The 144,179-nt window shown below is 28.9% G+C and overlaps 12 protein-coding genes and 2 long non-coding RNA genes across 26 annotated transcripts in view; 10 read left to right on the top strand and 4 right to left on the bottom strand.

Moving 5' to 3' along the window:
• Positions 1-2,564: 2,564 nt before the first annotated feature.
• On the top strand, positions 2,565-8,937 carry LOC111032757 (putative defense protein Hdd11). Of its 2 annotated transcripts, none has more exons than XM_022313205.1 (4): positions 2,565-2,692; positions 3,822-4,200; positions 4,703-4,797; positions 8,797-8,937. In XM_022313205.1, the coding sequence occupies exons 1-4, from the start codon at positions 2,580-2,582 to the stop codon at positions 8,888-8,890; spliced, it is 681 nt and encodes a 226-aa protein (XP_022168897.1). In that variant the 5' UTR covers positions 2,565-2,579; the 3' UTR covers positions 8,891-8,937. The 2 variants fall into 2 exon arrangements, with proteins under 2 accessions (XP_022168897.1, XP_022168898.1); XM_022313206.1 differs by having other exon boundaries at positions 2,579-2,692; positions 3,818-4,200.
• An 8,480-nt stretch (positions 8,938-17,417) lies between these two features.
• On the top strand, positions 17,418-24,537 carry LOC111032775 (erbin-like). Of its 2 annotated transcripts, XM_022313230.1 has the most exons (11): positions 17,418-17,540; positions 17,610-17,775; positions 19,818-19,953; positions 20,024-20,313; positions 20,388-20,462; positions 22,678-22,803; positions 22,866-23,085; positions 23,178-23,465; positions 23,526-23,692; positions 24,068-24,187; positions 24,252-24,537. In XM_022313230.1, coding segments are annotated over exons 1-11 (1,701 nt in total). In that variant the 5' UTR covers positions 17,418-17,538; the 3' UTR covers positions 24,363-24,537. The 2 variants fall into 2 exon arrangements, with proteins under 2 accessions (XP_022168922.1, XP_022168923.1); XM_022313231.1 differs by lacking the exons at positions 17,418-17,540; positions 17,610-17,775 and adding an exon at positions 17,786-17,952.
• A 1,018-nt stretch (positions 24,538-25,555) lies between these two features.
• LOC111032740 (acidic fibroblast growth factor intracellular-binding protein) lies at positions 25,556-35,361 on the bottom strand. Of its 2 annotated transcripts, XM_022313182.1 has the most exons (9): positions 35,208-35,361; positions 29,451-29,551; positions 29,159-29,357; positions 28,633-28,752; positions 28,426-28,533; positions 28,115-28,342; positions 26,572-26,700; positions 26,384-26,509; positions 25,556-25,936 (listed from the first exon to the last, which is right to left on the bottom strand). In XM_022313182.1, exons 2-9 carry the CDS (start codon positions 29,545-29,547, stop codon positions 25,864-25,866), a joined length of 1,080 nt encoding a protein of 359 aa, XP_022168874.1. In that variant the 5' UTR covers positions 29,548-29,551; positions 35,208-35,361; the 3' UTR covers positions 25,556-25,863. The 2 variants fall into 2 exon arrangements, with proteins under 2 accessions (XP_022168874.1, XP_022168871.1); XM_022313179.1 differs by lacking the exon at positions 35,208-35,361 and having other exon boundaries at positions 29,451-29,661.
• Positions 29,763-38,859, top strand: LOC111032739 (E3 ubiquitin-protein ligase rnf8-B-like). 3 transcript variants are annotated; one of them, XM_022313176.1, is made up of 6 exons: positions 29,763-29,926; positions 35,849-36,003; positions 36,857-37,073; positions 37,147-37,390; positions 38,039-38,252; positions 38,323-38,859. In XM_022313176.1, the coding sequence occupies exons 2-6, from the start codon at positions 35,880-35,882 to the stop codon at positions 38,613-38,615; spliced, it is 1,092 nt and encodes a 363-aa protein (XP_022168868.1). In that variant the 5' UTR covers positions 29,763-29,926; positions 35,849-35,879; the 3' UTR covers positions 38,616-38,859. The 3 variants fall into 3 exon arrangements, with proteins under 3 accessions (XP_022168868.1, XP_022168870.1, XP_022168869.1); XM_022313177.1 differs by lacking the exon at positions 29,763-29,926 and adding an exon at positions 35,478-35,678; XM_022313178.1 differs by lacking the exon at positions 35,849-36,003.
• Positions 38,860-43,619: 4,760 nt separating this feature from the next.
• Positions 43,620-45,732, top strand: LOC111032756 (zinc finger MYM-type protein 5-like). Its single transcript, XM_022313203.1, has 2 exons — positions 43,620-43,999; positions 44,559-45,732. The coding sequence occupies exon 2, from the start codon at positions 44,575-44,577 to the stop codon at positions 45,457-45,459; it is 885 nt and encodes a 294-aa protein (XP_022168895.1). The 5' UTR covers positions 43,620-43,999; positions 44,559-44,574; the 3' UTR covers positions 45,460-45,732.
• A 4,664-nt stretch (positions 45,733-50,396) lies between these two features.
• On the bottom strand, positions 50,397-69,634 carry LOC111032743 (AT-rich interactive domain-containing protein 4B-like). Of its 4 annotated transcripts, none has more exons than XM_022313187.1 (22): positions 69,354-69,634; positions 68,046-68,136; positions 66,876-66,948; positions 65,828-65,941; positions 65,691-65,753; positions 65,515-65,608; positions 65,269-65,455; positions 64,968-65,162; positions 64,824-64,903; positions 64,638-64,759; positions 64,350-64,487; positions 63,773-63,891; positions 62,011-62,740; positions 61,356-61,588; positions 61,167-61,269; positions 60,088-60,264; positions 58,748-58,907; positions 54,336-56,871; positions 52,715-52,845; positions 52,541-52,648; positions 52,031-52,105; positions 50,397-50,936 (listed from the first exon to the last, which is right to left on the bottom strand). In XM_022313187.1, exons 3-22 carry the CDS (start codon positions 66,879-66,881, stop codon positions 50,725-50,727), a joined length of 5,583 nt encoding a protein of 1,860 aa, XP_022168879.1. In that variant the 5' UTR covers positions 66,882-66,948; positions 68,046-68,136; positions 69,354-69,634; the 3' UTR covers positions 50,397-50,724. The 4 variants fall into 4 exon arrangements, with proteins under 4 accessions (XP_022168879.1, XP_022168878.1, XP_022168877.1 ...); XM_022313186.1 differs by having other exon boundaries at positions 66,872-66,948; XM_022313185.1 differs by having other exon boundaries at positions 66,857-66,948.
• A 213-nt stretch (positions 69,635-69,847) lies between these two features.
• Positions 69,848-93,258, top strand: LOC111032744 (protein FAN-like). 3 transcript variants are annotated; one of them, XM_022313189.1, is made up of 18 exons: positions 69,848-70,267; positions 83,379-83,573; positions 83,884-83,977; positions 84,036-84,149; positions 84,225-84,407; positions 85,019-85,090; positions 87,067-87,260; positions 87,599-87,761; positions 87,847-88,001; positions 90,009-90,187; positions 90,249-90,380; positions 90,496-90,669; positions 90,759-91,044; positions 91,121-91,351; positions 92,303-92,391; positions 92,475-92,616; positions 92,827-92,936; positions 93,123-93,258. In XM_022313189.1, exons 1-18 carry the CDS (start codon positions 70,200-70,202, stop codon positions 93,221-93,223), a joined length of 2,682 nt encoding a protein of 893 aa, XP_022168881.1. In that variant the 5' UTR covers positions 69,848-70,199; the 3' UTR covers positions 93,224-93,258. The 3 variants fall into 3 exon arrangements, with proteins under 3 accessions (XP_022168881.1, XP_022168882.1, XP_022168883.1); XM_022313190.1 differs by lacking the exon at positions 69,848-70,267 and adding an exon at positions 82,645-82,825; XM_022313191.1 differs by lacking the exon at positions 69,848-70,267 and having other exon boundaries at positions 83,889-83,977.
• LOC111032746 lies at positions 74,113-76,756 on the top strand. The gene is made up of 3 exons (XM_022313192.1): positions 74,113-75,407; positions 76,235-76,320; positions 76,449-76,756. Exons 1-3 carry the CDS (start codon positions 75,289-75,291, stop codon positions 76,661-76,663), a joined length of 420 nt encoding a protein of 139 aa, XP_022168884.1. The 5' UTR covers positions 74,113-75,288; the 3' UTR covers positions 76,664-76,756.
• Positions 93,259-100,215: 6,957 nt separating the features above from the next.
• On the top strand, positions 100,216-100,953 carry LOC111032736. Its single transcript, XM_022313172.1, has one exon. It carries the CDS (start codon positions 100,282-100,284, stop codon positions 100,951-100,953), a length of 672 nt encoding a protein of 223 aa, XP_022168864.1. The 5' UTR covers positions 100,216-100,281.
• A 1,817-nt stretch (positions 100,954-102,770) lies between these two features.
• LOC111032737 lies at positions 102,771-104,236 on the top strand. The gene is made up of 2 exons (XM_022313174.1): positions 102,771-102,961; positions 103,051-104,236. The coding sequence occupies exons 1-2, from the start codon at positions 102,771-102,773 to the stop codon at positions 104,234-104,236; spliced, it is 1,377 nt and encodes a 458-aa protein (XP_022168866.1).
• Positions 104,237-112,625: 8,389 nt separating this feature from the next.
• Positions 112,626-115,097, top strand: LOC111032738. The gene has a single exon (XM_022313175.1). The coding sequence runs from the start codon at positions 112,626-112,628 to the stop codon at positions 115,095-115,097; it is 2,472 nt and encodes an 823-aa protein (XP_022168867.1).
• Positions 115,098-126,267: 11,170 nt separating this feature from the next.
• On the bottom strand, positions 126,268-127,273 carry LOC111032724. The gene is made up of 3 exons (XR_002604338.1): positions 127,046-127,273; positions 126,873-126,962; positions 126,268-126,439 (listed from the first exon to the last, which is right to left on the bottom strand). It is a non-coding gene; the product is annotated as an uncharacterized LOC111032724 (long non-coding RNA).
• Positions 127,274-131,099: 3,826 nt separating this feature from the next.
• Positions 131,100-144,179, top strand: part of LOC111032722 — a 17,970-nt gene continuing 4,890 nt past the window's right edge. Inside the window, exons 1-15 of one of the 2 annotated variants that reach the window (XM_022313163.1) lie at positions 131,100-131,456; positions 131,523-131,613; positions 136,226-138,859; positions 139,239-139,298; positions 139,490-139,606; positions 139,673-139,801; positions 141,280-141,475; positions 141,538-141,635; positions 141,699-141,906; positions 141,967-142,209; positions 142,289-142,410; positions 142,592-142,761; positions 143,729-143,783; positions 143,849-143,908; positions 144,094-144,179. The exon at positions 144,094-144,179 is cut by the window's right edge and continues 7 nt beyond it. In XM_022313163.1, the coding sequence (XP_022168855.1) occupies positions 136,245-138,859; positions 139,239-139,298; positions 139,490-139,606; positions 139,673-139,801; positions 141,280-141,475; positions 141,538-141,635; positions 141,699-141,906; positions 141,967-142,209; positions 142,289-142,410; positions 142,592-142,761; positions 143,729-143,783; positions 143,849-143,908; positions 144,094-144,179 (4,159 nt within the window). In that variant the 5' untranslated portion in view covers positions 131,100-131,456; positions 131,523-131,613; positions 136,226-136,244. The remainder of the gene's footprint in view (positions 131,457-131,522; positions 131,614-136,225; positions 138,860-139,238; positions 139,299-139,489; positions 139,607-139,672; positions 139,802-141,279; positions 141,476-141,537; positions 141,636-141,698; positions 141,907-141,966; positions 142,210-142,288; positions 142,411-142,591; positions 142,762-143,728; positions 143,784-143,848; positions 143,909-144,093) is intronic. The other variant, XM_022313162.1, reaches the window with a different exon arrangement.
• LOC111032723 overlaps positions 131,876-144,179 on the bottom strand; it is a 20,351-nt gene continuing 8,047 nt past the window's right edge. For both annotated transcript variants that reach the window (XR_002604337.1, XR_002604336.1), the window contains exon 3: positions 131,876-132,235. This is a non-coding gene — a long non-coding RNA (uncharacterized LOC111032723). The remainder of the gene's footprint in view (positions 132,236-144,179) is intronic.

Here is a 144,179-nt window from a genome sequence, read left to right on the forward strand (position 1 = left end):
AGTAATACAGAAGTTTACACATAAAATTTTAAAAACATAACCGAATAACAAGCTTAGACTTGTTGGAAAAAAATGAGAGTATTTTAATTTTTAAAAGTAAAATAAAAGTGAATAGAATGTAACAAACAACAAACAACAAACAACATTAAAAGTAAAATTCGTCTGGGTACCCACAGAAAAAAGTGAAAACACTTAAAGTAAACATATATTATTCTTTTCTTATTGTAAATTGTAATAGAATTCCTAAATTTTAATTCGATGATAAATCGTTGCTAAGGTACCAAAAAAGATTTTGAGACCCAGAGAGAATGTTAGCCTCTGTATCTAAGGATAGGTATAGGTTTCAAATATCTATGAAAAAACTGTGTTTGTGTATTTTCGATATTTTTAATTGCTATACGAATTAAGAACAATATTTGAAGAACCTTATGTCCTTCAGTCCTTGTATTGCATTTTCATGTTAAATAAAATCAACAATTTAAAATGTCTATAAAAACCTGAGTAATTTAATAGTTAAAATATTTCAAAAATTGCATCATGACCAAGCAAATAATAGTTCTATAGTTAGGTTTTATCCTTTTTAAATTACAACGAAAAAAACAAAATCACAAAAACTGGTGTTGCTTAAAGATTCCCGACTTTTATAATTTCTTTTAAGTTTTTATCATTTTTTTTTTTTGAAAAGTACAGTGAATATTTTTCTTCTAACCTCCCAAAGTATTAAACCAACTGTCTATACCAGAAACCATCTTCAAAGTTAAAGAATAAAACATGTTTACTGCTTCAAAAGTTGATTACAAACATATAAAAAAACCAGACACATAATTTTAAAATAAAACCAATACATTTCCCGCTCCACAATTAATTTATTCCTTTGATATTAAAAAGGCAAATAAGATTTTTCTTTCTAATAGTTAATGAGTTAATGTTTTAGATATAGAAAACAAAACATTATTCGAGATTTGAAGTACCTTCTGCGGCTATAAGTCTTATAACTTATAGGTACTATCATAGTGTCATATTTATAATTTAATTATTGTTAACTAATGGATATACATTTATGTTTGATAATTGATAGGCGATACTAAAATATACCTACGTAGGTATGGATAATGAGTTAATGTTATCAATGATGAATATTCTTATTATACAGAACTTTAGAACATAGTCACATAGACATGTATATAGTAAATTATTTGAGATTAGAGTTATGAAACTTGTGTATGTAAATAGGTAGGTAGGTAGATAAACCTTATGTTATTGTTTCTTTATTACTAGGTATACCACAAAGTTATTGACCCATACAGCATACTGCTGCCATGCATATAATATATTTATTAGTATGTAAGTATGTTATAATTTCGTACAAGGATTATTTAAAGTAAATGTAGTTATTAAAAATGGCAAAATGTAGGTAATTTTCATTTCTTAATATGTATAGGTATTTATAGTACCTACATTGTAATTAATATAAATCCTTCCAATAACCAACACAACAATATTATTCTGATGATTAAATAAGTTATATCGGCATGTCACATTAAAATAATGCAATTCCAGTGTATACCTGAGTTTTTAAAATATATTTGAATTTATTTTGCAGTGAAGGAGCTTGTACAAAAAACAATGTCCCAATTGCCAAAAAAAGTACAAATTAACAATTTTTCGAGAATTTATTTTCGATAAAAAATCTCTTTTAATGCCCTCTTTAAATTAATTGGATAAATGTATTTAATTTCTAAAATATATTCATAAAAATGTCGACTTACTTTTACTCCTTCAGAAAGTATTTCATAAAAATATCTTAAAAAATAATTATTAAAATATTGGTAATTTTCTGATATATTGTATAAAATTATTTTTTTGTATCAACTATCACCAAGTATAAATAATTATTTTGTAGGAAATTATAAATCAAACAATATCACTAGTATGATAATAGTTAAATTTATCTTTGAATTTAAAATTTAATTTATCCAATTTATCATTAGGTACCATTGAAATGTATTCTTAGATATGCACAAATATGTGTAATTACTAATTAGTAATAAAATACAAAGTGGCCTCTATAGATCCTAGAATAAAAACAATTTCTCTGCAATAACGATTATTAGCTCTTAATATGTACCTACCTGTCGTTCTATGACCTACCAAACTATTACAAAATTATTTTAATCTGTCTAAAAAATATAAAAATAAAAACTGTAGGTCATAATTATAAGATGCATAAAAATATACCTACGTATATAATAGTAAAGAGTAGGTCATATGTCATTGCAGATGATTTTTTTTTCAATATTAAGTACAGCCGTTATTCATCCGAATCCGAAGTGATGTCTGACGACAAACGAGGGAGGTTAACATAACGTGAAGACGAATTATAATTTTTTGTCTGCTAGAGGAACTTAAGTGGGAATCAGCACACAAATAACGAGTTATTCTAGACATTCGTTTGAATATTATGCACAGGTCAGGTATAAATCAATAATGAGTATATTATTAGACAATCTCCATGAAGGTTAAGTTCCCTTTCTTAGGGAATTGTGTTTGTGTATTCTTTGTGTGGTAATAGTCTTTATATGTTGTACTGGACAAAGGTATCATCGACTACTGCTACAGTACTCAACTTGACATCGTGTGCTCAGCTCATACTTCCACATTTGTCTCGTAATTCGACATATTCAACAAATAGGTAACATAATATATTAAGTAATACATTTAATTTAATTTAACTAATTATACTCCATTATTTACAAAAGTACCATATAAATTATATTATATTAGGTATATAAATATTACAATTTTTTCTATTAAGTATTTGATTTTTGTATATTAGTTAAGTTGTGATTGTCAGTAAGTTAAAGCATGTCAAATTTAACAATATGTACTAATTTAAGTGAGATATTTCAATTTAAACAATTACCTATGTATTAAATCACTATGTAACTAGTAATGGTATTTATATTTTATTTTATTCACTTCTTAGGTATGTAATATAAATCTTTAAGTAATAGTAATAATTAAGATCGGCTATAGCCGTGAATAGATTATTCATCAATTGTCTATCAATAAAATGTACTTTAACAATCAAATGATTTTTTCGATTATTTCGTGTTACGATCGATTTTACAAATAAACATAATTTTTTGTTAAAACAACTATGTACAAATTAAGTTTGACATTTGAACTATTGTATTTTTCAACTGCATTATTCTTTTCTTCTAATAAAAATTCAAAAATAAACAAAATGTTGTTTTATAAATTTAAATGCTTTAAAAAATATATTACATGTACAATCTCGTACAGTTATTTATAATATTTTTTTTAACAATTGGATAGTGCTTGTAAACTCTGATATGAAGATATATAACAATAGAAACAATAATGGTATTTTATAATATTATTATTGATATTAAATTACCTGCAGAGTTTAAAAAAATAACCAAGTATAGATGATATTAAATTCCCGTCTAATAATTATTTAAATACTATCTGAAATATATGTTGCAAGTTGAGTTCGTTAATAAAATATATGTAATACACTCTGTCTATATAATATAAAATGTATTAATTATTTGCTATACTGTTGGTTGTATATAATGTTTGTAAGTCGGTAGATAATATTATGAATGCTGTCCGGCGTGTACTAACCTATTATTACTATAAGAATACAAATTTTAATATTTAATCGATTAAATTAACTTGTGGTATAGCTTAGTATAGATATCGAGGATAATTTAAGCCAATTGAACCTTATTATATTTGTACGTTTAAACAAAATAATCAGTACTCTGTGTGTTTTTTGTGCTTTTCGCAGTCAGAATGATGATGGTAAACTCTAAATTAGCGCTGCTGATGGTGTCAGTAGCCGCTTTCGGTTACCTGCAGACTGCCTTGGCTTATTCCGAAGGTGCGCCTTTGGAAGTGTGCACCGACTTAATGCCTCAGCACGGAGCCCCCGTCCAGACCAAAGAATCGCCCTACACGTTAACGCTCAACCGCAAGTCCGTGAAAGGTGGAGAACCCATAACTCTGACTCTCGCCTCCAAAGACTTTTCCAAATTCAAAGGCTTCATAATCCAGGCCAGAGACAATCAAGACAAGCCCATTGGTTCGTTCACTCCTCTGCCCGCGTCCAAGAACAACACAGAGTTCAAGGGCAAATGGAAGCTCCTCAGTTGCCCAGATGGCCCGTCCAACGTGAGTGCACAACATAGTATCATAAATTATAATAGACGACCAGATAGCATTAGAAACAGTACATTATAATAAAGGCGTAAATATAATATGCATGTAGTTTTTACCGATTTAGCCATACAAGGCTCGATATGAAACCAATCAGTTTTGTAATACCTAATCATATAATAAGCTAACAAAAAATATGGCTTTCAAAAGAAATTTCGAAAATTTGAACTTAGAAGTATACTATACCTAATAGTGTATTTATAACTAATATAATTTAAATTTATTTTATCGGTTATATAATTATTATGATCTGGATCACGATTTATGTCGATGGATTATTCAAACATTACCAGATAATGTCTTGACACACAGTGTACTAAAATCGTAATTATAATTTGCACGGCAGCAATTTACAATCATATTATATAGGTACTAGTTGGCCGATAAAACTGTATAACTAATTCGAACTCATTCAATGAAACGTTTATAACAAAGTATTTTTATAAATCGTTTACAGAATACCGCAACTCATGCAAACGCAGTCGAAAAATCAAGAGTAGTTCTCACATGGACAGCACCGAAAACTCTTGAAGTGCAGAGTTTCAAATTTAAGTAAGTACCTATTACATTAAAGGGCATTGCAATAGCTTATGCTGAACTATTACAACATAACAAAGGGCAATATGTTTATTGGAAACAATAATGACATATATTTATTAAAAGTAGTTGTAGCTTAACGGGTTTTCGAAAAGAAATATCATATGACATATAGTGTAGGTATGTATGATTAAACCGGTATTTCTATGTGGTAGACTGGCCATATGGATACGATACAATATTATAATGTGACAAATGCGAAACATGCTTACTTTAATGGTGGTATGAAATATTTCTTCAAAAAGTATCGTTGACATACATTTCAATTATCATTTGCATACAAACGTTGTGTAATAGTGCGTGTCCCTCACCGTAATCGCTTCCCGAGGAAAGACGCTTTTAATCATTACACATGACCATCGATTGGCATCGAAGTGATCACAATAACAACTAATCGAGTAAAATAAATTATGAAAGTAAATTGTGGAAGAGCTATTATTTGTAGCTCGTTAATGAATTCGTGTAACATATTATCAGTGACATTAATTCAATGTTTATTAAGAGTTGGCATAATTGATATTAATACAATTAACAATAATGGCTGTTCTTAAAAAAATCGTAGGAAATGTAAAAAAGTTACTCTGATGAAACACGACAAAATTAATAATTAATGGTACGACAATTATTTATAAACACCACAATAAGGAAATGAAACAAATCTATGTACATTGAACTATTAATGAATGAAAACGATTGTTAACGATTTTTAATGTTTAAGTGTAGTGTTGCAATCTTCAAGGTTGTCTAGCTAGTTGATCATTTTTTTTAACTTGTTATATGTTTAGAAAGTATCTACATTGGCTTAAGTTAAAGATACTCCAGATTATTAAAAAAAATAAGCTTAGGTTTGAAATTAAATAATAAATAATTTTAATAATTTGTATTAAGGACGTAACGGTCATTATACATATATTATTTACGTAAATAAATTGATTTAATTTTAATAGATAGTGTGTATGTATTTACATATACCACTATAGTACTATATCAAGTTATAATACATACTTTCGTCTTATATTGCATTTATTTAAAACAATATTTTTAAAAAAAGAACAATATATAAAGTTTAAGATCCAAATTAAATGTATCTATTGTTATTGATTAAAAATCTTTTAAGAAATATTGGATTAATTTTATTATTAAAATAATTTTAAGGAAGGCATTTATTTAAAGTGTTTCTTATAAAAACCACCACTTAACCGAATCTAACCTTACCTAAATTTACATTTAGAATGAACATGTTAAACAAAAATTTAATTAATAATTATACTTCACTAAAAATGATTTGTTTTTTGTCGATTGCACTCGGAAATAGCAGTGGCACTTACTCCACAATTTAAATCGTAATATTAAACCATCTACCTATGTGATTTTATTCAAAATGTTTTATTCGTATCAGCTTTTGCATCATTTATCTTTGGCCATTTTGTTCATTTAATACAACGGTGTTAGTCTTTGACCAATATTAAAATTATAAAATTCAAATAATATTATTCATAGGTAAGTAAGGTTAGTAGTAGTTACACTAGAGAAACTGTTTTAGTATCTATAATTAATTTCTTAAACATTAATTATAACTTTTGAATTACGGTTTATGTTAAGAAAATCAACGGATAGCTTAGGTTACCTAAATAGTCATAGTAAAAATACTCGACGTTTTTGTAAACTACGTAAATTCAAACTTACTAATGGGAGCTGTGACACTTTCACGTCGACAGTTCCAAATTATTTTCTATTACTTTTTGATGAATAGATGGTTCAAACGAAACAGACAACTGTATAATATTGATCAACTGGTAAGGTAACGTTATAATGTTATAATGTTTTTAATCTTCAAAAATGTTCAACGTAGGGAAATGAAGAGGACAAAGTGTATCTATCCTAAGTTAATAATATAATAAACAATAACATAATATTATAAGTATAATATATTAATATACTGTCGTATATTTCTCAATTTTTGTATTGTGTTTGTGTATAATGTATAAGTTTATTACCAACTAAAAAAAAAAAATACCAAAATCTACGGTTATATTTATTCTATTTTGAATTTTCATCATAATATATAATATGAAAATTATGCAACTGTGAGAGCACCTTTCAACATTGAACTATTATTTTGTAAATAATGATTTTGTCTGATGATTCGGCCCCTTCTGTAGGTTCCCTTTTTGTTGGCATGTAGATATTATTTGTCCATGTGATATTATAAGTAAGTTGATATAGTATCTATACTAAAAATTATTCTTACTCGTCGTTTGAACAAACATTTACACATACATTTTTTTTACTAGTTACAATATTATTCGTATAGTAAGCACGGATACACGTCAAACGCTTATCAATTAAAATGTAATTTAAATAAATAATAACTGTAGGAATAATTAGGAACAAAATTTTAAACTCAGTACTCATAATGTGTGGAAGGTTAGGACCGGTTTATTTCTCAACTTATTTTAAACATACGTAGCTGACTTGACTGGTTTAGTGATTTTTCAGAATCATAATTATAATAGGTATACCTAGATGTTATTAAATCAATGTAGATGTTATTAAATAATATCATATTATTACACATTTAAATAATTAAATTTATATTATATAGGTAGTAGGTACCTTAAATGTGAAAACGTACTTATTTAAAACGTGAAACGTGTTTCGCAGAGATGCATGGGATTTTCCGATTCAACTTAAATGCATATAACTTACTATAATAAGCAGTATACAGTCTACAATTCTACATAATATGCTAATTTGTTGTATACAACAATATTTCAAGGCCACTATTACACCTAAAGTACAATTATTTAAGAGCCAATTTAGTAGTGAATGTAATGGATGTTAGAAAAACGTATAAGCGAGTACCTATCTACTTAGCGTATACACTATATAGACACTTTGTACTTCACAGCAGTAAACAACTAGATGTTGCAGAAAAAATCAATCATAGGTTATTAAAATAATTTATGGCTAGGTACCTTATATGAAAAAAAAAGTATAGCTTAGGTACCTTATACTTATCTAATTTTATTTTTAAAAAATAAAATATGATATTGAATTCTATCTCAACTTATTTCTCAAGGTCTTTTTTTATTTTATTTTTTCCATTTAAGTAGTAGACTGCAGGCACCTGTATATTTTTTATTGTTACGACTCATGGGAAATCATATAGTATTGATTTTTTTTCTAGTTTACATGCAATTTACAATCTATACTTAATGACACAATGAATAAATATGATACAGGAATAGATAAATAAGTTATTAAAACATACATATAGTATTGATTCAAATTTAAATAATTTACTATGTTCCTTAATCCACGGACACGCGTTTTCTGAATTTGACACATCTTCACGATTAAAATAAAACTGTCATTTATTGTGTAATTTAATCTCAATAACAAAATAATGTTAATACAAATTTTTAATTTGACTTAAATTTACGTTTATGGTTTAATTTTCCGTATAACGAATAATAAGGGCCGGTCGCAATAAAAACACTAAGACTCATGCTATATTGTCTTTTGTTCCATAAATAAATTTAGTTTCTCAACTTTAAGTTATGTCTATTGGCTTATGAGTTATGACTCTATCATGGGTGGTTCCTTTTGTGTTGAACGTTTTTTCACAAATAATTTATGGTTGGCATCCACTTAACAACTTATCATATATTATTAGTTTCAACTGTAACTTATAAGCTAAAATAATACCAATTATTGTTTGTGTAAATATTTCTTAGTAAATAAATTAAACTTCTATGTCTTACCCATTTTAGGTATCTATAAATATTTTAATGAAAGTCAAAATTAAATTTCAAACCATGCACCGCAATATAAAGGTCATATACTAATACAATATATGTGAACTCGTACTATGTTTATACATTTATAATATACAATTTATTCTTGTTATTGTATACGCTTATAATATGATAATTTATATTCTTTTTATAGATACACTGTCGCCAAGAACGGTGGAGAATACTGGGTTGGAAAGGAATCCGAAAATGTTTCTGTGACTCAATCCGGTTGGTCAAAGAAAAACTAATTTCATCAAAAAACACAACAAAAAAAACCACCTAAATTATAAATAATCATAAAATGTATTATTTTTATTGTTAGTACCAGTTCATTGTATTTTATTTTACGAACAGTGAATAGTGATGAAAATTGTCATGTGGATTAAATATAATTTTTATAATATTAGTTTTAAGGAGTATAAATAAATAAACAATTAAATTATAAATTATATTGGCTTTAATTGTTGCAAGTTGCGATATATCATGCATGACAATCTATGTATATTTCCTTATCCTAAGTTATATTCGTATAGGGGAAGTAATGCTAATTAGGGGAAGTAATGCTAACGCGGTCCCCCCTCTGGTTCTCGATACCACAAAAAAAAAAGGTATATTCGTATTTTGAGGAGAATGGAAAATTGATAGTAGACTTCTTGCACCATAAGGACTCCAAATATTATGCAGTTAAACAATTGTTAACATTTTTAGAAAATTCGACGTTTGTAGATTCTTGACATAAAAATGTGTTATATGATTCGGTGGCAATTCACGTGATTCACGTGATTTGATGCAACAAATATCCAGTAGTTACCTACTTATCAAAAATACCGGATGAGTGATGACAATGTTTGTTAATAATAATTGATGTACATATAATACATATAATTAGTATTTTACCTTTTTTTAGTCTATCTAGTCATGGCGTGGGTATCGTAAAAAATACTGTGCCTCATAAGATATTTGGATATTATATAATAGTTTGCATTACCACAGTGACACTGAATTAATATAGACGGTAGCCAGATAATAGGTATTAACTATTAAAGATTGGTATAGCGGTATGTAATGGTGCGATTGTAAGCCCTCCTGATTTTAATAACCTGTAAACTCTCACGGGTCAACTCCATGGAGAATCATACGTTTTTACACGAAAGTAGCATGTAAAAAACTACATACGTTAATTCCTATTAATTAATATGAGATGTGTAAAAATACCTACACAAATATACAAATCTAAGAGAGAATTATAAAAATAAAGAAAAGATCTTAAGACACGGAGATAATTGATAACAACTAAGAATAAGCTAGGCAAAAAGTGGGGGAAATATTTTTCAAAAAAGGTTGAATTGTGAAGAAAGAAAAGAAACCTTTTACTTAGGAAATAGGGATTTTCAAGATTGGGCAGAACTCATTCTAGAAGAGGTAAAAAGTAAAATAGAAAACCTTAAAAATCATAAGACCCAAGGCGAGAATGAAATTCAAGAAGAACTCTTAACAAAGTGATATTGTGTGGTCGCTTTTCCACATCTAAAAGTTGGTAGGTATGAGTCAGCAAAGCCAAATAGTTTAAGAACCTGGGCTCTAAAATATCATAATACGTATTATAAAAAATATAGTATAACGATTATTGAATTGTAAAATGTATGAAATGTACCTACATATCTCACTCTCTACCATGTATGAAGTAACGTATGAACATTTTTTTTAATTCCAAACTCCAACTCCCAATGGGTACATATGTACACTCTCGCGAGTCTGTAATAACTTTATTCGTGTATTATAACTTAATGTTTATAATATTATATATTTATATGCATACACATTTTTAAAATCTAATCTGCATTTGAATTTCATTTAATAAAGCAAATTACCTTTTTAAATTATAGTAAATAATGTTTATAGTAATATGAACAATGAACATACATATTTAAAAAAAATCTGAAGTGTTTATTTTTTGATCTGTATTGTCTATATTTTTTACAGAATAGTTTTAAAATAACTTGAAAGAGCTTACATATTTTCTTCAGGTAAACATAATGTTGACCCGAAATTGGGAGAGTTTACCACCACCAATATAATATTAATCCGGACCAATAAAAGTGAATTGTCTTTTGTCTATGAAGGTAATATGAAATATATAATAATTAAAATTATATCACGCATTGTTATTTAAGATCCAAAACAATGTACATACTTTGTTGTTACATAATTTGTGTGGGAAATGGGAATATGTATATTTTCTTACAATTTACTAACCATATGTCATGTTTAAGTCTCGTTCACCTCGTGTGCATCTTTATTGTTAAGATATATTCTCAAGCGTGCTAAAAAATATTCTAAAACAATGATGATCAATTACTGTTTACTTAATATGTGATCATTGAAGTTTCACATGATTCTATTTTTTTTCAAGGTATTTTTGTTTCGTAAATTTGTAATATTAACGCTTACCTCTATAATCTATCAAAAAGAAGTAACAACTGTCGTCAGATTATAAGATCAAAATTGTATTGAGCATACCACTAATCATTATAAATAAATAATAGGTATCTACACAAATTTAAAGTACATATATTATTTAAATAAGTATTGAAGTACCTACAATATTTGTATAACTAGCAAATAATAATATAAACTATTTTAATACTTAGCTATAATAATCAATATGCTGCACTAATACATCAATTGAATAGTAATTTACTTATACTTATTCCTACTTTATACTACGTAAATGGTGTACTAATAAACAATAATATTCCTGGCACATCATAAATTATAATTGAATCACTTTACTTATAATTGAAATTATTAACTACCAATCAATCTATACATATACATCGAAATCATATAATGTGGAACTTAAAATAAATATACATTATTTTAATACACTATACATATATTTCATACAATTGAAAAGTTGTATAAATTAGATTTTAGAAATTGAACATTTTGATACTTGTCAAAGTACTGAATAACTAATATTCCAAATTGAATTAATTCTTTATGCATAAAAAAAAATGTTTAAGTATAATAAAGTAACAAAATTGATAATTTCACTCGTTTATTATGTTCTGTTTGCATATATAGATCAAAAACGTATGTAGATATAGTTATATAATTGTATTAATTTCAACTCGATTGGGTGTATAAAATAAAAAATGTCGTAACCAAGAAACATTTGATTTTTAAGGGTTACATTATTATTAATTTATAAAATATATATGACATCTAAAAATTGATTTTATTTTAGGCTGCATTGTTCGTGTAAAACCCATATATTTTATTAATCAATATGTTGTTTTTTCTGTTATCCTTTCATAGCCAATACGATCTAAAAATGCACTACCTTTTTTCAAGGCCGTAACTAGGGGGGTGGGTTGGGCGTGGTAGTCTAGGGATCCTTATACAACTTTAAAGAGTATACCTATATAAAAGGTATCAAAGGATTTTAACTTTGTCATGTAAACGTTATACAGTAAAAAGAAATGAGTAAATATAGTGCCTTTGTGTATTAGTTATAATTTATGATGAAGTAATATATATTTTTTTAAATAATTAAATGAATATTTTTTTCAGAAATAGTAAAGTATTAAATTATATCATGTACCAAATCCGTCTATTAGAACAGCAACTAGTGTATAATGAGAACAGTGCAAGACAATAAGAAATATTGAATATCACAATACAAACTTTTAAAATTTAAATATCAAAAACCAAAAATAAGTTATTGCTTGTTATTTTTTTTTGAATTCGAGACGAGTTATTTATATTACGAGAATTGAAGAGTTCTTTTTGTGCTGAGAAAGGTATATTTAAAAATACAAAATTAATTATTAGATTTTTTTTCCTTCAAATGTCGAAAAAAAATTGCTGGCCTAAAATTTGTTATAAAACTGAGATCACGTTTACTTCTATATACATCTTTATAGTTTTTTTATAATTCATTTCACGCCATAAAAAAGCGACGAGGGATTGGTGATTTAAATTTTTCATAATTCTTTAACTTAATAGGACCACTAAGCACAAATGTACGCATGTTTTGATATGTTTTTAGGTTTTTATAGGTTGAACTTTATGACTAATTAAGTTGCTGGCCAAAATGAAATCTGCGGAGTATATACCTAGCGGAAATTCACATACCAACATGCATACCTATAAACAAAACCATTTTATACTAACTTAATTTAATTCTAGTCTATTAAAACAATTATTTTCAACAAATTATTTATTTATTTTAACACTATTAAGAAATAGATTTTTTAATTGCATGGCAGTAATAATATTGTGTGTGATCAATGGTGATCAATGTGCTTAGAAAAATATGTAAATTTAGTATATACAATTATTAAATACCATATTACATAAAGTACCTACTATTGAATAGTTTAATCACCAATCAACCAAAATCGTTTTAGTATTCAGTCGAGTTCAACACTTTAAAATTATAATTATAATCAAATTATTAATATTTCCAGATATTCAACGAGGATTTCAGAAGGATTCTACGAAAGCAAGGATGTTCTGTGTAATAGATTACATTTGTCTAACAAAATATATCGTCCTCGTATTAGAATTTACGACACATATGCTTATCAGGAGTGACGAGAATGAAAATTAGATGCTAAGCTCATAAATAACTTTTAAAATATCAAAAAAATTCAAATCTTAAATCACTCAGACTGGATTTCAAAATATAAAGTACCAAAAGTGTGACGGTACTTGAAGGAAAAGCACTATGGTCAAAGACGGAGTAAGGGCGGCAGAGTACAGCGGGAAATTGACCCCCCTGTCCATAGCTAATAAATATATTAATGTAAACATTTAAAAATACGCTTGGTTCCCCCTCCTTCCCTGATGAAATTTCTAGCTACGCCTTTGACTGTGGTGTCAAAGTTATCGCTAAGAAAACAATCTATATAATGGATGAACAAATAAAGAATTTGTACTAGAAAATGGCCCATCAGCACCAGTAAAGCATCAAGCCATATTACTGACAAAATCCTGGACCATTAATTAATATTAAATAAAACCACCAGGGAAACAACATAGTGGATTGGTACAGCGGTATTTTTAAATCACGTTCGCGAGTATTTTAAAGGCCTACAGAAAGATGAACTTGGTGAAATAATTACAATGTATTATGTTGAAGCGTACTCCATCCCCCCTCTCCTCTCCAACACAAGCACTGGCCAAATGCATGTGTCATTCATGTGAAATATAACATGAAGAATACATCTTAATACCTCAACATGCTTCAAATTTCCAGGTTCAACAACCAAAATACCACACAATCATTCAACCTCATTCTGTATAACCTATATGAAAAAAAAATATTTTTTTCTTTTGTACAAAGTGATCTTGAGTTTTCAGCATTTATGTGTAGTTATTGCATGTATGCCACACGTTGTGTTTATATTATTTATAGGGAGGCGATGCTTCAATTGCAGAAAGTATTTCATACATCATATACCATATAGTATAGAAAATTAGAAAATGAAAATTTTATTTTGGAAAGATGTTTTCTTGATAGGTATTATTATATAGCAGTTGCCAGAGGTTCTCAACCATATATGTTTTAGGTCTCAAACAATTATGAATATGTCACCAAAAAATTAATTATTAAAAATGTTATTATTTAAATATATAAAAGTAGGTGAATATCTAGTACGAATAAAAAAAAAAATAAATAAAGATTAAAGAGTAATAATTTTGTTTAGTTACGATAGTTACCGTCTACAGTGTTATAGCCTATATATTATTTTATAAGTTATGTATCCTTACTATAATACTGATTTGATCATTCATATTGATTCATGGTTCAAGTTTACTGAATTTGTTTTCCATTTTGATTAAATCCGTTTCAGAAGAAACTCGAAAAACATCTGATGCTGAATTTTGTCGTAGAAAAAGATGCCCATTAAAAATCCAAGCATATTTAAAATTATTTGACATTTTAAAATGCTGTACTTTTTTTAATAAAAAATTTAAATCTGCAGAAAAATTGTCTTGCATATAGATCGCGTTGCTTCCAGTAAATCCTAGATCATTGGCGAAAAACATTTTCCTTTCTTGAACGGCGTTTAATATTTTGGTTTTATCAATTTTCCGTACAAATTTCACAACTATTTTTCCCATTTTGTGGTTATCGTATATCGATTTAATACGATAGCAGTCATTAATAGTTGATTCACTTAGAGGCACACCCAGGAATGTAGTTAAATTATTGACAATTTCTAAAATGTTTTCAGTATCGGTGTTTGGAATACCATCGATAACAATATCGTTGTCAATAAGTTTCTGATTAGTAACAAATAATTTTGATTCGAGAGACAATATGTCACTTTTGAGCTTATCGTGCTCAATAAGTTTCTGTTCAACGTCAAATAATTTCGATTCAAGGCACAATACCTTACCCTTTAATTTATTGTTTTCAATAATGAGCGATTCGCATTTTATTAAACACAACTCTAGCTTTGAAAAATCCGGGTTCACTGTATATTTGTAGAAATTGAAATTCTCTCTTTCAGAGTTTAAGGATTTCTCCATCGTGGCTGGATCATAAGACGACCCATCGGTCGATTGAGATTCCATCATATTTTGAGAAGACGAGCGACTAGGATTGCACCCCAAGGAACTTTGGTATAGCCGATAAACTTTTCTTCACACTTTTTATAACCCTAACGCACTTAGCAAATGTCACACAATTTGACACTTTTACGACCAACAATGTTAATCGAACAGAACACGCTAATAGGAATTATGGATAGATAGGTACTAATTTAAGGGAACATATAAAAAAAAAGAAGTACTTAGGTACGAGTTTAAAACAAATTCTAACACCAAACTGTAATGTAAGAAGGTACCTTACAGCTATTGAAGAAAAAAATGTAAATATACTTAATATACGACAATTATTTACCAATTATCTGTACTTAAAAAATCAAAAATAATTAAGTTTTTTTACCATCCAAAATCCAAATACATTATAAGCCATTATAATACCCGCTATTATAACACTATTATAATAATTTATAGGTATTAGTATACATTACATATACTATACATAGAGACATATCATAATTGATTTGTGTTTGTAATAAATTGCTCTGTAACAATTAGATGCCACTGCTGCTAAAATCAATTTGCATTATCGTAGACAATGAGTACAATTATATAATATTACCTCGTATACTGTATAGGTATGTGATGTTTACGTAAGTACAGTGTTCAAATCAGCGTAGGTACCATATAGCAGTATATGTACCTATTGCTATTATACAGGGCTACAAGTTACAACTAAGGTAGGTATATCGTATATAAGTACTTAGTAAATTATAGGCCTAGAACTGCTTAACCCTGATATCTGCGAATTCAAATTATATTACTTATAAATTAAATTTATACGAAAATGTTTTTCAACTTAATTTTAAGAATTGCGGATTCTTTATTCGCCATTCATACCATATCTGCAATTTTCTTTATTATAAAAAGTTATTGTTATTTATTTAAATCCGTTATCAATAAAATAATTTATGGTAGTCAATTTTAATTTATTAAAATAAGAAAATGCACTTTACTATTAACCTCTCATGTACCTACCACATTTTGATAGATTTGTAATTAATTCTACTTCTAAGTATTCAAAGACAAATCATTAGGTATACCTACCTACTTACCTATCGATTATCAATTATCATAGATATTTTATGAATTTACAGCAAAATAATTTGTACATTTTTGTGATTTTGATGAAATTTGTCAACATTTTAATAAAAGACGTTCAACAGCATATTGTGTTATTTATACCTATAATGTTATCCCTACGAATGGATAACATTGCAAATTTGAGTTTAGCAGTTTCGATATTGCACTGTTCGCTTTAATCATTATTAGAGTAAATTAACCTACTTTATAAAACTAAAATATTTTTAAATTTTAATGTTTTACGTATTTTATTACCAATTTTATGGGTAGGTACCTACTCACATAACTAAAAACATATCGGTCTCGCTTACGAATTCAAATGCGATAAAAAATCGGGGAGAACAAAAATAATGTTCTTATACCTAAATTAAGGCTTAAAGTTTGATAATGTGTAAATTAATTTTAAACTCGTGACACAAAATTGAATCTGTAATCCAATTCATAGTAATATTAAATATTATAATAGGCTTACAGCCGTCTCCGCTCAGAACCGTTTTTCTTATACAATGATTTTGTACAATTGAATTCAAATTTAACACATCCATTACAGTGACTTCTATAGACACTTTCCAAGTAATGTGCAGCGGAGCGTTACCCACTTGCCCGCATTTTTACTTTTTAACTCCCAAACTACCAACTAAATCCAATTTTCTACTAGAATTCAGAAACCACCCTGAAAGTTAAATACCTACCTAGCTGTTGAAGAGTTTTACTATTCCAAAAGTAAATGACATAGAAGGCCTAGGTATATCTTACGTATATGCATTGTTATTTATTGTAAGACTTACCACATTCATCGGAACCACAATCATCAGAATCGAAAACGAGATAGGAACATACAACATAAGTACCTAGTACATTGTTCCTACTCAAAATATGAATAACCACTAACCAATAAATAAATAATTTACCTAGTCATTAGCCAGTATAGCTGGCAATTGCCTGGCATCCGAATGTATTTCTTATCACATCTGGAACGTCTGGAGCCTCCAATGCTATGTTGATTTATTGTTATGGAGGCATGTTTCGAACCAGATTGGAACGTTCGCAAACCAGTTTCCCCCTTTTTTTTTGTTTGCGTTCATATCATTTTCGGTTATCAAACATTCACATTTTTGAAACAGATTCCCACCAAGTTGAACTCATTGTAATTTCTCAATTTTTTTTTTTATTGAACATGTTTAACCGGTGAATGTAATTATAAAACATTTCGTATACAATTGATTAATTATAAACGTTTAACAAGGTTATTATTATTTTTAGGAAAACCATGTCTCTTTTGTCGTGTTTTGGTCGGAAGAGCTCTAACCATCAATATGAAGATTATATTGATTTTATAGATATGAACAACTCGGATCTAGTCGATGTACCACTACACATATTTATGTATGAAAGGACCCTAGAAAAATTATTGTTATCTTCCAATCACGTAAGGAAATTAAAATTTATAATAGTTTTAATAATAAATATAAATGTACCTACCCAATATCTGTTACCTACTAAAAGAGTATACTATTTTTAATAATTTTGTTTCTTTATTTCATTGCTCTAAACTTGAGGACATAACAATATTATAGTGAGTACAATGTTAAAGCATAATAAGAAGGTATATTTATATCATATGAATTATTAATTATGTTGTAAGTATTATCAATGAGGTACTTAAATTTGTGGTTAAGGCTTAAATATATGCCTACAGTGAAACCTCTAAATTCCGGACACTTTTGGTCACTGAAATTGTAGTTGCTGTTCAGAAGGTTACTTTGTAGAAAGTTTGTAGGATTTGTAGTTTGTTCCCAAAAAAATGTCCGCTATTTAGAGGTGTCCATTAAGGAAGGTTTCACTATTTGAGAATATTTGATATTTGAGTTATATTACCCATGTACCTAGTAGGTTAGGTTAGATACCTATAAAGCAATATTATAAGCTAATAGTGTACTGCTTTCTGAAAGATCATCAAGTATAATACAACTTTAAATATAATGTATACCTACTTACCAAAATGGCATTGTTAAATTTTTAAAGAAATATAAAAGAAACATTTTTAAGAAATGTCTATTATTTATTAGACTTTAAAATGTGTACCTACCTACTTATCTTCAATGTTAATTCATGCCAACATTAAACAGTTCATTTTATTTAGCACAATGTTTGTTTTAATGTTTATATTATTGTATACTCCCCTATAGTAAAATATTTGATACAAAATAATATAGGTAGAACAATGATACTTTTAAATACTTATTTGTGTATTTCAAATAAACAAAGGATGGGAAAGTGAGTATCGATCTGTTGTACATTGAGTGTCCAGAGGAGTCACTATAATGGAAGTATTGAATTAGAATTCAATGATATTAAATCATTACTAAAACGATTCCGCGCTGGGAAAATCTCTCAGCTTATATTACTAAGTATATTTTATGATATTATTGCCGTTAAGTAATTTATTTTACTTTTATACATTGGTAGTGCAGTAGGTTGAATTAATTTTTGTTGAAATGTCATTGTGTGTTTGCAATATCACAAAATACTTAACAGTTTCATGTACCCACAAATAATATTTTTAAATTACTACAAAATAAAATCATTATTACAGTGATCAACTACTGGGAAACCTTACTTTAAAGTTTTAGTTCTTATATGTAAAATTTAAACATTTTATACATTTTTAATTTTTATCAAAATTTGAAATTTAAATGCTAATAAAAAAATGTTTACCATTGTATTTTCCAATGTTTTTCAATTGCTATTATAAAAACTTATGAAAAACCTTGTATAATATTTTCAAGATTTCGATCCAACAAAAAATTTTTTATTGACATTTATAGAAAAATAATTCTAGATTTTAAATATTCATAAATAGTTCAAAACGAGTCAAAATATTTTGAAAATGTTATCATGTTTTTAACACAATACAATAAACATTTTTTGAACCTTTTAAGTGTCTTACAGTTATTTGATTTTAAATTACAATAAAATTAAAAAATTGCTCAATGAGAATTCATTAATGTATGAATAAAATATCGATAACATTTTTACTTTAAATACTCGTAAAAATGAATTTGATTTTCTTGTAGTAAACTTTTTTTGAAAGTTGAACAATAGTATTAAAAACCAATAAATATTGAAATGTTATAGAAAAAGCTATAAACAGCTAAAATAAAAAACTAAATCGATTCTGTCAACAATTAGTTAGGTGTAAAACTCCCCTTTTTTTGTTTTGCCCTACGCTTTTGAAAACTTCTTATATTCTAACTGCCCCAAAAGATGACGATAGACACAAAACATAAAAATAAAAATAAAAACCATTGTAAAATCAATACATTTATCTCTCCGCTTCAAAGTCAGTATCTAAAATTGATGTTAATATCAGTTATTGTAACATAAAAATAATGTATTTATTTTATACCTATGTATTTAAATTATTAAAAATAGTTTTTATTTTATAGTTAATACTATTTTTTTTTCTAGATTAAAGATTTACCTTCACCTTTATTTCATTGTGGTCAGCTAAAAGTATTACATATAAGTGACAATAGATTAGAACATCTTCCAAAAGCAATTGGATCTTTGGTTAATCTTGTCGAGCTAGATGTGAGCAGAAATTGTAAGAGAAATGTATTAAATTATTGTTTGCCTTTTTTTTTAAATATTTTTATTATTTGTTTTTTTTTTAGATTTACCAACAATTGATGAAAACATTAAGAATTGTAAAAAACTTTCTATTTTAAACTTAAGTGCTAACCCTATTTCGATATTCCCTATACCTTTGACGCAAGTATTGTCTTTAGAAGAACTCTGTTTAAATGACACACAATTAGAATTTATACCAGCCAACATTGGTAGACTTATTAATTTAAGAGTATTAGAATTAAGGGATAATAAAATATCACAAATACCCAAAGCAGTTTCACGTTTAATGCAATTATATAGACTTGACATCGGACAAAATGACTTCATTGATTTTGTGAGTATAATTAAGAATATTTTCAAAGTTTAAACTCAATCAAAATAAAATTATTACATTTTTTATTGTTGTAGCCTACTGCAATAAGTGATCTTTATGGATTACATGAGCTGTGGATTGACTCCAATGATATTGTGGATATTCCTTCAGTAAGTACCACAAATTTTGCGGAAATATTATTTTATATTCTTGTTTATGTGGTCTAATGCTCATAATGCAGTGTTGCATGCAGTCAATATTCGTATATACTATATGCTTGTGTATCTGTCTATCTACTCCCTATTCGAAATACATTTTTTTTTTTGTTCCGTTCTTACTTGCTGTAATTGTTGTTTTTGGCAAAATTAAGAATTACCTTGAAATAATTTTTTTTTTTATTTTATTTTAAGTGTCATCAAGAGTTTTTGATTTGCCATTTGATTAACACATGATTACAGCTCATTGTTTATTAAAACTGTTTAAAAACTTTTTAAGATTTTAAAATAAAGACTTCAATTGAGGCTATTTCTAAAGTTATTAAGAGCTTTAAATCATGTATGGTCATCAAATTATTATTTATAATTTCTGCTACATTAGTATATTTTATTGAACATAATCAAAAACAAAAAATCATCTGGCCAAAAAAATTACATAATTTAAAGTTCTTTTAATAATCTTTTCAAATGGGCCCCAATTTGAAGTCTCTTATCTTGAAAATTAAAAAGATATATTGGTTTAATACACAAACTGCTGCAATCATATATTAATCAAATCAAAATGCAGAATTATCGATTTAACTTATATATATATTTTTTTTTCTTCAAGAAGATAATGGGCCCCACTGAACATGTTTGTCCCTTTTCGGGAGAAGTAATAGAATCCTCAAAATGTATTAAGGTATTTTGATATAATTGGGTGCTTTGATCTTGAGAGTTACTATCAGATTTGTTTGAATTTCCTAAGATTTTTTCAACTCTATTTGAAAACGAATATAAACTATTGTTTAAGTTGTCGTATAATGCTAATGATGTTGAGTAAGTAGCTGATGGGTTTTTATTGCTGTCTTTTTGATAGGGACTTGAATCGGATAGCTCAGTGTCTTTCAGTACATTTTTTTAGTCAATTTTATTAGTGATCGAATTATTAAGAATTATATTATGTTTTTCAACGTCTAATGAATCATCCACGTCTTCCAAAGTTATAGCTACTCTTAAATATCTACTTAGTCTAGCTCTTAATTCGGTAGTAGTTCCAGTAGATTTTAGATTTTTATTTTCGCAATATTGTATAAGAAATGGTTTTTTAAGAGTATAGATATCTGTTGCTGTGTTTATCGTAATAGAAAGATCCGATCTAGGGTCTTTAAGTTGATTCATTAAACTATACATTTTAAAAATTAGTTTAAATAATCCTAAATCTATACTCGGTCATATAAAATGTGTTAACTATAATTAATTAATTACAACTAAAATTATATACTTAAATTATAACATTTTTGAAATCCTGAAAAAATTTAATTAGTAAAAGTTTTATTAAATATATCGCAAGAAAAATGTATTTGGAGTGTTCATACATTTATACTACTAGATTAATTATATTAAACTATAAAAACTAATTAAATAATTATTACCCTCACTAAAATTAAAATAGAATTAATTAACGCTAATAATAATAAAAAAAAGTATTGATAACCGAAGTATTCGTAAATATAAATCACGAATATATCAATTATAACCAAACACAAATATTCACCTCGAGTGTGTAAAACACCAAAATTGTGGATCCAATTGGTCGTAGTCTTCCTGTTGTGGCCCATGAGAGTTCAATCTGATGTAAAGTTTAAAACCCGATATGTGTAAAGGTAAAACACACAAAAATGACTTGTATTTAATCAACACAAATGTTCAAAAGTAATTCGGGTAGTGGATTACGAATGACGTTGGGCGCCACTGTAGTATACCTATATCTCGATGGCACAACAAGTTCTCTCAACAATTAACATTATTTTTAATCACTTTATTCAATAATAAAACAAACACAAAAATACGGGTCTCTGTGAATCGCTTACAAAATATATCTGTCTCTCACTCGAAACCCGCACTGTCCTTCTACTCTGGTGCTTACGTCCTTAAATACTATTTTAGAAGGTGCTGCCTCAGCTCATTTGCTTCATTGGCCTAATATTACGCAATTTAAACATTTAACTAAAATAAGCAATATTTTTCCCATTATTATTTGTTGGCACATGCCACATACAACAGTAAGAGGTAAACAAATGATTTTGGATTCTATACTTATTAGTTATTATGTTTAAGACTATTGGTGCCACAATGTACCACAAAAACATTTATCATATATCAATATTTACATTTTTTTTTTTTGTAGGAAGTTAGTAATTTACATGAACTTTGGTATTTTGATGCTAGTTATAATAGAATTTCTAAAATTGATCAAGATATTCAATATTGTTCAAAATTAAAAGATCTACATTTATCATTTAACAATTTAAAGGTAAATTTACTTTTATTTTCTTAGTTACTATTATCTACTATTTTGTTATAACTTTATTTCAGAGTCTACCTAATTCAATGAAACATTTACATGAATTAGTCACATTAAAAGTAGATCATAACTGTCTGAAACAAATGAATAGTATTTTTGAAGGTCTTCAGTGCTTAGAAGAACTTGATGCTTCTTACAATTGTTTAGAAACCTTATCACCTACTATTGGTTTAATGAGAAGATTAAACACCTTACGTCTGGATGCCAATCGATTAACCAATTTACCAACCGGTAATTTTTTTTCTTTTATATTTATAGTTAGATAGTATTTCAGATTTTCATAATAATAACTTAGTAACTTGTTTGCCTTCTTTTGTTTTTAGAGATTTGTAGCTGTAGAAGCTTAAGAGAACTCAGTCTACGATCTAATAATTTATCAAGTATGCCCGACGGCATTGGAAGTTTACAAAATTTAGTTGTTTTAATGTTGACTCAAAACAAGTTAACAAATCTTCCCCTTTCAGTTCTTAAGTTAAAAAATCTAAATGCACTTTGGCTTTCTGAAAACCAAAGCAAACCACTGACACCCTTACAAAATGATTATGAACGTGAGACTGGAAAACATATTTTAACTTGTTATTTATTACCACAAAGAGAAGAGAGCTACATAGGTAAATTTTACTTTTTTATTGTTATTTATACTTATGAAGATAAAAATTGTTTTTTTTTAGAAATTAAAGATCAAAATCATAAACCTCTTAAAACAAATACAAGAATCAGGTTCACAGAGGATTCTAGTTTAGAAGAACCAGGAAATTTAATGAGAGTTCCTACACCACATCCAAAAAAAATGAGAGCATTTGCAAAAATGTTATTGGAAAGGAAAAACAAAAATAATGTAATATTATTTTAAATTAGTTTTTTTCTAAAATTATTTTAAAATTTATAATGATAAATATAGTAGAAGAAATAAAGTAATGGTGAACAGTATTGCCCGGCATGTGAAAGACCTAGACCACAGTTTTGAGCCTCTAATTTTTTCTTTATAAATTATGCCTTGGGTAGTGGGTTTGTGTGTATCTTCCGCCTCTCACCCACAACCAGCTCAAATGTTAAAGAGTTCTATTTTACAATCCAACTAATGGTCCATGTCAGAATTCAAAGTTAAATAAATGTGTTAATAATAAACAACTAGACTGAAACAACATATGTAGATATAAAGTATTATTAAGAAATATGAAATAATAATTAAGCATAACACTTTCAATTTTAGGAACAATCAAATGAATTTGATTCCCAACTTCATACTGAAATTGATAATTGCTCAATAATAGATCAAGAAGCTGAAAAAATGGAACAACTTTATCAAATGAAAAATTGTGTGATTGAGCCAGTATGTACACATGTTATAGTTAAATAGTTGGGATTTATTAAGTATCTGAAGTTTTTCATTGCAGGAAAAAATATATGAATCAAAAGGAAACACACAAAGAGTTCCACCTCCTTACCATATTGCAGCGGCATACTCAAAACAAGTAACATTTTTTAATAATGAAAATCTTAGCTGAAAAATAGGTTGGTGGTTAATTAAATGAAAATGTTTGATACAATAAAGGTATAATTATTTTTATATTTTTATATGATCAAACTAAACTAAAATTTCCTAATCAAATTTATGTTATATTTTGTTTGTAAAATATTTTTTTATACTTTTTTTATGACTAATGTACATTATGATTTTTAACAGATATCGATTTTATAATTGTGATTTAAATTTTAAGTATTTGCTTTTTTATTTAAATATATTCATAATTTGAAAATGTACTAATCCAATTAGAAATAATTTATTATAATAACTAATTAGATACAGAAATCCCAAGTACAGTTTTATTCGTCTGCAGAATGAACTCATTGATCTTAAAATTAAATGTTATTTTAAATAATAAATTTAACTGTAAAACATCTATTTATGTGGCGTTAAAATTTGTATAAGTGGTTTGTTGCTTTCATTTTTAAGTTTCAGTTATGAGACAATAACATAGAGATTAGGAATCAAAAGTGTACCAGTACCTACTACTACATAATCAAATTTAGTTAAAATATTTCTCAGTAAATACAAGTATACTATCATTTGTACTATTATTCTCATTTTTTAAGTTCAATTGATGAATAAGACATATAGTGAGATTTTTGTATTTAGCTGTTAACAAAGTACAAATTAATAATTAACTCTTAGATTTTAATTTATATGTTTATTATACAACCATATTGTAAATCAACATTTGTCATTATGTATGTCAAAGCTATGTAAACTTTTTTCATTTTTTTTAGATGTGACTTTTAACTGTTATCATATTTCAACAATGTATAAGTGAATTTAATTGAATTTTAACTCAATATTGTAATGCTTTGAATTTACCATGTATTTATAAAAATTCATAAATTGTTTACACATTAACTTAAGTATTATGTTCATGATGTTCAAGTATAGATAAAACAATTAATAACTTTTTACCTGAAATCAAATAAATTATGGTAAACCATTTATACTCAAAATATAAATTTAAAAAAGTGATTCAAAGTTTTGATTTAAACATAAAATATTGACTAAACATGAAAGTCTATTACTTTATTTTTTTGCAATTTTAAAAGCGTACAATTAAAACAATACTATACATATTTGTAAATGTATTAGATTATGTTAGACTAGCATAACAATTTAATTTACAGTTTTAATGAATTTATACAATAAAAATATAACTAGATTTTACATGAAAGCTTTTAGTAAAACAAAAGTTAAATAATATAACACACAATCTAAAAATAACTCCAATTAACATAAAACAAATATTTTGGTGTGTTTGAGGCATCTATGCATATAAAAATAGTTAACTTTTTCTAAAACATATAAATGTATTAAATATAGTCACAACTGTTTTTAAGGACACAGGTTAAAAAATATCTAACATAATAGGTATTAAAAATCACTATCTTAGCAGTCTATACTATAAAACAAAACAATTTTTTTAATTTTCTTCAAATTTATTACAAATGAATTGCTGTTTTATTTCAGTAGAGTTGTTTGACACTGGTTGTAATAACATCCATATACCGTTCCCAAGCTTTCTTCACTTCTGCATCTCTAGACAAAGTTTAATTAAAATTAGTTATCATACACAGTGTCTAAATATGATTTAGCGCATATATAAGATAGTAACTATAAAATTCATATATCTAATATTGTATCAAGTACATCCGTCCTTTATATTATTTATCTTTTATTTAAATAAACGTACTGATGTATAAATAAGTTCAATAAAGAAAAAATACTAACAAAAGCTACCTATTTATTATAAATCGATTGGATAAAAATAATAAATATTTTCCATAAAAATGAGTGTGTAAAATGGTTGAAAAAGATCTGTCTTGTATAATATTGCTGGATTGGCCTGGTTTAGCTTTAACAAAAACTTGCTAATTTGTAATATGTCGGAGATAAAACAGTGTTCTACCAAGCATGTGATTCAACAAAATGTTTTTTAAGATTTGTAGATCAAATATACAGTTAAGTTCACAATATATGACTTACTGGAATATATCTAATTCTATGGCACAGTTGACATATACTTTCAGGAAATTCATAACATCTATTTTGTTCCAACCAAGTATTCTCCATGGATCAATAATTCTTTCTACTACTTCCAGGAAGAATCCTCTAAAATAAAATTTGAACAATTTTAATAACAAATAATAAACATTCAATGTAAATAAAATTACCTTAAGTCTCTATTGTGGTGAAGATTATAGGCAATTCCTATAATTGCTCTACTCAGCAAACGAAAATTAACTTCCATACTATTATATGTTTTTTCTAGAAACTCGGGCTTTAATTTTTGACATACAATACTAAAAAGAAGGGTTAATAACAATTATAATATTTAAAATATCAAGTTTTCAAAACCTAGTAATCAGAAAATTAATACAGCATAAACACAAATTCATTTTTTTTTATGTTCTTACATCATTGATCACATCAGTATTCAATATTAATCTAACCGCTGTATCAAAACATTATGTACTGTATTTCTTTCACTATAGTTTGTACGTTAAGGATTAGAAAAAGAGTTATCGATAATAAATAACTAAATTAAAGATAAAAATAAATCTATGATATCAATAATAATATTTTATTAGTTTTATTCTATGTTCAAAATTTAAATTTAAAAGTAAATGTTTAACTTTAATATAACAATATTCATCATTAGCTATGGTTTCAAATGCATTGTTTGCTTGGGTGTTACGGTCAAAGATGTCTAATACATTTTTTGCAGTCGTTATAATTATGATGACTGATGTGATTGTGTGTGTAGTGACTGATCTTTAGTGAAAGTGAGTTTTCCAAAATCTCTATGTAGTTAAAGACAATTTATTGCTAAGATTCTTGGAAACCGTAACATACATACGCGCAGTCACACGTCACTTTATTTTGTGATAAAAAAACTCCTGTGGCTATAAAAGTACCAAAAAGCAAATTCACCCAGTACTGAACCCCAAATTTTAAATATTCTCCAAAAAACCTATGTGCTTTTAACAGCTTTTACAAATGCCCGACGTATAGAAAACTTATGGTGACCACTTCAATGGAAACGATGAAAAAAATATGCAAAACTACAAACGATAACACAAAATGATGGTAAAACATCTCGTCAAATATTGATGGCAAATAAATAAGAATAGTAAATACTGATTAATTCCAATAATTCATGTATAAATATAAAAATATGTTGTATTGACAATATTTAAATCTTATGGATTTAAAATTATTCTTTTACACTCATTTAATTTAAAAGAAATGTCAATTTGAATTGATTTTTAATGGTAGAATGCGTATCAAACAACTCAGTTGCATGTACCACCTGAAGTAGAATACATATAGAACCAGAGCTATTACCCTGTTTCAAAACGAAACTGTGCTCAATGATTGGTCCTTGTAAAGTTGTAAGCCGTCTAGTAAAATGATATTTAAACTTTTAAACACACAAATTTATAATAATGTTACATTTTTAAATAAGAAATAAATGATTTTACTTTATACTCCATTATCTGAAAAAATGTAGTTGGGCAAATACCAACACGATTCATACTCTGCCATAATCACTCAAATCTTTGGCTCCAATTGTACGCGTGAAGTAACCACATTTTCTCAGTAAACAGAGTATAATTTTAATTGAAAATGTGTAGTGATGAATTTATAACAAGATATTTTTATAAAATAAATATATTCATTTTGATTAAATCGTATTTAGTAAACAATAATTACTGTTTGTGATCCTTCTCTTTGTCCAATAATACTCTAACTTCTCTTAATTCAAGCAAAAACTCTCGATCCAAGTCAGTGTCTCCAAATTCTGGACTACTTTTAGGATAAGTCCACTTGTTCATAATACAAAGAGTTGGTTCATAAAAGTCAGGAAATGTTAACATTTGTAATTTACGTTTTGACGTTTCAAAACGCATACAAGCTATGAAAACAATTACTCCATACTTCCTAATAAAATATTAACATAATTATAATTTACCCAATTGGAAATTATTAATTAAAACATAAGTTTTATTTTTTTCTTTACTTACTTAGCCAGATCTTCTGATAGTAGAAATATGCTTGAAATGTTTTGGATAACAGAACCTTGAAGTTCTTCAACAGCCTTGAACACTCTTTTGACATTGTCAAATTGACGTCTAAAATTATAATTATATGTACATTTTGTTGTTGCTTTTTTATTGAACAGATATTATTTTTATGCATTGATATTTCTGATAGTTAATTATTAATACAACCTGCAAGATTTTATAGCAATGCTTGTTTTTTCACTAACTTCATCCAAATCTTTACGATGTTTTGATGATAATTTTTTTCCAAGAAATTCTCGAATAACTATATCATCTATTTCATAATACCTAAAAAAATAATAATAAATTAATTCATAGGTTTCAGTCATTAATACTTTATCAGAATTATTATTATTTTTATCTATATTTATTTTTTTGTCTTTATTTTGAAATTGTTTTTTTTAAATTTGTTAATTAATAAAATTTGAATTAATACTATTTTTTAATATCTGTGCTATTTGTATTACATAAACATAATAACCGTTTTTAATTATTGTATTATGAACATAAAAGCACATCCAGATTATATATACATAATATTATTATTATTATTATTCACTACTGATTTACTTAGAAAAACAACAATATACAAGTACCTATCAGACATAACAATACAAATATAAAAAGTATAAATAATAATATATGGTATAACATTATAAACCTATTATTTGATACATGGTTAAAATATAAATACTTTTCTACTAATATGTGTTTCGTTTGTGGCTCGATTTGAAATGCCAGCTGTTGATCTAACTTTGTTGGATAATGTATAATTTTTTCTAGCAAACTATAAGTCCTATAATGGTCTAATATGTCGGATGCAACCAAGTCGAGCGTAGTGCCCATCTCCTCCAGAATACCATACTGTTTCAGAATGGACACTGCTTCTGATGCTTAAACAATCAATGGCAAAACAATTCAACACCATTTAATTAGTCATATACTCAGTATATTATTATATATATTATCAAATAGGTAATGTTTACCGGAATATCCATTCACCCACAGATGATATACGTCTGGATCGACGATCGTGTAGTTGCTAATAAACACATCCACTTCCGGACTAGGTGCGTTCATCATGAACCTGTAATATTTAACGACATATTATAAAATTAAATTCTTTCAAATCTTTCAGTACGAAATATTATTCTTATTTTTTGTGTTTGCTTATCAGTTGCACTATCCGATGTTATTATTTTTGTTTATACTTAATCCGGATGCTTGCAGATAACAGAATTACAAATATAATTTGTGATAATATTCTGATAACAGTCGGTAGATTTGCACGTAATAATAGTAAACAAATTGAAAACATACCAATTATTATTATGATTGTCTCTAAATATTAATATAAAATTAACAGTTAATTGTCGCTATATACATATTTTATATGATAGAAAACTACGAAACTTCTCATTTTTGTACAGGCCTAGAAATGTCTGTAACATCAGTACTACAGGTAAGTGTGTTAAAAAATATTATGGCACTGGTAAAAACTTATGTGATATTTTAAATTCTGAGTGGAGCGATCGCGATGAATGTATTGATTTTACAATGATGTATGTTTTTATTTTTATTTGAGTCACCTTTTGGAACAGTAAAAACTAAATGTTTCAACATTCTTCAACACCATGTTTTCTGATAGGAAAGTGAATCTGGTTAATATTTTGGGGGTCAAAAGTAAAAAATTCTGAATAGATTTCTAAAGCATCAAGATAAATAAACAGATCATTTTATGCAATATTAATTTTTGAAAAAATCTATTTTGGTTTTTGGTATAGTCCTAAAAAAATGACAGTAAGTACCTGCAATTTTTACTGAATGCTTATAACCACATTTTGTATACACCATAAAATTTTCGATTATTATAAGTTGTTTTCAAACTAATGTTGATAAAAAAAATTTAGCCCTGTTGAAATGTAATCTAAGGTAATACAGTTTAGCTAGTAAAAAAATTACTGTTTGAATTTAGAATTTTGTCAAACTTCATAGAAATCAAGACAATTTGCAAATTATTTTTGGGTTAAAAATTTATAAAAATGTTTCTTCTTATATCTAATACAAGATTATTTATAAGTTTGTCTACCTTTATCAAAGAAAAACTGTCTAACGGAGTCAAATTAAATTTTTATGAGCGTTTGAATTTGAAATTTGTGCTACATTTCCTCAACGTTCATTTGATTTCTCATTTTTCTTATTTTGTTGTTATTCAAAAACGAATAACTGTAAGTATTTGAAATACACCATATTATGTTTATTTTATCAATTCATATACTTCATACAATTTTCAAAATATTTTGACTCGTTTTGAGCTGTTTACGATCGTCTTCAATTTTCAATATTTTTAGTTTTTTTTTTCCATAAATGTCAAAAAAAATTTTTTTGTTGTATTGAAAAACTTAAAAATGTAATTTGAGGCTCCTTGTATATTTTTACAATATTAGTTAAAAAATATTAATAATACATCTGTATGATTTTGTTTTATATTAGTTTATTTAAAGTTCATAAAATTTAAAATGTACAAATTATTTTGTAGTTGAATATTTATAAAATGTTCTACTTTCATTGCTATAGACCAAAAATTTAAAACAAAGTTGCACACATAAGTAATTAATTCTGTAACCAAAAACATCCAAAAAATATATAAACACAGTTTTTATTCATAGTTATTTTATGTTCAAATTTGGACAAAATTGCATATTATTAAATAACCAAGAATAATGATTTAAGTTAATTTGTTGTAATTTAAAAATATTATTCGTGGTTACTTGAAACTTTGAGAGTATATTGTCATATTTTATACACACAATGACTTTTCAAATATAATTTTTTTAGGCAAAAATTAATTTAACCTACTGTAGTACAAATGCTTAGTAGTAAAATAAATTACTTTACTCATAATCATATCATCAAATATACTAAATTACTAAATAATAGTATAGGCTGATAGACCGTCTTCGCTCAGAATCGTTTCTCATGTACAATTATTTTATATCATTGAATTCAAATTTAACTCCATCCATTAACAGTGACTCACTTGTAACCTACTGTACAGCAGAGCGACATTCAATCACCGGCTTTTTTCTAATTAATGTTGACCAAAAAATTACATAGGGGGAAGAATTATAAATTATAATAATAGAAACATTATTAGAAGAATCCCAGCTGCATTTCTTTCTTCAGTTTGAAATGTAGGTACCTATATTTACTCTGTACACAAAGTTAAACGTTAAACAATGGCCACCTCACTAACAACCTAACTGATGGATGAAATCAGAGATTTTCTAAATTAGTATGTATACCGATATAGGCAATTTTTAACGATAATTGTAATATGACTTTAAAAAAAAAAAACAATTATTAATTGTCAACGTTCTAAATAAATGTTTGGTTATTTATTGTATATAATAATTTATTTAATATGAATTTTTTTTATATTTTTAAAATTATAATCAGATAGTATACCTATCTTTTTTGCATGAAGACACTTTTTACTGATAATTATTATAATATGATCTTTTACAAAAATTATTATTAATTGTTTATTTTTTAACATATAATCAATGTTGTAAATAGGTACATTACCTGGTACATATATACCTAGATTCGTTAAAATAGTGTAATAAATACAAGAAAACAAATATTATGGTCTACACTTACAGGCTCTATCGCCTTTATCAACCTCCTGTAAATGACGCACCTATACAATTTTTTTTAATAAGTAAATTATTCTGTTTACTGAAAGCCGTTTGACAACAATAATTATTTAGAATGATAGCTATGACGTTCGAGTATAAAAAGTATACAATTTTTTTTAAATTTTTCTTTACCCGCCTACAAGATTTTATGACACTGCTCGTACCAACTTTCGCGCCTCTCACAGGCACAGCAACACCATACGTACCTATATTGAATATTATTGACAAGCCCTCAATAAAATTAATAAATCATCTGATATATTCAGTTTAAACTCAATGCTATATAAGCTATACAAGTTCTACGACTCAAATATTTTGGTCTATGTATTATCGGGAATGTACATTATAAATAAGTCTGGAGAAAATCGAGGAACCATAATCCGTATATGTATTAATATTATTGAGCTCTATTAAATATTTTGTAATTGCATTGTATAGGTACTTACTTTTTATTACTTACAACGTTACGTATATTATAATATACAGATACATTTTGTTATTATTGAGTTCAAAACATTTCAATTGCCAGCCAAGTACGACAGAAAAGCTATAGCCGCTATTATTTTTACCTATTCCCAGGGCCCAGGGGCGGCGTGTTATAAGAATACTAGGAGCGACAGCCCCAAAAATCAGGAAACAAAATGTTTTAAGTTTAACAGGTTTATTTATTATTCATAACAGAAAATTGATCATTCAAGTAAAAAATAACTGTATCTATATCATAAATTGTAAAAGTTAATGAAAAATTTAACTAAAAAAGAACCTAAAAATATTACATTGGTCGTAGTAAATGTAGTTGGTGGGTGGGTTGTTTATAAACTTGCTCTTTGAGTTATGAAGACTCAAGCTGCCACTGCCTATGCCATTTTCATTCACTCTCATTCAAAACTCTTTTAATAACTATAGGTATCTATTGAACTTTTTATTCAATTAAAATCAATTTGTGCGTGGGAGTTCCAAAATACCTAATATTCATATTAATTTGTTATCCTGTATTTCTATTTCAATTATTTGATGTTGTCAAGACGTGTCAACGTAATAAAGATGATAATAATAATTAACGTTTTCAAAAAATGATAGATAATGCAAGCACCTGCGTAACTATACTCACTGCAGTACTGTTGTACTATCTGCAATGTATAAAAAATAATAATATATATAGACCTACCTAAATTATATTTTCATAAATGTCCCTATAAAATATATTTGTGTATGATAGTATGGTATAGTATTTATACGCCGTGTACAGAATACAGATACACTTCTGCAGTCCTTCCGGGTAATCATTGGTATAGAGATTATTTGCTAGTGTGTAAATTACATAAATGCACATCTCAAAACTAATAAACCTATTATACAACATTTCTTTAAGTTCGTAGAAAATGTTAAGCCAAAAATACCGAATACGAAATTTATTTTTCGTCAAATATAAAATGTTTGAAGAAGAAAATGTAATTTTTAGACTTGTTTTTAACTGAAATCGAGCAAAATAAAATAACAGCACCTACTACAGTCTCGTGGGTTATTGATTAAGGAAATCAAAATATAATACGTCATATATTTTAAGCCAACGCCTCCCACTGACCAGAACTGTACAGGCGCATAGCAGCTATGCGTAGGTATAGGTACACAAAATATGAGTAACATATATTTATACATCTTAAATTCGGTGAACTACAAAGTAAAACTTAAGGTACCTATATGCCTTATTTATATTTTACACACCTCTACGTGACTAAGTATCAACATTTTCACTCCTCCCTTGTTTATTATAATTTATTATACCTATAATAAAGATAGAATTGAAACGTTTCGACTACCTAAACTCCACACTTTTTATTATTCTCGCCGATCGCAAATGAACCGCAACCGTGTCACCTGGATATCTGACTATGATCTAAATTCTAAGTGATATGACGTATGCACATACGTATACCTATGTATTATTACTGATGTCAACATCGCTTTTTCTCAACAAATACTGCACCATATTCAATAATCCGCACATCTATGCGACTATGCGTTATTGCTTCCGCTTCTGACATCACTCAATCACTTTTCGTTAAAATCCTCTATTTCGTTAAAAATTACGTTTAAATGAAACAAAAATGTACCATTGGCCTGCAAGGTCTCTAATGCATATGCAACTTTCAAACACCATGAACAACCGTGTCTAATGGATACACGTCTAACAAACACATTTTTACTAATATAACAACCGAAAACCACTACAGGGCGTAAAAAATAATCATTTCTTCGAATTAATTTTCATAACCATACGCAGTACTCCACAGTCCACATGTACCAACTGGTTAATAAATATAATATTAGTATATCCTATTCCTATACGGCGATAATGCTATATTATATTATACTACAATAATGGTACTATACGTCTACACATTCTATATTAATACACAATATCTAATAAATTTACCTACTATAAAACACCAACAATGTATATATCAACTAACAACAGACAATATTTAATGTATATTAAACCTTTACATTTGATGTAAAAATGTCACACACAATTAATATTATTATAACTTTGTTCAATGTAAAATACCTGCGACCTACCTATGTGCTTATTATTATTATGTACATTTTATTCGTGTACCTACGGGATAAGACAACGCACACTGTACAGACGAAATCGTCGGTGGAGCTAATAATGGGTCGTTCGCGCTTAAATATTATAAATTGTCAAGTACCAAATCGCATATTACTTTAACAATTATATATGGAAAGACGAATTGTAAACGGTGTGTTATACTTTCGTACAACAATTCACCCTGTTACAAAGTACCTAACTAATATAAGGTAGGTAGATACAGGCTGTACGCTGCACTTCAATAGGTACATCGAAAAGCACAGCGTGAAACAAAAAGTTGTACGATCGTGATATCTTTTCTCGTGTAGGTACGTCTCAAGGTATATCCTTCGGAAACCCGTAACAATACACCGATTATTAAGACTTTAATTTACAATAATACCTACACACTAGTGTAGAGGTATGTCAATGTACAATTAGGTACCTACACGATGTGTTATATGTACGGCGGGCTTCGACGATCACTTCAATATTATTTTAAGCGTACCTGTATAGGTACCTACGTACTTACATATTAGATATTACGAACTTTACGCGGATTTATTTTATATTATATTGCGGGGTGGTTCCGGATTCGACACCGATCGTTATCCACCGCGTTTGCGCCCTTCGTCCGACGGCGATCGATCCACCGAGCCCTCCCACCGATCCGCACGACGGTCACGCTGCACCCTGTCGCACGCCACCCCGTTTGTGAACAGTGCTTTTCCCGCTGCCAAAGTCGAAACCAACCGAAACGAGAGTGACGACCATTGGGTGTAGGGAGTGTTAACGGTGGAGGGGCTGAATGATGGTGGTAGCACTGTCCAAGAGGGGTGGCGAGAGAAAGAGGGAGACATCTCTGGATCGGTGGCACTCATCCGAATCCATTCATTAGGAACATTCATCAGACAAAGCCGGTAGTACCTGGATTTTTTCGTGCGAGCTCCCGTCGTCTTATTTAATATAAAGCCAATATAGTAACATTAATATTGTAAAATATTCGTAAAGCCGACCGGAGATTGTTAGATTTCTGTAGTTTGACTCCAGACTATATAATATTTATTATTTGATTTCGATTGGATTCCAGATCGTTTAAATAGTATACATCGACCACTATCATGCAATCTTCGGATATCTGCATGTTCTACTTACGAGGCGCTTGCCGGTTCGGCAGTCGGTGTTGGAACTCCCACGACTTGACATACCGATCGCCGAAGGCTCAAGCACTTGCAGCAGCTGCAAGTAAATATATTGTATTGTATATATTATTAATATATTTAATATTGCAAACATAACAAGTGAAAGAAAGCTAATAGTTAACCCCGTTACATGAGAGAGTGTGTTTGTGTGTGTGTGTGTGTGTCATAAGTTTAAGAGAAGTTTAAGAAATGTACAGTCAATTTCTTATGAGCATCATTCTACAATATGATTATATAATAATGTAGGTACCTATACTAGCTGCTGTTATAATGTAATATTGTAATATAATATAAATTGGAGGAAGATTGATTGTCTCATGTGAAACCTCCTCTCGTATAATAAATATCTAATTAATAAACCAAAAAACAATTTTAATTTTATAATTTAATATTATTAAAATGAATAATCACTTGGTGCCTACAAAATGTATTATTAAAATATTAAATATTATGCTTGATAAAATATTATTTTGCACATTTTTTTTAAATTTGCGCTTCAACATTCAATATATTTTGAGTTTAGTCAAAATATGCAGTAATGTGCAAAAATAGCCATTACTTTTTAACTATTACAATAGTTATACACATTATTCGTAAAGTTCATTGACAAAAATTCCTAAAATGTGAGGAGGAAAAATATGGCATTGCATAAAAATCTGCGCTCTAGTTATTAGTAATCTCATTCATAAACAAATGCAAAAATTAGTTGCTATTAATATATTTAGTGATCGATGGGAATAAATCAAAAAGTCCCTACCTACCTGGCTATCTGTATGAGATTATTATTTTTGAAATTTTAATTACGTGTATTGAATAGATTTTGGACTTTTATATATATACCAACTTATACCTAACAACTAGAAACTAATTTTAATTTTTAATTTTTTCCTCTTTAGCGGCAGCTTATTACGAACAAGGTTGTTCAGTAATGACTCCGAGTACCAGTACTAGTACTAGTATCAGTACCAGTACCAATACCAATACCAACACCAGTTCCAATACCACTATCAGTACTAATACAAATACCAGTACAAGCGCAAGTACCAGTACAAAAGGCATATCTACACAAGTACAACCACAAGGACTTCAACTTCTTCTTGAAGCATCAATGAAGTATGCTCTTTTAATTTTAATTGATTTATTTATTGGTTTCAATTTAATTTTGTATGAAATTGTATTAACTTAGACCAGTATTAAAACAGTCTGACGAATCTGGAATAGAAATAGAAAAAGTGGCGACCGAACTTTCTGTGGCAATGAAAACAGGAAATGGCAAAAGCGTAAAAGAGACTGCAAGTAAATTACATGCACTTCATCAAAAAAAGCAGAAAGAAAGTACTGAAAATGATAATTCTGCATGGAGTGATATTATACAGTGTGCTATTGACAATGATTTACAGTGCAATGTCTGTTTTGAGATCTTTATTAAGGTATTATACTATAATTATCAGCGATTATTTGATAAGTTTTATTGAGTTTCACAATAAAGATAACCGAGAAGTTAGTGTAGTCGTAAATGGATAGGTCATAACTTATAGGTATCACTGGGTCAGCATTTAACAGTATTGTTAAAGTTAAACTTCCACAATACATTAACATTATTATTAAAAAAATAAAAACTGAATACTGAATAAAATAATAATTAATAAGTAATAACTTATAGTTAGGTAGGCATTTATTTGGTATTTTGTTATTATGAAACTGACAATGAAAAACTATTTACAAAAATAAAAAACAGTAAATAAATAATTGTATGTACCTATGTTAAATGAAAAGAAATATTTTTGGATTTTTTTGGATTTTATCTATGAAATATTAAAATATATTCATAAATGTTAAACATTTACTTTTTTTTGTCTCCTATATACTAGCTTCAGTAATAAAGTTAGGAAATATCTATTTTTAATTTTTTTTTTTTTTCCCCGGTTGAACCAACAGCAGAGGAGGATCTGTGTGAACACTACTACTCAAATCTATTTTTAATTTACAACACAAAGATATGTCAATATCATAAAATGATGCTTTTAAGCTTAAAAAGTTAATACACACTAAAACAAAAATAATATTTATTTTTTTAGCCAACAGTCCTTAACTGTTCACACACGTTTTGTGAATCATGCATTCATGTTTGGACTAAGCGTGTCAAAAAATGTCCAATTTGTCGTGTTCATATTAGATCAAAATCATATTGTTTGACTTTGGATAGCTTCATAGAGAAAATTGTTGAACAATTGCCTAAGGAAATTAAACATAAGCGTGGGGTAGCAATAAAAGACCGCAACAAGATGAAAAGTAAATACCTATCAGTACCTACTTATCTACGCGACTCAATAATAATTAAAAAATTTTGTTTATATTTCAGTTGATAAACCACGACCGAACAATAGATTAAACGGCATAGATCTTGCCGCTTTATTGAGTTTGGAAGAGCTGATCGAGGCTGACTCACCACTACAATTCCTCTCAATGGACCAAGATGATGATATCGATGAAGATATGATTGTCGAGGAATCAGAAATGTTCAGAATGAATTTACACGATACAGTTGTAAGCACTGGAGGTGTAAACCCTCTGATGAGTTATATTGTTGCTGACGAGGAGCAAACCTCAAATAGATCTATAGCTCGGCAACGTAACTCTTCCGCTCGTCACTAAATTAAGTCATTTCATACTTACATAATTGTTTTATTTTATGATTAGGTATTATTTAATCAGTGAACATTATCACTCAGATTTTTAAATTAGTTATAATTTTTCTTAGTTTTATTAAAACATTTACGATTATGATGTTTTTATAGTTAGTATGTACCTACTCTTTTATGTCTATAAATTATTTTAATTCCTACCCAGTGGCATATACATATGTTTTGTAAGGGCCAAGAGAGGATCCGAGTTAAAACCTAAAGTAAACCATTGTTTATAAGAAATTATATTATACAATTAGGTACCTACCTATATAAAGTATAAATAATTTATGGATTGGCTGTCGAGTTTTTTAAGTAAACAATTAGGTATCTATTATTATTGTATTATAACACACTACAATAATAATTTCATATAATTAATACATAATAAAACGGACCTATATTGTATAAGTACCTATGTATAACATATTTAATACATTCATGACCCATGTGACACTGTGATAGAAATTATAGTAAAATCTTCACAATGAGAGCTCTTATTAACACTATCATGGTATTAGCTAGTGTTTCTCTATTATCTTTTGGACACGGCTTAATTTAACTTTGAGTCTACATGATTACAGAAAATTCGTAAATTACCACAATGTATTATAAGCAGGGCTGGTGGTATTTCAAATTTTGTTACCAGTATTTGGTATTTGTGAACTAGGTAGTAAGTACCTACTGTTAACTACGATATTACCGGTTAAACAGTAGTTGTATATCATAATAATGTAAGAATATAGTTATACTGTTTCAATTGCACGTTAATTGGATACACTTAGGGATCATTGCATTTATATTTAGGAAACTTATATTTTATAGTGTTCTATAGACTATCAATAGTTTGATGTTGAAATGAATAAAGGACAATTTAGGTTAGGTACTTCAAAGTAAAATACCTACTTAAATGAATTTAAGTATGAAACTGATTTTACATTGTTAATTATATATTTCGTTTTTAACTTCATTTTTACATTCCTTTAATTTGTTTCTATTGTATTACCTTCGTAGGTACCAAAATAATAAAAATACATAGTACCTAATCTTAGGTATAGGTATAACATTGTTCTTGCAATTAATTATTTTAAAATTAATGATCCAATAAATCCAATTATCCAAATGAACAAAATGCTTATAGATCAGGTTAAACATATTTAACTATGTGCATAAACCACATTTTCATAGTTCCTATTTCAAAATTATAGTTGACAGTTAGGTACCTACTGTAAAAATGTCCATACCATAAACGCAAAAGTTGTAAAACTATTAAAAATATAAAGACCAAAAGCCCAATAATCAATTCATGATAATTTTTAAAAGTCCACTAATTAATATATCAATATAATCAATTATATTTATATTATATAATATATATATTTATCAATTATAATAAATACCAATTGACAATTATTATGCCAATATGGAATATAAAGTGTCTAATGAGTTAAAAATTAATTATAATATGTATTATAATAGGTACCTACATTGTTTATTTATTTTATGTGGTCATCAATGTTTTTTATAATAATCAGGTCATATATTAATCACTTATTTATTATGTATTCATATTATATTATGTATTGTTAAGACTTTAAGTGATATATTAGCCAATTTTTCTTTACCATTAGATAACTTTTAACTACCTATTGATTTAATTTTTATTATTGATAGTTGAACCTTAATAAATTGTTATTTATAAATTAAGGGAGACATTTAGTACAACAATAATGCTGCACCTATACGCCAGTGTAGCAATGTTCCGCAAATTACAAATGACTGTAACAAAATTACTTTTGCTGTAACGCTGTAGTAATATCATAATATTATACTTAGATTAATGCAACTGGAACAAAATGACTTTTTAAAATTAATTTCTATGAAGTAACATTGTTTTCTGTGTTATTGAAATAAGTTATGAGTGTAGAGTGTATGACAAAAACTAGAGGCTACAATATTCAATTTATACAATAATTAGTCGTTAAGGACTGATTTTGTATTCATTTTTAAAAAGGTAACTTTATTTGTAACGCCTTACTAATTGAATGCAAAAACGTGAAGTGATAAAAATAATGTCATGTAACGCGAATGTAATTTAGATTAAAATAATTAATGTACCTACGTGTAACGTAAATTTTTTATTAATTTTCGAAAGTAATTTACCCAACACTGTAGCTAGGTTTACCTATTATATTATCTGCCAAGATAAGCCGTATGTACCTTTGACCAACAAAGAGTAGCTTAGTGGAAAAAAAAATCTTCTGTGTGATAATAATTGTTATAGCTTGTTAAAAATCTGTTGTTTGTTTCATTTAACTGAATTAATTATAAGTTATAACACGTATCACTTATGTATAAAACAAGAGAAGTAATAATATCTAAATCAAATCAACCTGCTATAGACTATAAAAGCTTTTTATTATATTATTTTTAACTCTTACAAAAATATGTATTGTGGCTTGGAGAGCCGCGGTTGTACGCTTTGAGCGTACATACCATCCCCCCCCCCCACACACTCACACACAGTACCAGGCTAAAGACCTTAGTAGTTGAAGCCTTAATCCAAATAAAATAAAATATATATATATTTATTAGTTAACCTATAACTTTATATTTGTATACCTATATTTACTTAAATAAAAATGTGTTATTTAATTTTTTTTTCATTAATTTACTATTTCAACATTTTTAAAAATAATTATCAACCTATTTTAATTCAGTAAAAGTATCATTCTCAACCCGCCATTAATCATGCCATGTACAATACAAAGTGCTTTTTTATTACATTTTTAATAAAACATAATATACATTTTACATTTCAATCATTGATACTGAATATATCTAGCATAATATATGGCTATTATATTGTTAAAAATAATATAATAATATTCTAAATGGCTTGGTGAGGCGAGGTCGTACGCTCAATCTGCGGCAACGCTTTTTTAAGCGTACGTACCGGTAGTAGTTGCTAGCACTCGGATGGGTGACCACACAGTACAAGGCTAATGACCTTAGTAGTTGAAGCCTTAATCCAAAAATTAAAAAATATTCTAAATAAATTTAATTACCTACTTATAATATATGGATTAAACAAAGATAGAAGTGAAATATTATTCATAATATACCTATAAATTCAAATAAAACTCGTGCATTTATATTTTTTTTTAATATTATCCATTTGATGTATAAGGAAGTAACTTTTTGTAACTTTTTGTAACAGTTTTCATTTTTATGTCATTGTATAAATTATTCATTCGTTTAATAAAATTAATAAAAATGGATGAAACAACGTTTTTTATTCTTGAAAATTATAATGCAACTATAATGTTGTAATACCTACTTGTAATAATATACTGTTAATGTTAATACCTGTAATACCATTAATTATAATTACTAGTATTTGTGATCAATGCTAATACATATCGCTTTTCAGCCTTTGCATTCTACATTATCTAATATTTTCTATATTCCTTGGTATATATATTGTATATGAATGATATACAGGATGTTTCAAAAGTCTTCATCCGTTTACGAACTGATATAGTTCGGCAGCGGTTGATCGCAGGTCAATGACCAATGTATTAATGGAAAGATTAGATAACTACGTTTATTTTAAGTCATCTAGTTGATAAATTTGGTATGCCGGTATTAGAACTGTGAACTCCGTCAGCAGCGGATTGGGAGTAAAGGAAACGACGATTTGACGATTCGTCCCTGGCCACCACGTTCCCCTGACCTCTCAGTGTGTGTGATTTTTTTATGGGGCTACATAAAAGGTAAAGTGTGTGTACTACCATTACCTACAAACTTGGAAGAGCTTAAAATCAGAATCAAAGATGCTGCTAATGCCGTGACACCAGATATGATCAGCAACATTTGGGAAGAATTTGATTAGGTACCGTATTTATAGATGTGTGTCGGGCGGTCGGTGGGGGCCATATTGAACATTTGTAACCAAAGTAAATAAAACTTGACTGTTTTAAGAATATATTAATATACATTTTATTCATTACATTAAAATTATTAATTATTATAAATGATACCTAGGTACTGGAAATTCTAAATGCCTATGTATATGACCAATGCTTACCCATAAAAAAAAAATTGACTAACTCAAAATAATATTGATTGTCCATGCTAAACTATAGTACCTACTATACTATCTAAGGTATATCAGGCGAATTTGTACACAGTGAAAATGTTGACGGTTGGTCATTCGGACTTGAGGCTGTGGAAAGAGAACTATTTTTAAGGGGTCGGGTTTAGGCAATATTTTTAATTCATCGTAAGTGTTATGTAACTGTGTCTTTATAGTGACTGATCTTTTGTGTGAGTGAGTTTTCAGAACGCTTATGTGATTAAACTACCGACATCTTGGAAATCCACAATGTACATATGTGTATTTTGCGATCAAAAAACTTTCAGCTAGTATAATGTTACAAAAAAATTAATTAAATAAAAAAGCGCGTAAGTGAGTGACCCTCTCCTGTACAGTAGGTAGGTTACAAGTGATGGTGTTATATTTGAATTCAATGACATAATATCATAGTATACAAAAAACGATTCTGAGCTGGGACGGTTTGTCATCTTAGGATATTGTATATTATATTGGTATTGTTATTATTAATACAGTAGCAGGTACCTATGATGTTGAATTAATATTATTTCCATATTATCATAATATTTGTAAATATAATTAATAATATACTTTAGAAGTTTCAATAGAACATACGAGACACGAATAATATTTTTAAATTATAGCAGAATAACTTAAATTATTATTCTTGATTATTTATTTAATAATACCTATGTAACTTCAGATGCTCATAAAAAATTATTGTGGATTTACGATCAATTTTATTTTAATTACCTACTACTTACAACAACTTATGAGGAATCAGGGCCGGCTCAAGGCATAGGCGAGCTATAGGCACCTGCCTAGAGCGGCACTTTAACAGGGGCGGCATGCCGGCATTTTAAAAAATGTAATTTAATTTAGTACAATGAAATACTTTAAAAAATATAATATAATAATTATAAATACATAATAAAATACTTATAACGTTCTGTCAATGTTCGTAAGGCCAATGCGATGAAAAACAAAACTATTTTTAAAGTTCAAACTTGACCGGCGAGTACGGCCGATGCGATAACGCATCGGACGCACTCGCTTTCCAGTTTGGACATGTCAAATCATGTTACGGTTTTGTTTTATATTTTAATCGCATCAGCAGCATTTTGTATATTGTATATTCGTATAATTTGTATCTAACTTTTATTTCATCGTGACTCGTGCTCGATTCTTGACGGCTGACACAACACACAAGCAAAATTGAAATTCAGTTGATTTCTTAAGTAAGTAAAATACTATCGGTACATCGTACATATTTATAAAACTAATGTTCAAATAATGATTTAATGACCAAATATTAAAACTTATGTCTATATATAAATCTTGTACTTACCTATTATATTTTCATTTCTTTTTATATTTTAAAATTACTTAACTTATTTATCTTTAGAAAATATAATTCATATTACCATGTAATATTATCATATTAAAGTGATTTAACTAGAAATATCCTGATATTCATCAACTTTTAAATTTAAATAGGTAGGTATAATTAATACAATTTTTTTTTAAATTTAATATTCAGTTTAGAAAATACGATTTTTTTATTAACAAGTCGAAACTATACGTAATGTGCAACACTATAATAAATGTTATATAAATACATTTGGGTTACTTATATTTTTAACATTAAATTAAATATTAGGTACCTGTCAAATTTTTTTAATCAATTATATCATATGTGCGATGTTACATATTTAAATAGTTATCACTTATCAATAAAAATAAAACATAGTAAAAACTCAACAAAACGTCAAATTTACTACTATATTTTATTTGTAGAGTCTACAGTTTGAAAATGTCAGGAGAAGGGAATAAACGGCAACGTTTATCGGGTGCACAATATAAAAAAAAACGAATTGAACGAGAAAAAGATTCTGCTAAGCAACGGGTTGGTCTTCTTCAATTTTTAAAACCAAATCAACAAATCGAACATAATTTGTCTGTGAATAACTTTACGCTTCATTCTGAAAATATTAGTAATAACAGTACGATTTGTGAGAAAATAATTGATAATGACGTCTCAAAAAGTCATATCGATAATGAGCATCAATCAAATAATGTTGAAGATCCTGAAAATATTAATAATAACAACACGATTTGTGAGGAAATAATTAATAATAATATCTCAAATAATGTTCAAGATGATATTAATATCGTCTCTGATGATAGCATTGACCTTACATTTTTTAAGGATCCATCAAAATGGCCTGATCCATTGAATAATGGACATAGGTTAATATTAGTAAAAAAATTTAATAACCCAGTTCAGATTATTTTAACTCAGTATCCTATAAATGATGACGGTAGATCATTTTCTAGTAAATACTTTTATCGAATTCTATCAAATGGTGAAAACATACAGCGTACTTGGCTTATGTATTCAAAAGATGTTGATTCAGTATTTTGTTTCTGTTGTAAATTGTTTAAATCTGGTACATTTTCTCTTGCTACACATGGTAATCGAGATTGGAAAAATATAGGAAATATTTTCAAAAATCACGAAAATTCGCCTTATCATAAAAATGCATTACTAAATTGGAAAGAATTAGAAATAAGGGTGAAAATGGGAAAAACTATAGATGATGTTAACCAGGTGATTATTAGGGCGGAAACTGAACACTGGAAAGCTGTTATTAATCGTATAATATCACTTATTAAAATTATGGCTGGACAAAATTAAGGATTCTATTGACTTTACCTGTAACTGCTGCAACAGCCGAGAGGAGTTTCTCAAAACTTAAAATATTAAAAAATTATTTGCGAACAAATATATCTCAAGACCAATTAGTAGGATTAGCCACTCTATCTATTGAAAGTGAAATTGCTGAAGAATTAGACATGGATGAACTTATACAGAGCTTTGCTTCACTAAAAGCAAGAAAAGTCAATTTTAAATAAAATTAAGTTTGTTTTATTTTATTTTATCAATATTATTATTATAATTTTTATTTCTTAAAATTATGACAAAGGTTTAATTATTTGTAAGGTTAAAAGTGAAAAATATTTTATAAAGCAATAAATATTTGAATATATTATTATGAATTCTTAAAATGTAAATATGTGTACCTACCTAATGAATTTATATTATCAGTTATATTATATAACTGTACAAATATGACATTAATATAAAAAATATATAAAAATAACCCAATAGTCCCAACACTAGTTGTTATTCCTTTAAAATAAAAAAATAAAAAAAATTTTCATGTAGGTGTTTATGTCACATAAAAAATAGGGGGAGGGGCTAAGTTTAAATTAGAGCTCAAATTTTTTTAGAGGCGGCAAATTTAGGTTTTGCCTAGTGCACTATTTTTGCTTGAGCCTGCCCTGTGAGGAATCTGTATTACATTTTCAAGATTTTTGACAGCGAAATTTTATCAACATTAATTTAAAAAAGCTTATAAAAATCGAAAACTTCATATGCCTATAAATTATAGCTCAGCGTGAGTCAAAATATTTTGAAAGTTTTATGGTGTATAGAAAATGCTAATACAAACAATTTAACATTCAGTAAAATATCATGTACCTATCTATAGTAATCTTTTTTTCGAAATTATATACGAAAAACCAAAATCGATCGTCGAACACCGATTTTGTATAATAATTCCCGTTTTACCTCCATTTTTTTTTGCCGGCGGGCGGTGCTTTTGAAAACTATTGGGAATTTTAAATTTTGACCTCCCGAATGCGCCAACTAAATTCACACGGAAAATAAACTGAAGTTGAAAATCGAAGTATTATTTCGACTACCGATCGTGTACTCAGACTTAAACAAACAGTTGCATACTGCTCCTTATTAAAGACACACAATACTAGACTCACCCTTTAGACATATTATTTAACAACACATTTTTTGAATCTATAATATATATACGAGCCATATATTATACTCATTCCTAATTTGCTATTCCTTAAAAATGACAAAAATGTATGAACTTGGAAATTAACACTATGTTTACATCATGAAGATTAGACATAAGGAGACCAAACTCCGTATGTAAGTACAATATGGGCCGACAAAAAGCGCAGAGTTATTCAACCACCAGGGCGTCGCTCTACAGGAGGGCTACGTTTTACCACATAGGTCCCACTATACCATATATGTCTATTTTTTTTGATTTTTTTGAATTCGAATTAAATACTTATGAATTATGAATTATTATTCATTACCTGATAGTGTTAAAGTATACCTAAATATACAATTAAAATTCAAAAATGTTTTCGTATTAAAAAAGTTATAAATTGATTCTAATTTATTAATGTCATTGCGGTAGATACCTATCAACATTGATGTTTTTGCTAATTTATTGTGAGGTAACTACACCATAATTTTGTTTCATTATTCGTTATGTTGTTAAGATTTTTAATTATTTTATTATAATGGTAAATGGTAATCATCGTGTATTAAATTAATAACCTTTTCATATTCCCTTGTTTGCCAATTATTTGTTATACCTATCATTTATAACTTAGTAACAAATAAGTAATTCTACATTATAATTTTGGAATTCATGGTAAATTAATTGCTTTATTATAGACCAATTTTATTTGTATAATCCAGCTGTTATAGAGGGAATCGCAATTTTTAATTTTGCAAGGCGGTTTTTATACTTCCAAACGTGGCTAGGCTTAAGAAAATATTCTTGTTTTGTTGTAAATTGTTCTATTTCCTATATGGCTATATTTATTGGAATGGCTCCACCTACAATTATTGATTTTAATATTATTATTTGAGGCGAGTTGTCTCCAAATTTGTTTTTATTTGTACTGCCAAACCTTTGTTCATTTTTAAGTACGAGGAAATACTTATAGAGATATATTGAATATCCATGGTGTGTTAGAAAAATATTTTTTACATCTTTTTCAATATTATGCACATTGTTGCAATTTAAATGATACTCTTACAAGGTCCCGGGGTTTGTATAACTATATCATTTAAAATTTTGTTAATATTATTATTTTTCTACAATATTAAAGTTCTATTTTTAAAGTCCTATTGACATTATATTGATATAATAATGTATTTCCAATTATTATATTAAGAAAAGATACATTTTTTATAACATATGCTTTAATTTCAAATTCATAGAAGTTTTTTTATTTTGTTTATTAAAAATGATTGTTGAAGGAGAAATAATAATTTTATACTTGATAATTGTGGACCAGATTAGGGTCATAACTAACTTACAGTGCACACATACCTCTCGGTGAGTTATAAATTATTTTATTACATAATTACTATAAAGATTAATAATTTATGTACCAATATTTAATATACAATATATTATTCTTTTTTTTACTGAAGTACAGTTTGTTGTATCACATGTTGTTAATCCATATAATATTCCCTTTGGACCCAAAACACTGATCCATGTATAGAGTTGGGGATTTTATTGTTTAACCTGTTAATAAGATGTTCTTTTTTTAATTTACCATTGGGGGACATTAACGTACGTCTAATTCAACATATATTTGTTTTTATGCCTATTGTTACTCGGATTGCAATGTTGTTTAATATTAATTTTAACTTTAATAGGTACATAAAGGTTCTGTCATATTATTTATTTTATGGTTATATTTTGAGAAGTCTGAAAATAAAAGTGAAGATATATCAGTAAAATTTAAACTGGGAAGCTGGAAGTTAGTTGTCTGACTTCTAATTGATAGATGACACGTTTTAGACGAGTGCCTTACTTTGTCATAAATTTGGCATATTATTGTAGGTTTGTTATTGAAAAAGCAGCGTTCTGTTCGAAAGTTATTTTTAAGAATATTTTAAATTGTTATGACCTGTGGTTGATAAATATTTTTATTTTGAAAGCATATGATTAGGTGCTAAGTAAAAAAATTTCACACTTGTCTTTTAAGGTTAGGTTATATATATATATATATATATAAATATAAAGCCAAATACCACTCACTCACTCCTTAATCGCTATATCTCAAAAACTTCGAAAGTATGAACTTTGCAATAGTGGTTCCTCTAATGATTTAGATGTGCAATAAGAAAGGATTTTTTGATATTTGCATTTCAAAGTGGTAAAATTGAAACTCTTTTTGTTTGTAAATGGTTGATAAATTGGTTACTCGGGCAGATGAGGTACAAGCATGTATCAAATTGTCGAGCTTATGGCATTGAGCACAGAAACTATATCTTAAAATCAAATGTATGTGTGTAGCTTGCATACTCAAAAGAACTCAATTGACTTAAACAAAATTCTCAGACGTCAGAAAAATTTAGAGAGTAGGTAAATAGTTAAAACCACTTCAAAAAATATGTGGTTGCCCATCAATTATTTCACATAGTTTGTCCATGAACACAAGGACTCTACAACTGAGACACATTTCAACCTAGTTATACAGCTTAAATATTACACAAACAAACTGCACATAGGTGAAACCGGAATATTCAACTAGTTATAATATAATTACCATAAAGTTATGTCAAATATCAATAATATTAATTGTACACCTACTTGGATATTCTTTAAAAAATTTTGTTAGGTAGGTACCGTTTTGTTTACTTTTCACCCCACTCCACTAAGCCCATATCTATACACCCATACACATAAAAGATTATAAATAAATATTGAAGTCTACATTTTTCCTAAATAAAAATACTCATCAATTATTGTCTAATGAACACAAAACTTAATTTCAACATTAATGATTGTATAATTTATTATTAGATTAGTTACCTACATACACAACATTTTTTAGAACCATTTATATAATATTAAGTTATATTGAGTTATGAGAATTTTAAGAGGTACAAACAACTTATAATTTTAAAATACTCATAACTTGCTTTAAAATAAAAATATAATAAAAAGCCCATGAGATGCCCTAGATAATAATCTTAAATTTAATTTTTTTTTTTTTTTAATTGATCCTGAGCCCGGCAACTGAGGCCATTAGCTATTAGTAGGTACTGTAGGTTTTTTTGTATTGATGGTTTGTAGGTTTTTGGAACGGTAGGGGGAACACGTGTGTGTTTGTTTTGGCAGAATTTCGAATGGGGCACCCGTAGGTTTCTGCCATGCCCCGGGGGTGGGGGATGGCAGCACTTGCTCTCCGGTCACCGCGACTTGTCCGGAGAAAAATGCCGCCCGGTGGCCGAGGATCGAACCGCGACCGGCTGCGTCGCAGCGGAAGAGTCAGACCACTCGGTCACCTCGTCCCCCTAAATTTAATTTTTATAAGGGGTCGTTCACTCTCATTTTTAAACTTTCAGAGCTAAAAATGATCTGTTGAGCATACAATTTGCTATGTTACACATTTGTAAGAAGGAGACAACACATGCGGGTATAATGTCCCCTTAATACATTTAAATTAAAATAGTAAAATGTTCAGCAAATATTGAACATATGGTATTTCGTTTATGATCTTTGAATAAATTAGAACATCACGGAATATAAATTTAATATACTAGAGCTAGAGTATAATCAAACATCTCATTGAATATAAAATAATTAAATAGTTTAATGATAGAAAAACACCAAATTTTATAACAAAATAGGAATTGTTTGAATACTATTTACATATTTAATAAGATCTTTGAAAGGCACAATTTTCCTTCCAAATTCACAAATTTATAATGAAAAAAACACACTTGACTGAAAAATAAACTCAAATTACATTTGAATTGTAAAAAAATGTATTGAAATAAAAAATTTTGTTTACCAAGTGCTAACGCACAATCCAGTCTGCACTAATACTAAATAGGTAACATTAAAGGGTACAATTTTAAATTTTAATGCTGTCATAAAAAATGTTTATTCTACTGAGTAAAAAATAAGTTATCTTTCCAAAACAAATAAATAAAATTAAGTATTTAATATAATTTGGAATTACATTTTCAATGACATAATATCAAATAGTTAACATATATAGATTAGGTTAGATTAAGCTAAGTTCTAATAGGTTGATTAACTAAAACTAAATTTTATTTTGATGTACTAGCACCACTAGCTAATTGTGAAGTTTTATTTTGGTTCAGGCTAATAGCTTTGGCCAGCTCTCTTTTGCGCTTTTTAATTTTTTTCTTTCTTCTGTCAATCACGCTTAAACGACCTTTTATTGTACCATATTCTTTTCGCAGATCATTCATTCTGCTTATTATAACAGCTTGCCTTTGGGCCGAATCCATATCTGGAGCTAAAATGTTAAAATGTCATTTCGATGTAATGAAAGTTTGTAATTATTTTAATAAATTATATGTTAGAAATGTTTACTCATATCGTTCATGTAATATAGTATATACATATTTTTTCTACTATAGTATTTATTTTAATCAATGATAATATAAGCATTCAAACATATTATCATCAAAGTATAAATTAAGTTTAGTTCTCCCTCACCAATTCAACTCGACGAGTTAAGAAAGATACTGAAATCAGAATTTTGTACTTGAACTTTGTTTCAAAATTAAAACCTAAAGAAGTTAAGATTTTAAATATGTACTATTTCATCAAGCCCTTCATGTTTTTTTTTTTATTATTTATTTATTGTACATATATAAGTCTGAATAAAAAAATCCATCGAACCAAGAAGTCCATAGGACCTCAAGTTTATGTGACTGGAGCCGATAGGCAGATTTCTTGTCAAACTATATGTTAGGCTACCTGTTATATTAACTTAGGTCTGTATCGGGCCAATCCTTCTCCCCCTGAAAACCTTGAAGGAATTTTCAAAAAAAAAATGTATAAAATGTGTGGTAAAATCAAGTGGTGGTGGCCATAAGTTAACTCAAGCAAAGCAATCAAAAGTGGAAAAACATGGTGACAAAATAATAAAAACAAATTGTCAGTTTTATTATTAGTATTATTAAGGTTGTATGACTGTACATATTATGTAGAGAATAAACTGAGGGAAAATATTATTTCAACAATCTGCCAGAAAATACTACAAAATTGTGTTCGAAAATTTTATATTAACGTAGTGATCATCCTAATTGTCCACCTTTTTTGCTTTTAATTACTTCAAAACTATTGCATAGAGTAGATATGATATGGTCTCTCTATATATTCTTACTCTTTGGGTAAAATAGAGAGTGTATGCAAACTCCTTAACTTCATTTGGCCATAACTTTGAAACAAAGTCCAAGCAACAAATTCTGTTTGCACCAACGTTCTTAAATCAACGAGTAACATAATTATCAATAAAAAAAAAAATCAAAATGGTAAGGCAGAACTATACTGCATTGGTTACATTATAAATTATACAAAGAGGAAAATGGTAACTTTACTTACTATATGAGACTAATGGTTTGCCATCTTTCAGTGATAACGGTATTTTTCCTTCATCTGGTTTTTGAACATGACTTACTACAAATTTTTATTTTTAATATGAATATTTTACATGTTTATATTGCACATAGATGCATTATTATAAAAATATGTTAGTAAAATTTAATATAAGCTATATGACCAAATGTTTCGATCAACAGCTGTTAAAATTGTACCTTTAGTGACACACTTGGTAATTTTTTTCTGTTTAAATAATAATTATATTTATAATACTTGAAACAGAAGTACATTAATTGTTACATACAAATTAATTAATTTTAATTATTATAAAAACAATAATTATATTTTTACATTTTTATGACTGGACGATAATTACTAAAAGGTTAATTTTAATGGTATAGGGAAAATTCACAAAAATAATTTATAGCAGATAAAAAATAGACTAAAGTAAATGATTAGCCCGCATGCGTCACCAAAGTTTAATTAAAAAGATTAATTTTGAAAACTAACTACCTGAAGGTAATGGAGCAGTAGTAGTAGATAATTTACTGCGTTTTGATGGCTGTTCGTGACTACTAATTCTGCGCTTAGATTGTATTTTTTCTGGTGGCTTTACTATTTCTGTGAGTACATTTAATAATATTTTTATACATTTTTTTTAAAAATCTCAATTTATATACAACTTACTCTCAACTACTGTCTCTGGTTCTCTTTCATGTGGTTCTGTAACTGATGGTTCATTTATATTTACACCAAGATTCCTACTTGAAACCTCAGCTAAGAACTGTAAATGTCGTTGATCAAGTATTCCTCCATCTCTATAATGTTTGATTTAAAAAAAATGTTAGTAATGAAATCACGATGTATATACAATGTATTACAATCCATATAATATAAAAATAAACAGTATCCCACCAAACAATCTTATTAATGAAATACTAAATTGAACTATGAAATATATATTAAGTTGGTATGCTCTAATATTTTTCAATTGTTTGAAGATGTCTTAACTAATCAAGTAATAGAAAAAATTCAAATGTTGAGATTGAATAAATTTACTTCAGAAGATTTGATCCCGTCTCTGTTTTGTATCAAAATAGACCTATCTTATGACAACTGTATCAACTATCCTAGTCATTGAATATGACTTCTGAAAACATTTAAATTTTTCATGAAGTTTTCTTGAAAATGACTTTTCTACTTTTTTAAAAATGAACTCATTAGTCTTTCAAGATTTTAAAATTTTAATAATATTAAAGTTAAAAAATTTAATTTTCAAAATGTAAGAATGTTTTTTTCAATTACATTTTTAGAAATAAATAGATTAGCTAACGAGTAAAAGATTGATACTTTTGAACGAAAAAATCAAAATAATTATTAAGTGTAATGCATAATTGACATGTTGTGAACGTGAGGTACTCCACTTTTTCTTTAATACACAATCACTTACACTAATAGTCACTTTCTACGGAAATATTTACATAACTTGTACACACATGTCGTCTATATTGTACTCCTTAAAAACGGTCAGGATCAAATCTGCTTAAGACTTAAAAGGAAGTCGTACCTGCATATGTTGTCTTATTAGTACATAATATGTCAAAATGCACGTTGACCAGTTCTAATTTTAAGTTGTCAATTTAAATATTAGGGTAAATTGACCTAGTATCAAAATTAAATGTATGAAAATTATTGGTATATTCTTACTGGTTTTTTACAATAAATTTATTTACAAGTAAATTTTGAGACATTTTAAATATTAATATATCTCAACTCATTTAACCATGCAGGCACGGAGTTTCCTTAAAAGGATATTGTACCCCCAATAATTGTCTCCATTTCATTAATGCATAAGATACAAACATTTAAGTTAGGCTGTTCCTATTTGGTGTTGTTAGGTTAAATATTAGAGCGAATCCACCTACTATCAAATCTAAAGGGCAATGTTATCCATGTTCTCTAATTGGTATTTCTAAGATATTTTAATTTTCAAGTAAGTTGTATAGTTTGAAGTATATAAAGCAGTAGTTATCAACTGGTGTGCTATGAGCGTTGGAACAGTTAAATCTGTTTAAATCTGGAAGCAACCAAAAACATCAAGTCATGCATATTGAAATTTAAATGAACATTGTAAAAATTAAAGAGAGAACACGGATAATATTTCACACTTAATTTAAAGCGAATAACAATAATTGTAATCGCTGAACACAAATCTGCCATGTTACCTAAATGTAATACGGAGCCAACAATATGAGATTATGATGTCCCCTTAAATCTATATTATATTCTACAAATACAATAAAATTACTTTTGAAGAATATTAGAATATTCCTCCATTTCTTCTTCTGTAGCACCCATCAATGTAATCTTTGGTCTACGAAAAGATTGATTCATAGCATACATAGCTGAAGCAGCTTCTCTTTCTTCATAGAGAGCTTGAAGAGCTTTTTTTCTTTCCTCTTGATCATATTGTTCTTCTGACATACCAGTTGGGCTACCTGGTATCGTTTCTTCACAAAATAGAACACTATTTACATCAGATTCTGGATTATAAAAACTTTTGCTAGTACTCGGCAAAGAGTTTTCATAAAAGCTGTTTTTGCTAGTACTTGGAATATTATGATCATAGAAATCTTTGCTACTGCAACTAGGAATATTGGGATCAAATAAACTAGTTTTTCCAGGGACGTTTGTATCAAAAATAACATTTTTGACTGCTTGACTAGTTTCAAAGAAACTATTTTTTGATTCACTACTAGTGTTAGCTTCATAAAAACTATCTTTACTTGTACCTGGTTGATGTATTGAACCAAAGAAACCTTTACTAGTACTAGGCTTATGAATATCATATTCTGCAGATTTACGGCTGTACTCTATAGCTAAAGCGTTATTGAGAGTATCTTCATCCACTATTTCTTCTCTACATTGCAATTCTGGTAGCACTATATTTTTTTCTTTCTCGTATTTATTTTTAACATTTTCGATTTTAAAATCACATTTTTTGGGCTTATCATTCATTGAAGGTTCGTCAATGGGAAGTTTGGTTCCAGATTCAACAATTTCTCTATCTTCAACTGTAGGTGATTTAGAATTTGAATCAAATTCAAAACCGGATTTTGTATTGTCATCAATATTATCCATATAAAGTCTATTTTGACTTGAATGGTTTTCAAAATGTGAATACTTTTGGAAACTTTGAATAAGAGCATTTTGAATGATCTCATTACAGGATGTAGTACTTTCATCATCTGTATCTTTTGGTATACTAATAGCTCTTTTTACTTGAGATGAATCTTTATACTCTAATTCAATACTAGTATGTATACTTGGTGGTAGTGGTGGCAGAGATTGCACTTCAATGTTTTCGTCAATTTCTTCATTAGAAGAATTATGTTCTTGGCTAATAACAACAAGATCAGAATCTGTTTGATAATCAGTTTCTACTTTCTCATTTTCAGCTATTACTAATTTCGATTCATCATCATCTTCATCATCATCTTCTTCTTCGACGATCATGTCGTTTAGTTCATTTTGCTCCGGCATACTAAAAATGTTGGTAGGTGGCGATTCAGGTGGTTTCATGCACAAATCCAAAACTTCATCTTTTAAGTCAGAAACAGTAATTTCATCCTGGAAATGTCCCTCAATTTCTTTTATATTTTGCGTATCTACTGTAACATCACTTATTATTAAGTTTTGGGATTCATTAGACTCATTATCAGATTGATTATTCATGATTGGATTTTCGATTTTATTTGTAATATTCAAATCTTCATTATCTTTAATTTCAACATTATTATCAAATAAATAAACACTATTGCTGTTAGGCACAAATGGTACCATGGACCCATTTTGTTCAACTACTTCCTCTTGTGGCGGAGAATCAATGACCCTTGGAAGTCCGTCAGGTTTTTCTAAGTTGAATAATTTTGGTGAATCATGTCTAATAGATCTACCAAATTTTTCTTCGGCGACAGAAGAATTAGTAACAAAATTACATGATTCAGATTCTTTAAATTCATAAACATCATCTGTAACTGGTTCATTGATTTTGGGAACTTCTATTTCTATTTGTTGATCCAATATGATTGAATCTGTATTTTGAGTGATATCATTATTACTGTTTGTTGAAGTTGGCATTAATCCCTTCATTTCTGATCTTATTTTGTTAAGATCAAAATCAGTACCAGAAATTTTAGATTCATCAGATTTATCATCTAATGAGGAAGATATGACATCAGTTACTTTTTTTAATTGATTTTGTTCTTCATCTTCAGAGGATGATGAGTAATATATGATACTTGATATTTCTGATTTTATTGGGATTGTCAATGGCTCGGATTTAATTCTGACTTCATCATTCGCACATTTTGAGGATTCAGACATAAGTTCTAGATCATTTCTTTCAGATTTTTCTTTAGGTGACAAATAATGATTAGGAGCAATTTTTGGTTCAATTTTTATAGTATCGTCTATTTTACTCTCATTCTGTACTTCTACATTTTCACTATCTGCATTTGGTTGTATACTATCACTTGGTGGTGGCATCACAAAATTAAAATCAAATGATGGTTTAAGAGTAACTTGTTCACAAACCTCCACTACCTCAGATTTATTGCTATGGACTTTCAGCAAACATGATTTTTGTTTTCTAGGTGCACTCCGTTGCATTAGTACTTCTTTGCTAGGATATGTTTTTGGGTATGGTGTCTTTTTCTGATTATCAATATCTAATGGCTCAGTCTTTATAATAATACCAGGTTCAGATTTAATGACTTTCTTCTTATTGTATTGTTTTGATGATCCTACACTTGTTGTATATTCTCCTTCCGAATCGGAATTATCTATAATATAATCAAATAAACAAAATTATAATCTATCGTATAATATTTTAGTACATTTTACTAAAAATATACTTAACATTTGGATATTAGTTTTTCGTAGTTTTAGTTTTTAACTATTATACATATTTTTTTTTAATTTAATGGGATTACACTTAATGCAAACTAGTTACATTAAAACTATAATACAATCATTGAAAAATTAAACATAGTTTGATGTTATGGTTGAGCAGAAAAGAATGTTGACCCAAGTGATTTGACGAGTAAAATGTAAAAAGACTTTGAATATAATTAGTGAGAAGAGAGAAGAACCAATTTTACAGAAAAAAAGATCACTAAGAATGGGATATTATAAGAATGATAACAATCAGCCAAAGAGGATAAATTAAATTTACTAAGTACTGGGCATAGTCATGATATGCACATGTTGATACGTAATCTGTAAGTGGAGAAGGGCAAAAGGAATACAAGGATGAAACTTAAATCACCAATAATGTCAGTTGAGAGGAGTTTTGTATCATTAAAATGTCAAGTAAAAAGTTTAGGAGTATAACTTCTAGTGAATGTTATGACTAGGGAGTGGATTTATTATAATAAATAAAAGGCACATCATTTTATTGACTTTTTTTTATTTCTTAGTTTATTAAAATGATCATCTATCGTCAGGTTTTCATTTGTGATCTGAACTTATTAATATTAGGTAACAATTCAAGAGATTTATCAAAATTAAAAAAATAGGAATCCAACATAATTTTGTAGAGATAAGCAATCATCAATAAAATCAATACTCCTTAGCATCTAAAAAATCCAAAACGATCTGTCGGAGAAAAGACTTAGCATTATTTATGAAGAAAAGAAAGTATTTGGTGATAAACTACCTACTTATGGTATATCTGAGGTAGCCATGAATTCATCAGATGTTGTATTAAAAGCTGATCACACTGGGATATCTGATAGAAGCGGGTTACTAAACCCGTAAAATATGTTATATAATATCAATAGCTTTAGTGATTTACAGAATCAAACACCTTAGCAAAATCTGCATGGACCACAACCATTTGGGAACCATCAGTAAAGGTACAGAATAATGTGTTATTACAAAATATGATATTGGTATATTGGAACTATCAACGCAAAACCTTTGTTGGTTTGTAAATGAGTATATAATTATTGACATCTAGCACTAGTGTCTTAAAACTTAAAAATTGTACAAAGGATTTCCATAGGTCTATAATTGGTAATGTAAGAGGAATATCCTAATTTGAAGACAAGGGTCATGGAATTAATTGTTATACATTGATACAAACATGCAGAGATCACCAAAACATAAACCATGGTAGGAAAGAGATTGTATGGAAAGTCATTGTATAGGAAATATTATTGAGGGATAACTAAGGAATTCATCAGTAAGTGTAAAATTACAATTGCTTTATTAATCAAAACACAGAAAAGACCATAAAGACTTGGAATAATAATATACAGAACTAATGTGGAACACAAACATACTGACAGTTTTCAGCACGCTGTTTAGAAAGGTCACAGCAGAAGTTTTTATGAACTTAACTTAATTTGAGATTTTTGACAGAGTTTTCAATTTCATCATACATGTATTCAATATTGTATTAGAAATCTATAATAATTGATAACATATTTAACTTAATAGAGTTTATTTGCATTAGGTTGTATGATAAATTATTAAGTGGATTGATAAAATTCGTATACATATTTTTTTATAATTAATATTAAACTGATTTTTAATTGAAATGGCTACTAAAAATTATGACTGTATCTATCCACAATAGGTGCATAGTATTTGTTTACTCTTCTTGTCCCTATCTGTATTTATAAAAATAGAAATTAGTAATCTTATTTTACGTACCAATATTAAATAATGGACGATCGGTCAAAGTACATGTTCTAGTAGGTCGAGCACTGCTGAATGGTGATTTTTTTATACTTGAATTTGATGTGAGTGGAGTAACTGATCTTCTGGTTCTACTACTTGTTGTTGGTACCTTTTTTGGATCCACATTTTTTTGCTAAAAAAATATATATTTTTAGACGTTGGAAAGATGTATGCTATTATTCTTACAGGCATAAATAATATAATAATACAATTTTGTGTATACATTCAAGATTGAACAAACCCAATAGTTATTCTAAAAACTAAGAATTGGTATTTTGAAAATTTATTCCTCAAAAATGTATTGAATATATTAAAAATTTAAACTGGTAAATTATAATATTATATACATAATGACAGTCATCATTTTTTTAAAAATATATTTATTTACTTTCACAAAAATAAAAATGTTCATACTTGGATTTAATTATAAAAATTTACTAAATAAAGTAAATAACACATTATAATAACTCTACCTCAAAAGAGAAAAATTGGTGCATTGAGAACCACATAATCATGCTAACACCGGGTCATAGGTGTAAAATGTACAGCATTGACAAAAATCTGTCAGCTGACTGATTTTTCTTTTTTGAGACAGAGTACAATCATTGTTTAAAATGTTACTTTACATCATTAAACTCTTGAGTAATTATTTTTAAAGAACTGTTTAGTCTCAAACATTTAATAAATTTACATAGTATTTAATAGGAATAATAGATTATTGAATCGACAAACTATTTAGTGAACAATTAATCCATCACGAATATGGATTGTCTTGTAATGTATGTAATATGCATCAACATAATATTTCTAAATTTATTTTATTATAATCATTTGTTTTATGCATATCTGCTGTATACATGACTGCAGAAATTATGATGCAACATTAGCAAACTAAAAAGTATTTTATAACAGAATTCATATATCATTTTGAATGAATGCTGAATTTGAATTAATATAAATTCAAAATCTCAAGAATATTGTAAAATTAAATAAAAAATTATTTTCATCAAATTATTTAATAATATTTTACAAATTTTGACATTTCCATATTATCATTGTTCAAAATAACTATGCAGTTACAGATGTTATCAATCAACAAAGTGTCATATTGTTGAGATTACATAATTCTAGAAAAACTAACATTAACAACAACTTAATGTATCATATATTAATCTAAACATATTATTTATAGTTATTAAATTGTAAATTTAAAATAATATTAATAAAGCTAATTAATATTTAAAACAAAATCTGAATAATTAAATTAAAATAAATGTATTTTATATCAACCATTTTACAACAATTATACATACTTCTGGAGGACTACTTTTTGAAGAATCCGCATCATTATCTACTTCAGGTCCTGGTTCCGGATCCTTAGTTTTATAAGCAATACGTGTTACATCTATCCACTCATCATAACGTGAATTCCATCCTTTATAATGTACATAATATTTCATTACTCCTTCAATATCACACACATTAATTACCTAAAAATGAATAGTATTTATGTCATTTGATTATGTTAAGCAATACAAATTTTAACATGTAACATATAAAAGGATTTAGATTATGCAAGGACGCTCTGGTTTACTATCTTGTTGTGTACTATCTCATACTACAGAGGCACAGAGACCTACATTAATAAGCACCAAAAGGGCCATAATTGAGGTTTACCACATTTTAATTCTTTATTATCCTTAAATGTTATATTTTTATTTAATAATGGAATGCTATAAATCAATAATCTTTCATCAATAATATATTGTATTGTTGATGTAATGTATTTACAGTTGGCATTATGATTTATTTATGATCAATTAGAAAATGTTTTAAATTTAAATAAAGATATTCTATTGGTACAAAACTAATTTATAAATAAGAACTATGGATATCCATAAGAAAATGTATAATTTTCCACTGTTAATGTTAGCACAAGCTGCATTTGACAAAATATACTAATACAATTGCTCCTCCAAATTTTCCTGAATGTAAGACATTATACAATTATAGTTTAGTTGCTTTTAAGGGTCCAGTATACCCCTGGGGTTATGGGATGATAATTAAACTCAACTTTAACCTAAGCGCAAAACAAGAATTAAATAAGCTGGTGAGTGTTACAACAATGATAAAGTTGATACAAATAAATAATTTTGGAGATAACATCAATGTAATTTTCGAATAAGATTTTTTTACAACAAGAACAATTTAAATCCAAAAAGTATGCTATTTAACTATTACAATATAATAAACATTTTTATAAACATTTTAAAAAAAACACTGGTTTATTTATTCATAATATTTATAATTTTGGCTGAATTTAAGTCAAATAAATTTAAAATATATTTGTAAAACAATAAATATATATTTTTTTAGTATTTAAATAACTTACTTTTGCATCATAAGTTGTAGCTTGCTTATCACCATAATATACAACTAAATTATCTCCAACGACCACAGGTGAATCTTTATCAAACGGAACATTTTCAATACCACTAAATTAACAAAAACATTTTACCAATATTAAATAATATAAAATATGTAGAACTGATTTATATTATGTTATAGTTTATAAACATACATAGATGCAGGAATTAAATCATTTGAAGACAATTTCTCTTCCTTATCGTCCTTTTTCTTTCTTACAGTTTTCTTCTTTTCAGTTACATCTTCCTTTTTAATTTTAACTAGATTTTCTACGAGGAGTCCAGGCTGTGTCATCTGTACAACAGAAGCGCTATCAGCAAGATCACTTAAAATAGATACTCTCCTTGATTTTGTTGGTAAGTCTTCTTTAGTTTTCGATCGTGTAAGCTAAAATATTAAAACCAAAAATTAATTTTTCAAAAACAGATTAAAATACACTAACTACATTTATAAACTACACAAACAATATCTAGCAACTTTTAAAATGATATGAAATATTATGTTGCGTTATAATGTGAAGTACATGATTAATCTCTTTTAATAAATTTAAATTAATTGTAATTGCAATTTTAGAAAAATAACAAATTTTGTATAGTTTTTTTGTTTTGCATAATTAAATAAGTAGATAAAAAATAAGTACATTTAACTTAGTCAATCAATATATCATCATTGTTAAAATGCAAATTATAAATTAAAAATTATACTTGTTATTTTTACTGCCTGAACAATTATTAGCCAATAAAAATAAAAATTTCTAATTAAATGAATTAATAAAAAGCATAATATACAACAAATTAAACAAATTTTACTTTTGGTATGTCTTCATCTGGTTTTCCTTTATTTAAAGCATCTTGCTGGGTATTAGAAGCTCCTCTTTTAGACTTTTTGAATGGAGTAATATTATCTTTAACAAAAGTTTTGATTTGGTCTTTGATAGCTCTTATTTTTCTCATACCTGGTAACCCAGTATTTACAGTTTTCACTTTGACAACTTTTTCTTTCTTAGTAGTTTTTCGCACTGATTTTCCAAATAAATTTCTGGTATATTTTTTTTTTTCTACTTTTTTATCTTCAATCATTTGGTCATCATCTACTGTATCAGAATCTATTTCTTTTTTAATCTCTTTTTTTAATATTTCTTTCATTTCTTTTTTAGTTTTAGAATTTTTAACCGGATCTTTTGTTTCTATTATTTCTGGACCCCATTTTACTGATTGTTTATTACGGGAGGTACTAGCAATATCTTCTTTTTTTTTATCACCTTTCTTTGAAGTTTCTTCATTGTTCTTGAGAAGTTTTTCTTCAGCTTTAATAGCTTTAGCTGTTTTTTTGGTTACGGCAGAATCCTTATTTTTTTTATCATTCAATTCATTTTTTGAGCACTTATTTTTATCAGTTGCTGATGAGGAGCTAGGCAACGCCTTATCAACATCCCTAATAATGCTGCGACTAAATCTGCTGCGTGATCTCACACCCCTTGGATGACTTAACATAGTACATCCGAGTTTTCGATAAAAATCCTCAAAGCTATGTAAGTATCTGTAATGCAACAAAAACAAAATATTAATATTGTATACATATATTACATTTATATTGTTTGAAAGAAGAGGTGGATTTATAAAAATAAGTTTTAATTTACATATATAATTTTAATTATTTATTAATGCACCATACACTTATTTTATACATGGGCATCACACAATTTATTTAAGCTAGCTATTTTGATGAGTTAAGATCATTTGTTAACATTATGAGTTAAAATAAAATTGTATTTTGTGACTTTATGTACCTAACTCATAATATATGTTATTTATACTACTAATAAAATAATTAATTTTAAATGAAAAACAAACTTTTATTTGTAATCAAGTTAACCTTGTCTTTATTTTTAGAAATAATTTTAAAACTTTAGATAACAATCTTTTTTCCCATGTAAGTTCAAGAAAAATATCCCCAACTCAACTCACTTAAAAAGAATTGAGTGATTATTAATAACACATTTTTTTTATGTGAATTCATAAAAATGTAAATTAAATATTAAAAATGTTGTATGCTTATCTTAAAATACTTTCATATCATTTATTAATGCTTTTACAGAAGTGTAAAAAGAATTTATCAAATTAACTTAACATGACAGTTATTTTTAATTACGATTTAGATTATTGTATGAATATATTGATTTTTTTTTTTAAATTTTAGTTTGTTTCTTATTTAAAAAAATAAGAAGAATAAAAAATGATAAAAATATATCTGGTATTTGAAATGCATAAAACAAACGAACAACTATATTGGAATTGTATTTTAATAACATAATAAAAGCGTATGTTTAAAATAACTTGTGAGCATGATATTATTTATGGAAAAATTAGAAACTATACATTATATTGATATTAAAATTGATAATATAAGTATCTTTAATACTTTATAATTTAATATTCAATATAGAGGAAAATTAAACAAAACCTACTAAAATTTTTAGTAAGAATTGCATGTTGTAAATTTAAAACTATAATTTAATTTTTTATTTTAGCCTAGTTAGTTAAATTAGTTCTTAATAATTAATATACTAACTGTTGATAGCAATGTTTCACAGAAAAAAATGACTGTTGTTCATGTCCAGCTTTATTTGCTACAAACTTCCATAGTTTACCTTTATTTACTTTATTATATCCGCCACAATTATTGACAACCTAAAAATAATTAATTATTACTCAGAAAAGTGGTTATAATTTATAAACAATATTTGCGAATTTGATTAAAACATATAAAGAGTGAAGAGGGTAACACTTAATTGACTGGTTTGTTTTGCAGAAGTGTAAAATAGTAAAAGTATGTACTTTCTTTTAGAGTTATTGTTTAAGAATGCTTACAAACTATTTTTAAAAGAGAATATCAAGAGTAGTTATTGAAGTATTATTTATTTAATTTAAGCAATAACTAGTTGATGTATAATAGTTAGATTACAATTAGTATAAAATCTTAAATCAATAACAGTGATGTGAATAATATAAAAAATTATAAATTTTTTGATGTAAAAATAAAAGATTTCAACACCTAATTAATGTATTTAAATAACACAACTGGCTATTCACTCTCCCTATAAAAAACATACTGTTACATTATTGTACAAAATTAATAAATCAAATACCTTAAACAATTTATATAAATCAACATCTTTTTCATTTATCACAGGAGCTTGATTAAGCGGAGTTCCTCGGTCATCCATAAATTTAAATAACTGAGCGACAAAATGGTCCTTCTCTTCAATAGATTCTTCATCAGAATTCTTAATTTAAAATAATGCATTAAATAAAACATATCAAAAGTAAAATGTATACTTTTACAATAAATAATAGTTTTTAAAATATTTCAAAACTATTAGGGACTACATTTACATAGTATTCCCACAGGTTATTTTTTACATAAATATACTTACATCACTATCAAATGCTTCACTATCTGTAGCAATACAAATTTTATCAACACCAAATAACAAATCTCTATCCCAGTGTGGTGGAAGTTCATCTTTGTCAAGGAAGAATAGTGCTTTTTCAACGGCTAAATAATAATAATAACAATGATACATTTTGATGCAATCATAACTACAAAATCTAATATTTACCAGTTTTGAGAGTAGGATTTTCCACTCTGGCGCCAATTTCTTTTGTAAATTCATTTATTTCTTTTTTTGGTACTGTATAGCTGTATTTATAAAATATGATAGTAAATAGTTATATGTATATTAAGAAACTTGAGTTGTGCTTACTATTTTCCATCCTTAAATGAACGAACAAGGTAGTCTTCCGAAACATTAGTTCTGACTGAGGATTGTGAAGTTGGAGCAACTATCAAACCAGGAAACCAATTGTCCCTTACTTTCTTTTTGTCATTAGCTTCTACACAAACTACTTTTCCAATATCTTTTTCCTCCATTGCTGAAGTTTCTTCCTCTCCACTCTCCCTTTATTGTACAAAATAATTAGTTAATGTTTAAATTAAAATATACAATTAACTTCTACAATATAATTGAGTACACAATAAAATTGTGTATGTATGTTGGAAATTACCCAAAACTTTTTTTATGTTTTCGGCTTCTACGACCTTGTACTATAGTGGTTCTTACGGGAGTAACACCAATATGTTCAGGGTGTGTTAGTGGAAGTTGATCAAGAGTAGCACTAGCAGCAAAGTGTCTTCCACTTTTCAAACATAATGCTGTTCTCTTTAAACATGTTATATCTCCATCATCAAATACTACAAACAAACAAAATTAAATACATAAATAAATATAATAATAACAAGAAAATACATACCAACTGTGTATTGACTACAGTCTTGAATTTTTTGAATTGTAGCTCGAACTAATTCTTTTTTATCACTACATTTTATATCAACAATAGCTCCCACCTTGACGTAATAACAATTATATTAATATATATTAAGCAGTCAAGTAAAATATTTTTATTTTATATAGATTATAATTTTTAACCTTTAATTGTCCTTTCACTGCATCATCTGTGACAAATGTTGATATCCCATTAGAATATTGAACCTTAACAGAAAAATATACATTTTATAGTATGATTTTAAAATAAAAAAGTGTTTATAATAGATAAATGGACACACTTTGCATTTTACAGTTTTTGATATTTTTCTGATTTTGGCTTCACAAAATGCCCCTTTGTACTTGGCACTTACTTCTGTTCCAACAGCAAGAAAAGGTGGTTCATCCAAATTCACCTATATTTTACACATAAAATATAATTTTTTTTTATTCAACAATAAAAATGTGGTCTTGAAGCACATTAATACAAGCACTCTAGAATTCATTAATTAACTGCATGCATAGAATGTTTATAAACTCATAAGATTAAAGAACCCATGAATTCCATGAAATATACAATACTATCTTAACTTTGTTGACACTATAACTAAATGATTAACTAAAGTCAACTCCAATAACAAGATATTGTTCAAACTATATTATATTTATAATACAATTTATTTTATTTATGCTTAAAGCTTTATCAATAGTAAGACATAATTCAAAAAATCCAAAATATCTATGCAAGACATAAATATTAACTAATAAAAATTGTTCAGTTAATGTTTTATCAATCTTTTACCACGGAAGACTGATTTCTTTGATAAAAAATTCACCTTCAGTTAGTAGCAGAATTTTACATTATCATTTGGAACTCAATAATAACAAGAAAACATTTTTTATCCCAATCAACCAACTAAAGTTTAAATTACATAGTCAAAAATATATTGCGGCACACATTTTACATATTATTATTTATAATTAATTTATTATGATAATGCACTTATACTACCTAATTTACACTATAACATAAAAAAACGTAATAGTTTTAAGAAAAAGTGCTAATCATTAAAATTAAGTACTTAATTTAAATACATATATCACATGGTATTTCTCAGAATTATGAATTCCAGTAATTTCAATATTATTGTTGTAATAAATAATGATTAAATAATATTAAATGTATGTTTAGTTATAAAGCATTGGTTTTATAGACTTTTCAATAAATGTATTTTCATCTGAAATCAACCAGAACATATAATCCTGAGATACCCCTATAAAGTATAGGTAGATATATTACTAAGTAACATACATTTTAAGAATAAACATACGACCATACTACATACTGACTTCCATTTAAGTGTTAATGGAATAACAAGTAGGTACATGTAGTAGACCTCGTTCATATGTCATCTTTTTCATTCTGAAATCAACCCATGGATAAAAACAACTAGGTTCATTTATTTACTTTTTATACAGTAAGTGCAATCATTACCAAGTTGAACAACCAACAACTGAATAGTTGCTCCAGAATAAGTAAATATATTAATATTAAACTAAAGTTGCCATAAATATACCATATTATCTTAAAATTCCTTGATTTACAGAACTTTTAAAAATATCAAAATAATATTAACATTGACATATTATAAACCTTCTTACCTCATCTAGTGATATAAAAATATGAAAGATGTATTGTTCATGATGTCATATTACTTCAAAACATGGTAAGTAAAAATAACTTATAATGTTATGCTTTAAGAAATAATTACATAAAAAATACATAATTCATATTATAAAATAAAATATATATAATCTGTATAAAATATTTATTCAATTTACTATGCTTAATGAACAAAATTGTATTTCTAGTTTAATTGCTATTATAAATTTTATGATTTTTAACTCCATCTTCTATGAAAAATAAAGTTAAATACATTTAAGTATTAATAGAAAATATTCTTTCATTTAAATTATTAATTATCATTCAACAGTATTTGGCAGTACATAAAGTCCTCAATGTATTTCTAAACAAGAACATTATTTAATATAAATACATCTACAAATGCTGCCTAAAATAGTTTAAACTTAGTCAATGGCAACTCTAGCTCTAGAATATAATTCTAGTTGGAAATTTAAGCCAAACAAACCAAAATGAATTAAATAAAACATTTGTGGATATAACTCTTGAAATATTTCATATATTTATTAAGATAACTATATAGTTTTTAGCTGATTATTTTAAAATTATTAAAGGGGTTTTCAACTATTTATTATATTTATCAATGAATTAAACAAACAAGATGTTATAATAATGTCATAGGAATAACAGACATAAGTAACTACAAAATTGTTTAGTACAAATGTTTTAAAAATTACAAACACTGACTGATGATTTACTTCAATAAGATTCCTAATATTTACAGTTAAGTTAATTTTAAGATTTGGCTTAAACTCCCAAAGTTTAATTTTTGACTTAATTAATATAAAATTATGTATGAGAAATTGAATAATACGAACCATTGTATATGCAGGTTTTTTTTCTTGTATATGTTGTAAAAAAGATTATTCCACTTTTGTAATTATATCATTTTATAATCTTCTTTCTTATCTGAAAAATACAATTAAATAATAACTTAAGGGGGTACATTATTTTACAATTGTATACAACACAGGGCAACTATTAGATCCATGGATTCTAATAAATAAAAGTATAAGTGGAATAAAAAACTTTTAATTTCAATATACTATTAAGACTCAATAACTATAATAGGTATCATCATATATGTTTTAGTAAAGATTTATACAAAATACTAGCTTTTGCCATCAATTTTATAACAGAAATATGTACTCGATAACTAATTTATCATACTCCCGCAATACCAACAACTGCTTTATCACTAAACGACAACAGAATACTGTAGCACCAATTGGTGTGTTTAGTATGACTGACACAGTTAGGGCCAGTTGTACCATCTCCGATTTAAGTTAATCGAAGTTTAATCGGCCGATTATAAAATCTGTTATCAGCTGATTAAGCGTAATCAAAGTGTAATTGTAGACGGTACAACTGGCCCTTAAAAGCAAATTCTAGTAAAACCATTCTATCACAACATGGAATATTTGTTATTTACAAAATGTAATTTGTGTAACCTAACTATATGTCAACAGTTGACACCTGGGCGCAAAGGCAAACACATAGTATTACAATGTTATCCTACTGAGCAAGTAGAAATTATTTTAAACCAAGCAAAATTAATTGAAGAAACAACTACTGAATCTTATTCTCAATCTTATCTTAGATGTATACAATTATAACACAAATGTTTCAATATTTTTTATCAAATTCTCATACCGAGGACAGCTGACATACTAAGAAGACAAATAGGAAGGGCCCATGAGGGAGAGCACAATTTCCCCAGGCATCAATTTTCGAGAGTACTTAGTACAAATAATTACGAGTTTAATGAGAGGGAGGAGAAATGCAATACTGATTACACATCGTTAATGCCCACTCATTCTTTTCAATGAAAAAATACCAATGAACCTTTGTAAAAACGAATCACTGCCGATCGTAGAAACAACGCGCATCATGGACGCGGACTGGACGACGCAACGGCCTGTCAGTGCCAAGACGCTGCACCGTAACACTGACGGCATGCATCAATCGAGTGAAAAATGCACAGTCCCGGCCATTACCGAAATGGAATACTCGGACTCGGTTCGAGATCGACCAAACGGAGAACGAGAACCGTTCAGAGACCGACGGATAGACGAAATTTTAATAACAACAACAACGGACAGGCGTACTGCAATGTGAATCGTTACCGTTAATATTTCTCCGTGGTGAAGGAGACGACGCTGAACGAAAACCCGTTGGTCCGCGGCGAGAAACAGCAATGTCCGCAGTGCCGTCCGCAACCGATGATAGACGAGAGACGAGACGAATGTAAGTACTCGGTGAGAAACTGAGAACTGGGAAGGACGAGTCGAGAGTGTATGTTGTAGGCACGGATAGACGGCAGTCTGACCCCGGCGGCGTTCTACTCTTCTAAGCGCTTTGGCGCTTTCGTTACTGCGTTCGTTATTTCGTATACATAAACACTACCACGATAATTACAAAGATATTGTGTTTATGTGATAAAGACGTTTCAGTGGTTCCCAAAATGCATTGTTTACTTTCACTTTGCTTACTAAGCTAAACTTTATCATCAACTATTATCACACCTGACATATTACCCAGACCGGGCCAGACGGCGGACCTTGTAATTTATTATTCTGCGTTCATAAATCATTATACCTATTTATTGTAATTTGTAGTCATTAGTCAGTATAAATAAACATTTTAAATATTCCTTTATGCGCAATTGCGCACAGACACAAATCCGTGATAGCCCGATCTACTGTATAAATTACAGACCAGTCGTTTTTAAGCAGTGCCGACAAATGTATTGTGATTTGTGAATTGTGATCGAGTTTACGATTCCTATATTTATTTGTATGATCGGCTGTTTTCTGTCTTATTGCCAAATTTTTAGTTTTTACATGTAATTATGTTTATAAAACATTCCATTCGGACAAAATACTATTCGTAATAGGCCTATTCCATATAGACATATATAACTTTGGCCTATTCTCAAATCAATCGAAAATGGTTGACGAAATATTTATTTGATGGTAGGATTGTCAACTTTCGAACAAAATGATTGTTACTATTATATTATCATCGTCCTACGAATTTTGTAAGTACCTACAACTATTGTGTGCTTGTGTCTGATAGTTTGTATTCTGGTCAACGTCGTTATTATTATTAAAATAAATTAGTTAAATGTTTTTTCTTATGTTTTCAGGGTTCATTAAATATAAAATAAATGAAACTGAATTAAAATCAAAAACGTGGGTTAAATAATCAATAGTTAAAAAGATTTACAATTATCAGGGTAATCAAAAGCGGCTAAAGAGTATTATTCAAACTTTGTTTTTTAAATTTTATACAGTTAAAATTCTACATTTATCACTTTCTGTTTCCACAAGTTTTGCATCTAGTGATAAAACATTTTCAGCAATACTAGATCAATTCTCTAAGTTGTTTAAGTTGTTTATTATAGCCATTGAAAGAGATAAGTCATATGTTCTTAATACACAAGATATTTTAAAAAAGATTTGCTAATTCCGAGTGGAGGCTTGAACTGTAACGACTAGTGTTTTATTATTTATTGTAATGTTATCCGTATAAATTCTATACTTTTCACTATGTATTAATGCAATTAAATTAAAAACTTGAATACATTTTTAATTAAAATTACATATTTTAATAATATTTAATGTTTATCTATCCTCTTTCCACTTTTTTGAAATTTGTATTATACACACTTTATAATGATAAAATAAAATATTAATTGTTTATTTATTGTTAATTAATGTAATGAATTTTTTTTTGAGGGAGGGATTTTAATTACATCAGACTTGTACATACATGATACATATTATATTACTATGTACCTACAGTCCTACAACATAAGTATTTGCACAGCACAATGTTGCTTTCTATTTATATACATTGTACTATGGCCGTAATGTAATATTAAATAAAAATAAAAATAAAATATTAGTTATACCTTAGAAACCTAACCCTACCTAAGAAACTGTTGGAATTATAAACAAAACACCCTACATCATGAAGTGTATAAGACATAAGTAATATGTTCACACTGTAGTTCGGCAGACGCTGACTATACATTTTTATAATACTATAGCAAATATGTCTTGTGTAGCTGGTATACACAGTTAGTCATTGATTTATATTACGCCTCATAACACTATTGTACATCGTGTCATACTTATAACTATACTATTTATGTCCGATCTAATTATTATTTACCTTTAACTTCTGTATATCTGTGTACTTCAACAGAAGTTATGGGGGAAGTTTTTTTTTTGGGGGGGGGGGGGGCAAAAATATATTTCCCTTGAGCTAAAAATGTTGAAATACGAGAATATATGTACCTATGTATTTTATAAATAAAGTTATTATGTACATATTGTACACACACTTAAATAAATTTTCAAAAATGATTTGATTGATCATGACAGTCTAGGAACATCCTGGTAATTTTAACATATTTTGGTGAAAATGTCGAGTGTATGGTTATTCGTTTTTAATTACTACAAAGTATCAAAAACCAATCGATGGAAATCCGTTAATTTACCGGTGAAAATCCAATATCATAATAATGTTTTTACCATAACTCATAAAAAAATTAATGTTACTTTCTGGAAAACTTTTTTTTGTTTTAAGTTGAAAATTGTTTACACATTTCTAACTGATCTTTAATATTTTTTAACTTCCACGAAAAGAACTTATGATTAGCTTTGCATTAAATTGTCAAACTTTTTTACTGAGTGAACAAGTTTTTACTCAAAATATTTTTGTAAAAAAATGACAATGCTTAAAAAAAAAGTCAAATTTTATTATTTTAATAATGTTACCATACATGGAAAATGCTAATACAAATATTTGGTGAAAATTTCCAGTGTCTAAGGTTATTATTGTTTTAGTTATACTAAGAAAATAAAAACTTATTTTGTGTTTCAAGACATTTTCAAAAACTACTGGAAATTTTCAATCTTGACCTGTAAAAAGTAATAACTAGATTCATTCTTCTATCAGAAAAGGTGCTGACGTCGAGAATCAGAGCACTTTAACTATACCAAATTTTGATGATAGACAAAAAAAACACACATTATTGTAAAATCAATACATTCATTCGCTACGCTTAGAATCTAAATAAGTGGATGCTTATATGGATCAGTTGTTTATTAGTACCTACTACCTACGATCTACATGATTACTGTTTATTAACCTATACATATGTCGTATGTAACTATTAAATATTTATGTATTTACTTTCAGTATTAAGGAACACAACCACAAAATACAGAAGTACACAATACATTTCATAAGGATCAATTTAGTTTGCCGTCGTCCCGTGTAGCTAAATGTCTAAATCTGGTAAAGAGTTTGGTAACGTAGGTAAGAGCTAAGGCCTAAGAAGTATCATTTTATACTTTCTGCAGAATACCATGAATTCATGAATATTAGATAAAAAAAAAACAGCTGCAATAGTTGAAGAGTATGCCTAAAATATTTAAAGTCATGTGGAGTTTAAAATAAATAATGATCTAAGCTATCAATATCAAATATTAGTGTAAATGTGTAGTGTACTCAGGGGCGGACTGGGCCGGCGGGAAACCGGGAACTTTCCCGGGGGGCCGCTGTTCAAAAATAATTTGTTATTATTACATTACTTATTACTTAAAATAAAATAACCAATAGGTATAAATTCAAATGATAAATATTTTATATTTTCATATTATCATTACGCGCGTGTATGAAAAATTGTTTACATTTGGTGTTTAAAAATATATTTTAGGTTTTGGTTCGGCTGATCATCAACTGCAATCAACCGCAAATAAGTATTAAAAATGTAAATACCTATCTATTACCTAAAATTATTATTTTTCCCTAGTATTTTTTTTAAAATAATAGGTATGCAATATGAATATAATTTATTTCCAAAGGAAAAATGAGTTAAATCTAGTTATAACTAGAGTTAGGATATTGATGACCTAAAAAATACATAAAAATGCCCTAAAAAAAATGCAAAAAAACCCTAAAAAAAGTGCAAAAATGCTCTGAAAACTTCAAAAAATGACCTTAAAAATTATCTTAAATACTAATTAAGTATGTGAAAAAACTTATTTATAAATAATAATTTTTATTAGAGATATTGGTATAATAATGGGTGTAATAGTAATTTAAAATATGAATTATAAATATATTAAGCATTTAAATAATTCAATATATAACACTCAAAGAGTAAATCTTATCGGAACGCGATAAATGTAATCACAACAAAAACCCCACAATAATAATATTAAAATTATTTTTTACTAATAGTCCAAATCCAAAGTTAGATTTTAAATAAATTAAATTTGTTTTCAAACTTGGGTGTAACATTTTCCCTAAAATCTATAATTTGTAAAAAATGCTCTAAAAAGTCTAAAAGATGAAAAAATGACTTAAAAATGTTGAAAAATGACGTTAAAAAACAAAAAAAATGCATTTATAGCTGAAAATACATAGGTAGTTAAAATAAATCATTAAAAATAACAATAAAAAAAATATAATATTTTCTTTAAAAATAGGAACATTGATTATAGGTTACAGTATAAATCAAAAACATAAATTCACACTTTTAAAATATTAAACAACATTTTAAAATATTAATCTAAATATTAATATGATTCAACGATTGAATAATTATTATATGAGTAACATAAACAACAATTTGAAGAACCATTGAAATGAAAATAATGAATGAGTTCAACTTAGAGATAATTTTTTACAGCCTATGATGATTACTGATATGCAAAATTCTCTTTATTATGTACCTATGTATCTCTAGTTTTGGTATTATTTTGCATTTTTTTCGCATATTATTTTTTAGTATATACCTATTTATATCAATTTTTTAAAATTATTTTGAGTATAAATGCATATTTTTAGTTCAAGAGAATAAATTAATAAAAAAGCATATTTTTTGCATATTTTATTATGATTTTCATAGAATATCGGAAGAATATTTTCAACTTTTTAAGAGAATATCAGCATCTTTGGGTATTTTAAAAGAATATAATTAAGGCTCTTATTGATATGTATTATGGTTCCACGATTTTTTGCTAAAAAATTACTAATATTATTAGATGTGAGTACAATTGTACGTTCATGTTTGAGTAAGCCCAAGGTATAGGTATAGGTGAGTATAACCCAAATATTAATATAAAAACTATGAGTTACAACGTGTAATAAATTTCTTTTTTTCAAATACAATAGAATATATAAATTTGGAACGACACTGAATAATATGCTTGGTATACTGATTATACTTATTATGTGACTGCAATCATATTGGTCACATGGAAGTAAGGGTATTAAGACTTTATTCATAAAGAATAAGATAAACATTCTCAAAACTGTGTAAATATCTGTAATACAATACAATCATTTTATATTAATTTTGATTGAAATAACTAAACATTTAAATTATAATTATTATATATAATTATAAACTGTCTAAATCCCATATTTTATTCAACAAAATAATTTTATAAACACAATTATTTATCAATAATAAGCTACATGATAAGCTACATCGATCATTGTGGTTTACAATATGTACAAATTATTTAATATAAATTATTTTTTGAATGGGTAATGTTGCTGAAGAATGTAATAGGAATAGGATTGAAACTCATATTTTTTTCCATTAAACCACATTATAATATATTATGTTTCTGTTAGTCTTAAATCTGTTATTCTACAATATAACACAATAATATATAATATATAATGTATGGGCATTAATGTTAAATACGATTGTGAGCAAGTCAGTTGTTAATAAATTGAAGTGGATACAAAAATCATTATTATAACATGGCCTAAAATTACAAACATATTATCGTAACATGGACACCAATTAGTTCTCAAAATAATACTCATTTAGTTATGCATGTACAATTTATAAAAACCGGCGTATGACAACAGAATAGCGAGAAGATAAAGAGAAGTACATCAAACATTTTTTTGAACTGTATTGTGGCTTTAAGTAATTTATTTATAAACGTAACTAAGTTATGTAAACTAATATTTATTATTTGGTAAATAATTATTTTTTATATGGATCATTATTGAAATATAAATATGAAAAACAAACTTTTTTTTGTAATAATGTTAACCATGCCTTCTTTGTTCAACTCAATGTATCAAATATTAACCTATGATCATTTATCAAATTTAAGATCATCAACTTCGTCTATAAAGTAAGATCAAGAAATATAAACCATAGTTAAGTTTTTTTTATCAAAGTATAATTTTTTCTATAAATATAAAAGTCGACTTTATAAATCAAACATTCCCATAACTAATAATCATTATTTACAAATAGAATTACTCTCAAAAGAAATGGATAGTTGGTATTAATACATATTAACATGACAAAAAATGTAATAGTCAATAACAAAATGTATTCAAATATTTATAAGTTCCCTTACAAAAAGGATATTGTACCTGCATGTGAGGTTTCCAACTCACTAACACATAACATATCAATATACTCGTCCAGCTGTTTCAATTTTGTATTGTTAGCTTAAATATTAGAGTGAATAGACCTATTATCAAACCTAAATGTAAGAACATTATTTATGCTTTTTATGATATCTTAATTTTTTAGTGAATTATGAGCATTTTCAAATATTAATAAAATATTTTACATACTCAAAGGTTTCTAAAAAATTTAAATATCTTAAAAAACTAGAAAGAAAACATATATAATGATCTTACATTTAAATTTGAAAATAGGTCAATTCACTCTAATATTCAAGCTATCAAAACAAAATTGTAACTGCTGGACGTATATATATTGGTATATCATATGTTAGTAAGACAGAGACAACATATTATGTGGGTACAACATCATCTTAACATGATAGATAATAAAGAACAGAAATACATACTAATTTTTATTTTAAACAACGATTTAGAAATTGAGAATAGCGACAAAACTAGCAAGCACAAAATAAAATACTGTTAAATAGTACTAATAAATCATTAAAGCGTAATCGTATTTATTTTTTTCGTAATGCTCTAGAAACAATTCATCACAAAACCATGAAAACGGAACAAAACATGAAGGTAGTACTATTAAGAACAATGATACTCAAACAGACAATATAAGTAAATAGGTTTAAATTTTCTTTAATAAAATACATAGGTATTGCAAAATAAATAAAAATATGTTTCAAAATCTATCAGAATTTTTAATTAAACCATTGTTTTTTTTTTACATAAAATATGTGTTTTAGATAAGTTCCTAGATGCAATAAAACAAAAAATTAAAAACATTACAAAAATCAACAACAAACTAAGTACTAATTCACCAACTGAAACATCCAAAGTAGTAAAATTAAATCATCAAGGTGAGATTTGTGCATACTGTCATTCTAATTATTGCAACCTCAAGGAAGAAAACGCCAAACACTGGTGCTTTACATATTGCAAAAATTGTCAATATTGTTAAATTTCCCATAAACTTTATAGTTAGGTATGATTTACTATTGATTTTTTTTTTGTTTGTTTTTCATTTAAAGAATAAGAAAATATATTAAAAGGGTTTTTTAAGACTTGATTATAGGTAATTTAAATTTGACCAATGTAATATTAATACTTTTAATTAATAAAACATCAAACTAAAAAAATGTATAACAATTGTCAAAAAAAGTTATGAGTATATCATAAAAAACTTTCAAATGTCAAACATTTGTCATGAATTTAGAATTGTATTTAAATAACATGAAACAAACACACAGTTTTTACATAAAATAAAAATAAATATTTAAACTTCTCTATCAAAGCACGAAGAGCATTTTTAAAACATATTTAAGAAATTCTTGCTCAACAATATTAAGAAATTATGTTCATATTAATTAAAAAATATATTTGATAGTTTAAGTATTATTTTATTTAACAACCAGTTTACTGAAATCTTAAAGAAAGTTTGTTAATTATTTATGAATTACAATGTTATAGATTTGAAATTATAATATCATTGTTTTTAAATTATGCCTACATATATATAATAAATTATAAATTGAATAATAAGTAAATATATTCAATGTTGATAGCATTGTTTAACAAAATAAAAATTGTTGTTTATGATCAGCTTTATTCGCAACAAACTTCCATAGTTTACCAATATTAACTTTATTATACCCACCACAGTAATTGAAAACCAAAATTTTTTTAAATATTATCAATTATTATTAGTTAGATTAATATATGTTATATAATATATTATATAAATAAAATTAAAAAAATTTGAATAAAAAAACCAATATGGCCAACTCAACATACATGATTGTCTTTCAGAAGTGCAAAATAGAAAAATTACACAATTTTTTTTTTATAGTTATTGTTAGGAAATTTATTTTTTTAAATTTTTTTAGTATTATTAATTTATTTGAGCAATAACTAGTGTAGCAATAACAAAATAGTTAGTACGATTAAGATTTTAAATAAATAGGAGCAAATGTGAAATAGATGAGTAAAATAATAGAAAAATAGAAACATAATATATTATAACAAGTGACACATTAAAATATTGCAGTATCAAGTGAGAGGGCATTAATATGTTTTAAATGCATGAAGCAATGTGTATTATTTTGTCTCACAAATAGTGCTTGCATGACATGATGTTTCGTGAGTGGTAGAAATAGCATGTAGCTCATGTGACGTGACAAAAATGTGTGAAAAACAACAGCTTAAATATCATAAAAAAATATAAGTTTTAACAAGTAAAAATATAAGATTTGAACACCTAAATAATGTGTTTAAGTACCACAAGTGGCTATTTATTCTTCTAATCATATTTTATGTAAAGCATATTATATTATTGAACAACAATAATTAATCAAATGCCTTAAATAGTTTATACAAATCAACACCGTTCTCATTAATCACTAATTTAATAATTAATCAGCTCACAAATTTCTTGAAATTTACAATAATAACTTAACTATTTTAACACTATACAATTCATTTAATACTTGCAATAGTAAGGCGTAATTTAAAGAATCCAAAATATCCATGAGTAATTCTTAGATATATGAACTAATTAAGAGTTGAGATTTTATCAAGACTGATTCTTTGATTTTATTTATTGTATAGCTAGTGTTATCAAAGGATAACTAGTGTAACCTAATCTATCGGTACTATAATTTTTTGTACTTAATGAAAGAAAATGTAGAGATAATTTGTGTTTTGTGACCTAGTGAGACTTAAGGTGGTTTACACTGAGACAATAATTTATTAAATAGAAAAACAAGACATGATAAACAATATGATTGTTAAAAACATTTTTATGTAATATTAAAATATTTTCAGTCTTAAAAATGTTGGATGAATTTTAAATGAAAAAATAAAACTTAAAACAATATTATCAAAAATCTTTTTGGAACAATTGCAGTTTAGCTTCCACTCAATTGTTTTATAAATATATGTAGTTCAACGAGTTAAGAACGATGGTATAAAAAAAAACTGTGCAAAATCATTATTTTTAAAGTTATAGCTTTCCAAAGATTACAATTTTTCCATTTTTAGAAATTAAATGCCATTCAAGCAGTTTTTCTTACACTCCCATGGTTACAGGAGTCTTGGTTTTGTATGAAAACGGTTAAAAAATTCTTAAAAGATTAAGAGACATATTTCACTATAACTTATAAGCAATATTGTCAATGTACTGCACACTTTTACATATACTCCACATTGGATTTTGTTTATCTTATTTTTATTAACTTTCAACAAATATAGCTCAGCAGTTATAACATTTATAACTTATAGCCTAAATATATTGAATGTAAGTAGGTACTTAATAGAGATATAATAACAAAATATGCAATTTAAATAAATATAAATCGAAGCCCAATTAAAAATGTACATTATACAAGTAAATATAATTACTAGATAATGTATTCTCTGAGTACCTAATTGATAATAATATTACCTTATAATTATATTAAATGAGGTAAATAGGATATTAGGTAACCGAAAATTTCAACATTCTGTGATTATGTATATCTTCAATACCCCCGAGTTCAAATGATTTTACTAAGGTCTCAAGTAAAAAATAGTGCTAGCAATTAAATAACAGGTATAGGGAGGGGCTCCCTTCACCTACCATACCTCTTGTTGCATGGGGGCCAAAATAACCAACCTTCGGGATAGCGAGGGGGAGAGCATTGGGTTAGCATACCTACAGACTTCGGATGACCTAATATGTAAGCTGAACGTTGTTAGTTGAAGTAAAACAAGTATTGTGGCTAACTTTACCTACCAGCTCCAGTTGCCAGACTCGATGATCAGTTAAGGTAACATATTAAATACATAGTTGCTCCGGGAAAAAAACTCAAGGTTCTCCGGGTGGCATTTCTTAATGTGTTGGGCATGCATATACACGTGAAATCCCAAACTTTGGAAGACTAACTTCCAAAATAATGATTTGCGCAGACTTCTTGTTGCACCATCATTCTTAACTCATTGAAATACATAAGTTTCAAAAAACAAAAAATTGAAAAATCGTGTGGGAGCTAAACTGCAATTATATCACCTTTTTAAATAATATTTTTTTGTTTTGCCCCGTCTCTTAGTGCCCACACATCTATTTTAAGTTTAATATTTAAAAAAAGAACCTAAACGTAAAATATCATATGTGTGACAAACTCAAAATATGCATTTTTTTCTTCTAGTTAATATAATATAATAAATGCGTACCTTTATACTAAATTAAGAGACACAAAAAAACCCTGTCTGTTGAATAATTTCGTTTTGAGTGTTTTGACAATACAATTCTGCGATATGTTGAAAAATATGATACGGGTTATCAGAATCAAACCACAACACAACAGTTACTTTATAGTTTATATTCAACGTTACGTATCACTGCATATCGGTATGAACCGCTAGATTTTATTCATGTTCTCTATTTACATTGTTTCACAGTACTTTCCCCTCCACTACATAAAAATAATTATTTTGTTGGATTTCGTCATTACAACAATTAATTTTGTTTCATACATTTATTTAAAATTGTAAGACCACGATAAATTACTATATTATTTGTTAGCTTTAACAAAGGTAGCTCTTCAAATATTATAGTTTCATGTTTCATGAGTTAACAATTGAAGAATTTAAATCACATACCTAGTCATTGTGTAAGAATATGCAATTTATTTTAAATGATTATTACTATTATTTTGGAGATCGACGTTTATTTGTTTGTTTTTTTTTTAACTGTAGTTAAGTATAAGGAATAATAATCAAATATAATATATTACCTAACTTTGTTCAATAAAATGAATCACATTTTTTAAATGGATATTAAATGTACCTATATGAAATACGGCCTTCTGTCCCCCAACCTCAAGGAGCTGCCACTGATTGCTATGCGGTGTTTTCCGCAGTTGACGTCTTGAACTCTTGACGGCTGGCGAGACCACTAGACGAGTGTCTTTGACTCAAAGCTATTGTAGGTAACATATTATGTCACATGGTGTCATTCGTATATTATTGCGTTACGCTGAACCTATACAGAATGCACCAGAAAAATAAAATGGTTCACTATACAACGCGATAAACCAGTGACGCCCAACCTTTTTTCCTCAGCGGGCTACTTAAGTAAGCAATTATCTCGAGCGGGCTACCAAATATAAAAGTACGAATAATCTCAATCTTAATTTATAGCCGTAAAGGTATACATTGTACTCACGTATTAGATTTAGTTTGACCAGTACCTACGCTGTTTGAAGTGTACGAGTTACATTGTATATTAATATAAAATTTCTGTTTTAAAATGTCCGACAAACAAAATACAATACAGCGATGAATCCCTAACCTATAACGAAAAATGGTCAGTAAATTACTTTTTCATTGAAATTTATAGAAAAGCTGTTTGTCTTGTACCTATGTCGTTAAACGGTTTCAAATCTTAAAAAAATTAATATCAAATAACATTATGAATCAAAATTTGATGGAACATTATTAATAAATAAATATTTTATAATAATTTAACTTTTTTTGAATATTTTGTTTTTTTTTTTAAATTTGTAACGGGCCATATGGAGTGCCTTCGCGGGCCACATGTGGTGGGAAATGGCCGTGGATTGGGCATCACTTCCAATGAACTATAAGGTAACAGTACTCAGTTTTAGCGTAATAAACCCTCAAATAGTACCCTTAGATAATATTTAAAGTATTCGGTGTAGTACAACAGCCATTACTCATTGATAATAATTTTATGGTAAACTTTTTAAGTACTAACTGCGTCATAATTCATTGGTAAAATATGGCATGAAAAGCGTGACAATTGTGGGGTCTGATCTTATATATTCCAAAGATTAATTAAAAAATTAAAAAATTAATTAAATACAATAAAACTGGACTAGCGGATAAACAAACATCTTCACTCTAATTGTTAGATCTCTCAGATGGTAACCATTAACAAAGAAATATTGGAAAATAATCAATTTTGACTTATTTCTGAAAAAAACGTATATTCGTTTTACTATTTTTTTTGTCATAGCTGACCATAAATCACACCTTTTGGAGCTGTACAAATTCGATTTTAAACTTTGAAGATGGTTTAGGCCTTTAGTTCCAGTACCTACTTGACAAATTTGATTTACTTAGTACTTTGGTCAGAATTAAAAGATACCTGTGAACGATCTTTCATTTTTTCAAAAGAATCAGGAAAGCCGATCAAAATGGGGGAAACGATAATTTTTAGTCTTAACCAGTTTATGATCGAATCTATTTTGTTTTTTTATGTTTATCTTAAGTTTTGTATAAGTTCATGTAATAATCATATTATACTAGGAGCATATGCAATATACTACGAGATAATTGAAACATAAAAAATGATATCCCGATTCAGTGCACACTGAGAGGCTAGGAAAACGCAATTAGATACACATATTCGTAATTAAATAATAATATCCATGCACATACTGTTATTTACACAATAATATTGTCCATAGCCCATAGGCCACAACAATAATTAAAATTAATTTGCACAAAAAGTTAAATGCATACAAATCACATTTTATTATTACATGTACAAAATATTAATATCAAATATGGCCTATGGGTAAGTAATATGATTGTTAATAATTTGTTATGAAGTTTGTTATCCATATAAGATAAGACATTGGAAAGTGATAAATAATACATAATATATTGTTATCTTACAAGAAAAACATTTTGATGAACTAATTCCAAATCTTAATTTATTAGAGTTCTTGTTAAAAGGCATGACAAAATAGATAATATTTAATTTATCATGGTAATTGGTATAAACTATAAACTTCAAGTCATAATTAATATTTAATAATACCGAATTAAAAATATTAATTATTAGTATATTATATAATACATAATATGGACGTTGTTTTTGTGAATCGTGTTTCATAAATAGTTGAGTTACAATATTTATACTCATAGTTGATAGGTTTACTGAAAAAAAATTAATTGTAAACAATTATTGACTTCCTAACTATATAATTATATTACTATTACGTCTTAAAAAATCAACAACAAATAATGTAGTCAGATACTAATGTGTATATCATAATACATTAGGATACAATTTGTGTTCCGTTTTTCCTCACTTTACTATGGAAAACAAGGAAAGGTAATTATTTGAAAAATGGATTAAATAATTTAAGATAGATAGGGAGGCGATACATAAAGACGTGGAATATTTGTTTGCAAAAGAATCTTTGTTGCAAAAAATTAGATGTTAACTTCAATTTCAGTAGTCGTTGAATTGTTTTATTTTACCTAGGACAGATTAGTTATTCAAGCAGCTAGTCAGTTAAAGAACTAGACAATATTGAAACTTTATTCAATATGTAAGCCTTGCCTTCCATTCCATCGCAATGTCTCCCCTAAATATTGACCCATGGGCCTCAGTGCCCCACCTTTATTTATTAGTAAATTCAACAATCAAATTCAAATTAGAATTCAAATAATGATTATAAATTAAAATTAAAAATTACACATTTGTAAGCACTTTCAAGTACAATACAGTTAAATTGTTTGGGTGTACATCTATACTTAGTTAAGTTATTGAAACTTAATCTTATAGATATATGGTTTACATATGAACCACGTAGATATATATTAGAGGTATATTAGATATTTTTTCCTTATAATATATAATGAATCAATGTACATTTTAATAGATTTTCGTTGCTGCTATTGGAACCTGGAGAGTACTATTTTGAAGATTACATAGCTTCATTAGCAATTACTGAGAATGACACATGGCTTAGTGGAAGACTTAAAGTTTGTTCATTATCATTAGTTTTTGATCCAAAAGATTATCATAAACCAATTTTGAAGATACCGTTCACACAGTGTGGATCGATTACTAAGAGGTTTGTGATACATTTTGAACACTTAGTTTAATAAATAGCGGGATAGTTTTATTTTTTTCAAATTATTTAGTATTTGGTATAACATTTAAATAATATGTACATTTATAATTGTTGTGTTCCTACTACGAGTAAAGGAAAACGTATGCTCAATATATTGGGTATTGTCACTTTCTATATTGTACTAGACCTTAGATAAGTATGTAATGAGAAAAATAACAAACCCAGTAATTATCTAATCCATACGTTTTTAGGGTAGTACATTTATATTTTTGTTAATGTTGTACTTATAATTTTTGTTTCATATGATTAGTTCAGATGAAGATTCAAATATATTAAATATAATAAGCAAACAGTACATAGAAATGTTAGATCATAATGTGCTAGAACCTTACAAGTTCATTAATGTAAGTTTTTATATGTTGATATTTAGTACATTTTATATTCATACATTATATTTTCCAGGAATTATCACTATTCAGAATCGATTTAAAATATGCTCGAGTAGAGGATTGCTTGTCTCTTATATTACAACTACACCGAGCTTCTTCTTTGCAAACTGCAGAACATAGACATATGGTAAATAATCAATTAAAAAAAAATTGTTTTTTAATACACAATTGGATTAAATTGAATATATTTTAATATTATTAGGCTGCGGCAATAGCATTTGGCAGACAAACACTTATTACATTTGACCCGACATGGTTAGAATTGGGTGAAAATATTATAATGGAAGAAGTAGGCCAGAAAATAACACCTCTTAGTATAAATTCTGGAAGAATAGTATTGACTAATTTACATGTATATTTCCAACCTTTCAACAATAATGAGGTGGTAAGTTCAATTTAAAATGTTTTTACAATTTCTTATGTAAATGTATGTGTGGTTACTTTGTAAATTATTGAATGCCTATTTAACATAATAAACAATGTCTAACATAGTGACCTAATAGATAAATAACTTTTATCTTACCAATATATAAAAGTGCTATTCATTTTTTTGGAAAAATTCAAAATAGCCATTGTAAATCAAATTTTTAGAAAATGTTGGATAGTGAACCATTTATTAAGTCAAATAATTGATTTTTCACAATTTTTTAACATATCAATATTTTTGAGGATAAATTTGAAACTTAATCATGTTATTAAGATATTCTTTTATTGAATTTTCAGACATGAATAAATCTTTAACTATTTATTACTCTTATAATTTTCACCGTATTTTTAATTTATTTATTTCTGATTTTTGTCAAACGTTATGACTGATCAACATGATATTAGTAAATTATTTTATACCTTAGAATAAATTATGTTGTACACTATTATAATCTAATACACAATACATTTTAACTTATAACACTGAACGCTTTACACTTACATACAGTCATTAAAATACCTTATGTAAAATATTGAGATTATATGCTACAAATATTTTTCTGATTATAGACTTTATATTTAAAAATTAAGTTGTCAGAAATAAAGCGAATCATTAAAAGAAGATTTCTGTTACAACAAGTTGTAAGTATTAATAAATTTGTATCAACAAATTGTTTATCATAGAATTGTAATAATGTTTATTTTTTTACAGCAGCTTGATTTAACATGGCATTATTTTATATTTTCTAATCTAATTCTTAAGATAGTTTTTTAAGAAACTTATTTTACTAAAACATTAATAATTATTTGGTTTAATTATAATTTTCCCATTGCCATTAATTTTATTTAATAACCAAGACATTAAAATGAAGGAAAATATGTTGCTGAAAATCTTCACCATGTATCTTTTGGTTAAGAGCTGTATGTATCTTATGGTTTTCAGCATAATCTCCATTGCATGGCAAATTTAATGATGCATTAGTTAATTATTTCATATTAGTACAAAAGAAAAGTATTTTAAAATTAAAACTATATCTTTATACATATCCTAACAAATCGGGGATTAAATAATAAATTGTTAAGTATATTCTCATAAACGACAATGTTTTATAATTAATAATTAAGTCGTAGTAATGAAATATTAAAACAATATTATGTTGTATAAATTGCCATTATTGTTGCAATACATTTTTATTAACAATACAATTTTACTTTTAGGTTAAAATAAATTATTGATTATTGATCAATCATCTATTTAAATGTTAATAATATATGACAACAATAATGATAAATGTTACAGCAATTGTATGTTAATACAATGTATTATTCTATACTTATGAAATTGTTTTATTTTAGGTAAAACAGTATATATATGATTAATTTTGAATTGCATTTTAAGCCTTTGTGTATCCTTAAAAGTACAACATACTCATCAAATACTTTATTTTTTAAATTATTGTTGAAATTGTATTGAAAAATTTAGTTTAGGATTTATTAATCTTAGAACAAAATAGACTATCAATCATCACAATATTAGTTAGTTAAATCACAAATATTAATTATCAAGGCTGGTCATTTATGAGTAATAAATTAAAAGTGAAATTAGTTATAAGTTAATATAGTTATATATATCAGCATAAATATTTTAATAAATCAGACATTACTCAGAATTTTGATTTAGATGAATCAACATTTCCAAAAATAGAAGTTTGTATCACCTTTTATGCATAATGTGTATTATACATTTTTACTGTATTTTTAATTGTCTACTCATTGCATTACTTCAGTTTAATTAGTATTCACTACTTAGCACCTACTTCAATGGGTTAATCTACTAATCGCTTAGTTATTTTTATTAATCTACTTAGTAGTTGTTTGTTGTAACATTTACTCAAGATATTTTATGGAAATAAATTAAATATAGTGTGATTGTATTATCTATGAAAGAAACATATACTTAATATAACTAAGGTCATAATATAAAATATATATTTGATTATAATACATTTGTCTGTACTTTATAAAAGTAGTATATATTTTTTATATACTTTTAATTAATTTTGAAAATTATATTTACCAAAGTATACAGTAATAAAGTATATTTATACTCAAATTTATATCTAGAAAATCTCTGAGACTGAAATATGAATAGAATTCTCTAAAGGATACAGGTTTTATTGTCATAGTATATGCATCCATATCTAAGTAATAATCACTTACTTAATTATTTAAAGCATTTTTTTTATTTTAAAGCATCTTATTTTTGGTTTATGTTAAATTGATAAAACTAGTTACTCAATTTTAAACTTTTGATGTATTCAAAATGTTCTTATGTTATTTAAAACAAAAAATAGTGGACTTAACTGAATTAAAAAAAAACTTGATTTACTTGTCAGCCTTGTTAATTACTAGGAATATTTGTATTATTGTTATTTATTTATTATAGTTACAGTTTTACACAAGTCATGTTCTATTGTATTTAGTGCTCATTTATGTTTGACAAAGTTATAAAATAGATGTTTGCTTATAGAATTTAAATTGTGTAGATTAATTATTAAAGCATTAAGATTTATATTTATATTTTCATAGAAATATATGTGTATGCAATTTTATTTTAGGGCTTAGAATTTGAATATGAACTCAATAAACAACTATACTTGACATTTAAAAATACTGAAATACGAGATAATCTTTACGATAATTTATTAAATCAGTCAAAGGTTAAAATGGAAAAACGTGAAAGATGCATCATGACACTAAAATGGCAAAATGGCGCTTTGTCTAACTATGATTATTTACTGTACTTAAACAGGTATTTATTTATATTTTACAATTTGTTTTAGTCTAATGTATATTTATATACATATAAGTTTACAAACTTAATATATCATAACATAATTTTTATTCTAATAATATAGTTTTCATATAAATATAAAATATTATTAAGGTAAATAACATTCAATTTTGATTTTTAAGTTGATATTTTAAAAATATAAAAATAGTCAAAGAATGATGTATTTTGATTTGTTTGCTAATATTTATGTTTATTAAAATATATTAGATCCTATATTTTATTTTATTAAAAATCAAATAAAACATAACACTATGCAATAAAATTGATCTTGTAAATAAATTTGAATAATATTTTAGTTTGGCTGATAGAACTGTTAATGATCTGACACAGTATCCAGTTTTCCCATGGGTTGTAGCAGATTACTCATCGTCTACCCTAGATTTAACCAATCCAAATACATTCCGTGATCTTACCAAACCTATTGGTGCCTTGAATCCAGAAAGATTATTAAAACTCCAGGTCTTAAAAAGCACCTACCATCATATAAATATTACATAATATGATTTGTGCATGTATTTATTTACTAATGTACTTCATTTTATAGGATAGGTACAATGAAATGAATGTACCTAAATTCTTATATGGATCTCATTATTCAACTCCTGGATTTGTTTTGTTTTATTTAGTACGCAAATATCCTCAATATATGTTGTGTTTGCAAAATGGTAGATTTGATCATCCAGACCGAATGTTTAACAGGTATTTTATTTAATAGAAAATAAAGAATAATTTTATTTTTCCAAATACTTAAATAGATACTTAACCCATGTTTATAACAATTAAATAGGAAGTTTTTAAAAATTATACTTCTATCAACATAAATAAAAGGTGGTTTCCATAGTTCTGAATACTTAAAATAACTATGCCCTCATATTCCTTATAACATACACATTCTGCCTGCTAAGCAAAATTGCCTCATAATCCTCATGTTTTGATAAAAAAAACATTTTCGTAATTTTATTTTTTTAAAACCTTTATTATGTGCTATACTTATAGATTTAGTATAAATTACTACTATTATTATTTATTTAAAATATTTATTGATTTATCTACAAGAAATGTAATGGAATATCAATTAAAGATTTTTATCACTTATAATTATTGACTATATCAATGTTTATAACAGAACATAAATTATTTTTATATTATTACTTAGCAAATAAGTGGTGTAAGTTTCTATACAGCAAGTAAACATGTCATGAGATAGGTAGTTAATCTTAAATAAATAACATTTGATGAGTAATTAGTTAATTATTATAAACCTAACTTTTTATACTTATATTATTTATTTGCTACATTATAACTCCATAAATAAATATTTAATGGTTTAACATGAAATATAAAAATTATAATTTTATGACTAAAATGGTCAGCATTAGTTATATCATTTTACAAATTGTTAAAAGTTACTACCTAATTCAAATTATCATCACAAAACTAGCATTATTCTTAATAATATTAAATGAAAAATGAAATATGTTTAACATTTTAACTGTTAATTCATATATTTATTATTTTTTCAAAACTGTCTCCTATTTTATAGACGGACTTATCTTAAGTTTTTGAGAATGTTGTTTCGTTTTTCTGCAGGAATGCCACAAGGTCCATTCAATGGTTGAAGTGCGGTCATTCCGGATACTTTTCATTAAAAATCAAGCTCTGAATATTCCTCTTCAAAAAACATTTATCTCAAACAACTTTTATAGGCACAACATATTTTAGTAAAATGTGGTTTGTTGATTTACTAAGTTTTTGTTGTGATTTAAAGTTGATCCATTCATAAAAATCAATATAATTCATAATTTTCATTCTATTTAATGATATTATAATACCCGTAATTCTCTTTTTTAATTTTATTAGGCGCTTGAGGAATTTATTTCTGGGTTGTATATAAACAATTCTTGTGATTCTTTGAATTAAATGATGTAGAACGTAGAACTCACAACAATAGTAAATATAATATTAACAAACAGCAGTGAGATCATCATTACACTTTAATGTAATACACAAAATTAAATAATACATTTTCCAATTATTAATGAAAAATAACAGTAAAACCAATAATACACAATGCTATAATTTGAAATATACATTTTTTATTGCTCAGCAATAACACTGTTACTTGTATAAACATAGAAATACTAAACAAAAAATACCCTAAATCTATAAAAAATATTTTTTTGTGTTTATGCTTGGAAATAAGTAAAATACTGTGTTCTTAGTACAGTATAAAAATGTTTGTTATGTATTGCGTAGAACACTAAATGTATTTTAATGTATTTTCTAAGAAAAATTTAAAATTTAAATATTTATCAAATATTGCAAATAACTATTTTTTCAATTTACGGTTCTCTTGCTTAGTAAGGCAGTATTAAATACTAATCTGGATTAATTTGGATTTAGTTTTTTTCTTCAGTTATTTTTATAATAAAAACTCAACAGTGGTGTAATATACTGTGTAGCTACGTCCAAGAATAAATGTTTCCAATGTCACCAACAATGATTTTGATTCCCCTTCATAAGAGAGTAATAATCCAATGTCAGTTACATTGTTTGAAACAAGTTTTGATGAATTCTTGTTTGTGTGGGGCTTGGGGCTTAAGACATAACAACAATTATTATGAATTATTCTCTTAAATTAAATCAGTGACTATAAGATACTCTTAGATAAAAATTCATAAAAAGTATTCTTTTTTTTTTTTTAAGTATATCAGATGCTTGGAGAAATGTGTTAAACAATATGTCCGATTTTAAAGAGCTGGTTCCAGAATTTTATGACACGGATCAATGCTGTGATTTTTTAACTAATAAGTATGCTATTGATTTTGGAACCAGGCATGATGGTCGCAAAGTTGGGGATGTTGAACTTCCCCAATGGGCAAATAGTAAGTCAAAGTTACATTTGTATGTTTTTATATTTATTAAATTATTTTACATGTAAATTAGGTCCTGTAGACTTCATTTCTAAATTGAGACAAGCACTAGAAAGTGATTATGTGTCCAATCATTTACATCATTGGATAGATCTTATTTTTGGTTATAAACAAAATGGACCAGAAGCAATCAAAGCAAATAATGGTATAAATTATTCAAATCAATAACATTAAATAACAAAATATTTTAAACAATTTGAATTATGTCACTTGAAATTTGCATTGCACAATTAACTGTTATAATAATATTTTTTTACTAGTGTTCTACTACTTATGTTACGAGGGAGCCGTTGATTTAAACAATGTTCGAGATTGGAATCAAAGACATGCGTTAGAGGTACAAATCATGGAGTTTGGACAAATACCAAAACAGATATTTGAAAAGCCACATCCACCCAAAACATGTTTATTAATTAAAGATTTCCAAAAGTTTGGTAATATTGTATTTTATTTGAATGTGATAGTATTAAATATTAGTTAACAAATTTATAATTTTTATTGACATAATACTATTTTTTATTAGGAATTTTACCAAACATAGAACAGTACTGGAATTGGAAGAATTTGAGTGTATTCAAATTATTCACTACAACTATACATAGAGATACAGCTACAAGTGTAAAATTTAGTGAAGACATGCAAACAGTTTGGTCTGTTGGACATGATGCAACGCTGAAGGTTCATTGCATATCCACTCAGAAACAAATTAGAAGTGTTGTCATACAGGGTTTTCCAGTTAAATTTAATGATATAATTTTACCTTCATTTTATACGTCAACAGCACTGATTGCTACCATGCATGGCTCTTTGTAATTATGATCATTTTTAATGGGGAATTGTTTTTGATTTAATTTCTGAACTAATAATTATGTTTTTGATCAATAGGATTGTTTATGATATTGATTGTTGCCGTATTACTGATGATTTTAGAGCTCATGAAGATTCCATATCTTGTTTAGCATGGTCTAAAACTGGATTCTTAATAACTGGTTCTTTAGATTGTACTGTACGAATTTGGAAGGCTCCTCAAGCACCTTGGACCAAAGTTGAGTTGATAACTTCTCTTAAAGCTGAACTGGAACATGAAAATAAAGTCACCAGCTTAGCTCTTTCTGTGTGAGTGATAATAATATTTGTATAAACAAAACCAGTATCCATAGGCTTGCGCAGACTTCAATTCCTGATTGAACCAGAAACAATAATTATAGCTCAATAATACTTTGATAGTGACACTAATTTTTTTTTTAACACATCAACATTCTATCTTATAATTTATTTGTAAACAAATAGCTATGTTATTGATATTGATAGTAACAAAATTAATAATAATAATGATGATGATAATGTCTCATAATATTTTACTGCACTGTGCACACCAAAAATCTGAATATTACTAAACACAGTAAACATTATACAATAAACAGTTAACATATTTAACAATTAAAACATTTAGGGGGCGGTTCAGAATCTTTCATTTGAAGGCAACTTATTATAGACCTACAGATTTTTCTGTGGAGCTTCCACAAGCTATTATTGGTCTATGATACTTCATAATAAAACACAATGTGTCATAGATGTATTAACACATAATTATCTATACTCTATTGTTATTGTACTTGTATAGGTACAATATTTTTGATAAATGAATGTAAATTATGTAGTTGTACTTAAACATTATAATAAAATATATACACAAATTTTAACATGTACCTAAAAAATGTTGGATCAAGATGCTCGCCTATCGTCTATGCCCGTAACATATTAGAATTTTGTCTCAGGGTCTTAACCAGTTTGTTGATTAGAGAAGGGGTCTTCTCTGGCTGCCTTAAAATACATACGCAAAATATGTTGCCAAAATCTGAATACAACCAATAACCCAAATAAGTTATAATATATTTTTTAATAAAACAAATTAATATGATATATTACAAAAATATGTGGCATTTAAAAATTGTAGCTGTATTATATTATTCGTACATAGCCATTAACATCTCTAACAAAAAAAAAAAACAAATTGTTATAATAATTTAGTTTTTATTATTTAAATAACATTCACATATGTTACAGGGATAACAAATTGTTGGCAACTGGGACTAATGTAGGTGAAATGTTTGTATGGTCGTTTCTTGACTATTCATTTATACAACAATTACCAGGTATATCTAAGTAAATGCCATTAATCGTTGTACCTCATATGTATGCGATTAATGACAAACAACCACAATAAATTATGTTACAGGACATTCAGACAGTGTCAATAAAATGAGTTTTAGTCGTGATTGCTCAAAACTTCTTTCGTGTTCTGATGATTGCTGTTTCAAAGTGTTCGATTCTGATAGTGGATTAGAACTTTACACTAATACTCTTCAATGCCCATTAAAGTAAAACATGTCTATTTATAAATCTACTAACATAATCATTAGGGTTATTTTAAGTCTAAAATATGTAAAATGTTCATATGAAAATTGATGTGTTTGTTACTTTATATGCATATGAGACCGTATTTACATACAGTATTGAAATATTTGTATAAGTAATGTGATTATAATATGAGCTCAATTATGGACAAACTAAAATTTATGTTTTTATAGGACATTAGCATGGGACGGATATCATGTTTTTGTTGGTGGTGATAACGGAATCTTGTATTTGTGGGACTTAGAAAAATTTGAACTCATTAATAAAGTCAAGACACATTCTGGTAAATAGTTGTTGTTTTGTATTTAGAATAATGAAAGTAATTGATAAATAGATCCCTAGTAAATAAAATAAAAATAAAATATATAATAATATTCTACTGCCTGTAATTTAATTTCTTAGAATTATATCTATTTTTACATCATGTTAGAATAATAATGTATTATTATATAATGTTTAATATTTTAAGGTGGATTATTAGATATGGATGTTTCTAATGATGGAAGTATGATTGCAACTGCTGGTAAAGATCGTTTGGTTTGTGTGTGGAAAACATCTTTTGATATTTAAACATTTTAATGTTACTATTATTACAAACTAAAAACCATTAATATATATTTTATTTTTATTAAATCTAGTTTGTATTGAAATACCTAAGACATGTTGATATGCATTTATATTTTTTTATTTAATAAATATATTTTAATATAAATAGTATGATGTGTTTATAATTCTTTTCGATTTATAGATGTGTGCATGACATTTTTTGAGTTTTATAAGTTTATAACTAACCAAAAAAAGATATTCTATTGATGACCTAGCTAATATTTCTAATTTTTTTTCAGTTATATTTTAATTTTATTGAGTTTCTTTATATAGCTAAAGGACCAATAAATATTACGATAAAAACAGGGTATATATGCAGTATTTAAAATAAAAAGCAACAACTACGGTCTGAACTCAATTAGGAAAGTAAATAGATATAATAAAGAAATATGTACAATTTTATGAAATGAAATCTATTACAAATTATAATAATAGTATGTCATACAATATAAGAAAATTAATAGGTTATGAACTTAAGAATCAATAATGTTGTGTCGTTGTCACATTTTTACCTTTGAAGACCAATTAGATTTGTGACAACTTCCGCCACTATTTATAGTAAAATAATGCATGTTTTGAATCTGATTTTTAACAACAAAATAATTTATAAATGTTTGTAATTTTTACAACATTTGAACTTTAAACTATTCAGCATGATAGGTTTAAATTCAATGATGAATAATTCTATAGGAATATAATATGATTTTGAGCAAATACATACAACTGACAACTGCACAGATAATATAATTTTGATAAATGTTAAAGGATAAAGAATACATTTTAATGAATGTGAGATAACTTTTCACATTGTCAACCAATTAACGAAACAACAAAATAAACAAATTTGATGATTGCATATTTGCATTACCTGAAGTTAATATAAGAAGTTGATATTTATCTAAAAATGTACACAATTTCAATATGTAGCCAGGTGAAGGAGGTAGATAACAAGTATATAGAAAAATAGAAAATGTTGATGTAACTTATAGTTATAAAGAGCAATTACACCATTATTTTTCACATTTTTGGTAAAATGTTGTGTCAATATGTAATTATTAAGGCCCGGAACTTGATGACCTAAAAATCTTTAAAAAAATGCACTAAAAAAAAATGTTAAAATGACTAATAAACATCAACAAATGAATTAAAATAATGACCACAAAAATACCAAAAATTTCTTTAAAAAATAATAACTATTATTATTATAATTTAAAAAATAAAAATTATTACATAAATATTAAAAAACATCGTTTTACAAAATGATAATGTTACATAATGGTCCTTATAAATTTATAATTATTACACTGAACGATTAAAGTGTGTTTAATATTTTCAAATAAAAAAGATCGGCGATTGTCCGATAGTGAAGTTTTGTAGGTTGAAAAACTTCTTTCAACTTCCACAGATGTGATTGGCGCATGTTGGAAAAAAGTGATATCATCTGTATTCAAATCTTCTGGCAATCCTTCTTTTGTCACTTCTTGTCCTTCCAATGTTTTTGAAATAATCTGTATTGTTTATAACCACTATTTTTTTTTTCTAAAACAGTTTTAAATTTATGTTGAATTTCGCTCCCAACTATATTTCGTGCTAATTGAATTTTATTTTTTTCTTCTTCTACAACTAGTATAGCATTGGCAAGGCATATTTTTGACGATTCTAATCGTTTGACTGAATTTGGTAGCGATCCAAAGTTTGAATTGATATAAACTAAATTTAATTCTAAACCTGGATCGGCGAACAAATCAATTACTCTTTCAATGGAAGTAGAATCATTTTTGTCCAGTTTTATGATTATATTTTTAATTGTATCAAAATGTTCAAAATAATAAAAGACTGCCGTTAACCATGTTCCCCACCTAGTTAGCACAGGTTGTGGGGGTAATGGAATATTAGGAGCATGCTCTTTAAAAATTTGAACTCTCGAAGGAGCTTTCAAAAATATTTTTTTGTAGTTGGAAATTAGTTGATCAACTATTGGGAAATTTTTCTGATTTCTTCCACCACCCTATGTAAAGCATGAACCAAGCATGTTACATGTTCCATCTTCGAATAAAATACTTTAATGGCTTTACCTGCTTTGACCATATAAAGGGCAGCATCACTCAATAAAAACAATACATGATCATGTTTAATAGCATTGGGCCAGATAATTTGAAGGGATCTATCGAACAGTTTTGAAATTGTACTATAATTTACCTTTTATAGGACTTCTGTATTTATTAGGAAATGTTTCCCGCAGCCATTCAACTCAAGAGTTCCCACAACAACATTCGCTACATATAGAGCCCTTCAGTGTCCGTAGTTTCATCTAAAGTTACCCAAATTTTCTTATTTTCTACTTAAGATCTAATTTTCGCAATAGTGTCTATATAGCACTGAAAAACATATCCTTTCCTCAAAGTGGACTCATCGGGAATTATTTTATTCGTATACTTCTCAAGAAAATGTTTAAACGTTTCGTTCTGTAATTTTTGCATTGGAATATTTGCGGATAATAATGCATGACACAGATCATGATTAAAAGAAGATTTCTTAGATGGTTCGGTTAGGTTAAGCTTTGAATCTTACTCGTACTTTGTTCTTGTTGTATCTTTTTCAGTTCAACTCCATTAATGTGTTTATTAATATGCTGCTCGACGGTAAATTTTTTGTCAGCCGCCACTTTTACCTCGCAAATTTTTTAAAATAATACAGTCCCATCGGCTGAAAAAACTTCTCTGCCAAAATGATTTACAAACGAATTCAATCGAGTGTTTTCTGACACTTTGTATTTAGGCATTTTTGTAAAATAAATAAATTAAATATATAAATTGAAGAGTCGGTCACAGCAGTCGATAATCAATAAAATAAACACGTCCGTCTTTCACATTCACAACAGTTTATTAAATAATCGTAGATCACGACAACAAATGATAAAGAGATTAAACGTCAATAAACGACAAGCTAATGCAAATTGAATGTTTTACAATAAAATGTAACTTTCAACGAGAAAAATGCGAATATATATAAAAAAAGTACAAAAATGAATAAAATGCACTAAAAACACTAAATATTGACCGAAAAGCATAAAATTCCCTAAAAATGCAAAAAATGCAAAATAAAAATTGCGCCATTAAACTCTATATTCCATGAATCAAATTTCTATAAAGATGAGCCTTGAATGTAAGCATTAAAAAAAAGATGCAAATGCATCAAGTTCCGGGCCCTGCTAATATGTAATCGCTGTAACGTTAAAAGGTTGGAGGAGGGGCCGGAGTAAAAGCCGCGTTCACAAAATTTTTGTTTAGGTTACCTATTTGAGCTGGGATATATTCAAAACTTTTTCCTACCTCCATTAAAAACTTAAATTATGCTTACGATACGTGTAGTATTGTCTATGCGCCATGCGTGTAGATAAGTCTGCATGTATATTATGGGCACGTTAAAATCTAGATACCTATCCATAGAAAAATTTCGAATTTGATTTTAATGAGTTACGTAGGTACTATTCATCGCAGTATTTAAAACCTACTGGTATTCGATTTTTACAACAAAATCATTCAAAGAAATAAAAACATTATATAGACAATGGTTCAAGAAATAAAATCTCTTAGGAAATGGCTATATTATTTATGTTTATTTAGCATTTACTTGCAATTATATTGATTATTAAGATCATGTGCATTGTTTCTGTATTACAAACGTACGACATAGAAAAATATGTGAAAAATTCCAGTTTTGTATAGATGTTTAATAATAGACCTATTACTAAACTTAAAGATATTTACCGAAAAACGGTAGAGTGTAAATTTCGCCCGAAATGAACAGGTAAAAACAGGCCTTTGGTAAATTCCGCCCAGGAAAATATACAGGTACAAAAATGGGTTTGTAAATACCGCCCGGAAAAATAAATATTTTTTAACTAAGTGTTCCGTGACCATAAAACGCGACCGTACTGTTCGCGGCGTGGCTCGTTATACAGTATTTGGAAGTTCAAAATTTTAGAACACGGAACAATCCTATCATACGACAATCTTTAATCATGTTATATCTTATCACCTTTGACTATAATATTGTGGACCCAATAATTGGAAACGTCAAAAAGAAAAATATGTGTTCAGCAAATTCCAGTTTTGTATTGGTATAGAGTGACCTTTTACTAAACTTAAAGGTAGGTACCTAAGAAGATTATCTGTGTTTTCAGTTAGCAAAAAAATGTCAAGCGTAGGATAGAACAACTCAGACTGTAGTTCTTGCTAAGCAACCAAATTTTCACACTACAGAGAACAACATTTACAGGGCAACATCGTTATTATGTTTCGTTATCAAAAATACGTGAGAAGTTCTTATTGTTTAAAAATTCAATTTAATAAGTTGGAGCTTAGAAACGGTATCAAGAGATAAAAATAATTATACAATGGAGGAAAAGGCTTGTCAATCGTATTTTAATCAAACAGTTCGCCAAGACTTGAACGGTAAAATTACCATTTAAAACCGAAATAAAAGGAATAGGCAATTCTTACCCGGCTGCGCTACGACGTTTTTTTTATTGGAAAAGAGATTTAAATTCAACACTATATTAAAACTAGAATATATTAAACTTACGGAGGAATATATTGTGTTAAATCGTATGGAAATCGTCTTGGAAAACAAAAAAAAGAAATCGGCGTAAATGACTATTTTTTACCGCACCATGCCGTGATAAATACAAATAGTAATACTACTAGACTGCGCGTGGTATTTGATGCATCATGCAAAATGGACATTGGATTTAGTTTGAACTTTGTGTTGTTAAAGGGTCCTACTATACAGGAGGAATTGATAACTATTTTGGCTCGTTTTAGAAAATATAAATTCGCGTTTTCCGCAGACGTATCAAAAATGTATCGCCAAATATGGGTGGATCCGCAGCAGCGTAGTTATCAAAAAATTATTTGGCGTGCAAGTCCTGAAGAACCACTGCGTACCTATAAGTTGAACACGGTAACGTACGGGACTGTTCCAGCTTCATTTTTGGCGACCGGGTGTTTAGCTAAGTTAGCCGAAAAAGAATACAACATGTTTCCTGATTTCCTGCAACGTCATTAAATCCGATTTTTACATAGACGATTATTTGGGTGGTTCGGACACCAAAGATAACGCATTAAGGTTACGTAATTCGTTAAACGAAGTTATGCTCCGGGGTGGTTTTCCACTAAGAAAATGGATGTCAAATAGTTCTGAGCTACTCGCCGATATGCCAAGTATAGGAAATAAATCAACGACCATAATGGAGATAAAAAATAAAATGACTAAAATTTTAGGATTACTATGGTGTCCGGAACGCGATGTTTTTAAACACAAGATTGAAATAACAACGATCAACGATCAACGATCTACCAGTTACCAAAAGAAATATATTATCACAAATCGCGTCATTATTCGATCCACTAGGACTCGTTAGTTCTATAGTAATACGCGCAAAAATATTAATGCAAACATTATGGCAATTGCAATGTGATTGGGATAAACCTGTACCCATCGAAGTTCAAAAAGAATGGAAAAGTTATGTAAGTTCTTTAAATTATTTACGTCAATTAGAAATACCTAGACATCTTGGTACCGAAACTGACTATGAAATACAACTACATGGTTTTGCCGACGCTAGCTTATTAGCATATGGGGCATGTTTATACATTCGTTGTTCGAATTAAAAATGTATACGTCACCAAACTTATTTGCACAAAATCCAAAATAGCACCGTTAAAAATAATATCCCTACCTCGCCTTGAGCTATGCGCTGCCGTAATACTCGAGCGCGTAGCAAATAAAGTCTAACTGAAATTAAAATTAAACATCAAAAATAAATAGTTTTGGACGGACTCGTCTATAACATTAGCTTGGATCACTTCCCCGTCGTCAAAGTGGAAAACTTTCGTGGCTCACCGAGTAAGTGAAATACAGGATATGACCAGGTTAAATGAATGGAACCACGTGAGCACTCACGATAATCCAGCCGATTTAATATCTCGCGGTTGCAGTGCCGATCAAATAATAAATAATGATTTATGGTGGGAGGGCCCTCATTAGCTCGCCGATAATTCCGAAAACTGGCCAAAATCAAAGATCAACGTTAACGCCGGTATAATACCGGCAGCAAAAGAAAAATCACTTTATTGATAGAACCTGTAAATGAAAACTTAATTAAAAATTATTCATCGTGGCATAAATTATTATGAGTGTTTTCCTATTGTTTGCGTTTTATTAAAATCCGTGTCAAAAAACTTGAAATCATGGGTCCCATTCAACTCGAAGAGCTACGAACAGCTGAAATTGCCGTTATAAAATTAACACAATCATACTACTGGGCAAGTGAAATAACTAGTTTAATAAATAATTCTATTCTACCAAACAACAGTAAATTGAGAAATTTGTAACCTTTTATAGAAAACGGAATTATGAGAGTCGGTGGTCGATTACAAAACGCTGTATATTTGGACCAATTTCAGCGTAATCCTATTTTAATACCTCAAAATAGAGCTATTACAAATTTAATATTTCAAAATGAACATGAAAAACTGATGCTCGCCGGTCCTCAAGCCATGTTAGCCAATACAAGATTGAAGTATTGGATAATAGGCGGTCGAAATACTGCAAAACATATTTTCCATAAATGCATTAAATATTTTAGACTCCAACCTATTATAGTGGAACCCATAATGGGAAATTTTCCAGCGGAGCGCCTAGAACCATGTCGAGCTTTTAAAAAATGCGGGGTGGATTTCACCGGTCCAATCACAATCAAAACCAGTTTAAGAAAAAGAGCAGCAGGGACTAAGGGCTACATTTGAGTCTTCGTTTGTTTTAGTACTCGTGCTGTCCACATAGAACTAGAAAGTGATCTGACCAGTGATGCATTTTTGAATGCATTAAAAAGATTTATTGGTCGTCGTGGCATATGCTTTGATATATATAGTGACAATGCCACTAATTTCGTCGGGGCCAATAAAAAACTTTTAGAGCTTAAATGTTTGTTTCAGTCAGCGATTCATTTGGATAAAATGTATAATGCGTTAGCAAAAGAAGGTATTAATTGGCATTTTATTCCCCCCCGATCGCCTCATTTTGGTGGGTTATGGGAGGCTTCTGTAAAATCTATAAAAACTCACCCATTCCGGGTATTAGGCGAATCTCATTTGACATATGAGGAATTAAATACCATCTTAATAAAGATAGAAGCTGTCTTAAATTATCGCCCTCTCACTCTTCTTTCCTCCGATCCTATGGACGCGACACCATTAACACCAGCTCATTTCCTTATTGGTGAACCTATGTGTTCGGTACCTGAACCTGACTTATCGTCGGTACCTGATAACCGCTTGAAGGGATGGCAGCGCGTGACTCGACTTACGCAGTGTCTTTGGAAACGTTGGAGTGACGAATACTTATCCCAGCTACAGACAAAAAAAAAATGGTTGTCAAAAAAAGGTCCAAATTTAAGCGTTGGTACTTTGGTACTAATTAAGGAAGACAACATAACTCCTTTGTCATGGTCTCTTGGTCGCGTAGTACGTGTGCAGGCTGGAGCTGACGGGGTCGTTCGAATGGCAACTGTTTTGAGTCGTGGGAAGGCAGTAAAAAGGTCTGTCGGAAAATTCTCTTCTTCGAGTTCACTCAATTCATTCTGCATATCTGTCTTTGAAAACCTCGACAACACTATAAAGAAATTTTAGGAACTTGAAGAATTGCAAACCACTCATCACCTCAGTATAGATGACTCTACTGCAGAGAAATTCTATCAACAGACTACAACACGCCTTGAATCAGGACGATTAATGGTTAAACTTCCCCTCAAGTCACCACTCCCCTTATTAGGCGATTCAAGAACCATGGCTCTTCACAGATACAGATCGTTGGAGATCAGACTTAGTCGAGATCAACATCTTCGCCAACAATATGTTGAGTTTATGCAAGATTATGTATCAAATAACCACATGGAACTCATTCCTGCCGAAGATAAAGATGTTCCGTATAATTATTATATTCCTCATCATTGTGTGCTTTGGCCAGATAGTCTAACTCCAAAATTGCGTGTTGTTTTTAATGCCTTTGCACGAAAAACTACGGGAACACCTCTAAATGATCTTTTGTATACAGGTCCCAAATTACAACCTGACACCCAAGTGGTTCTATTACGCGCTCGACTATGGAAATATCTGTTTATGGCCGACATAAAACAGATGTACAGTCAGATTATCGTGGATCCTCCTGATCGAAATTATCTAAGGATTCTTTGGCAAGTCACCGTAGATTCACCTATTGAGGAGTATCGATTATGTACAGTCACTTATGGTACATCTGCAGCTCCATACCAAGCTCTTCGAACTGCTCGAGAGTTAGCCACGGTGGATGGTCAAAGATTTCCATTAGCTGCTGAAGTGCTGTTACATGACACTTTTGTTGATGATATCATTACTGGTGCGAATACGAAAAAGAAACTGCTATTGAGGGAAGAAACTGCTCTTGAGTGCCAAAACCAAGTAATCAATCTATGTGGACTTGCCAAGTTTGAATTACGCAAATGGGCTAGTAACAACACAAACATCATTCAAGAAGTCCCATGTGAGGCGCGTGCTATGTCCCCGTCGTTGTTATTCAATTCGGCTGATCATGCTGAGTTCAATGTTTTAGGATTGAAATGAGATCCATTTGCAGACATTTTTTCGTTTTACACTCAACCCTCGTCAAAAGACCCTCCCAAAAGATCAGTACTGTTGGACCTTGCTCGAACGTTTGACCCATTAGGGTTACTCTCGCCAACTACATTCTGGATCAAGCACTTTATGCAGTGTATGTGGATTTCTGGAATAAAATGGGACGCTCCTTACCATCCGACCTTTCCACGCTATGGAAGAGGTATCAGTCGGAACTTCATTTAGTTAACACGCTTGTCATTCCTCGTCACATTACTGAAGATTGTGCTATCTCAGTCCAGCTGCATGCCTTTTCGGATAGTTCTCAAAAGGGATACGCAGCATCAGTCTATCTCCGTGTCGAAACTGCGACTTCAGTACGTTGCCATATTGTTACAGGCAAGACCAGAGTCGCACCTCTAAAACATGTTACCATTCCCCGTTTGGAACTATGTGGAGCCGTTCTTGCAGCACAACTTCTTCGTTACACCGTCTCAACGTTTCAAGATCGTCTACACATCGAAAACTAAATGCATGGACTGACTCTACCACAGCCCTTGCTTGGATTCGATCGTCACCACATCGTTGGACGACTTTTGTTGCAAATCGTACAAGTCAAACACAAGAGTTGACATCTCCATCTATTTGGAGACACGTTCCAACTCTCAGCAATCCCGCTGACTGTGCATCTCGTGGATTATATCCGTCAGCTCTCATAAATCATTCACTATGGTGGACTGGCCCACCTTTCTTATTAAAACCTCCAGATCAATGGCCAGCTTTTCTCGACGTTCCTCAAGATGCCAGCGATACAGTGCCTGATTGATATTGAGGTTAGAAAATCTGTTGATGTATTCATGACCGTAAGTTCTTCCGCTACAAAATTACTAGATCGTTTTTCGTCGCTAGACAAAATTGTTCGAATTATTGCATACTGTTTAAGCGTCAGAAATGTTAAAGAACCGGAACAACAAACCACATCAGTTCTGAACGCGGATGAAATACATCACGCCTTGTCTGCTCTCATATTTTCTGTACAAAAATCCGTGTACCAGGACGAAATCGTACTACTTACGAAACATTTACCTAACCACTTCGTAAATTGAACCTATTTATTGATCACGCTGGATTTCTCAGAGTGGGCGGTTGCCTTCAGAATGCCGAATTTCCGTATAAGCAGAAACATCCGCTCCTCCTACCGTCACATAATCGATTGACAGATCTGCTCATTGACCACCACCATTGCAAATTGAAACACCCCGGTCCGTCTGCTCTCCAAACTCACTTACAACGTACGTTTTGGATCCAGTCATCCCGGAAAGTAATCCGTTCACGTTTGAGGCATTGTCTTGCATGTTTCCGTACAAGGCCACAATCCGTTCAACCAAAAATGGCTGCGCTTACTAAGTACCGCGTCCAACAAATTAAACCCTTCACCATCACTGGACCAATCACTTTAAAGAGTCATGTAGGACGAAAGTCAAGTTCAAAGTTGGCCTATATATGTATGTTTGTCTGCACAAATACGAAAGCGGTTCACTTAGAATTGAGTTCTGATTTGTCAACAGAAACATTCCTATTGGCTTTAACACGTTTCACATATCGTCGCGGTCCAGTGAATGAAATCCACAGCGATAACGGTACGAACTTTGTTGGAGCATCACGCCTGTTGAACCCAATACAAACGTTAACTAACTCACAATCATTCCAAACTCGCGTACGTGCCCATCTGGCCGCATCCAGCATAAAATGGCATTTCAACCCTCCTTCGGCTCCTCATTTTGGGGGATTATGGGAAGCCCGAGTGAAATCCACAAAGTCACTTATTTTTCGCTTTATTGGACTCCATAAGTTAACGGCTGAAGAGTTTATGACACTTTTAACCCAAGTTGAAGCTACGCTAAACTCGCGGCCACTATGTGCCTTAAGCAATGACGTATCAAATTTCGACGCTCTCACACCAACTTCACACCACTTCTTAACTCTGGAACCATCTACGTCTCTTCCAGACCCCAACTTAGACAATGTACCGCTATCAAAACTGACTCGTTGGCGTCTTATATCAGATATTCATCGTCACTTCTGGTCTCGCTGGAAGAATGAATATCTCACTATACTTCAGGTTCGTTCAAAATGGTGCTCAAATAGGAAACAGTTAAATGTTAGCGATCTCGTTCTTATTCGAGAAGCCACACATCCACTACAATGGTCAGTGGGAAGAACTCGTCAACTTCATCCAGGTTCAGACAGAATAACCCGGGTTGCAATAGTGGATATTGCCACCGGATCTTTTGTTCACCCAGCTGTTAAACTGTTCCCCTAAATTGCATTTATTCCAAGAATTCCCATGATTCCCTCAGACTTGCCGTTTTCTTTCAAACGGCTTCAATTCCCGGTTAAAGTTTCTTTTGCCATTACGATAAACAAAGCGCAAGGTCAAACATTCAAGTACATTGGCATAGATCTTCATACAGAGTGCTTTTCACATGGACAAATACGTGGCATTTTCTCGAACTGGGGACCCGAATCATATTATGATATTAATTTCAACAGGAGATAAAACAAAAAACTTCATATACTCAGAAGTCTTATAAATTTATTATATTAATTATTTATCAACAATAATATTATTTTTTTTATTTTTATAAAGCTAGAAAAATTAATGTAATTATTTATACATATATTGTATTTATTATATTATATATTATTTATATAAGTTTGAGTCGTATATATTTGGTACATTTAACGGATAACGAAGTACACGGGATTAGCTAGTATTATTATAATTGTTTATATGCATGACCCTCATTATAATAATATTATCTTATTTTATTTTTGTATACTATTTAATGCATGTTATTATATTTATTGTATTTGTGCGTTCATTGCACTATGGGGGTTTCGCGCTTTCTGTCACAGAACACGAGACCGGTCCGGTGTAATCACTGATTCACCCGGTCTAGGCTCTTAAATTCTGTCACAGAACACGGGACCGACCCGATGTAATCGCCGATGAACCAGGTATAAAAGGCCTAACGACACTACCATTTGTATCATTCTTCGTCTTTCCGAACTCGTAGCAAGGCCCACCCGGGCAGTCTTGCACGATTAGGAAGGACGAACTCCCCATACCTTCTCGGACGGTTTGTGGAGCGGTCAAATGTTGCAATAGTCGGAGTTATTCTGGCATTGCATCGATCGGTACACTTACCCTATGGTGCAATACCACACCGTCCGACAAGGCCCTCTCTCCCGTTGTATCGATAGTGCGCCCAGGGCCCCCGTCGTGTCATTAGTCCGCCCAGTGCCGTGATCAGCAGTGCCCTATTACGGGCCTATCACGTTTTTTGTAAATGTACCTTAATTTTTCGTAAAGTGTGTTCATTCAGAACGTTTAAAATATATTATACTAATAAACAATTGCTGTTATTTTTCGTTCAAACAGTAATGATCTTGGAGATATTACTATTTTTTTCATCCGAGTACAAGTGTTTGGTAGTAGAGCAAGTAAAATAGGTAGTAATTTTTCTTTTATTAGACATTATAAAATAGACTATAGACAATTTCTATTACAATTTACAGCAGACTTGCAGACAGTATATTATATCACGCGTGACACAGTATGACAGTACGAGACACGAGTGACGAGTACGAAAACACTGTGGTCTGTGTAACAAAATATTGTGACAAATGTAATAATAATCGATGAATTGGCCAACTATAATGACATAGCTACATATTATTGTATTAATACGTTTTAGCTGATGGGCTGGTCAGGGGAGGAGTATGTTGTTATTGAATATTCATGATCACCGAGCTGGGTAATATCCGCGTATTTTGTATAAGCAACTAATTAATAAATATTAATAATAATATTAGCCTTGTTCCTAAACGAGTCCAGAATCTAGATAATAATAATATACGCCTATAAGCGTTATTTTGGGAAAAAATTAAAACAAAATGTAATACATTAACATAATAGTAAAAATAGTACAATATACATAAATGTAATTGTTATAAATATTAAAGAAAAAAATAGGGGGATCTATCCCCTCCCCTCCCCAGTTTGACCTCCACTGCCTCGAGTTCACATGAACGATATTGTCAGCCGTTATAAATTATATTAATATGCTACGTATTATACCAATGATAATAATATTCCATTATAAAGTACATACAACACATTATTTTTATTAATTATTTAAAAAATAACACGAAACATATCAATTGGAATTTGGAATCACTACAAAAAAATATGACACAGTAAAACAGTATGCAAAGCGTGAATTCAGAGCAGCTAGAGGTCGCAACTATAGTCGGGTGAATGAAAAGTGGTCGTTGGCAATATGATAGGAAAATTTTATTTTTTCGATAAGCAGTGGATTCTCAAAGTGGATCACGTAAAGACGTAATTGCATTATGATTAATTATTCAAAATACGAGCGCTTTTTTCCATAATTTTGGGGTACAATGATAAAAATTCACCGCTAGGCGCGTGGGCATCAGCGGCCACTTTTCATTCACTCGACTATAGCAAGGACGCGCGCAGCCGTTACGAGTAAAAGTGGTGGGGATCGACGAGGTTTCGTCCGGCGCGCACCAATGGTCTCTCCTCGATTCATTTACGCATCAACTGATAATGGCGTCAACAGTTTCATGCCAAAATCCAAAATTATTGACAGCAAACAGTTTTGACGTTTAGTGGCTGCAGCGAATCGTGGAATAAACACAAGTGAACCGACTTTCTACAAATTACAAAAATAATAAATTATCTACACTGCGTTATTTCATATTGGTCTCTTGCCACGTGGGATGCGCTTTTTAAATCAGGTAAGTACAAAATACTTAACATAAAATAGTCATCGTTTATAGGTATTATAGATAATACTTAAGCTCGCAAAATGACAACAATAAGGCAATAAATCAATTAATGTATTTTCACACGATTTGGCCGATACTGGATATATGCAAGGCCGTAGCCAGGGAAGCGGCGTTTCAGGGCTCAAACCCTCCCGAAATTTCTGGCTAAGGTCTTGATTTTCATATTTTATTATATAACATAACATATTTATACTCAAACCCCCCCTACCTAAATATTTTTCTAGCTACGGTTTTGGATATATGTATCAAATGCGGGCCCTCGACTTCCCTCTTATAAACGACGACTCCCACCTCTGTCACAAGTCTAATTCCTCATTAGCTTATATCAATTTTAGGTATAAATAAATAAATTAGATTATATCATTATTCATATTTATTTCACTAGGTATAATTTTTAAGAGCACCCATACATTTGTTGTCTCCTGACGCAACCTAACCTAACCCCAAATTCTGAGATGCTAGCGGTCGCCAGGTGGCCTGTTGTCGTTACGAGTAAAAGGCGGGGTCGACGAATTTTCGTGCGCTGCGCAATTCTGTTCTCCGGCGCATGGGTTTACTTATGCGTATGCTACCCACGTGTTTGTTGTCTCCTGATACAACCTAACCTAACCCCGAATTCTGAGTAGCTGGCGGTCGCCAGGTGGCCTGTTGCCGTTACGAGTAAAAGAGGCGGGGTCAACGAATTTTCGTGCGCTGCGCAATTCTGGTCTCCGGCGCACGGGTATACTTATGAGTTATGGGTATGCTACCCACGTGTTTGTTGTCTCCGTCCTACCAACTTACGACATACAACATTTTCGTTCACTAGTTTCAATAGTGTGCAGTTAGTTTTGATATTAGAGAGAATTGAACTATTATCAAAGTCTTAGGTAAGAACATTATCTATGCTTAAGCGTCGGTGGACTTTTGGATATTTAAAAAGTCAAGCGAGGTATGAGCGTTTTTGATTTGTGTTATACTTATTTCACATACTCGTATCTCGCTTTAAAATGAAAATATCGAAAATCCGCCGACGTTAAAGCATACATAATATTCTTACCTAAAAGTTTGATAATACCAAATTCACTCTAATATCAAAACTAACGGCACGCTATTCAAACTAGAGAACTAAAATTTGTTATGTCGTAAGTTGGTAAGACGGAGACAACAAACACATGGACATGGGTAAACATCTAACACCTTAAGTAATAAAATAAAATAAATTAATAAAATAAATTAAATAAACGTGTTGTATGTACTTTATAATAGAATATTATTATATTATTATCATTGGTATAATATCTAGCATATTATTATAACGGCCGACAAAAACGTTTATTTGAACTCACTACGTATACAAAATAGTTTTAGTCGTAGAGAGGGCATATTTGACGGAGGGCCTGTATTCCCGTTAGTCGTATGCACGGAACGGTCCTGGGCTCTCGACGAACAGAGTATAGGTAGTAGTACGCTACCATAGTGTAGGGTTGCCATAAAAGTTCAAGTACTGACCGGGACATTTACAAAAATAATTTGAACCTTTTTTTTTTTAATATTAAAATTTAGAACACAGTGTAATGAATATATATATAATATATAGAATAAAATAATAATAGTATTGAATTATGAAAGACATTAAATTAGAAGATACATTTGATTAACGAAATATTATTTATTTATTTTGAAATATTATATTTTTCTGACTTTTTCACCTGTTTCAATAGCTCTGGTTTTCCCATAGCATACGTATGAAATTCAACGTGAAATTCATGGTTTTAGAATACAAATATAATTTTTATAGAAACATAATTTAATATAATTATTGGTACTAATATTATTTACACATAACCGGGACTTTTGTAGGGTCTAGTGGGACGACCGGGACCGAAGTCATGAACTGGTGACATGTCCCGGTGTACCGGGACGTATGGCAACCCTACCATAGTGGCATAAACGCAAGTGCGCAACAATTTTACCTAGCCTACCTCAAAATTAAATCATTCAATTAAAACTTTCTGGTTTTTAAAAATTCACCATATTTCAGATTTCAATGAAATAAACATAATATTAAATATAATCGTATTTTTCCTTTTTTTGCCACTGGTCGATAATATGATATCTACCTACCCAATGAACTAGTTATCCTAAATAATTTTAAGGGTGAATGCCAGTATTTAAATAATACATATGAATGCAAGGATCCTCGTAGATATAAATATGCATATTATGTTAACAAACAAATAGGTTACAAAAAATGTTTATTACCTACCCTAATGATGAGCTTATCAATCACAGTAATTTAGCTAATTTTGAGTATATAACAGGTATATAGTAAATTAAAAATCCTCATTACTCACTTCAAAAGTGAAAAATCGTGGAAAAACGCTCATGTAAACACAAATAATGTTTCTTACCATCAAGTTTCAGAATAGTTCGATTCACTTTAATTTATAAAATTTAAGTAGCTAAACGTGATCTGCTGAGTGTAAGCAGCGGTGGCGCTGAAATTTGGCACAAATTCATTTGTTTTGGTAGTGCCACCGCGGTGGCGGTAAAATTGTTTTCGGCTTCATTTCATCGTTTCTGCCACCGCTACCGCTGCAGTATGTGTGGGGACCTTTAATTTGGTAGGTATATAGCACTTGTTCATGTAGCGTCCTCTCCATTTAAAATGTTATTAACATGTCATTCGTAATTTTTAGATAACGAGGACAACAATGATATTTCATTTTATTATCGTATAGAATATTTTATTATTTTTATTATTTGATCAAGTAGATCGATGATTTTACAATGTTTTTTTAAGTATTACATTTTTTGTGTTTGTTATCTCCTAATGTTAAAGGAAAAAAATGCTTTAATTTTGATATTTTGGATTAAAAATTGGAGGAAAAACGGGAAGTTTTTGACAAAATTAATTTTTGATAAAAAATATTATTCGTGGTGACTAAAACATAAACGACAAAGGTGTGAAAATCACATATCATTTGCTCCAAAATCAGTAGGACATAAGCGTCAGCATAAAACGATACCCAATTTAAAATATATTTATTTCGTATGCATTGATTTATTATATTGTATATCATTGAATTCAAATTTAACACATGCATTGCAATATTACATTACATTAACTAGGAACACTCGGTACCAATCAATGAATGTACAGCAGATAAATCATTTTGAAAATTTAGTATTCTTGTCGTATGAGGTCTGCCGCCCGTTTCTGCATGTCATAGGTATGCGGTCTACCGCATACTTGCCATCTACCACATATGTTTCTGATGCCGGTCCATCACATACATACTGCCTACCTATGGTCATTCTCGACAATTTGACTATTCTCAACGATTTGGCTTTATTTTAACGATATTACTTCTATATTAATGATATAATATATACTAAAACTTGGGTCCACCAATAATCGGAAAATGCTAATTGCTAATTACACTTAATTCAAAATGAAATTGAAATTGGTACAGAAATACACTCGGATGAATGGATAGCATTCAAGACATTAGAGTCATTAGACACTAAAAGATACATATCACAGGAAAAAAAATTAGTTACTTTGACTATTTTTATGTTTAATCTAACAATAATTTATAGTTATATATGTGACAGCTATATTTATAGTCTAAATGGACTTACGTACTTAATACACTGCTATCGTATTATACACTGTGGACAAGTGTGAAGTGGGTAGGTAACATGTTTAATGAATGTTACGGTCTTCAGTCTTCAGTATATGTCTAGTTACTGTTTTGGCGGGAGTAATCATTTGCATCGTTTTTTTCTTCATATCTACATCGAAATGTTGTTGTTTTTTTTATAAAATTGTTTAAAATACCTAAAGTTGTAAGTTCAATCAATAATAAGGGAGCCGCATATTTAAAAGAATTTCCGAATGAAACATTTCAAAGTGATGGGAAAGTTTTATACTGTAAATGTTGTGAAAAATCGGGGTTATTAACTATCATTACGTCAGTTGATGTGTAACGTTCATACAGTCAATACGAACATTTTACGACCAAATCGCCGCCATTTTACGTTTTTAAATCTTAGAGAATATGTAGTTTCGCATTGTTTTAATAATTATTAATTATATAAGAGATAACATTTTTATACTTACTTTTGGTACTTATTTTTTCTGTTAAGCGGTTATTACATATTTTGATTTTTTTTTTACATATTTCAATAAAAATAAGTACATATTTATGAACATATTTTGATTTTTTTATTACAATAAAATCCGTTCCCTATTTATAACTATTAAAGAATGAATAGGTTAAAGATATGCTTTTAAAAGAAATCTGAATAGACAATATCTATAAAATTAAAAACATTGTAGTAACCTGAACACAATTATTTTAAACTTTTGTAGGTACCTACTTTTTCTTTTTGAATTTCATGTTTAAGAGTTTGTAATAATGCGATCAATTTTGATTGAGGGCCAATCTCAGGAATGAGTGTAAAAACCATGTTTTTAGTTAGATTAAAAATGCAATTTTATCAATCCCTTCTTCTACAAAACAAATTTAAATTGGTTATAAAAAATATGATAACAAACTAGAAAATATTATATTAAAAAAATAGAACATTACAATTTTAATTTTAATAATAATATATCATTTGTAGGTACCTTTGAAACGACTTAAAAGATTATAGAATCCCCAGTTTTAAATAGTTCTCTATAAATTCATGATCCAAAAATAATTTAAAGAGACTATTTATAAAAAAGATGTTGAATAACTTTCTAGAAGAAATAAAAATTATTTTGATGAATTATATTGAATTGGTTGGAAAGATAATTACATACAAATACGGCATAGAATATTATTGACTATAGTGTACATACCTGAAAACTGCAGTCAATTGAGTTTTTACAACCTGTCATAACTTAAAAATCAAACACGTATTAAGTTTAAACGCGTAATTTTGACAGAAGAATAAAAACTATCAAGATAAATTAACAAAGTGATCATTTACAACAGTCACACGTGCAAACTAAAATGCAAACAATGGGAACAAATCATAGATAATAATTTGTTCATAACCTAAAAATATGATTTAACTTATTTTTATATTTGACCCTGCTATAAACAAAAGTAGGATGATCATAGCCAACATAAAATAAGTATTAATTTAACTACATTTTAAAGTTGTATAATTCAACTGTAATAATCTGTAAAACCAATGTTATCTAATTAATATGTGAGGCTAAGGGTGGCGGCACTGCACACGGTGAGGAGGCTAGAGGCAATGGACGAGGAGCAAGTCAGTATTGCGGCGAGTGGCGACTGGCGACATCCGATGCCGGAGAGTAAGATAGTCTGAAGTTAGTGCGTGTCGTCGCCTCGTGTTATGTTAATGTAAACTGTAAAGTTGTTTAATAAGTCATATTAATGTCATGTAATGTACTTGAAATTGTTTAATAAACTAGTTAATATATAAAATATAGTTAACAACATCAGAAGTGGGATTTTCGAAGTCGTTCGCGTGTTGCCGTCGCGCTAAACCGAACGAAAGAGACGTATCCGCGAGTGCCGCCCGAATTGTGCGATGACATAAGTCCTTGACGTTGCTGTGACAGATCATAGACAGCGGAGGCCGGAGATCGTTAAAACAAAGAAAGCAGAATCAATTTTAGTCCTAGCGAGTAGCGGATGACGAACGCGTGGTTGGGACGTTTCGACGTTAGTACTATTGTCGTAGAACATTCGCGAAGTGAGGTTATAATTATCGTTACCGGTGAACTGCGCCGTGGTACGCGGTAGTTGGTTAGTAGAGTCGTGATTGTCGCGTTTGATAGATGATAACAGATAACGTGTCGTTACGCTGATTATTGATACAAAATGAATGGTGACCAAGGTTCCGCTATGAGTGCACCGGTAGCACCTACCTACGTCGAGTTGTACACAATGGTACAACAGCTAGGTGAGCAGTTGAGGGTCATGACTGAGAACCAAAGGCAAAATGCTTTCTTGAACAGTGACGACCCGAGTCGTGTTGGTAGTGCTACTACTGAATTCCGCATTGTTCCGGATCTAAACAAAACTGTAAAAGAATTCTGTGGACGAGAAACGGCGTGTGAAGCGGAAGACTGGTTCGAGTCTGTGAACACATTGGCGCGAATAAATAACTGGCCAGACGGCTACAGGTTGCAGTTCACACGCTCGTGTTTGGAAGGGGCCGCACGAAATTGGTTCCTGGGACGTGAGTTTGAAAACTGGGACGATTTTTCGTCAAAGTTTAAATCCACGTTCGCGAGGGGAATGCGCGTCACCGACAAGTGGAACCAAATGCAAAAACGCGTCCAACAAAAGAACGAACATATAGTAGACTTCTTCCACGAAAAAATAAGGATGTGTCGGGAATTAAAGCTGTCCTTCGATGAAATAAAGGATCACGTGTTGCAGGGTGTATATTCACGCGAGCTGGCCATTTTCGCATTGAGCAACAAACACGGAGACGAAAACCAGTTGCTCGGAGACCTCCTTGAGTGGGAACGTTTGAATGCTTTGCGTAACGGTATAAGCCGAAAAGATGAACCGGTCGACAAAAGGAGCGAAAAGTATAAAAGGCCTGAAAAAAATGCAACGGCGACTGTGAATCAAGTGCCGTTGTACGTAGCACCGCACCGACGGGAAACTAAGACCGCTACGACGAACGGAGAATTACCAAGTAGCGAACAGGTCGAGTGCTGGTATTGTCACAAGACTGGCCATGTCGGACGCGATTGTCTCCAGCGTCGAGAGAAGTTGACATGCTATGGTTGCAGTGGTAAAGGTCACTTAAAAAGAGATTGTCCGGGACGGAGTAATGCAGAAACCAACGTGACAGCGACGGGAGTCGCAGTTGACAACCCACACCGGTATTTAAAGAACGGAGTCGTACGAGGTGCTGTAGTAAGTCTGCTAGTAGACACAGGATCGCATTACTCACTAATAAAACAAAGCGTGGCCAAAAGAATTGGATTGGTGATCGAGCACGCCGCGCAACCGTTGTACGGAATTGGTAGCGTAACCGTGCCCACCACGACAACGGTTGGACGGGCTTTGGAGAGTATAACAGTGGATGGTGTCGAAGCTGGACCCGTAACGTTATTGGTAGTACCTGACGACGCACAGCGCACGGAATTGATAGTAGGTAGAGGTTGGCTAGATCTACCTTATGTCACATATTACAAGACCAGCAACGACCTGATCATAAAAAGGATTGATAAGAACTGTCCGAGTACGTCGACAGGAAACTCAGATATAACAAGTAGCACCGATGCTATGGTACATGTGACAGAAGTTGACGAGTCGCTGTACAGAGAGCCGCTGACGGAGGCAGACTTTAAGTATGTAATCACTGAAGCGACAAGAGCGGAGAAGGACAAGTTGCTGGTGTTGCTTAACTCATACAGAGACACCTTTGCAAAAAACCTAAACGAACTCGGCTGTACCGAAATGGCTGAGCTCCGTATAGATGAAGAGGAAGGCAGCAAACCGGTGACTTGTAGACCGTACAAGGTGTCATTGGCAGAACGCAAAGCTATGGCCGAGATAATCGCTGAGTGGAAATCGTGCGGAATAGTCACGGAGACGCGGTCACCATATGCGAGCCCTGTGCTGCTGGTATCACAGAAAGGCGGTAAGTCAAGACTAGTGGTTGATTATAGGCGCTTGAACAGACAGACTCGGAGACAAAACTTTCCACTACCAAGCATGGATGAGCAGATTACATTGCTCGGAACCGGACAGCTGTTCGTCCAGCTAGACCTTGCTAATGGATATTTCCAAGTGCCACTAGCAAGGGAATCTAGAGAAAAAACTGCCTTCATTACACCAGACGACACGGGTGAGTTCACAAGAACACCGTTCGGCCTAGCTGGAGCACCTGGGGAATTTCAACGACTGATGAACGTAGTGCTGGGAGAGCTGCGTAGTACATTAGTCAAGAGTTATTTGGATGATTGGGTGTTGGAGGCCAATGACTGGGAAGATATGCTGACCAAATTGGAGCTAGTGTTGAAGTGCTTGAGAAAAGCCAAACTAACGTTGAGACCCGGTAAGTGTATGTTCGGAACTAAAGAAATCGAATTTTTGGGTTTTGTAATTACCAAGGGCGAAATTAAACCTGGTCGGGAGAAAACAAGGTCGATATCTGATTTTCCAAGACCAAACAATATACACGAACTGCGGAGGTTTCTAGGGCTGACTAGTTTTTTTAGAAGGTTCGTGAAAGGGTACGCTGTCCTTGCGGAACCACTGACTCGGCTGACGAAGAAGGAGGCTTCATATACATGGGAGCAAAACAGGAGGACGCTTTCGTCCAACTAAAGAAAGTGTTGTCACAAGAGCCTGTTTTAAAGATGTTTAACCCCGAGGCCGAAACGACAGAACTACACACGGATGCGTGTGCATATGGCTTGGCCGGTATGTTGTTCCAGAGGGATACACCTTTGGACAAACTGCGACTAGTTCACTGTGTTAGTAAGAGATTAACAGAAGCAGAACAGCACTACCACTCCAGTAAACTAGAGCTCATGGCCATGGTATGGTCAGTGAAGCGCCTCAGGTCCTATTTGTTGGGAATTCAGTTTACTATCTATACTGATTGCCAAGCGTTGACTTATTTAAATTTGTGCCGGATAAGCAATCCACAGATAGCGCGTTGGTATGACCTACTACAAGAGTACGTGTTCGAGGTTAAATACCGTGCGGGAACTAAGATGCAGCATGTCGACGCGTTATCCAGAGCTCCACAAACTGACCGCGAATCAGAAGGTGCAGTGGAGGAGACGCTGTGCAGCGACCTGGACGTATGTAACGTGCTGACCGTTGAGGACAAAGTTATGATGGCACAACGGTCGGACAACGAAATCAGTGAAATCATGGACATGATGAACAAACCAAAAGAAGAAAGAACCAAATATGAAAGCGGTAAGACTAGGCACTACGAGATTAGGAATGGATTACTGTACAGACGCTGTAAGGACAAACTGCTGTTCCGGATGCCACGGAGCATGAGGAAAAGCATACTGGTAAGCGCACACGACCTGAATGGGCACCAGTCTGTGGATAAAACGGTAAGCCATATACTGCAAGACTATTGGTTCCCAGGGTTGCGACGGTATGTAAGACAACACATCCACATGTGCCTAGAGTGCCTAATGATGAAGACACCACGAGGGAGGCGTCCTGGGTTGTTACACCCGATGCCAGTTGGAAGAAGACCATTTGAGATTGTACATGCCGACCACATAGGTCCTTTTGTAACCTGTCATAAGGGAAACAAGTATGTGTTGGTTTTGGTAGACAATTTCACAAAAATTTGTTTGTTTATTTGCAGCTGAGGATACAAGCGCGTTGTGCACATTGGCAAAGGTGCAAAAATTTGTGTCACAATATGGGCTGCCTAGGAGATTAATCACAGATAGAGGTACCTGCTTCACTTCTAGAGTTTTCACAGAGTACTGCGAAGACAATGGTATACTGCATGGGCTAACTTCAACCAGGCGACCGCAGGCCAATGGGAAGTGTGAAAGAGTTAACAGTGTAGTAACATCAATGCTGCGAACTCAAGTTGAAAAACCTGAAGAGTGGAGTGACCTATTGCCCATGGTGCAAAGGCAGATAAACAATTCCGAAAGTAAAACCACCAGGAGAACTCCGTTTGAGTTGTTGCATGGTTATCGACCACGTTATGACTTGGGTAAGCTAAGGGAACTGTCTACTACTACGGAAGACTGGACTTGTCCAGAAACGTTAAGAGAAGAGATACGTGGCGCTATGGAGGAAGAAAAAGAACAGACTAAGGCCAGGTTCGACAAACACAGACATGACCACATCAGGTATACTGTGGGAGAGGTGGTAGTTCAGAGCAGAACACCAGTTCACACCGGTGAGTCTACAAAATTGCAAGAAAAATATAAGGGACCACTAGTAGTGACCGAGGTGTTACCAGGAGATGTATATCGAGTAGCCCAGCTGGCAGAAGGGGCCAGAAGGCATTTTACAACCACAGCGCATGTGAGCCAACTGAAGTCATGGAAGATAGCACCAGAGGAAGAGGAAGAGGATGAATCAGAAGAGGACAACAAGGCAGACAAGGAGGTCAAGGAAAGGACTCGGAGGGAGGTCAAGGTACCAAGGCGGTTCCAAGACTATCAAATGTATTAATACTATGTTAATTTTTTTTTGTTAAACTATGTCATGAATGTTAAGTCAATCATGTAAGTTGTGTTATTGTTCCTTTTATTTAATACTATGTTAAAATTCCTAATTGAACTATGTCATGAACGTTAAGTTAATCATGTTAGTTGTGTTATTGTTTTTTTATATTTAATACTATGTTAAATTTTTTTTTTTATTGAACTATGCCATGAATGTTAAGTCAATGGTGGCATTATGTTAGTTGTAAGTAAAGCTTGAAGTTAAATACTTGTCATGTTGATCACTACTGGCCAGTTCGAGGACGAACGATGGTGAGGAATGGTCGGGTGTTATCTAATTAATATGTGAGGCTAAGGGTGGCGGCACTGCACACGGTGAGGAGGCTAGAGGCAATGGACGAGGAGCAAGTCAGTATTGCGGCGAGTGGCGACTGGCGACATCCGATGCCGGAGAGTAAGATAGTCTGAAGTTAGTGCGTGTCGTCGCCTCGTGTTATGTTAATGTAAACTGTAAAGTTGTTTAATAAGTCATATTAATGTCATGTAATGTACTTGAAATTGTTTAATAAACTAGTTAATATATAAAATATAGTTAACACCAATCAAAATTATAGGCTGCTTAACTATACTATTTATTTATAATGTTGTTATATTAATATAGTTATTGAAACTAAGCTAGTCTTGTTAAAATAATCAATAATACAGTAAATGTAACCATAATTATTTTGACTATAAAATATAATTTTTTTCCGTGTACATAAAACCGTTAACCACTCCCAATTTTGTATCGATCCTACCAGTAGTGCTCACACACAACACTTATACATTTTATGGGGAGATTTAAAACTTTGAATGGTAAGAACAATGCATGGTACATCACCAACATTGCTGGCCTCGTATTTAGCGAAACAATAGTGATGTCAAAACAATACAAACAATACATTTCAATGATTTTTTAGAGACGTACAATTATATTGTACCTAATGTAAATAATAAAAATGATGTATTTTTTGATTTTTAATACATTTACCTAGACATATTATACTTGCTTATATTGTATATAATTATTATTTTTGTGTACAATTAAATCAAATATACTGTAATTCAACCATAGTTTTACTATTTTAACAATAAAAAGTATGTGATAGGCCGCATATAACGTGTAGAAACATGTACGATGGACATAAATGCTAATATATACATATGTGTTACTGGCAATGTGGAAACCGCTCAATGTAAATCACGAATTTTTTGTTAACCAAATAATATTATTTTTTATTATTTTTAAATATTCATAGCATTGATTTTTTTTTTAAACAAACATTATTAATTTTATTCATGTATCAAAATACAATAAACTAGGCATTTTTTGAAACACTGGATATAAACTTATTTTTGTTACTTATCTTACTGCCTATTTAAAAATCAAGTGTAGAAAAGCAGCAGACTATGTAATTCCAAGTGCCATGCTTTGAAATCTTGTTCAAATAAATAGGTAATAATAAAATGATAATACTTTTTAATTTTTTTTTTTGTTATTCAATCAAAATATTCGTAATATTATGGTACATGAATAAAATTAAAAATGATTGTTCTAAAAAAAAAAATCAATACTATAAATAGGTAATGATTACAATTTATAATAATAATAAAAAATAATATTAGTTGGTCAAAAAAGAAATTTGTGGTTTACATTGGCCGGGCAGGACGACATAGCCCGTAACATATACACATACGTATGTATATATATATATATATATTTTTAATATGTATAAATTGTTACATTGACTATCTCATTATTTAGTTTCATGTATGATATTAATATTGTTTGCATTTAATCACATGTATATTGTATTATGTCAAAGTGGCTTTGCTGATTAAATCTATATAATAAATAATGAATAATAGACATTTAAACATACATACGTACTGTATTCAAAAAAATGTTTTATATCTAATATTCTTCAAATAATTCCCGTAGTATATCAACATAGACCAATATTTACTGTTAATTTTTTTTTTTTTATCAAGTACCTACCTCATCATTAATTTTTAATACCAATTAAAAATATAAAATACTAGCATAGGTACATATATTTTATGAAACTAATAAATTTTAGAACAGTTCCCCAGTAATTAGTATTAATTATTAAAATTTCAAAAAGATTTTAACTACAAATCAGACATTCACACAAATTCACATTACACATATTTATGTCAAATATTGGCATTTTAAAGACATCATATGGTAATATTTTCAAAACATTTTGGATCTTTTTGAACTAAAAGAGGAGTTTAAAAAGTAAAAGCGTTTAAAAAAAGTGGGCATTAATTAATTAAATAGTTGCCTTTAAATTATGTTTAATGATGCTGTACACATGTTCTTACTTCTAAGGACAAGACAGATGGATAGTAATTTTATTATTACTGATGATTGACTAATTGTTGATTTATAACATTAATATGTTGTGTTTTCTAATTGGTTATAATTATTTATTTTAGGATTTATCAATAAGCTAATATGGATGAACCTTGCTCAAAATATGATTTAATGATAAAGAGTAGAAAGCCAGTTGAAAAACCATCTAATCAAACAAATTCATCTTCTGGTATAAAATTGATAGATGCAAACCATTCTAAAACTGATTCTGCATCCGGTGTACCAATTAGCAAACAAGGACATAATTTGAATAATTTATCTAAATCTGAAAATATTAGCAAGATATTTACAATGGATGCTTCACCAGGAAACAGTAAAATTAATCAAATTGATGACAAATGTGATAACGTTTCGGGACAAGTTAAAAGAAAAAGGGGTCGACAAAAAAAAATAACTAAAATTACCGATAATACAGCAATCATTTCAAATATTGGTAATCCAATTCAGACTAATTCAGTTGCTGATATAGTACCTAAAAATACTGATGAACCAAAAGTTATCAAGAGAGGTCTTGGCAAACCGAGGAAAAATAAAATCACATCAACTTCTATTCAAATATCACCAATTGTGTCGAATTCAACACCAGTGAATAAACAAAAAATAACAAAACATGGTGCCACCGTTAAAAAGAAGCAGAATTTGCACAAACGAGGTCCACAACACCCCTCAAAGTCACCTGCTAGTAAAGTAATAAAAACTACGACTAAACAATTAAATCAACAATTCCTAAGTTCTGATACAGTAGAAGTAAATGAAAACAGTCCTGAATCTGGAGAGAGATCATTTTCACCAATCATGTTATTTCCAGCCGATGGTAATGATTTTAAGTGTTTAAATATATCACGATTTGCTGATACCGAAAAAACACAACGGATTACTTTGGCAAGATGTGATACATTAATTGAACAAGAAAACACTACATCCATTAATTTTATAGAAGACAATGATAACTCAAATGGTCAAGTAAACGATACATCTATTAATTATTTAGAAGGACGAAATAAATTACAAGAACAAGTAAACAAAACATCTATTAATTTTTTAGACGATAATGATAAGTCAAATAGTCAAGTAAACACTACATCTATAAATTTTTTAGAAAAAAGTAGTAAGCCAAACCAAGATAAAATTGATTGTGTTTCTGGTACAAGAATGAAAATCGACAAGTTTTTAATTGAAAATGAACAAGATGTATTCTCTGAACTTGAAAAAGTAGATTGGAATCCAGCACCAAAACGGATTAGATCAAACAGTGTTAATGAGCCCACAAAAATAAAAAAACGAAAAAATTCTCTTACTGATAATTTTATGTTCAATTCTTCAAAAAAATCAAAAAATACCACGCTTGAAAATTTAAAGTTACTCAAATCTGGGAAAAGTGATTCTTATTTAGAACGTGGAACAAATATACAGGCTGAAAGAAACATACATCAACAATTCCTAAGTTCTGATACAGTAGACATAAATGAAAACAGTCCTGAATCTGGAGAGAGATCATTTTCACCAATCATGTTATTTCCGGCCGATGGTAATGATTTTAAGTGTTTAACTATATCACGATTTGCTGATAACGACAAAACACAACGGATTACTTTGCCAAGATGTGATATATTAATTGAACAAGAAATCACTACATCCATTAATTTTATAGAAGACAATGATAACTCAAATGGTCAAGAAAACACTACATCCATTAATTTTTTAGAAGGTGTATTCTCTGAACTTGAAAAGGTAGATTGGAATCCAGCACCAAAACGGATTAGATCAAAGAGTTTTAATGAGCCCACAAAAATAAAAAAACGAAAAAATTCTCTTACTGATAATTTTATGTTCAATCCTTCAAAAAAATCAAAAAATACCACGCTTGAAAATTTAAAGTTACTCAAATCTTGGAAAAGTCATTCTTATTTAGAAAGTGGACCAAATGTACAGGCTGAAAGAAACATACAAGACGAACTGGTTAAACAATTTGGGTCTAAATTAAAACGTAGCAGAAGTTTTCCAAACTGTTTATTTTTAGATACAGTTATCTGGAGATTTTTAGTTCGAGAATGTAAAAATGAAGTTGATGGTTTGGATTCAGATTTAGATTCAGATTCTGACTTTGAAAGGTGTACAAATAGTGAGATCATACAGCAATATGTACAACCAGAAGAAAAAACCAACTATACATCTGGACATTTTAATAATTTAAATATGTTCCGTTCTTGTAATGATCTACAATCATTCCAAATACCTCCCAACATAAGTGATTTGGAAAATTCGGAAGGTGATCCACAGCATCACCGAGATTCTGATAGAAGTGAATGCCGTTCCCTTGAAAATAGTGTGCCTATACAGCAATGTGAACAACCAAATGAAATAACCGACAATATGTTTGGAAACTTAGATAATTTAAATATTTTGCTTTCTTCTAATAATCTACAATCATTGCAAATACCTCCCAACATAAGTGATTTGGAAAATTCTGAATGTGATCCACAGCATTACCGAGATTCTGATAGTTTTGAATGCTGTTCCCTTGAAAATAGTGTGCCTATACAGCAATGTGAACAACCAAATGAAATAACCAACAATATGTTTGGAAGCTTAGATAATTTAAATGTGTTTCTTTCTTCAAATAATCTACAATCATTCCAAATACCCCCAAACATGAGCAATATGAAAATTTCTGAAAGTGATCAAGAGGAATCCGATGGCAAGATTAGACGATCCAAGCAATTAAGTACAAAAGTTAAGGATACTGATATGATAGAGGAAGAATATTTTTTGTCATCTGAAAATTCAAAAATTGACTTTTTACGGTTAGCTGAAGAAATTCAAAGAGACAATGAAATACATTTAGCAGAAGCTACAGCAAATGACCCAGAGTTGGATAAAACATTGAACTCCAAACTAATAACTAACAATTTGTCAGGACCTGTTAGACCTCATAGGTAAGCATTTTATAGTCTGCAAAACATTAATGCTCAAATAGTATTTTATTCTTTGAAGGGGTCCGTGAAAAAATCAGACAACTCCATTTTTCAAAAATTTTCATGAAACAAAAAACCCTCCGGGCTGTCTGGTTTTTTCAACGGAAAAGAAACCAGACAGCTCCTAGTTATATTTTATATCCCATATTGGTGGCCAGTCTCATTCTTGCACAATTTTACTCATAACATTTTCCTGAATTAGAAGGCCAAAAACCGATTTTCTTTTAAAATAGAGTTATCTCAATTTTTCATGGATCCCTTCATTTTGTATTTATAATTTTCAATTAATTACAAAAACTTCATCAAATATATATATTACTTCCATTAATAGTACTTAAATGTAATTTTAGGAAAAAATTGTGTGCGTATACACCAGCGGAAGCACAAGAATTACGGAGACTAAAACCAAGGTAATTAATATATTATTTTTAAATATTATTTGAAAATCCTATACAGCTGGCATTTTTTGTTATATATTCATATTAACACATTCTGTGGGTTATGAACTGGTTTAATTGTTGTGTTTTATTTTTAAAAGACTTCAAATTACCATTGTTGTGTAACAATTTCTCAGTACAGTCTTGAATAATAACGTTTTTTTTTTTTTAGGAAAACTAAAAAAGACTGGATTGGAAGAAAGCCTGGGTGTGCTACACAGTGTTTAAATCGTTTATTGAATATTGAATGGTAAATCAAATCATTATAGTTTTTAATAAGTTAATATATTAATAAGAAACATTATTTTATTTTTAAGTGGAAAAATTTGTGCTTTGAAGTCATTATATACAAACAAGCTGATGAAGAAAACATTTCGAATGGATGCTTCACCTGGAAACAGTAAAATTAATCAAATTAATGAACATGCAAACGACATTAGAAAACCCAACAATAAAACTGATCCTAATTTAAACTATGAAAGTCATTGTGTTGTAGTACGCAAATGTGATAACGATTCGGGACAAGTTAAAAGAAAAAGGGGTCGACCCAAAAAAATAACTAATATTACCGATAATACAGCAATCATTTCAAATATTGGTAATCCAATTCAGACTAATTCAGTTGCTGATATAGTACCTAAAAATACTGATGAACCAAAAGTTATCAAGAGAGGTCTTGGCAAACCGAGGAAAAATAAAATCACATCAACTTCTATTCAAATATCACCAATTGTGTCGAATTCAACACCAGTGAATAAACAAAAAATAACAAAACATGGTGCCACCGTTAAAAAGAAGCAGAATTTGCACAAACGAGGTCCACAACACCCCTCAAAGTCACCTGCTAGTAAAGTAATAAAAACTACGACTAAACAATTAAATCAACAATTCCTAAGTTCTGATACAGTAGAAGTAAATGAAAACAGTCCTGAATCTGGAGAGAGATCATTTTCAACAATCATGTTATTTCCAGCCGATGGTAATGATTTTAAGTGTTTAACTATATCACGATTTGCTGATACCGAAAAAATACAACGGATTACTTTGGCAAGATGTGATACATTAATAGAACAAGAAAACACTACATCCATTAACTTTTTAGATGATAATGATAAGTCAAATAGTCAAGTAAACGATACATCTATTAATTATTTAGAAGGACATAATAAGTGAAGTAACCAAGAAAACATTACATCCATTAGTTTTTTTGAAGATAATAATAAATCAATTGTTCAAGAAAACATTACAACTATTCATTTTTTAGAAGGACATTATAAGTTAAATATACAAGTACACACTACAAGCATTAATTTTTTAGAAGGATGTAATATGTGTTAAATGAACAAGTAAACACTACATCTATTCATTTTTTAGATGATAATGATTTTTTGATTGTTAATACATATACTTAGACTCATTATACTTGTGTACATTGTAAATAATAATTTTTTTTTCTTTTTAATTTTTTTAAAGATTGTGATGTGCATTACTGAATTATTATAATTATTGTGTATTATTTTTTTTCAATTTTCAATTTATTTCAATTTTCATTTCACAAATATACAAAGAAAAAAATTATAACAAAAGGAAAGTTTTGAAATGATGATGACTCCAAAAAGTAAAGCTTGTAAAAGAGACACAGAGTTCTATACTTAAATACATAATTATCAAAATTATAACTAAAACCTTTTTAAATATAAGAGTGTACAGTATATAAGTATAAAGCTAAAATGAGATAACGAAAAGAACATAGCATAACAAAGAACATAACATAACAAGTCAAAAAAAAACAAACTATTATACAATTAAAGAATTACTAATTTTAAATACATAATATAGTATCCTATATATATCTTAATTTTACAATAGAGATTTAACTTCAGCATTAATATATTTTTTATAGTTATTAAAACTGTTATAGTTGTTGATGTTAATACCTAATCTATTACTAATTTCGATGCTAATATAAAAAGGGTCTCTTTTATCAAATTCTGTATTACACTTTCTTAGTCTAAAAACATTATTTTCAACTTGACGAGTATGATAATTATGTGCAGGGCTCGTAAGTTCATGCATTTGCATGTTTTTTTTGCGACACAGAAAAATATGCTAACTGAGATACAAATTCCTTTTATAACAATAGTAATAATAATATGAAGTTTAATAGTGCATGTTTTGGGTGTAAAGGCATATTTGGCATATAATCGTTTTTTTAGAGTTTATAGCGCATATTATTTCATAAAAAAATTGTTTAGAAAAATATTTGAAATGTTTCTTGTTTCTTATTTACTTTCCCGTTTACTGAATGATAGTGTTTTGATTTATTTTTATTTTCATGTGACTACTTACTTTTCTAGTATTTCCCTATTTAGATTTTATGCGTTTTACTTAGTACCGCGGAAACAATTTTATAGCTACTACTACCATCCTCCGCCGTGTTTAGTCCCTCGTCGAAACGATACCTGTACAAGCATGTACATCTGTACAATGTTTCTTACCAATCCACATCTACAATTTTGTACACTGGTGTCTGGTACAGTATAGTTTTCTTGCACACGCCAGTCGCCGATGAGTTGTTTAACTGCAAGAGTCGTGAAAATGTCAAATAACTAATATTTCATTCCAAATATTTTCATTGTAGGTGCAGGATAATGGTGTACCAAAATTAGACAAAAAATGACTACATAATTAAAATTAATAAAGATGACAAATCCATATGATTATCAGATTATATGAACTTCACAAATATTCATTTTAATAATTTTGATTGTTAAATATATAAAAATTAAAAGGAATAATATACTTTTAAAATTAATGGATATATTCTTATTATTTTAAAATTTGCTCATAAATATTTTACATAATGCATATTTTGAGTGCATAATTTAAAAATATAAGGGCATTTAAATGCATATTTTCAAACTTTTTAGTGCATATTTTGCCAATTTTTAGTGCATGAATGTATGCTCAGTGGTGTTTTGGTAAAAAAACTAGAGGGTATAAGCGCATTTAAGAATTTATGAAATTATTTTAATAAATATAGATTTTGCTATATATGTGTATAACAAATGGTATTCTTTTAGAATACTAATAGGTATTTTAATAAAGGTGAGATAAAACTTGAAAAGTTTTATTATGTTGTTATTATTATGCACTTATTTATGACAAGGAATACTAAATAACAATACAAATTATGGCATAATAGTCAATAACTTATAAGTATTCCTTATATAAATTTTACACAGTTGCATAGTTGAATTGCACTATAGCATAGATTTTATAACATATAGATAAGCCAATACACATACCTATAAAATAACAATATTATACAATATATCAATATATATCAACATAAAAAAAATATATCCTTTGATATATTTAAATTGTAGTAAAGTAAATGATTCAAAACATTTAAAAAATGTAATAATAATTAAATTGTAATAATTTAAAATTTAAATAAATTGTATTTTTTTCTCACTATTTACAAAATATGTTAAATAAGCTGATCCTAAAACTATTCTCAAATATACAAAAAAAACTTTTATTGTTAACTCAATATTGAATAAATTGTCCACATATTTTTCTTTGATAAGTCTGCATAGGTATATTCAGTATCTGTGGTGGTTTTATTGGGAGAGTACATTGGTCTGAATTCCTAAAAGTCACCATGTTTAGGTTGTGAATAAGTTTTATCCTCGGTTTTAAAATTGAAAATTAAAAAAAAATTTTAATTATTGGCAATTTGAGTAAAAACAAACTAAAAATGATTTTTGAATTATAATTTTTAAATTGAGTAAATTAAAATCTGTTTGTTGAATAAATTAAATAAAATTAAATAAAACAGGTACTGCCATGTAAAGTAAAGTACCAACAGCCCATGTACAGTCAAGTAAAAAAAATGTGTTTTGTATTTGTAAAGTTAATTAATATTAATTAACTAAATTAACAAAAAAAATTAATAATTTGTATATATTACTACAGTAGGTAGTACAGTAGGTAATATTTTGACTTAAATAATTGAAATGTGAAGTGATATCTATTAAGTATTAACTCATTAATTTAAATTCTACTAAACGGTTTTAATTTACCAATTGTGTCAGCTAAGGGCTACTTGTCGTAGGTTTTGATGTGGATGCGATAGATGACACTAATCGAGCATCTACTTCTTTAGACGATACCTAAATAGAGCACAAGTAAACGAATTATAAAAATAAAGATTATTTAAAATGTACTACCTTATTAAATTTGTATAGTTACTTACCTCAACATTTTCGAAACAAATTTTTTTATTTGTATTTGTAGAAAAATAAGAAAATAAAGTGTTTTTTTTCTTTTGGGCGTGTAGAATCCATACTGTCAACACTTAACAATTCACTTCACAAGCCACAAAAAAAAAAAAAATTATAAGAAACAAAATGTAAAATTAATAAGAATAATAATGGAAGACGAGCAATATGCAGCACGAAGTTATTACTCGGAATAGCACGCGCCACACTATCAAGTATAATATTCTCATAGAGTAATATTCTTGTATAGAAATGTCAACAGCCGATAGTAGATATTATAATTTGAAACCTCGTGAATAAAGCTAGACGATAATCGATAGCTATAAATAATAATCAATTATCAATGTTATTATTAACATACCAATAACAAATTTTCTAAAAATAAACGTATGCCCTATGGATTTTGTTTCTATTTATGAAGTAGGTATACGAGCGTATACGTGCGTATACTTGCGTATTGGTGTTACTTTTATAAAGTATACGCTAAATCACCAAGATGGTTCACGGGTATACGTCGTATACTCGCGTATACCCTCCAAAACACCACTGTAGCATGCTTATTTGTGCTTTTTTTAGTGCATGAACTTACGAGCCCTGAATTTATGTGTAAAGGAAAAAGAAACTGCACTACGCCTCGGGTGATATAAATTTAGCAAAATTTCCTTAGCATGTAGTTGTTTTAGCATTTTTAGATTATAATTTTTAAAAAGTACGTCAGTACTTATTGTATGAGGTTTATTAAATGAAATTCTTAGCAAGGAATTTATTGTAGTTTCTAATGATTTTAAGTGTACTTCATATACACATCCCCACGCAGATATTTCATTAGAATAAACCGATTGAGCAAGGGCACATAAAACCATACGTATTGTGTTTGGTAATAAGAATCTACTAAGTACTTTGAATTTACTGTACAGTGTACATACATCTAACTTTTTTAATTAATTCATTAATGTGCAAGTTCCACTTTAAGAATCTATCAAAAACTATTCCAAGGTATTTGACTGAGTCGGCGTATTTTAAAGAGGTACAATTACAGATAGTATTAATAGTTAAACAGCCTATACAATTAGAGTCATGTATTTTGATACATTTATAAACATTAAACATATTAGCCTTAGAAATCTAAAAAGGGATACAGGTAGTTTTATTAAAATTTATCTCCAGAGATTTTGCAATAAACCATTTGTTAATAATTAAATCAAATGTACCTACTGTAATTCAACCATAGTTTTACTATTTTAACAATAAAAAGTATGTGATAGGCCGCATATGACGTGTAGAAACATGTACGATAGACATAAATGATATATATATATATATATATGTTACGGGCAATGTGGAATACTGGTCAATGTGGTCCTGCCCGGGCAATGTAAACCATGAATTTTTTTTTAACCAAATAATATAATTTCTTATTATTTTTACCTATTCATAGTGTTGATTTTTTTTTTAAACAATCAATATTAATTTTATTCGTGTATCATAATACAATAAACTATGCATTTTTTGAAACACTGGACATAAACTTATTTTTGTTACTTATCTTACTGCCTATTTAAAAATCAAGTGTAGAAAAGCAGACAGACTATGTAATTCCAAGTGCCATGCTTTGAAATCTTGTTCAAATAAATAGGTAATAATAAAATTATAATTTATTACAAAAGTAAAATGATAATACTTATTAATTTTTTTTTGTTATTCAATCAAAATATTCGTAATATTATGGTACACGAATAAAATTAAAAATGATTGTTTAAAAAAAAAAAAATCAATACTATAAATAGGTAATGATTATAATTTATAATAATAATAAAAAATAATATTAGTTGGTTAAAAAAAAAAATTGTGGTTTACATTGGCCGGGCAAGACCACATTGACCGGGCAATGTATACATTGCTCGTAACATATATACATACATATGTATAAATATACTATTTTTTTTTATTTTCAAAAGTAATTAACAATCTGTATCCATACTAAACACAATAAGAAAATGTGATAAAGGTTATTAACATATCATGAGATTTTGTAGAAAGAAGCCACCCATTGATAGCACTTTCTGCTAGCTTGACAATTATTTATTTATTTATATATATATTTTTTTATTTTTTTAAATTAAATTAAATTAATGAAATCTCGACACCACTTACGCTTCAGACATCTCCGAGGATGTCCAGGAATTGAGGGAGTGGTCAAGTTTTTTATTAATTGATTTGCTTGATTTTGATGGTAATGGAATATATTATGTATATATGATCACATATTATATGTATACATTCTATAGAAACAAATATGGTAGATGACAAGTTGTCTGGTAGACATCATACGACAAGAATACCAAAAATTTAGTCGTTAAAAAAAATGTTGGCGGAATAGAGTATTATGTTAAAAAAGTGATAAAAAGTGTTGTCTAATAATTAAAAATTTGTAAGATGACAGCCGATATGGCGAAACGATCGTACCCATCTGCAGTAATGGTTTTTATAAAAACATCGTCTAGTCCTCCTAATTACGTTCATTAGCATATTACTCTTTAGGTGTAAATTACACAAAGTCTAAAATGGCTGTATGGTGAATGTGAAAAAAAAATGTATATAATACAATAAAATAATACAACGATGTTGTTTTTTTGACGAAAAAAAACTATTTACAATACATAAATACATCTATAATTTGTTGTCTTGCTTGTAGTTGAAAATAAAAATCATTCAATCAAATCCTTCTCCCCAATTATTATTTCTACAGTCATTGTCATCTTAGGTCCGTGTATCGCTTTTATGGTGCATAATGGAGTTCGAATTCGCAAATAAAGACAACAAAATATGACATTGTCATCAGTGCCCACCACTGGCTAGCAGTGCCGCAAAAACCGGGTGTGCAGAGTGTGCGGCGCACACGGGCCTCAAGGCTTACATACATTTGGGGGGGCCCCGGGCCCAATTTGGAGCAAACACTGAAATTGTCTTAAAACTCAAAACTTAATTATTCATAATACTTTTTTTTTTAAGTTGAAACATTATTGTAGTTGTAGGTATATACTAATATTAGATTAAGTAATAAGTATGTTAAAATGGATGGTAGGTTTAGAAAAAGGTGGGTACTATCAAGTATTCAAGTGTCAACGTTTCTAATTTTTTAAGTACAATCAATTTTTCCATAAGATCTATTTTTATCGCGTATGGGTCTTTGTTTGTCGCATTGTCGGAAGAACAACAGGCTGATAGCGGAAAACGCCGACGGTTGATAAGTGACGACGTACACAACATTTTACAGGTATTTAGTACTGGGAGGCCTCTGAAATCCGTTTAGTCTGCCTTTTTATTTTTATTAATTTTAGCTTATTCTATAACATCACTTATTCTTATTGTTCCCTTTGAAACAGATTGAATAAAACGTATGAACCAAAAAAAAAATTATATATATGTAGGTATACACAAAACCTAAAAACGTTGGCACTTCTAGATTGTAATACATACAGTAAAATTAATTTAGGAAGGGGCCCAAAAAAATATTGCACACGGGCCCCTTATTATGAAGTTGCGGCACTGCTGGCTAGTATAGCAAATGACAATATTATGAAATAATAATATGAATATTATGATCAAGATTTCCAAGACGTAATACTGCAGTAGGTACGCGTAGTTATGTGCCGAATTGTATCTAACTCCGAATCCCGAAACGGGTCGGTAAGTTTCGCCGACATACCGTACAGGTACATAAATATTGTATTATTGTTGAACATTCGATAATGAAACGTTACGAATCGACACGTATCGATACACTTAAAATATATTGTCTTCCTTGGACATGTATGACATTATTGTTGTTTCGTCACGGCGAGGGGGATTGGTGGTGGTACAACAAACTTTGGACTATGTTATGCACTGGTAGCAGAGTAATCAGGCAACACGCTTAAAATGTCAGGGGCGGCGCGCATGCTCTCGGTACACTCACGCGCACGCGCATACGTTCGTACTCTTTCCAAGCACCGCCGTCGCGCGCTAGTGCAGTAGTGCACTACGTCCGTAGTGCCACAAAAATTTGTACATTTGTACCGTCGGTTCGGAGCGTTATCAGTTGAGTTCGCTACACAGACGGTCGTTTTGATTCCGCGGCTGCAACACGGCGCAAATATCATCACCGCCCGATGTCATTAGTCAGTTGTAGTCCGCATCTCTTCCTCAGTTCCACCGTGTAACCACTGTAATCCGTCGTTGCCGTTTGGCTATCCAACATCTGACCACCGTTGACCGTTGTGAACCGTCTCCGTGGATAATAATCGTACACTTCGACGTGACATCCGTGCATCGGCGGCAGTTATGGCGACTTTTGACCGGTGCATCGACGGCGGTGCTTCATTTGTCGGACCCATTGGAATTCAGGTGATTTTTAACCGTGTGTATAAGATGTAGGTAGATCTTAACTGTGGTTGTGATTCCATTGTCCAGTGGCTGTTGTTCATGTGGCACGTCGACGATCATGTTTTTACATCGTTAACTGACCTGCCGCTGTAGTCTTTGCATGCTGTCAACCTGGCTGGTAGGTCAATAAATGTTTATTATATGCAAAACCATCTCTACATGTCTACTGCAGTGCCCAATCCAGTCGTCTACTTAACACACATTCACACCTACCTATTCAGTGTTGGGAAAGAATGTTTTTTTATGAACAATCATATTTAGTGAACGATAAGCAAATGTCAATCGTTATTCTCAAATTGATCATGAACAACGTTTAATGAATTTGAACAATTTTTAAGATGCTCAATTTATTTACCATCTAATAAATATAATGATTAATTATATCATATCATCATAATATTTTCTTATTATAATTCCCATTATATAAAAATTATAAAAATTAAATTAACGACTCAGTGAACTCATTCATTTGTGCAATGAACGTAAACATGTGCATGAATCCATTTTCTTAGTGAAAACCTCGAACGCTGCACCTACTACCTACTGCCTGATGTAATTATCCGATGTTTGTTGTCTGTCTACCTGTTAAATATTTACAGAATGTGAAATGGTATTGTCAAGTGCACAACAGATACTGTACTGATGCATCTTTCACATAAAAAATAGCTATTATTTGGTCCTTTCATAGCCTTCGTCAGTTTTTTGTTGTTGTGTTTCATTTATTTGTTGTAGGTATACATCTGTAATCAGTTTGTTATCATTAGTGGAACAGCCCTCTGCATACCAAATAATGATTTCTTAATAATAATTTATGCCAACAGACTAGTTTTCAAATGATTGCTAAGTCGATTTGATATCATCAGCTACACGCATCAAAAAATAATTTACAGGCTCTTTTTATACTCAGCTATCATTGTTTTAAATCAACACGCTATACAATTTGGTGCATCTAGTCATATTGTGATTCTACCCTACGGAATTACACTAAGTTAGATCCCGCTTCAGTAAATATTCACGAGTGATTCCTAATATAAAATTACCAAACATCATTTACATTTGTATTACAATTAAATGTACTTAATTTAACCTAACCTAACCTACGAGAATTTACAATTCATGATATGATTACATACCCAGGTATTTTAAAAGTTATAGGTACATACAATAGTTATGCAAGAAAGTTAGGTATATCGACTAATCAAGTGTATAGGTATTTATATATACTAGTATATAGGTACTAGCTGTATTACCCAGCTTTACCCGTGAAAAAATAAACTAACATAATATAAAGCCATTATCAATATATCTAGAATTAATATACCTCAGTCCACATGGAAATCAGTATCGGGTTACCTTGCTTTGAGAACTAATCCTAATGGTATGGGCAATTCGACTCTTTTGGATGAAACACAAGTTTCGTAATAGGTCAATTCACTCTAATTTTTTAATTAACAAAACCACACATGATCTGTTGAGCATAAATTCACTATGTAACGCACTTATTAGACAGAGACAACAAATGCCAGTGTTACATCCTCTTAAGCTACATACTAGGTTATTGCCTTTTTTGTTTATTTAAATAACAAACAATTAAATTAAATATTATTATTTATTTTATTGAAAAGTCCACATAGCATGGCAGTTCGACCCAGTCAATATAATTTTTTGATAGGCATTATTATTGAGCCCAAACCGGTTTTCTTTATTAATGGTCGTAATTACAAAAGATGTATAGTGGGGTGCATGATGTTTTCAGATTATGTTGTGTTATTAAAACAAACTGAAGAAGTGAACGAGAGATTGAAAGGGTGGTGAACAGTGCTGGAATGGAAGGGACTAAGGATAAGTAGGAGTAAGACAGATACAATCGTGTATACATTTGGCATAAGTTAACAAGGAATTAATGGTAAAAAATAAAAAGGACAGAGAGGAAAGATAAGAACAAATACTAGATGAATAGACACAAATAAGGAAATTCACAAAAATAGTTGGTAAATGATAGGTGGGAACTAGAGACCTATGGAGGTTTAGGAGTTACAACCTATATTGTTGAGAGTGAAGGATGTAGAAAAAGCTTGCATGTTTGGTGCACAGAAAATAATTTTGATTGGAATATTGGATACTTATTGTTTGTCTGTGACTAATTCTCATAACAATGTATATTGGTCATATTCGACTTGGTACTCTTGACTCAGCTAAGTTGGTTTTTATAGCATATTAAAGTATATTTGCAAAAATAATTTAGTTTTTACTAAATTAATAACTGCATAGGTAATTAATTGTTTTACTCTATTGATTTTAAATGGTTGGTACCCTTGTCACATATTTAGTAATGTACACGGTAATATATCATAAGTGACATTAGTAATGGACTTCAAACAATATTTTAGAAAGTACTAAAATATAAAAATTAAAGAGTTAATCAAAGCAGTCTTGGATAGAAGTCAAAATAACCTATAAGTACTGAATGTATAGAAATGTAAAATTGTTCTACGTGTTCTTTAATTTTTTTTACTTTGTAGTATGCAAGTGGTCTACCACCAAACACTGTTACAGACCGCCTGGCATACACCACCTTGTGTGAAATATTCCAGACAGTATACAACCTGCCAAGGCTAGGAATTAATGGGTTAAAAAGTTAAAGTTGTTACATAATAAGTTACTTTTTTTTAGAATTAACTTATAACTTGATGAGTTACATTTTTTCCATGTCATGAAGTTACTTATGAGTTACTTCATTTTGTTGTCAGGCTAAGTTATTTTTTCCTAAAACAACACAATTAAAATATTTTCTATTCTGTAAAAATTAATTTCATATAAAAAATAAAATAAAAGTAAATTGAAATAATGGCTATAAATTATAATATTGTATGTTCACAGATTATATAATAAACAGAAAAGTTATTAGGGAGATAACCATCATTGAGAAAATAAAAATATAACTTTTTATCTACTTAGTATCCCATATGGGTTTGTATACTCATTAATCCTAATTAATTAATAGTTATTTCTTATTATTATATTTTTATTCATTCATAAAATTACAACAGAATTGAATAATACTTGATTTAATGATATAATATGGTATGTAATTAATTATATGTTAATAATTAATTTGGTAACTTAAATTTAGTATAATTTTGTGGACTATTAAGTAAACAAATACATAAAAATAATTATTTTGTTGGATTTGGTCATTGATTAAAGTATATGAGTACCAATTCATTTTAATTGTAAGAACTCTGTACAATTATGATATTTGTTAGCTTTACAAAAAGTATTATTTTTTATGAAAAAAGTAACTTTTACCTCACCTCACGTATGTCTATATAGACTTCACTTAACAAATAAAAAAAAATAGTTAACTTGCCCAGCTATGGTATCAGTGGCGGCTTGTGCAATGGATCACACGGGCTCGTGCCCTTTCTAAATTATTGAAATAAAACAATTTATTTAAAAATTTATATTAAGTTAAAAATATATAATGTATTATATCCACAGCTCTATCAAAATATTTAGTTAGTATTTCACAATAATATCGAAATAAAAAAATGTGTTTGAATATGTGCCTTCAACATGTGAGCACCACGTGATGGGCAAATACCCATTGTGCCTCAATTAACAGCAGTTAATTTCTCCAACTTGACAGAAATTATACCCAGATTCTATTTTTGTTATGATATAAGTTGTTTGTGATTAGAGGCTTAGGTAAATTGAAGGAAATTCCTAATATTACTCATAAGCAAGGCTTGGAAGTGTTTGAGCTAAAAAAAAAACAATGAAACATATGCACCACAAACTTCTTAAATAATATGAATAATAATAATTATTACATGATAATATGTAACTAATAAGTTATACCTAATTCACCAATTAAATTAATAATTAAACTTTAAGATCATTTTGGGTTTTGCATAATTTATATTTGAGTTTGTAGTGATTTTGTTTAAACCCTACATTGCGGTATTGAATTGCTTGTTTCCCAACATGTATAAATTATTATAATATTGACCATCTCATTATTTAGTTTCATGTATGATGTTACTATTGTTTGCATTTAATCACATGTATATTGTATTATGTCAAAGTGGCTTTGCTGATTAAATCTATATAATAAATAATGAATAATAGAGACATTGATACATACATACGTACTGTATTCAAAAAAATGTTATATATTATCTAATATTCTTCAAATAATTCCCGTAGTATATCAACATAGACCAATATTTACTGTTAATTTTTTTTTTTTTATCAAGTACCTATCTCATCATTAATTTTTAATACCAATTAAAAATATAAAATACTAGCATAGGTACATATATTTTATGAAACTAATAAATTTTAGAACAGTTCCCCAGTAATTAGTATTAATTATTAAAATTTCAAAAAGATTTTAACTACAAATCAGACATTCACACAAATTCACATTACACATATTTATGTCAAATATTGGCATTTTAAAGACATCATATGGTAATATTTTCAAAACATTTTGGATCTTTTTGAACTAAAAGAGGAGTTTAAAAAGTAAAAGCGTTTAAAAAAAGTGGGCATTAATTAATTAAATAGTTGCCTTTAAATTATGTTTAATGATGCTGTACACATGTTCTTACTTCTAAGGACAAGACAGATGGATAGTAATTTTATTATTACTGATGATTGACTAATTGTTGATTTATTACATTAATATGTTATGTTTTCTAATTGGTTATAACTATTTGTTTTAGGATTTATCTATGAGCTAATATGGATGAACCTTGCTCAAAATATGATTTAATGATAAACAATAACAAGCAAGTTGAAAAACCATCTAATCAAACAAATTCATCTTCTTGTATAAAACTGATAGATGAAAACCATTCTAAAACTGATTCTGAATCCGGTCTATCAATTAGAAAACAAGGACATAAGGAATGTTTAACTACAATTCACACACCGGATAAAAACATAACTTCAACTTATAAATTACACAATTTTTCTACTGTTAATTTGATTAATTTTGTACCAAAAATTGATGATTATAATAAACCAGTAAAAGTTAAATCCCAATGGACCCGTACAAGTCAAATGGAGTTAGCATTAGAAAATTCTACTGATAAAAATGCTCTACCTTTGAATAATTTATCTAAATCTGAAAATATCAGCAAGATATTTACAATGGATGCTTCACCAGGAAACAGTAAAACAAATCAAATTGATGACAAATGTGATAACGATTCGGGACAAGTTAAAAGAAAAAGGGGTAGACCCAAAAAAATAATTAATATTACCGATAATGCATCAATCATTTCAAATATTCGTAATCCAATTCAGACTAATTCAGTTGCTGATATAGTACCTAAAAATACTGATGAATCGAAAGTTATCAAGAGAGGTCGAGGTAGACCGAGGAAAAATAAAATTACATCAACTTCTATTCAAATATCACCAATTGTGTCGAATACAACTCCAGTAAATAAACAAAAAATAACAAAACGTGGTGCCACCGTTAAAAAGAAGCAGAATTTGCACAAACGAGGTCCACAACATCCCTCAAAGTTGCCTGCTAGTAAAGTAATAAAAACTATGACTAAACGATTAAATCAACAATTCCTAAGTTCTGATACAATAGAAGTAAATGAAAACAGTCCTGAATCTGGAGAGAGACCATTTTCACCAATTATGTTATTTCCAGCCAATGGTAATGATTTTAAGTGTTTAACTATATCACGATTTGCTGATACCGAAAAAACACAACGGATTACTTTGGCAAGATGTGATACATTAATTAAACAAGAAAACACTACATTCATTAATTTTATAGAAGACAATGATAACTCAAATGGTCAAGAAAACACTACATCTATTAATTTGTTAGAAGGATGTAATAAATTAAATAACCAAGAAAACACTACATCCATTAATTTTTTAGAAGGTAATAATAAAACAATTGTTCAAGAAAACACCACACCTGTTAATTTTTTAGAAGGCTGTGATAACTTAAATATACAAGTAAACACTACAAGCATTAATTTTTCGGAAGGATGTAATATGTTAAATGAACAAAAAAACACTACATCTATTAATTTTTTAGATGATAATGATAAGTCAAATAGTCAAGTAAACGATACATCTATTAATTATTTAGAAGGACGAAATAAATTACAAGAACAAGTAAACACAACATCTATTAATTTTTTAGACGATAATGATAAGTCAAATAGTCAAGTAAACACTACATCTATAAATTTTTTAGAAAAAAGTAGTAAGCCAAACCAAGATAAAATTGATTGTGTTTCTGGTACAAGAAGCAAAATCGCCAAGTTTTTAATTGAAAGTGAACAAGATGTATTCTCTGAACTTGAAAAAGTAGATTGGAATCCAGCACCAAAACGGATTAGATCAAACAGTGTTAATGAGCCTACAAAAATGAAAAATCGAAGAAATTCTCTTACTGATAATTTTATGTTCCACCCTATAAAGAAACCAAAAAATATCATGCTTGAAAATTTAAAGTTACTCAAATCTTGGAAAAGTGTTTCTTATTTAGAACGTGGACCAAATGTACAGGTTGAAAAAATCATACAAGACGAGCTGGTTAAAAAATTTAGATCTAAATTAAAACGTAGCAGAAGTTTTCCAAACTGTTTATTTTTAGATACAGTTATCTGGAGATTTCTAGTTCAAGAATGTGAAGATGAATGTGAATCAGAAGATGATGATTTGGATTCAGATTCGGATTCAGATTCTGACTCTGATAGGTGTACAAATAGTGAGCCCATACAGCAATATGAACAACCAGAAGAAAAAACCAACTATACGTCTGGACATTTTAATGATTTAAATATGTTCTGTTCTTCTAATGATCTACAATCATTCCAAATACCTCCAAACATAAGAGATTTGGAAAATTCTGAATGTGATCCACAGCATTACCGAGATTCTGATAGTTTTGAATGCTGTTCCCTTGAAAATAGTATGACTATACAGCAATATGAACAACCAAAAGAAAAAACCGACTATATGTTTGGGAGCTTAGATAATTTAAATATGTTTCGTTCTTCTAATAATCTACAATCATTCCAAATTCCCCCAAACATGAGCAATTTGAAAATTTCTGAAAGTGATCAAGAGGAATCTGAAGGCAAGATTAGACGATCTAAGCGATTAAATACAAAAGTTAAGGATACTGATATGTTAGAGGAAGAATATTTCTTATCATCTGAAAATTTAAAAATTGACTCTTTACTGTTAGCTGATGAAATTCGAAGAGACAATGAAATACATTTAGCAGAAGCTAGAGCAAATGACCCAGAGTTGGATAAAAAATTAAAAAAATTGAACTTCAAATTAATAACTAACAATTTGTTCAGGCCTCATAGGTAAGCATTTTATATTCTTTTAAAAATTATTCCTCAAATAGTATTTTATTATTTGAAGGGGTCTGAAAATATGAGACAACTCCATTTTCAAAAATTTTCAAGAAACAAAAAAACCTCTGGGCTATCTGATTTTTATGGAAAAGAGACCAGACAGCTCCTAGTTATATTTTATATCCTATATTGGTGGTCAGTCTCATTCTTGCACAATGCATAACATTTTCCTTAATTAGAAGGGCCAATAACCTATTTTTTTTAAAAATAGAGTTATCTCAATTCATTTTCCCTTCATTTTGTATTTATAATTTTCAATTAATTACAAAAACTTCATCAAATATATATATATATTACTTCCATTGATAGCACTTAAATATAATTTTAGGAAAAAAATGGGTGAGTATACACCAGCAGAAGCACAAGAATTACGGAGACTAAAACCAAGGTAATTAATATATTATTTTAAATATTATTTGAAAATACATCTAGTATTTGTTGTTATATATTCATATTAACATAAACTGTGGGTTATGAAGTGGTTTAATTGTTGTGTTTTATTTTTAAAAGACTTCAAATTACCATTGTTGTGTAACAATTTCTCAGTACAATCTTGAATAATAACCTTTTTTTTTTTAGGAGAACTATCAATTCTGATACTTATAAATGCCACTGTAAATATACAAAAAAAGACTGGATTGAAAAAAAGCCTGGGTGTGCTACAGAGTGTTTGAATCGTTTATTGAATATTGAATGGTAAATCAAATCATTATAGTTTTTAATAAGTTAATATTTAATAAAAAATATTATTTTACTTTTAAGTGGAAAAGCATGTGTTTTGAAGTCATTATGTACAAACAAGCAATTTCAAAATAAACAATTCAAACGTACTAAAATTGTCAAAACTGCAAATAAAGGTTATGGTGTTTTTGCGCTTGAAGATATCCCAAGGTAATAAATTTTATAGATTCATAAGATTCATGTTTAATAAATATTTAATTATGTTGAGAACATAAAACCACTCGAACCCTCAATAAGTCAAATACATAATATACCAAATTATACATTGAGAAGAATTGATTTTACCCTGTTATTTTTAATATTTGTGCAAATTGACCTATTTTTTAATTAAAATGTCAAAATATTATGTAGTTAAAAAATAAAACAAATTTGAAATTCTTATAAATTTCTTCAAAATTAAAGTATAAAAATAGTCTATGTGAGATTATACTGTATTTCTATTCTTAGCTTTTAATTTGGAGACAGAAACGCACATTCAACTACAATGTTCTTTTAATTTAATATTTAATCCAAAATTTGTGCCTTGATGAATCCCACCACCAATAAACAGTATTATCCACCTGGTGAAAATAAAATATGATTTCTTAATTGAGTACAATATATATCAGGGGTGGGTTTTATTTATTTGTCTTATTACACCAAAATTTACTTATTACCTATTATTTTGTTTTATTTGGCATTTATTTAGATTAATTCTGTTATTTAATATTTATCAGCTGTTGGCAATCTTTATTACTCAGATCAAATTATAAAAATTTCTAAATGTATTTATAAACATTTGAGATAGAACACAATACACACACACCTAAAAAAGTCTTTCTCAAGACCAACACAATATGTCATTACATAAGGAATAATGTGTTGACCTTATAATTACACACTTTTGTCAGAGAAGGTTAAGAATCAACAAAGGTTGTTTTTAAAGAAGTAAGTTTCAAGAGGTTGACGAGGAAAAATTGCACCAAGGAAGTAACTTAATAGCTTGACCTGCATAGGCCACGCTTATCTGAACGCTACCCACAGAATGGACACCACTTTAGTAAGCAGGCCCGATGTGTTTAGGTCTCATAACCCACTCGATCGATGTATATACAAAGTGTATAACTATTAAAACATAACCTCATTTGTACGGGGTTCCGACGACCACCAGGCCATCGGTCTCCAATCACATTGTTGTGAATATATTATCTTTACATTGAAATAAAAGAAGAACTCATATCTACTAAATACTAATAAGGTGCCTTTTTCACGATACGGTGTTGCACTGCACTGAGTGTGAGTGCCGTATCACATTTTGGCTCTTGATATCATTGTATTTATCGATGTGACTCATTAGTAATATAAGTCATGAGCATATTCATGTTGGCCACCCCTGATATATAAATTATGCACTTTAATTTAAATACTGTTCAACTAATCATTCTACTGTACCTATTAAATATTAATTATGTTATTAATATTGTCTTATGGTAAAAGGAATCAATTCTAATAAAAAATGATTTTCTCTACAATTTATTAAAAGTTCAACTGTATTACAAATAATGCAATGTTTTTTTAATTTCTTTACTATTACTAATACTTATAAATTGGTATTATAAAATATTAATTGTAGTTAATATTTTGTGTAGTGGAACATTTGTTGATGAATATATGGGAGAAGTTATAGATCAAAGTGAAATGATAAAACGAATGAAAAAAGTATTGTATAAAGATAACAATTATATGGTGCAATTGAAACATGATGAAGTAATTGATGCTACGCGGAGAGGAAATATTACAAGATTCATAAACCATAGCTGTGAACCAAACTGTGTTGCAGAAAAAGTATACTCATACTATTCTAATAAACATACAGAAAATAATTCATTTTTTAAATATAATTTCAGTGGAATGTGTTGGGTGAATCTCGAATGGGGTTTTTTAGCAAACAGTTCATAAAAAAAGGAGAAGAAATTACTTTTGATTACAGCTTTGAAATATTTGGGTATTGCTATTACTTTATCAACTTTAATTTATGTAAACTATTAATTTTACTATTATTATCTAGAGATGCTGCACAGCAAAAGTGTTATTGTGGCTCATCAAAATGTCGAGGATTCATAAGCAAAAAATCGAGAACTGGAGATCAAAGCAGTTCTGAGGATAGCGATGAACATGAAGATGACACTTCAACTGTTAGACCTGATGAATGTCAGGAAAAAAAACAAAAAAAAACTGAAAAAATATCAAATAAAGATAGAAAACGTTTAAAACAGGTTAGAACCATAAATCTGTATAAATATTATGAATATTAATTTTATTTTTATTTTTTGCAGCTTGATCAACAGTTAACAGATATTAGTAAATTGAAAAATAAAAACCGTTCCGACTTGGAGAGTTCAACATTAAATTTAAATAAGTTAATGGTTCACATTACAGATTCAATGAGTAGATCGCATATTTTGAAATTTATTCGAGATAATGATTTAAACTGTAAGAGGTTATTTATGAATTTTAATGGATTGAATATAATCCATAGTTGGATGACCTCAAATAACAATGAAAGCTTAAAATTAGAAGTAAATAGTTTTATTAACATATAAGGGATAACATTTAATGTTCTTAACATTATATTAATATTAATATTGTAAATTTCAGATTGTTAAAACTCTTTCAGACCTTCCAATTTCTAACAGAAATACAATAACAAAGTCAAAAGTTTTAGATATTGTTGCTCAATGGGCCAATATTCCATTAAACATAAAAGAAGTTATTGAAAAGTAATTATAATTATTTTGATATGTAATGGCTGAACTAAAATACTAAATTATGTTTTTATTGTTTAAGCTTATGCCATATATTTTTAAATACTTTTAAGATTATTATTGACTTGGTTGAATATGTAAAAACATATTTTATAGATGGATTCATATTTTATTGTGATAATTTTTTAATTTTTAGTTTAGACTATCCAACATCACAAATTAAGGAGCACGAGCAAGAAATTGATAAATTATTACCGGATGTAAACAATCTATCATCATTAGTTCAAGCAGCAAGAATTTTATGGAAAAAATGGATAATTTTGAAAATTGTTTTTAAAATACCAAAATTAGATCGTCCAAAAGAAGGTATATTATCAAAACATGTTATAATATTCTGTACCAACAGCCCTTAGGTAAAAAAAAATTAGCAGCAAAACAAAAAAGATTCACTTATTTAAAAACTAATAATCAAATATTTGGATACTAAAAGTTACAATTGTAATTCCAAAGTTCCTATCATTTTTGTTATTTTAAAGGTTAAATGGTTGTCAATCAATTTAGTATTTACTGAATTCATTTTTATCAAAAATTTTAATCTGTAAAAGTACACAAGTTAAATGTCAGCTTTAATATTGAAAATATGTTTTAATACTTCATAGTATTTGGTTCGAATTTAATACTGTTAAAAAAAATTTCTTATATTTTTATTATTCTTTAGGGTCATAATTTGATGTACTTGTGTTATGTGATTTTGATAACCTGTAAGTTCTAGTAGTCTAGAAATTATAATGTTTAGATGAATTAATAATTTTTAACACAAAATAAACTCTTACAAATGTAAAACAGTGTTTCCCAGAGAGTGTGATGATAAAAAGAAGTCACAAGAATTTGAATTTTTTATTCAATACAATTCTAGGATGCCACACCCGCATGAAGGCCGCATGTGTCTATTTTACAAAACCTCAACATGGAAAATTTTATGTTCACAATAATAGATTTTACTTTGTAATTTATAAAAGTTAAGGTTATTATTAAGGGCATCTTATAGGCTTTTTATCATATTTTAATTTTATAAAATATATAGTAAAATGTATTATTTTGAACAAAAAATCTGCCATGTTGTATTTTGTAAGATAGAAACAATACATGTGGGTGTGGCGTCTTCTTAAGATATAACTGTTTGGGAAATAAACTTCATGAACACAAATATACTACACTTATATCTATTAAAAAATAAATAAACTGTGGGAAACACTGAACTATAATATGCTTAAAATAATATTATAATTTAAAAATGTATAAACAGATTGTCATTTTACAATTTTGATTTTAGTGAACTTTCCTGATGATGTTATTCAACCACCCATACTGTTTCCACAACCAGAAATGTAAGATCTAATTAAATTAAATTTTTTAACTGTCGTATTTAATGTTATTAACATTTGCATTTTAGAAATTCTGTTCCATATCATTTTGGAAATCCTACAGTTCCTAATCAACCTTCTAAAACAAGGTATAAAAGCATTCATGATAAATTAAATTGTGTGTTCACTAAGTTAAATTATATTTAGTTAAATAGTTCTTTTATATTACAAGCTGATAATGATTAATCACAAAATTATCTGAATAGTATATTTGTATAAATTAACTTTTGAAACACATTTTTCATGTTGTATTAAATGTATTAATTAATTTTAGTTGTGTGCAAAGCCAAGGTAATGGTCAGACCAATTATGTGGATGTATTAAAAAACGTAACACATCATCCTGATCAAAAAATTAATC

The sequence above is a fragment of the Myzus persicae genome, unplaced genomic scaffold (genome assembly GCF_001856785.1).
Source record: "Myzus persicae strain clone G006 unplaced genomic scaffold, MPER_G0061.0, whole genome shotgun sequence".
NCBI lineage: Eukaryota > Metazoa > Arthropoda > Insecta > Hemiptera > Aphididae > Myzus > Myzus persicae.

Bases quoted from the DNA above. Each gene is read 5' to 3' on its own strand.
- LOC111032757 (XM_022313205.1), top strand. From the start codon at position 2,580: ATGTTGTACTGGACAAAGGTATCATCGACTACTGCTACAGTACTCAAC. The intron at 4,201-4,702 runs GTGAGTGCACAA...AATCGTTTACAG, and splicing joins GCCCAGATGGCCCGTCCAAC to AATACCGCAACTCATGCAAA. The intron at 4,798-8,796 runs GTAAGTACCTAT...TTCTTTTTATAG, and splicing joins GTGCAGAGTTTCAAATTTAA to ATACACTGTCGCCAAGAACG.
- LOC111032775 (XM_022313230.1), top strand. The intron at 20,463-22,677 runs GTAAGTACCACA...TTTTTTTTGTAG, and splicing joins ATATTGTGGATATTCCTTCA to GAAGTTAGTAATTTACATGA. The intron at 23,086-23,177 runs GTAATTTTTTTT...TTTTGTTTTTAG, and splicing joins ATTAACCAATTTACCAACCG to AGATTTGTAGCTGTAGAAGC.
- LOC111032740 (XM_022313182.1), bottom strand. From the start codon at position 29,547: ATGATGAACGCACCTAGTCCGGAAGTGGATGTGTTTATTAGCAACTAC. The intron at 29,358-29,450 runs GTAAACATTACC...TGATTGTTTAAG, and splicing joins GTGGGTGAATGGATATTCCG to CATCAGAAGCAGTGTCCATT. The intron at 26,510-26,571 runs GTAATTTTATTT...ATTTTATTTTAG, and splicing joins CACCACAATAGAGACTTAAG to AGGATTCTTCCTGGAAGTAG.
- LOC111032739 (XM_022313176.1), top strand. From the start codon at position 35,880: ATGCAATCTTCGGATATCTGCATGTTCTACTTACGAGGCGCTTGCCGG. The intron at 36,004-36,856 runs GTAAATATATTG...TTTCCTCTTTAG, and splicing joins AGCACTTGCAGCAGCTGCAA to CGGCAGCTTATTACGAACAA. The intron at 37,074-37,146 runs GTATGCTCTTTT...GTATTAACTTAG, and splicing joins CTTCTTGAAGCATCAATGAA to ACCAGTATTAAAACAGTCTG.
- LOC111032756 (XM_022313203.1), top strand. From the start codon at position 44,575: ATGTCAGGAGAAGGGAATAAACGGCAACGTTTATCGGGTGCACAATAT.
- LOC111032743 (XM_022313185.1), bottom strand. From the start codon at position 66,931: ATGAACGAGGTCTACTACATGTACCTACTTGTTATTCCATTAACACTT. The intron at 65,163-65,268 runs GTAATTTCCAAC...TGTACAATAAAG, and splicing joins AAACATAAAAAAAGTTTTGG to GGAGAGTGGAGAGGAAGAAA. The intron at 60,265-61,166 runs GTAAGTTATTTA...ATTCATTTTTAG, and splicing joins CTACAACTTATGATGCAAAA to GTAATTAATGTGTGTGATAT.
- LOC111032744 (XM_022313189.1), top strand. From the start codon at position 70,200: ATGGTAGGATTGTCAACTTTCGAACAAAATGATTGTTACTATTATATT. The intron at 84,408-85,018 runs GTAAGTTCAATT...TTCTGATTATAG, and splicing joins CTTTCAACAATAATGAGGTG to ACTTTATATTTAAAAATTAA. The intron at 87,261-87,598 runs GTATTTATTTAT...ATAATATTTTAG, and splicing joins TATTTACTGTACTTAAACAG to TTTGGCTGATAGAACTGTTA.
- LOC111032746 (XM_022313192.1), top strand. From the start codon at position 75,289: ATGAAAAACAAACTTTTTTTTGTAATAATGTTAACCATGCCTTCTTTG. The intron at 75,408-76,234 runs GTAAGATCAAGA...GTAATGCTCTAG, and splicing joins TCATCAACTTCGTCTATAAA to AAACAATTCATCACAAAACC. The intron at 76,321-76,448 runs GTAAATAGGTTT...TATGTGTTTTAG, and splicing joins TACTCAAACAGACAATATAA to ATAAGTTCCTAGATGCAATA.
- LOC111032736 (XM_022313172.1), top strand. From the start codon at position 100,282: ATGTATAATGCGTTAGCAAAAGAAGGTATTAATTGGCATTTTATTCCC.
- LOC111032737 (XM_022313174.1), top strand. From the start codon at position 102,771: ATGACCGTAAGTTCTTCCGCTACAAAATTACTAGATCGTTTTTCGTCG. The intron at 102,962-103,050 runs GTACCAGGACGA...TGGATTTCTCAG, and splicing joins TTTTCTGTACAAAAATCCGT to AGTGGGCGGTTGCCTTCAGA.
- LOC111032738 (XM_022313175.1), top strand. From the start codon at position 112,626: ATGAATGGTGACCAAGGTTCCGCTATGAGTGCACCGGTAGCACCTACC.